The sequence below is a fragment of the Lynx rufus genome, unplaced genomic scaffold (genome assembly GCF_022079265.1).
Source record: "Lynx rufus isolate CCGP_SWC_20201006 ecotype Redwood Valley unplaced genomic scaffold, mLynRuf1.p SCAF_20, whole genome shotgun sequence".
NCBI classification, from domain to species: domain Eukaryota; kingdom Metazoa; phylum Chordata; class Mammalia; order Carnivora; family Felidae; genus Lynx; species Lynx rufus.
Window position 1 is genome coordinate 4,746,796 of NW_025814835.1, and position 144,179 is coordinate 4,890,974.

The following is a 144,179-nucleotide window of genomic DNA, read 5'->3' on the forward strand; positions in this document are numbered from 1 at the left end:
GGAAAAGGAATAGACAAGAACAGGGCATCAGCCTGGTTGGACCTCAAATCATAATGATGAATGTGAGAAAGAAGTCACAGAGGATGCACTTGGTGTTGAATCAACCCACACAACCTACAAATATATTGTCTGGGGATATAGCCACATATGTGGTAAAACCATAAAGAAAAACTATAAATAAAAGATAACCCTATAAAAAACTATAAATAAAACTATAAATAAAAAATACTTCCTGGAGTACAAGTGAGGCTGTGTCTCTGAACTTGGACGGTAGGATAAGGTCTTTGCTTTATTTTAAATCTTTAAGTTGCATGTGTATACTTTATAAATGCTTTTGAGTTCAGGGTATTTCTTTATGAAAAAAAGTTTTTTTAAGTTTAAGTTTTTTTAAGATGGGGAGGCGCCTGAGTGGCTCAGTTGGTTGGGCGTCCAACTCTTGATTTCAACTCAGGTCATGATCTCATGGTTGTGAGACTGAATGCCACGTGGGACTCCACAGTGAGCATGGAGCCTGCTTAGGATTCTCTCTCTGTCCTGCATGCATGCTCTTTCTTTAAAAAAAAAAAAAAAAAAAAAAAGAGCAAGATGAGACTGTAAAGCAACAGCATTATTTTTTCCTTATAATCATAATAATAATGTGAACTACGCTCACTCTGTGTATCTTGGTTCCCTCGCTGTTGAGTGAAGGGAATGGACTGGACCTCCTTCTGTTCTTACATTCTACCATTCAGCAAAGAGCAAGCTGATTTGAAGGGACCTTGAGAGGACATCTGGTTTATCTCCATACTTTCCAGAAAATTGCCAGTTAATTAAAACCAGTCCAGGCAAAAGTGAACCAGTTTGATTTGGAAATCCCACTCTCCCTCTCCCCAGGAAGAAATTACACAGCCTTGTTATATAATTAACTTTAAATATCTGAAAATTCTTCCTTCTGACCTATATAGATGGTTTACACTCTGGGGCCTCTTTTCAAACAATGATACGACACGTTCAAAGTTGAAAAGTCTGGGGATGCAAAGTCTAAATGGAGCTGCCTATCAGAAATGTCATGGTTCCCAACACCCAGATGGAACCCTATACCCATTCCTAGAGCACAACAGCGCAGAGATGTGGCAGGTAGTATATGTGTGTGGAGAGGGACACGGGGCTAATGCTCTCTTTGGCCAAATAAAATCTCTGTCAAGTTGCTGCTGCAAATACAACGTCCAGCAGTCTCTCAAAGGAGAACCTGTCTGATGCACGTCAATGTTCTTACATGGAAGGGACACACAGACTCCTGTGTTTCAATATAACTATTTTCTGATAATGTGGAAGAAGCATTCTGTTTCTCATAGCCCCCAGGATTGAACTGCACTTGAAATCAGGTTAACTAGAGCTAAATTTAATTATTGTGTGACCCGACTGGGTACATGCAACCTGGCGTATTGAATATCCTACTTTATGTTGTTTTTATTCTCAATTTCATCTGGTTATTTCCTTAGGGACCACAGAGCAATAGTAGGCAGCAAAGTAATGAAATGTGGTAAATGTGGTTAAAGAGAAATAGGGCTAAAAATACTTTCCTTTGTTTCATCTTAGCAGCCCCATATATAGCGTGGCTTACTTTACAAAGTCCTAACGCCAGTTCTGAGGAGGAAAAAGGCAAGCTGAATTTATTGCTGTGGGAAACCACGGAGCTTCCTCAATTTTATAACATAGGAGCTCTTTGTTTTATAGACATGCCATGAAAGTCTGGGTCATAATCATTACCTGCCATTTATACTGGGGCCCAAAGCAAGCTCGCTCAAGTTCGCAGGGACCTCTGGAGCTGGTAGATCGTGCGGGCCGCAGTCACTCTGCAAGGCCTGTGACATCTTCATCATCCACAAGGCATTTGCACGGCTGGGTGAGGTTAGCACGGAAATGTGGGAACACCAGATGGACTCATGATCTCTGAGGACACAGGCCTTTCTGCTTGAGAGAAGCCTACACTGGTTTCTCAAATAGTTCTCAGTGCTGTAAGCTGGGAGGATTTGGGGGTGCTGGCGTCACCCGACTAAGAGTGATTCTCAAGGGAAACAGAGGGGAGGGGAAGGATTCCTCTCCTACACCCCTCGGCTCTTGAGGGGCCTTTTCAAATGTCAAAGCTCCAGGCACCACCGCCAAACCCTCCCTCCATCTAGAGACTCACTGTGGGGAGTCACACGTGTTCTAAAGGGAGCGAGTTTACACGGGGGCGGTGAGGCAGAGGACAGAGTGAGAACTACTAAATGAAGAAAGGTTTTGAAACACTGCATGTGTTTGCAGATCGCTGATACTCATGAAAAGGATCACATCAGCATGTCTTCTAAACCCTTCTTTAATATCGCGTGTTAAGAAAATCTTGCACGGGGCGCCTGGGTGGCGCAGTCGGTTAAGCATCCGACTTCAACCAGGTCACGATCTCGCGGTCTGTGAGTTCGAGCCCCACGTCGGGCTCTGGGCTGATGGCCCAGAGCCTGGGGCCTGTTTCCGATTCTGTGTCTCCCTCTCTCTCTGCCCCTCCCCTGTTCATGCTCTGTCTCTCTCTGTCCCAAAAATAAATAAACGAAAAAAAAAATTAAAAAAAAAAAAAAAGAAAATCTTGCACGTCGTGAAGCAACGAGGTTCAGCAGAGAGATCGCTGCCCTGAGTGCTCTGATCGTCCAGGCCAGAGGATCTGGTCCCTTTGCATCACCCGCCCCCCACATGGCTCCAAGGTACAGGCAGGGAATGTCAGTACCCCCCCTCCCCTGCAGACGGCCAGGGAGGGGAGTCAAAGGGCCATCACAACACTGAAAAGCCCCGGGGTGCCTGGGAGGGTTGCCCACCCTGGTTTAGGGGGTCCACAGGCTTCCCCGGAGGGACTGGTGTTGGAAATACTGGCGGGCGATCACCAAGGACAAGGACCTGGTGGTCTGCCACCGCTGACCCCCCCCCCTCCGCCCCCAGCACAGTTAGATTGGTGTTTCCCACTGTGCAGCAGAGCGTGAGAAAAACACGTGTCCCAACGTGCTGGGCCATCTGACTCCAGGCCTCGCAGCTCTGCGTCAATGAAATGTCCTCCTCTTGCACACATGGGAAGCACTGCAGTGAGAGCCCAGTGGCTCTGCATGGATGTTTGCTTACATCTGTCATGTTCATGTTCTCGGTGCTTGCCTGGCAGTTTTGCTTGTGAGCCCTGTTCTTTGTCCTCATTTCCAAACTGGCCTGCTCTATGGGTCACCTCTTGCTGTGTGACACGCTAACCCTGAAACCCAGTGGCTTAAAACCACCGTGAATCTCTCTCGTGATGCGTGGGTGTCTGGGCTTCCAGACTGGCTTGGCTGTGGGAAGAGATTCCAGGGGCCACGAGTAGCAGAAGGAGAGACTCCCTGGGAGCGAGGTTCCTAACAATGCTCCCGAAATGCTGAATGAAGTCTATTTCCCACGGACTCTCCCCCTCCAACTTGTACTACTGACAGTAACTGTGAATTCTGTTCCCCCATACCCCATTCTCAAACAACGTAGCTTTTTGGTAACTACGTATTTCCTGTTTCTCTGGGTCTTCTTTGGGGGGGAGGGCAGAGGTGGGGGCATTTCCTCTCCCTTTGAAGTTTACGTGATATGCTAGGACATGGCTATTTCTTAATAACGCTTCCTACCGCACAGTATTGTTACTTATACTTGCTTTCCACGTTAATAAAGGAATAGCTTCCTCATGCACTGTTGTTCTTTATACTTAACCCTGAAGCAAATCCACGAAATAAAAATAAGAATGCCTTAGGCTCATATTGGTCACGCACAGCTGTCACGGAACTTCCCTCCTTGCTTTTTTCCTCGGGAACACCTCTCAGCATCCTCATTACGTGGATGTGTGTTGAATAAAACTAAGTCGGAAGCAGAGATTCTAAATGGGTTTCTAATTTCAGAACTCACATGAGTTGACTTTAAAACTGAGGTCCACAAGGTAAAAACCATGCAATAAGACCACTGTAGACTGAAGCTCGATTCACGGCTCATTTCACTAGCCATGCCTAATTGGAACTTTGCAAAGTGTCTGACCTGATTCCACCACTTGGTTCCATGCTATCCTGCTGCATTTCGGGTGCCCTCTGCCCTTACCTCATCCCACACACCTCAGTAAAGCAGCTCACTCTGCCATCGAGCCACAGTTACATTGAGAGTCTTGGACATCCACCATCCTTCCGAGAACTGTCAGAAAGCAATCCTTACGACCCACAGCTCCGTATTACCGTCTTATGGTCCCAGACAAAAGCCCCTTCAGTCCTCTGCACTGGGTGAAGGTTGTTTTTATTGTTTCCATTTTATTTTTCTCTTTAAAGAACAAAACCCTGTGTAATATAACACACACATTGAAAAGTACATAAACATATAGGTACTGTTTAATGAGCAATAATGAAGTCAATGCCTGTGTAACTACCACCCGGGACAAGAAATAAAACAGATGTTATCAGTATTTCAGAAGGACTGCCCTACCATCCACCTGCCCCCACTACTCTCTCTCACAATGCACCATTAAGCTGAATTTTTAAGTAATAATTCCCTTGCTTTTCTTCATAACTGTTCTACTTTTCTTGTGCTTGATCTGACTTGGGTTCACTGCTCTGACAGATGATGGGTTCATTTACTACACATTAAAGTTTGGTAGGAAAACCATTTTTTAAAACCATAATTAAATTGTTGTCGATAAACCCCTTTTTCTTTTTTCCCAAAAGAGGCATTTGTAGGCTGCAGAAACCTTTATCTTGTTTATGTGATTTCTTAAAGGATTATATGGTTGTCTGCAGAGAATTAGCACTTATATTATCAAAGATTTCTTTGTCTAATATATTTCAGCCTTTAAGAAGCATTGAAAGGAAGAATAAAATATTAATTATAGCAAAAAAAATCCTTAAACAATATGGTTGGATTTTTCCTGTTTTTCAACTTCATATGAATGGAAGCTCATTCCCATCTCACTTCTTACCATGTTAGTAAGATTCATAAAGGCCATTTGTGGCACGTGGGCCATTATGAACAGTAATTGTATGAAATCTTATTTATTTACGGTCTATTTTTGGGCTCTTTTGCTTCAGTGGTTTTGTCAACCTGAATAGCAATACCATATTGTTTTAGTTATCCTAGCTTTGTAGAAATCTTGCTATCTGGAGAGCAAGTTCTCTCTCTTCTTGTTTTTCTAGAAGAGTCTTTGTTTATTCTTGACTTCTGCATGCCCATAACAATTTTAGAATAAGCCAATCAAGTTCTAGAAATAAACATGTTGAAGTTTGGCTCAAAATCACAACTGAATCTTTCCATTATCGAGTTTCCAATCTATGAACATAAGCACAGGGCTCCATTTACTTTGATATTCTTTAATGCCATTCAAATGCCATTTAGTTTTCTCCCTAATGTTTTTGGTATTTCTGGCACTTTTATATTTCTGATATTATTTTAAATTAAATTCGTGGTTTGGGTTCTCTTGGATCATCTTGGTGAATTTGGGCAGAGACAACGGGCATGAGTTCCCCCTATTCTCACACTACAGCAGTGCACCCCCACAGTCTCCTGGGGGTGGTGACTGATTGGCTCACCTTAACCTTGGGCACCGTCTTCAGGGTCCCAGGAAACACGTCCACTGCCGAGTGAGGTGGGCATCTCCGTTAGGCTCCCGGGCTTTGGCAGGCACTCATGTTTTACATTTCTGTTCCCCTCACTCCTCCACATCATCAAAACACAGCTCCATTTCCATCTGGGTTATCAAATATCTTAAGAACAAAAGTGATTTTGAATTCTCTGTTTACCTTTCTCGTCTTCTCCTAGTATTTATCCTGGTAATTCTTCACTTGATCTTAGCCAAAAGGCCGAGAAGCGATTATCCTGGTAATTCTTTATGTCATTTTGGTTCTTGAATGTTTCTATGGACTCAAAAAAATTTATCCAGCATTATTGGTTGGTTTCTGTGACAGGTTTGGTTTAAGTAACCATTTTTGAAAACAGGAACTCCAACAAGGAAGCTAGTTGTCAAATTCTGACTTAGACCAGAACAAGTTCACTGAGTCCAGAACTGAAGGAGAAAGAGGGTAGGGGAGGCTCTCTGCTTCATAAAAGTGCCATCTTTATTTATCTCACTATGGCAGCATTGGTATGGAGCAAAATTCGAAATAGATTTGAAAAAAAAAACACACTTTAAATAAAACTTTTAATAGTTTAAACAGTATGTTTATAAAATTCCATTATACTATTCACTTTAGTTAAATGATTATGTTGATGTATGTTCCTTCTTTTTAAAAATTTTTAATGTTTATTTATTTTTGAGAGAGACAAACAGACACAGAGTGCGAGAGGGACAGGGGCAGAGAGAGAAAGGGAGACACAGAATCGGAATCAGGCTCCAGGCTCCGAGCTGTTAGTACAGAGCCCGATGCAGGCCTCAAACTCAAGAACCGTGAAATCATGACCTGAGCCGAGGTCAGACGCTTTACTGACTGAGCCACCCGGGCACCCTGACATATGTTCCTTCTAAGTGTAGACGCAAGATTTTATTTTAAGGCAACTTAACTCATGTTTTTCAGATATTTAAATGTTTTATTCCTGAATTATTTTAGTGGTGAGATAAGTAGATATATAATAAACCATAGAACCAATTATGTTTTCCCAAATTTCTCCTTGATTACAACTGCAGATTTCTATTTTTACGTAGGAATATAAGCTAGCAACTAGAAATAATTCCCATTGGTACTCTGGAAAAAAGCTAGTGGAACAAAGTTAAAAAATATTATGCACATATTATATGTAATTTCTTTCATGGCTGAATGTCAATCGCAAAACATTCTTTGAATATTTAAATTCAGAAATTTAATAATATAATGACTATATGATAGCAGCCAAGATGATCTTTGTAGAATACAATAAAATATTGATGCATTTTATTTTTTTGTGGGAACTAGGAACATTGGCAGAAAACAGAATGAAAGGTACATGCAATATTAAGAAAATCATTAATGAACATTCCTCTTAAAAACAAAAGCTAATAAGCTAAGATGATCAACTATTTATGATTTTTTCTGTTAATATTTAGGGGCTGTAGGTTCCAGGATTTCAAAAAAATTATAGAGGAAAAGCTTAAGATGGAAAAATCCTATCACTTTGATATAATCTCACCAGCTATTTGTTCCTGGTTGTATTGAAGAGTTTTATCCTTTTGTTTCAGTGCACAAATGTCCCTTTCTTCTTGCCATCCCTTCAAGCCATCAGACACATGGTGCAGGTGTCCTTTCTGCAGAGGACCCCAGCACTTGTTTCCTCTGCACCTGACCATGCCCTCTGGGTCACCTTGGAACTGTAGCAGACACTGGGGACCTGGGAGACCAGAGCCTGCTGTGTCTCAGGTCTCCTCCTGGACAGGCAGGGGTGCTGACCTTGTCACACCCACACTCCCCTTTCCTTGGCTCTGGGGCCCCTCCCCTCTTTCTGACCTTCTCCCTTCCCCCATTCCCTACACATGCTCTTCTCTTCACTTCCTACACTCTCACACAAACCTTCAGCTGAAAGTTCTGTGTGGATGACACCCCAACTACATTTCTTTGAGCTTTAATATAGTTGTCTCTTGGCTGTGGCTGTCTTTACCTGGAGCTTCTACTAACGCCGCCAGCTCAGTTCATGATGGACTGAACCCACCATCTTCCTGTTACATTTGCCCCACCACTCTTCCACTTTCCGTATTTTTAAAAGGTGACACTCTTCTTGCAGTGGTTCAGGATTGAAAATCCAGCTTCACCTCTGACCCCTACCTCCAGCATTTGTCATTGACAGCCAGTTTCCCTGGTGGCCACTTCTAGGTCTGTCAGTAGTGTCTTATTTTCTATTCTCTGCTGCCCGGATTAGGCTTCTGGAACAGCCTCCAGATGATTTCACTGCCTGCCCTAAAACTCTCCTTTTTCTCCCTAGCCTGGTCTGCAGTCATTCTGGTCCCTGTATAAAGCACATGCTAACCACACCAGAACCAGTATTCACTGTTCTTAACCACGTGTACCTCTTTGTGCCTTTTCTCATTTGGTTTCTCTTTGGAATGCCCTTCTTCCCATTCCTTCTGTGTCCCAAATGTGTCTGGCATAACCACTGTTCATCCTTCCAGGTCCTTGGGTACTCAATGCCCATCAATAAGAGGGACAGAAAGTTTGTGTTCAGAGATGTAAGATTATAGAGGCTGTGGGAGAATACTCTTTCAAGAAGGAGATAATCAAAGGACAGTATTGTTAAAGGTAAAAGAAAATAAGGATTCTGAGAAGTCCACTGATGACACTTGAAAGAGCCGTCTACACTCATGATTTCCAATTCTCCCTCCTCTCTTCTCCTTTAAACACAGTCAGGCTTTTGCCTCTGTCACTCCATGGAGTTGCTCATCATCCACATTGTGAAATGTGATGGTCAATCCCCAGTCTTCCTCCTATTCCAAAGCCTGCTCCTTTTCATCTCAAGTTAGATGTGACCAAGGCAAACACGTGAGGCATCCTCAGCACCCCTCTTTCTCTCAAACCCTAATCCAGTGGATGGTAGCTTTCACAACACACCCAGAATTAGCCACTCCTCATCTCCCCCCTGGCTGCCATGTGGCACACCGCTTCCATCTTTGCCTGGATGACGTCAACAATGTCTGGGCTGGTCCCCCTATTTCTTCTCTTGCGCTCCCCTCTGGCCTCAGTCTCTTCTAAATGCAGCAGTCAGGATGAGCCTGCTAAAACCCAGGTCAGGCCTTGTCCCCCTCTGGTCCCAACCCTATCTCAGTTAGTGTGAAAGTAACTATCCTTGCCAATACCATCAGATCTTATCTTCTGGTCTCCCCCATCTGGCTCTTTTTACTCTAGCCACTCTGGGCTCCCTGATGTCTCTTGAACATAACAGCCTGGAGAGTTCACCTCCTTCACACCTTTGCTCAAGGAAGCCTACCTTAACCATCTCCTTTACTTTTCTCTATTTTTCATATACTTGTCACTTTCTAATACATTACATTATTTATTTGTCATGTTTATCATCTATCTCTCTCAGTGGTCACTGATATATCCCAAGGTCAGTGTTCATGGATATATCCCAAGCATCTACAATAGTGCTTGGCACATAGCAGATACTAAATAAATACCTATTGAATGAAATGATGAAGAACTTTTGAGAATGAAACTTCTGTGAAGTGGTGATGACCTAACTAGTTTACATGGATGTGGTAGCAAATACATGTGAAGAAAGGAAACCATAAATGTAAAATAGTTTGGAATTTATCCAAGTTTTTCCATTCCTATATGCAGTCACTCCAACACATGGAAAATAGGCCTATTTGAATACCTTTATTTTCTTATTTTAACTAAGACACTATGTAGGATACAACAACAATGGACATTTTAAGCACCAATAAATGACCATGACATCTTTAAACATTTATAAATACTAACCATTCCTAAGTATCAATAACTATCAATATATTGTCAGTTCCGTCATAACACCTGATGATGTGCAATTTGAGAACGAGAGCAAAACTGGTTCGTGAACTGGTTAATAATCATTGACAAACCCGTATTTTTTACCTATTTGCTATGGTAAGCAAATACAAATAAAATGATATATAATGTATAATTTCAGAAATATAGGGGCGCCTGGGTGGCGCAGTCGGTTAAGCGTCCGACTTCAGCCAGGTCACGATCTCGCAGTCTGTGAGTTCGAGCCCCGCGTCGGGCTCTGGGCTGATGGCTCGGAGCCTGGAGCCTGTTTCCGATTCTGTGTCTCCCTCTCTCTCTGCCCCTCCCCCGTTCATGCTCTGTCTCTCTCTGTCCCAAAAATAAATAAACGTTGAAAAAAAATTAAAAAAAAAAAGAAATATATAATAAAACTATAAACAAAAAATTCAAATATAGTAAGCAAAAAATACTGTGAAATTTAAACTATAAATCGTTCAAGAAAGGATGTTTACATTTCTATGAAGATGATTCTTTAGCATTAGTTTGGCATATTGCCACAGGTTTTTAAATGAAATGGCTAATCTTTTAAGTTTCTGTATATAGGCAAACACAAAATTATTTAAAATTGTAATGGTTCTAAAACTCACAGCTGGAATATGAAGAATGATTTGAGGGCAGGGTGGAGGTGGTGACCATGATGCATATAAACCAAAATTTAAACAAGGAAGTACAATTTAGTTTTCCCTAATTAGATTTGGAATTATCCTGGCTTTCAAAATTATAATCTTTAAAATGAAACAAAATCTTCATTAATTTCTTCAGGGAGTCTGAGCCAGTAATTCTCCCTGGGACCTCTTCTCTGAACATGGAATAGTAAATAATCAATCAATCTGTTCAAGTATCTCTATAGTAAATCATCTGTACATATATATGTTATATACATATATATCATATATATTTTTGTGTTAAGTTTTCATTAGGATAAATATTGTAAGAGCAAAAATAAACCTACTTTACACCAGAAAACAGGCTGATCTAACGCAAGCAGGCTTTGTCATGTAGGTTAAATTTATCTAAATGAAATAGTATCCTATAAATTAGTTTTAGACACTAATGGAGTGCAGGAGGAGCTAGCAAGATTATTTATATAAAGAACTGGAAGATACTACACACTAAGCAGTGGATTTATCTTTTTAATTATTCCACTTAGTCTTAGAATAAAACAAGTCTTTATTACCTCAGGCATGAAGACTGGACAGCAGCAGGAGAGCGGCAGGAAGGCAGCGGGGAATGTGTGGAGCAGAGGGAAAGACTGGTTTTAAGAAAGTACGTTCTGTGGATGACTGAGTGACCGAATATATATCCTTATTCATAGTATTTTCATTAACAGGTATTTTCAGCACAGCCTCACAAACACAATGATATACTATTTTTTACTGCAGTCTACTCGTTATCTACCATACCAGTTCTAGAATGAGCAAGGCGCACTCAAAATGGGCTTTAAACCAGGTGTGTTTCCCTATGAAAATGGTAAAATAATATTATAAAATAGACTCTGGAAAAAAGACATGCTTATGGTAAAAGACACACAGTAAATGAATTAGCCAGGCACAATTCCAAGAGCCGGAACTATATTTACAGTTTTCAAGTAGAGCTCGTATTCGCTTTTGCCTTTAATTGTAATGTTTAGCGAAGGAGCAAAAATAGTGAATCTCATTTTAAAAAATCAAAGTTCAACTTATACTTGGTTCTCTGCTTATTTTTTTAAATTTAATGAAGAATTATTTTAGTGCAATATTAGTGAGGGTTTTTTATTTCTTTTAAATATCTTACCACAACTATTGTATCACATTTTGTAAATTAAACATCTAAAATGTTTGAAAGCCAGAAAAATACTAATTCGGTGAGAAGCTCTATTTCTGTTCCTCATTTTTTATACGCTCCATAATTTTTGTAACGTGGACCAAAACGTCACTGTTGCATTTGCTTCCTTACTCTCAGGCTCCTACATCTTTGCCAGGAGCCCAGAGTGGGTTGGTTGGGGACTAGACTACACAGCCAACGGCAGTTCTGTGATGTCAGGGACACGGTGCTCAGTCCACTGCCTGGCACAGAGCACACACATACAGCTGAACAAATAAATCTTCACGTCAGTATTTTGGTTGTTTGACTGAAGGCTCTAGTTCTTCTGTAAAATCGATCGTATGTTTACTGAGGACTTCCTGTCAGTTTGCATGTTAGACTAAAGTAAAATTTAGTGAGTCAGTGAAGACACTGCAGACGGTTCACAGTACGTACACATATTTTTTTCTTTATGCTATCCCTCGTCGGGTAGAGAGCTGTATCAAGGTGTTTATGGGTGAACTTTATGCCGTACTGAATCTGTTTTAAAATAGTACAGTAAAGAGACACCTGGGTGGCTCACTCAGGTAGGCATCCGACTCTCGATTTCAGCTCAGGTCAAGATCTCATGGTTTGTGAGACTGATTCCTGTGTTGGGTTCTGCGCTGACAGTGCGGAGCCTGCTTAAGATTCACTCTTTCCCTCTCTCTCCCTGTCCCTCCCTTGCTCTCTCTCTCTCAAAATAAATAAATAAACATAAAAAATAATTCAGTAAGAAAAGTGAATCTGCAAGAAATAGGTGAAATATAGTGGCAAAATATTAATAATTATTGAAGCTGGGTGATAACTACTTTTTACACTATTTTTTAAAACTTATTTATTTGTTTATTTATTTAGAGAGCACGTGAGTGGGAGAGAAGGACAGAGCGAGCGAGAGACAGTCTTAAGCAGACTCCCCACTCAGTGCAAAGCCCAACGCAGGGTTTTGATCCCACGACCCTAGGATCATGACCTGAGCCAAAATCAAGAGTCGGACACTCAACTGACCCAGTCACCCAGGTGCCCCAGGGCTCTTTACACAATTACCTATACTTTGTATAGCTTGAAATCTTCAACGATAAAAATAATAAATTCAAAGAAATTTCAACAAAAATTGTTAAGGGCAAAATAAAGACATTTTCAACTAACAAAAACATTTCTATACTTGTCTATCTTTTACAAAACGGTTTATACAATATTGTAACCACAGTGAAAAGTTGGAAACAACTTAAATGTCAATCAGTAGGGACAGTTAATGTAGTAACACCTCCATGCTACAGAATGAATCCTATGTGCCCATGAGAATAATGAGTGTCAGGTGATAAAGGAGGTTCCACAGCAGTGCACAGAACCTGATTTCATGTTCATAGGAGTGTGTGAATGTCCATCCACATTCAGAGGGTTATGTCTGCAAAGAGGAATTACAGATTATTTTTTAATTTTTCTCTCGAAACTGTTTTGTATTATTCAAATTTTTACAAGGTATACATTAACTTTATATTGGGCAGAAATTATTTTCTATAACGATATCCTGTAGTTTTTCTCATTATGCTATTATTTCTAGGTCATGGAATGATTTTTTTTAACTTAAAAATTATCTTAGGTCTTGGGGCGCCTGGGTAGCTCAGTCGGTTAGGCATCCAACTTTGGCTCAGGTCATGATCTCACGGTTTGTGAGTTCGAGCCCCGCGTCGGGCTCTGTGCTGACAGCTCAGAGCCTGGAGCCTGCTTTGGATTCTGTGTCTCCCTCTCTCTCTGCTCCTTGCCCCCTCATGCTCTCTCTCTCTCTTTCAAAAATAAGTAAACATTAAAAAAAGTTTTAAAAATTATGTTAGTTCTTAAGTAATTCAAAGTGGGGAAGTTCTATACTTGTAAAAAATTATGAAATCTGGAATAGATTTATTTTTAAAATGAAAATGAAAACATTTAAGGCATTTTAACAAACACACTCTTTTTCCTCAACCACCTACTGAGTGTATTAAAATGTAAGATGTCAAAAACTACATGAACTACATGATTTTTTTAAAAAAGAATATAATTATGTACCTTTCAGTTAATTGAAATCAGGCTGAAATTCTATTAATTACAGAAAGAAATAGCATATATAGAAGAAGAAAATGTTTTCTATTTTGTTCATAAGGAATTTGAATTGAAAATATTCCAACAGTTCTGTGCAAAAAAAGTATTTGTGGATATTTTAGTAATACGTTTGTTCTTAGAATAAAACAGATGGCAGAATGGAATAAAATGTAATTTCCAGATGCATGGTTTTCTGAATTCAGTGACTTGGACTCAGCACTATCAGTTAAATCTCAAGTTTGTCTTTAGCCAGCGCTGCAATTTTGTGGAGTACATTTTAATGACTAACATTATCTTGGGTAAAAGTCCCAAAGGTACATGTTCCAGTGGTTGTGGAATCTTGGATCTTTGGGCCATCTGCTACTGCTATGACCTCTTAGTCTGCAAAGACCATGGAGCAGAGTGGGAGGCAGCCACAGTGGGACCTCTATCCACCTCATCCCTCTGTGGGGTCATTTACGATTTGCAACAGACCCTGTGTATGGCCCTTATTAACGGACTGCACTGTTCCCAACATTTCCTATTTCCTTGTTGATTATAAAGCTTCAAAGAATTTAAAAGTAGCTCCTTCTTACCTAGAGGTTGGGGATTCCCTAAACGTGGCAATTCCAGTTCAGATAATGTAATGAAAAATAAAGGAAAATAGGTCACCTAAGTTACCTGGTAGTCATGTCCTTCCTTCACATCCATGTTCTAAGTTTTAGGAATGATGAGAGATTTCTGAACTTTTGATTTGTCCACATCATGTATCTGTAATCAGATTGAAGAATCACACTTGGTGAAAATGAACTGTATATACTTGCAGTTGTGTTAGAGCAGATATATTCTATTTCTCATTATGTTTCTAGATGATCTTGGGCAAATCACTTAAATCTTTATTTAGGGATTTTAGGGGCCCACCATATGGCAAATAACCCAGATTAAAAAATTTTTTTTTACCTTGCTCCTAGGAAAACTGGACTGTCCATAATGGATAGTATTGGAATGAGGTCTCTTTGAAGCTTTTGAAGATTCTTGACACAATCTTCTTTTAGACCTCTCGGATGTTTTGCTTATCATCAATTTGTGGTCACTTACATCAGCTTTTATAGTCTGATTTATTGATTGTGGCTGCAGTAGTTGGGGATCTTCTGTTTCTGTGTCTGATTCAAAAATGTATGGTTGTTTTTTCATTTTTAGTGATTCGCGGCCTTTCCCCAAAATTTGTGTTATATATTTCCTTGTTAAATTTTCTTTTCTATTCACTTGGAAGTCAACCGCACTTTTTATTACACCTAAACTGTTATTTGATATATGAGATACTGAACTATTAGAGAGGTGTTTACTTTCATTTAAACTCACAGTTGGTGATTCTCCATTAGAAGGGGGATATTTTGTCATATTTTCACAGGACTCAGTATTTTTTCCTTGCAGAAGTCTGGAAATCTTCTGATTTAAATTTCTAGCATTCATCTGAATGTTATGATTAGATCTTTTTTTAATAGCTGGATCTAAATTCAGCTTGTCATTTTGGATCACACTAGTTTTAAGTGAAAAGAATTTAGATTCTGTAACAACATGCTGTTCCCTTTTCAGGTTGCCAGGTTCTAAGATCTTTTTATTCATCTGCAAGGATCGATTTTTGAAAACTGGTATGAATGTAGGGGCAGTATTATTCTGGGAGCTTAAGTCTGTGCCTTGAACTTGAAGGTTTCCTGTGTTGGGCTTTGGTGCTTCCAAATGTACTTGTGGTGCCTTGTCAGACAGGGATTTCTTTCTGCTCTGAACAGACTGCTGCTGGAGATGCAGTGCTGAGGACACCCAGGTTTTCTTCAGCTGGCTGCCTGGAATCTCCATCCTGTGGTTCATGGCTCCTGAACCTGGTACAAGACACTGAGCCAGGACAGGTCTGGTGCAAGGGGCCCGAGTCAGAGAGGACCTAAACACTTGTTTAGTGGTCAGATTAGGCGCCTTGACTTTGTTTTCCTAAAAGGATAGAGATTAGGAAAAATTTAAAATGTAAAAATGTTAATGGAAAAGAAATAATATATAAAATATCATCAAAATAAGAATACCGAATAACACTACAATATATAAAATAGAAAAGAAAAACAAAAAAAATGAGCCTTCTTGAGGAAACACGTACACTTCTTACGGTCTGCATCCTTTTTTACATGCCAACCTTTCAAGATATTTTAAGATGAAGATAGGCTCTACATTCTATACAAATTAACTATGAAAACTACAATTAGCTGCCCATTGCCCTCCAAGTATGTCCACGCTGTTCTCACTCAGAATGTGTTTCTTTCTCGTGTACACTTTTTTCCTTTTCAACTTCCCACGTTTCTACTATCAGTATTAGGCGCACGCGCGCGCGCACACGCGCGCACACACACACCCCAGTAAAAGGTGGTGTTCGTAACTTTCAGCGTGCATGTTCCATCACCCTTTGAGGGTAGGAACCATTATTTATTCTTATATACTTTACATTCTTTTATAAAAAAATGTTTTTTTAATGAATAAGAGACAGAGACAGAGCATGAGCGGAGGAGGTGCAGAGTGAGAGAGGGAGACACAGAATCCAAAGCAGGCTCCAGGCTCTGAGCTGTGAGCACGGAGCCCGACTCGGGACTCAAACTCACGAGCTGTGAGATCACGACCTGAGTGAAGTTGGAGCTTAACCGACTAAGCCATGCAGGTGCCCCTATACTTCACATTCTTAAACCCTTCACACAGTTACTACAAAATACTTGTTCCAAGAAATTAAATGAATGGAAGAGGTGGCTGCATCTATACCAGGCCTTTAGTAGGATTTTGACTGTAGGGCAGTGGCTGTCTGTGTCTTGATCATTTGTATTTTCATTGTCTAAAAAGTGCTGGTACCTGGTAGCAATTCAACAAGGATCTGTCACACTGACTTGTCAGATACCCCAAAGAGAGCCAAGTATTTATAGTCTTTTAAAATAAATTATGGGGGCGCCTGGGTGGCTCAGTCAGTTAAACGTCCGACTTCGGCTCAGGTCATGATCTCACGGTCCGTGAGTTCGAGCCCCGTGTTGGGCTCTGTGTGGACAGCTCAGAGCCTGGAGCCTGCTTCAGATTCTGTCTCTCTCTCTCTGACCCTCCCCCGTTCATGCTCTGTCTCTCTCTGTCTCAAAAATAAACATTAAAAAATTTTTTAAAGAAATTATGGTAATATAGATAAAACATAAAGTTTACCATTTTAACCATTTTTAAGTATACAATTCAGTGGCCCTGAGTGCATTCTTCATTGAACTTAAGTTGTGTAACCATCACCACTATCTGTTTCCACAACTTTTTCTTCATTCCAAACAGAAACTGTGTGGTCTTCGGCAGCAATTCCTGTTCTCTCTCCTTGCAGCTCCTAGGAACCTCTATTCTCTCTCTATGTCTATGAATTTGCCCACTCCAGGTATCCTGTGTAAGTGGAATCATACAATATTTGATGACTTTTTTATGTCTGGCTTATTTCACTCTGCATGTTTTCAAGGTTCATCCGTGTTGTAGCAGGTGTCAGAATTTCCTTTCTTTCTATGGCTGAATGATATTCCACTGCATGGAAATCCCACATTTTGTTTATCTAGCCACCTGTTAATGGGAAGTGTTCACAGTCTTTTATTTTTTTAAACATTTTACTTTATTTTTTGAGAAACAGAGAGCACAAGCAGAGGAGGGGCAGAGAGAGAAGGAAACACAGAATCCAAAGCAGGCTCCAGGCTCTGAGCTGTCAGCACAGAGCCTGGCATAGGGCTCAAACCCATGAATGTGAGATAATGACCTGAGCCAAAGTTGGAAGCTCAACCAACTGAGACACCCAGGTGCCCCTATAGCCTTTTAAAATATGTATCTATCGAGTCCCAGTGTCTGTAAAAAAGTGACGTGTGACAATAATCTGAAACATGGAATGGGAGTTCTTTTCTCACTCTCTGGCATCAAAAACCCATAAAGTTTTAAAATAAAATTTTAGGGGCGCCTGGGTGGCGCAGTCGGTTAAGCGTCCGACTTCAGCCAGGTCACGATCTCGCGGTCCATGAGTTCGAGCCCCGCGTCGGGCTCTGGGCTGATGGCTCAGAGCCTGGAGCCTGTTTCCGATTCTGTGTCTCCCTCTCTCTCTGCCCCTCCCCCGTTCATGCTCTGTCTCTCTCTGTCCCAAAAATAAATAAACGTTGGAAAAAAAAAAATTAAAAAAAAAAATAAAATTTTAAAAACTGCTAGAAATAATGTGCAAACCCAGTGCAACTGACTTACCTCTCTCCACTACTGGAGATAAGCATTGGAAATAGGCAAAGAAAACGTAAGACAGCAATCCATTTATTGATTAGGCAGAATAAATCACACTAAAACTTAGTGGCTCAAAACAATACTTGTCTTCTCTCTCATGATTCTGGGACCTGACCTGGCTTAGTTCGGAGTCTCTCACGGAGCTGTAGTGAGATGACCCTGGGGCTGGCGTCACTTCTTCACTTGCGTGTGATGGTGGATCCTGGCTGTAAACTGGATTAACTTCAAGCAGCCCCTCATTTTGCCTGAGATCCCAGAGCAAGTGTCCTGAGAGAGACAGTTTCTACCTGACCTAGCCTTGGAAGACACACAGCATCACCTCTGCCACAGTCCTGCCCAGACCCAGGAGGAGGGAACATAGACTCCACCCTGCAATAGCCTGAGTGTTGTCATTAGGCAACATGTCATAAGGGCATGTGAATGGACAATCTCATGGCCATGTCAAAAAGCATTCTGTCTCTGGCCAGAACCTATGTCATCCCTTACCGACTTCAAGCCTCCAATGTCACAGTACCAAAGGACTGGTGCACTTTGCAATGAAGTTGCACAAAAATCTGATGCAGGCTTTAGACAGGCTTAAAGAGGAGATATGGTGGGAGATGAAGGAACCATGGCCCAATTATGTCTCCACACCAACAAGGTGCCATAGGATATCCCCCAAGGGGCTGAGTTGCCATACAGGCCTCACAGAGATGGAAATTCCAAGTGTAAATATGGTTCTTGCTTCACTTCCACCTTTCTCATCACGTTACCCTATGCCAGAACTACGTAGAGACAGGAATTCAGAAAAATAGACTTCTAGCATACTTAAGTTGACATAACACAAAGTCTACATGGAGAACAATATTCATTCTCCTACCCTGGTTATTCTTGGGAGAAGTGGGAAGACTCTAAGAAAAATTTGGGGTGAGGTTTGAGTTGATGCTAAAAACAGATGAGGAGGGCTCACTTCTTGTTTGTCTGTATATTTCTCAAGTTGGAGGCTTATCCATGTCAGTAGGGCAAGAATACACTTTACTTCCCCATAATTTTCAGAGGGCACCAAAGACCCAGACAGGTTTCATGACCCTGAGTGAAGGGATACAGAGGCTGACCAAGGAATAAGAGCTGGCTTATAACCCCTGCAGATTGCTACCTTGAATGAAAAAGCATGCATCACAAAGGGGTTTGTATTAGTTTGATAGTGATGCTGTCCCTATGGATGGGGATGCCACTACCATGACTGAGTGGCTTAAGCAACAGAAATGTGTTGACTCAAAGTTAAGGGGGCTAGAAGTCTGAAATCAAGGTGTTGTTAGGATTGGGGCCATGAAGAAAGTATCTGTTCCAAGCCTCTCCTCTTGACTTGTAGATGGTCATCTTCATGTTCACATGGAGGTCTCCCTGTACATGTGCCTGTCTCCAAATTTCTCTTTTATAAAACATTACCAGTCATATTGGATTAGAGGCCCATTCTATTCCAATATGACCTGATCTTAACTAATTATATCTGCAGTGATCCTATTTTGAACAAGATAAAATCCTGAGATACTGGGGTTAGGGCTTCAACACATGAATATGGGGCAAGGAGGACACAATTCAACCCATAACAGGGTGTGATGTGTCCTTCTGAAGGCCCTCTGTACAAGGGAGCTAGGAGAAAACCCTGCACACTATCTTCGTCAAGATACTTCATGAGCAGAGACCACAAACATCAGACCAATCTAGGTCAAGAAGTGAATGCCTCCCTCACCCCTGCATTACCCAGCTGTGACTGTGGGATGGGTATGGTGGACTGAAGTTCATCATCCATCCTATCCTCTGTCTAGTGTTCCTTCCTAAGCCGGTGCCTGGAAATCTAAAATGGACATTTTCTCCTTTGCAGCTAGGGTTCAGAATACAAGTTAGGATCAACTAATCAGACACAATCATACATTACTTGGAAGGAAGAAGTGAGATAAAACCACACTTCTGCAGTTTCTGCTGGAAAGTTCAATTATGAATGCCTTTGCTATTTTAGTTGCAGAGTTAGCAGAAGTTAAGTATCCACGCATCATTTTTGTAGGTGTCCAGAAACAGAGCTTAGGGCATTCATTCTCATGGACCATATTAAGCAAATGCACCAAATGTCCTCAGCCTACACAGCCTTTTCTTGTATAGATGCTACCATGAGGAAAATAAGAATTCTTAAATTTCAATGAAATTCTGCCTCAAAGAGAGCTTTTATCAGAAGTGACTGGATCATCTTAAAATGTTTCAATATGTATATATCTCCATTTGATGAAAAAAGGGTTGAAGAACTAAGCCATTTTTTGACCCTTGGGTTTCATAAACTATAGTAACTTTTAAACAACATACCTACTACTTGAGATTCCAAAAGAAAAACTTGTTCTAAGCAGATTCATATGAGAATAGATTACTTGTATTCTGACATAAAACTTACATAGAATATGTGTCTGAAATATGCTTATATTCACACCCTGTTTTGTTTTCACCTGTGTTAGGAACATACATCTGATGAAAATAACTTCCAAGGACTTGTTTTGCCCCCTAGCTTGTCAATGTATTATTTCCTCATTCTTTCAACTTCTAAAATAAATAGCCCAAAGGGTGAAACCTCTAGGTTTATATTGAAAATTTATAAAAAGACTACAAAAAAGTACTATGTAAATAGCAGATGAGATCATAAATAATTCATAGAACTTAAAATACTTAAATGGTCAAAAACCAAAGCTTTATGAGGTCACAGCTAAAAAAAATTATATGCTTTACTACATTATTATCATTATTCTGCCAGGTATCACTGGCAAATGTGGCTAAGTTGACTTTTAACTTCTAGAACTCTACATACAATTTACATAACTTGATGCATTAACATAAAGTGTAGAGGAAAACCAAAAGCCTTAACCTATATTATTTAGATATGAATAGATGTCATTTAATGGAGTCCTAGAATTAAGGTCATAATTAAATGAAACTTGAGGACTGACCAAAATGACTGATCAAATGTGTTTTATTAAAAATCTGGTTCTGTGTAATACACCACCTGAGTGTTTCTTGATTAAAGTTGAACCATATGAGTGAAGTCATATGATACTTGTCTTTCTCTGACTGACTAATTTTGCTTTAAGAGACAAAACAGATGAACATAAGGGAAGGGAAACAAAAATAATATAAAAACAGGGAGGGGGACAAAACATAAGAGACTCTTAAATATGGAGAACAAACAGAGGGGTTGTGGGAGTGGGGATGGGCTTAAATGGGAAGGGGCATTAAGGAATCTATTCCTGAAATCATTGTTGTACTATAGGTTAACTAATTTGGATGTAAGTTAAAAAAAATTTTAAAAAAAAAGTTGAACCAGAATTCAGTTAAGCTTAGATCTAACCACAGGCTTGTAGGAAATGTGAGGTTTAGAAGAATATGTTAACTTCAAATGACATGACCTAAGAAAGCAACAGTCAGTTCCAGAATATGGTACATTCTCCAGGGCAAATGGTCCAGTTCTTCCAGCAAATAACTGACATAAATAAAAGGAAAGTGGGGAAGGGGGTTGGAATATTATAGAATAAAAGAGACTTAAGAGATAACAACCAAATGAAATTACGGGGACCTTGATTGGATTATGATTTAAACAAAACCTCTAAAATTAATCTTTGAGATTAATAGGGAATTGTAATATGGGCTGATACTACACGATGCTAAAGAATTATTGGATAATTTTTTAAAAGCTCCTGTCAGATAGAAATGCATACTAAAGTCTTCACAGATGAAACAACATCACATGTTGGGTTTCTTTTTTTTTTTTTTTTTAAGTTTATTTATTTATTTATTTTGAGAGATAGAAAGAGAGAGAGAGAGAGAGAAAGTGTGAGTTGGGGAGGGGAGGGGAAGAGAGTCCCAAGTAGTCTCCACCCCGTCAGCATGGAGCCTGATGCAGAGCTTGAACCCACAAACTGTGAGATCATGACCTGAGCTGAAGTTGTATGCTTAACTGACTGAGTCATCCAGAAGTCCCACATCTTGGGTTTCTTTTAAAATAATACTCCAGTTTACTCCCCACCCAAAAATATATCAAAGAAGAGCTAGATGCTAGACATATGAGAGTTTGTTACAGTAATTTCTTTTATCTATCTTTGAGAATTTCAATCAGTTTATTAAAAAAATCTAGTCTGGTAAAGCACTCCTGTTAATTTAATGTTTTAAAAAGTCAGCTGAGTTTTATCAAATAGTCTGATCAATTTATTTTTTACTTAAAAAATTTTTTTAGGGGCGCCTGGGTGGCTCAGTCGGTTGAGTGTCCGACTTCGGCTCAGGTCATGATCTCACGGTTCGTGGGTTCGAGCCCCATGTCAGGCTCTGTGCTGACAGCTCGGAGCCTGGAGCCTGCTTCCGATTCTGTGTCTCCCTGTCTCTCTACCCCTCCCCGCTCATGCTCACTCCCTCTCTCTCTCTCTCTCTCTCTCAAAAGTAAGTAAACATTAAAAAAAATTTTTTTTAAAAATTTTAATGTTTATTCATTTTTGAGAGACAGAGACACAAAGTTGCGGATGTGGGGAGGGGCAGGGAGAGAGGGAGACACAGAATCAAAAGCAGGCTCCAGGCTCTGAGCTGTCAGCACAGAGCCTGACATGGGGCTCGAACCCACGAACCGTGAGATCATGACCTGAGCCAAAGTCGGACACTTAACCGACATGGCGACTGAGCCACCTAGGTACGGCTATTTTCTATTTTTTAAACTTCCGCATTTTAGACTACCTGAATCTTAGAGCTAACATGTGGTGTAGCAATAACAGGAACTAACATTTACTGAGAGCTCACTGAGTACAAGGAACAGTTCTAAGTATTATCTGATCCTAAAGCAAAAAACAAAATACCGCAAAGTACCGTGAAGGACATGGTGACATGTTGCTCAGATCCCCTTCACAGAAGGGCTGCTGCCCCCACTCCTGGGAGTTGGCCCCTGCATGGGCCAACCTACCTCACCTTAGGACATGCCTATATCCCCGTGTGGTGCAAATCCAATGGCAGATGGAGGAGGGGGCACAAAGGTCCGGCTATTTGGATGATAAAAACCACCATGATGAGCTGTTTTAGCCTTAGAGCTCCTCAGAAGATTGGCCAAGGCTACCTGCTACCTGCTTTGCTTTTGACTTCTCCCTTGACCCCATGTTCTTCCATCCTCACTTTCTGCAAGTGTTCCAGGTTCAGCCCCAGTAAACATCACATGCACTAGACTCCAGAGTCAGCTTCCTAGAGAGCCCAATTTGCAACACATGTTATTATCACCACCACTACCATGCCTTGTTTTACAAGGCAACTGAGGCACAAGGAGATCAAATAACTTGCCTAAGCTTATGCACATAGTAAGGGTTCCTAGAGCCAGAGCTCTTAACCACAGATGTAAACTTTTCCCGGTTTTGTGACTAAGAATCTGCCTCTGGGGTTTCAGTTCTAATTCTGCAATGTATTTAACTGTGTGGCCTTGGTTAAATTACTTGGATGCTCTGAGCTTCAGGTTCTTCTGCAAAACTTGGAAAACAATTCTTTATTCCAAGACTGTGTTTTTATGATTAAGATGAAATAATGCACATAAAAGCAGCTGGCACACAGAAGGCACTCAATAAAACTGAGAATGATAAATTCTTACTGTCAAGAGGAATATACAGACCAGGGTTTCCAATTAAGTGTTGTTTTACATTGAAAAAGCAAATTTGAACAAGTATACTGTCCAGATTCACTATTTCTAAAACAGACATGGACTGGAAATAATTAAGTATTCAATAAATATATCCAATAAAAACGCATTATGTAATGACGTATTTTCTTCTTAATTCCACAGATATGGACTTGGCCAGCAACTAAACTTCTAAAAATGTTATGTCTGGGCAAAACTTAAGATTCATTATCATAAGGATGTCAATTGGAATTTGTTCACTCACATTCTTTTCTTCGAAAATGGCCTTGTCTATTGGCCCTGATATCTAAATGGGCTGCCATGTTTTTACACCATTTACATGAGGTGTCCCTGACTCAAGGATAACAAATCCCCATGCTCACCAGGAACAGAAAGTGCAGCCTGGTCTGAAAAGATAAATGGGGACTATCAGATACTAGCGCTGGCAAATTTTAGTTGAGGATTATAAGAGAATGACAATAGAAACAAAAACTGAAAAAATGCCATGAGCCACAGCAAGTCAATGCCATGTGAAACCTGAAATCATTGGAGCAGTGGAAACTACAATAAACAGAGGACACAGTGAACCAAGAAAAGAGATTAAGCAGACAATACAAATATTCATATAATTCATATTACAATTCAGACTGCTCAAATTGTTCAAACTTTCTTCTTTCCCTTTTATGAAAACACAATTATCATTTATAAGAAAGATCATTGTTGAAATTTTTTAAATTAAGTTTCCTTATATTTGTTTCTCAAAAACTTCCCTTTCAATTTTGTTATCTGTTGACAAAGAAATCATATTCTGGTGAGTGTAAAGATAGACCAGAATACTTTCTTCATCAGTATTACTTAATTGCTGGTACTTCTTCACAAGATTTCACTTCCCGTATCCTCTTACAATGAAAACGTTATTGAATTAATTCGATTTCTGTAAACAGAATTATACAAAGGCTTTTTTCATCAACCAGACTCAAATGAAGTGGCAATTCAAAGTAAACTTGGATTTGTATGAGGTGAATGTTTCCAAACTATACTATAAGATCATTTATTTATTGAAAAAAAAAAGAAACTTTTAGTGAACATCTATTTTGTACCAGGTACTTGGTATAAGAAAATGAGTATGATATTTGTCTTCCAGGAGTTCATGCTAAATTAGAATAGACCAGTAAGCAACTATTACTATATTGCTATGTTAAATACAGTAATAACAATAAATGTCAGTGACAAATGATCAAGTACAATCACATCAAATAGCATTAGGGAAACACTGACCTGAGAGAAAAGAATTCTAGCACAATGGGCTAGGTAGTCCCTCACAGAGAGCAAGAGATCCAAGTAAGACAGGTGCATACTAAGTCCTGGAAAACTCAGTAGGATATGAAATCTCTTACCTGTACATGAGGCTTCATTAGTTCTTGTGTGTAGTAGCATGGTTTCGTTGTCATCTTTATGGGAAAGCCACATATATGAGGCAGTTTAGATTTTAAATCTGAAAGGAAACTTTGCAACACACCTTCCAAATCTACTCTTGGAAAGAACTGTATAGGCTGACTTCTGATGCAGCTGAGAGGGTATCTGAACAATGTTAACGAATAATAGAACAGTTTTTGTACTTAAGAGAGAGCAATTTCTATGGATTTAAAAAGTAATTACAATAGTAACTGTTAAAAGGCACACATAACTAAATCCTATTTTATACATTTCTTATTTCATCTTTTCCAAAGGTAAAAGTATGTTTTATCACAGGGATCTTGATTCCTCCTATTTTAACACTCCAGACTGCTTACTGTGTCCTTATTACAGAGCTGGCAGACTAAGATATTCCAAAAATGATTTATAACAAAGACACTACGACCTTTATAGATTACAAAACTAAGTATTTATAATAAACAATAAACAGGTTGCATCTCCAAATGCCGTAAAAATTCGGTACAGAGAAACAATACACACAGATTGTATTCAAGCTCCAAAAGCAGATCTTTGAGAAAAGTGGTTACTTTTCTAATGAAAAATATTCTGAGGACTTGGAACAATGTCTTTGCATCTAATGAAAGGGAGCAGTTGATCTCTGTCAGCCTCAATTTTACATTAAGATTTGGGTTAGGAAGTGTAGAATGCAGAAAGAGAACATTATGGCTCTTCCCTCTTCCAGTCTGAAACTCTAGCAGGTCGGAATACAGACACAGGAATGGGAAATCAGTATCAATTACAATTGAAGAGTTTCACCTGAACACATGTAATTATTATTAAATTTAAAGTAATGTTAAGAAAGACATTTTCTTAAACCATTCAGGTGCATTAAGTGCAAGTGAGATCCTCTAAATTTTGCCTGTGAGATGAAATAATCTTCCAAAAAGAAAAATCTCTGTTAAAAGACAAATTCTTTTAATTCCACCCTTTCAGTAATATCCAAAATGCCACTGGAGGGAGCCCCTGACTAAGGAGAATTCTAGGGTTATTTTCTAGGATTATTTACTGTCTACTAGCAATCATGTAAACATTTTTCTAGGCACTCTGAAGTTCCTTTTGTTGCCTAAAATGTTGCAATGGCGTTTAAGAGAAAAAATATCATTATTAAGCTCATCCTTAATGTAAAAAAACTAAGGAAAACAAGAAACACTCAAGCAGAAGAAAAAGAAGTTAGAGGGGAAAGCAGTTTCATTTGGATGCAGAGAAGATTGAAAAGGATGATGTACATCAGGGCCAGAAGCAAGACTGGATCATGAGGCTGGCAGGGGGCTTCTGTTATACATGATGTGTAAAGGATATGTGAAGATCCTTTCTCCTATCATTTTGAAGTAGATGCTGCAGTATATTTTAGTATTTCCACAATCTTCTGGAAGTTTATAGCCATACTGAAAATTAAGAACCAAGCTGAAATTCTCTCAAGAGAAAGCTAAACTTGGGTTAAATCATAAGAAGCAAAATCAAATAGCTTCTAACATAATATACGTTTCTATTCCTTACCAGGTCATCCCAGTGCATCTGGAAATCTTCATATGAATGAAAAGGACAGTCAGGGGGTATGGTGTGAAGAACACTTATTATTTGTCCCCTTTTCATACTATGAAAAATAAGAGTTGACAAAATATTCTTGGATATCATTTTATTTAACTATGTAACTTAATTTAGGAAGTATTCAAAAAGATTTAGCAACTCTCTTTACATAAGTAAAAACTAATCATTTGCTCCTAGTTCCTAACACACACTGTAGTAAATCTCAACAACCAGAATTGTTAGGAAAAAGTGAAATTGAATTGATACAAACAACATGCCAGTTATAAACACAAAATAATGACTAATAAAATGTTGCCACACAGAAGCATGCCTATAACTGTTAGACATTAGGGAAAAGTCTATTAAGACTTGAATGAATCAGAGTCAAACCCGTGTTCCCTATCTACCTCTTCCCTGCTTTGATGATTAAATTACCATGCATATTCTCTTAGTTAATTAAAGTTCTTTTTCCTAAGCAGGTTAAAATTGCATCCCAATAGTCCTATTTATATAAATAATAAGCCATTTTCCCCTACAGATGGTACAATCTTAAAAAACAGCTCATGTCAAATGATAATGAATCATTAGTTATATGTAAAGTTTATAAGGTTTTATTGATATTATAATAGTTGAAATTTCATAATGAGCTATCTAGAAATTTTACTTTTGTAAAAATTATATTTAACAAAAATTTAAGTGTATAATAAAATTATTTTACTAATTTGATAAAGGACATTGATGACTTCTGTAAGTATGACAACACTTTTCAAGTTACAAGTCAGTTTCAAAAATTCCTTTATACTTTCACACATTGATGTCGAAGCAAAATGAGAGAGAACCACTACACCTTGGACCCACCCCAGATGCTACAAATTGAAATCTCACCTTGGCAAAACGTAGCACCAGTTGCTTAAAATTGAATGTCCTTCAATGATGGCATTCTTGTTAGTATCAAAATCCTTTATAACACTCTGAGAAATATCAAATTCTCTTAGCTTTTAATAGAAATAAGATTTAATGCATTAGTCCTCAAAAGATTTTGTGAAACAAAAGGAGCATTAAAAAACACATATCTCACACACATGTGCACACAGTCAATTACAAAGTCGTGTTAAAGGCTTGGTTACATTGGAGGTGCATGGCACCTCACATAATGCAATCAGTGTTTCAGTTCACCCTGCTTCTCTCTATACAACATATCATGTATTTTATGCTTTCTCTCACTTTCCAACCCCAATGCCTATCTTGTACTTATTGCAAGTGGTTTTCAATGTTTTGATGATGTTAGTTTATAGGAAGTTGAATTCTTTCTAAAGGAAGATATTTACATTTTGTCAGAATAGCATCTTTACTAATTTTTTCTTTACTTTAAACAATTTTTTTAACTGGAGAATGAGTCAGAGAGTTGTTCCTCTATTTGGTCTTTGGGAGGGAGAGCCAATGCTCAACTCTCCTTCTGTATCCTTTATCTCCTGGAATGCTTTTCCTCTGGTCCTCAGGTGCCCTATCTGCAGGGTATTTAAGCTTATAGTTTGCCAAGAATTCTTCATTTACATTTCCTCACCCTCTGGGACATTTTAATACAGTGAGTCAAAGATAAGGAGGGACTTCATTGAAGTGAAGAATAAAGTATTAATGTCCTCCTAAGAGGACACTGTATTAGGGTCAGAGAGAATGGTTCATAATTTCATAATCCCTCATCCCCTTTTTAACATATCATCATACAGCTTTTGGGAAATAATGGCCTAACTTCATTCTCTACTGCTTTTCACTAAACTTCAACTAAACAGGCCAATTTTTTTGTTGTTGCCTAGACAGGTCATAACAATACACTGGCTGAAAGCATTGCCCTTACTCTGATTTATCTGAGTTCTACCAGTAAAAGCCTTATAGGCCTAGAGCTAGACCCATCTCCTCTATGTTCAGTGATTGATCCTTCTCTGAATTCTGACAGCATTTATTAAGACTAATGGAAATGAGGGAACAGGGCAGAGCAGGAAAACATGAATGTAGGAACAGGAAGGTAAGATGTGCTGGTTATGTTGTGAGGTAAGAGAGCAAAGACACTAAGAATGAATATTGTCCTGTGCACTGGAGATAAATCTTGCACTGTGACATACTGTGCTTAAGAGATGAGTTGTCCAATCTGTGACAAAAGAAAGGATGGTCAGTACTGGGATGGCTATGAACATCAGGGAAGACTGACTACAGGTGAATAAGTAGATTATTTGAGGGAAAACAGAACCTAAAACTGAATCCAGAGAGGATATGTATGTCCAAATGTTCACAGTTTATGGGTTCTCATATACACCCACTTACATTAGCTTGAGTTTATATTCTTCTGCCTATCTCAACACTATTCAGAGACCCAAGAAAATTGCTGCAGAGATCTCCACGGTACCAGCACTTAAGGTCTATATTGGATTTTCTCAACACAGATTTTTCTGAAGACTGGAAAACTACCCAAGTGTTCACCATACACACCCCCCCAAAGACATTTAACCTCTTATATGTATTTACTTAACAAATATTTATAACATGTCCTTATGTGAACAGACCTTCACTAACAAGAAAGTACTCGGTAAATATCACTTCTTCCTTATAACACCAATCTAAAGAATTTGGACTTTATTTTCTCTAAGCAATGTTGAGATACTAGAGATATTTAGGTTGGGGCTATCTGTTTTAGGAAGAGAACTCTGCTGACACTGTGAAGAATTAGAGAGTAAATAAGAGGAAAGGCTAGAAAAAAGGCCAATATGGAGACCAATTTTAATAGTTTGGGCAAACAAGAGGGCCTAAATTAGAGCAATGGAAATGGAGACAGAGGAAGAGATTTCAGAGATCAAGGGAGGCTTTAATGGCTGATTGGATACAGGAAGCAAGAGCCAAGGATAACTCTGAAGTCTGTAGCTGGGTAACTTATTAGCTGTTGATGCCAGTAACCAAGAATAAGTACAAAGGAAGAACACAGTTGAGGCGAGGGAGGGTGACAAATAAATAATTCAGTGTTACACATAACCAAGACTGCACATCATGAGTACACTCCTGTGACAGTTTCTGAGAGGGCAAGCTGCAACTATACGAGAGTATTAGGGAGGTACCAGTGCACCAGCTCACCACTGAACTAGTTGAACCTGCTAAGGAAAAGACAGGCATGCTGAAAATGGAACCCTAGGAAACAGTAACACTTAAAAGTGTGACAAGAGAAAGAAGAACCACGAATGAATGGTACGAAATTCTGGATAAAGCAATTTCAGGGAAATCAAATTTCAGATGATTTCAAGAAGGAAAGGGTAGAAAACACTGTCTAAGTTCCAAAGGTTTCAAATATGAATTCCCTCAAACATCTCCTTTTTCTCTGAACTCTAAAGTCATGTAGTTCCTACGACACTTAGTTTGATACTATATTGTCAAACATGGTTATTTAATTGTTGTATTTTTTTTTCAATACATTTTAAGTATCCACTCCTGTCAGGCTCTATTGGACATACAAATCTGAATCAAGAAACCTAAGGCTAGGTGAAGGAAGTATGATGCAGTATAGAAGAATGAACAGAGTCAAAGGAAAAACTGTAAATCCTGAATCTCTTTCTTACTACCCTTCATGACCCAGAGCAAGTTACTTAACCTCTGTCCCAATTCGCTTCCGTAAGGGGAATGAAAGTATAGAAAATAAACTAGAAAGGGGTGAGATGATAAACATCCTCCTCCTCACTTTTATTCCCCTCACCTGACCTATAACCAATACTAGATTTTGATAAAAGGAAAATTCAATGTAATTATCTTTTGGTCTACATGGGGAACAAAGACAAATAAGGCAAAACCAACACTCTCAAAGGGATTACAACTTAGTAGGAACACAGACATGTATGAAACCAATTTTTTTTTTTTTCAACGTTTATTTTATTTTTGGGACAGAGAGAGACAGAGCATGAACGGGGGAGGGGCAGAGAGAGAGGGAGACACAGAATCAGAAACAGGCTCCAGGCTCTGAGCCATCAGCCCAGAGCCCGACGCGGGGCTCGAACTCACGGACCGCGAGATCGTGACCTGGCTGAAGTCGGACGCTTAACCGACTGCGCCACCCAGGCGCCCCTGAAACCAATTTTTATAAAGGAATGTGAAAAATGCCATATCAAAAATTTAGGTACAGTGAGATTTAGAGGAGCTAATGATCAATTATAATTTAGGGAATCAATAGAACAAGTGTGCGTTGAATACATAATGTTGAGTAGAAGACAGAAGTACATCTTCCCCATTTCTGGTGTTTGCTTCCATGTTGAGAAAGCTCTAACACATACTCCTGGTATCTCCCTGCCCTTTCATTCATTCCTCCCTAGGGCAGATGGGGTGACTTACCTGGTTGATAAAATTGGGACAATTCCTTCTTCCTCCTCTTGGGAGCTGGCCTCCTGGCAAAGAGTAGTGTACTGCATTCTGTCATATTGGGGTTGGTGCCTGATCTCCCAAGGGAGCTCTGGGTTTCCACTACTCTCATACGTAGGTGGGGAATCTACTTAATTCTAGGGTTCAGATAGGCTACATTCTTTAACAACTGTTTTTTTTTTCAATAATAAACAGTGTGACCATATATGAATTAAATAAAATGGAGACCAAACTTGAAAATTCCTTAAGCAGACAAAACCAGTTAAGCCATGCAAGTAAAACCTAATTTAGCTCATTGTATAACAAGTCAAATTTAATTTCAATTATTTCTTGTAAATACTCTAAAAATCATAAAACTTAAATTGTTTTCCAAAACAGAGTAAGATAGTAACTTTTAACCTTACCTGTCATTTTGAAAACTCCATTACTATAACCAATCATTATAAAGATAAAATAGTTTCCACATTTTCATTATATAAGCTGTCCTGTCACAACACCCTTCTGAGCTTCATTCCACTGTTGGCTTGAAGACTCCTGGTTCACAAATTATTCTTTTATGTGCAATAAATGCAATAAATACAATAAATACAACTTTAACTGATCTGATTTTACTTTTAACAGACTCCAGTTCATACAGGTTAGGCCAGTATTCCATTAGGTTAGTGCCCCTTTCACTCTCAAAAGTATCCATTTTGGACCATAAATTATATTCTCATCCTAATAATAACGGTGGTATTCTGATTTCTATATGTCTTATTCTTCTTTGTCAATCTCTAATTGATTCGAAACTCGGGTATATAAAACACAAGTATAATCTATAGAAAATTCAAAGGGCAGTAAAGCATGATATTAGTCCTTAAGAAGCTTATTATAAAGTAAATTGGCAATATGAAAAATGAGTATAATTATAATAAACACACAAATAAGTATGTGAGTATGCTGCATAATAGCATGAAGGTTTAAAAGAGGCTGGGAGGTCACCATGGCTCCAAGCTTTGGGACGTTTCCTCTCAGTACAAGATATTCATGTCATGCTGCCCATTCCATTTATTTTTATGCAGGTCAGTTTCCCTATTTGCTTACACAATTCTTAAGGGCCAGAAACTAGATCTTATTTACTTTTGACTTGCCTAGTGCCTCAATATAACAGGTAATCAAAAAATTAAAGAGAAATATGAATGGAGTAGCATTGGAGCTGGCTCTTAAAATATGAGTATGATCTATAACTAATTAGAGGGTCACACTAAGCAAAGGAGGAGTCATCTGTCTCAACTTGGACACTACTGACACTTTGGGCTGGATAACTCTTTGTTAGGGTGGAGTTATAGTGATATCCCACACACTATAGGATTTTTTAGCAGCATCCCTGACCTCACACCACTAAACGCCAGTAGCAACACAACCCTCCCCCTATGTCATAATCAAATTTTTCTCCAGACATTACCAAATATCTCCTGGGGAGCAAAATCATTCATTTCCTTCTCTACCCCCCCTCTACCAAGAACCACTGAAACAGAAGAAAGAAAATAATATTTATTGAGTTACTATTAATCTGTAAGTGTCTATGTTGGGTGTTATGAGAATTAGTAAAACAAAAGACATATCCTTCTACTAGGAAGGCAAAAACCATTATAAGAAAATAGATGCAAAAAAAATGCTACTAGAATGCTAATGAGGGGATATGATATTTAGTATGAACTGAAACAGTGCTTTTAATATTTGGAGGTGAAAACGGAGGCAAGTAGTGAATGCTGAGGCAAGGGAGGGTTGTCTTGAAAGTCATCTAAAGAGATTTTTTGAACAAGAAAATATGATTAAATCTGTGTTAAACTGACAGTATGTTGTTTTCTTTGAGTAAAAGATTTAGAACAATATCAATATATTAAGCATTTAATACTATGGATATTGATAATAAAAAGCTCTTATCACTCTTATTAAAAACTAAAATCTACTAGCATGTTGGTAATAATAATAGTACATTAAGTATATAATAAATCTAGTAAAGTTAATTATAGAAATCAAAATATGTGGTACCTCAGGTGGTGGCAGTCTGATTGTGTAAGCTTCTATACTTAGACAAACTTGAGTTTCAGTTACATTGATGTCTAATACTGAAAATAAAATATTTAACTGTGAATTTTATGGAACTATTACCCCATTTTATCAAGTTAACTATTTTAGTAATGAGAGAAAGGACTTTAACTTAATTTATCCACGTTAGAAACTCAGTTAAGAATATGTATTTTTTCCTCACGTGGTAAAATTTTTAAAAATCACCATATAATATTTGAGAGTCTGCAGATGAGACAGAGGCCTGAAACAACACTGATATATGGGCATGTATGTGTTGAGGGGTCATAGGGCAGGGTTACAATAAAACAGCAAGTCATCCTACAGTTGAGTGAAAAATTCAATAAATACCTTTTACAAGCCTCATGTCTATTATTATATATTATATGTGAAAAATGGACACTGTCTTCTTAAATCAGGAGAGGTACCATGCCGAGCTCCTGACTTCATAGTCTTTTCCTAACAAATGCTTATCAATATACCAGCAGATAAAATACAGATTTCATAGAGACCCAAAGCTTCTACCTTGCTTTCTATAATTAAAATTACTTATGGAAGTCAGAGAGTGGTTATCTTGGGAAGGGGTAGTACCTGGATGAAAGCATGAGGGGATTTCCAGGGAACTGGTTATGTTCTGTTTCTTGATCTGAGAACTGGTTATGAGGATATGTGTAGTCTGTGAAAATCCGATGAGCTATATACACTTAACAATTTGTCAGTTTTGCTGTAGAATATTACATTTGGTAAAACTAAAAGAAAAACTGTAATACAAGAGTGAGGGATTTTGCTCTCCTAAACTTTTCTCTTTAATCTCTGGCAGCTATAGTCTCTTGACAGTGGGGATGAAACTGAATTTCTGTAATGACCCCATTTGTCCAGAGCTAGAGCACAGTGACTGCCACTGTCCAACTTAAAAATAAAACCAGTGTAAGGAAGGCAAATAGGCTTCAGCCTGAAAGTTAACTCAAAGCGAATAGTTTTGGATTAGAGGTGCTAGCTCAGGATTTAAGGCGATGAACAAATTGTGGTGAAAGCTACCATGATTGATCAATGTCTCCTTGGATTTAGGATTTCCACCTCTCTGCTCTCTCTAGATTACTGTTTAGGAACAGGTCTACCTGCCAAACAGCCATGCTTATCAATAACAAATTACACTGTACTGTAAACTGTGTATTTTAGATCATCTTTGTCTCTTTAGACAATCTTTCTTTACTCTTTTAAGGAGAAGAATTATGTTCTCATAAGCAATAAATCTTTTACTTACAACGATACTAACAATTTTTAATTATATGATTCTGGAAACTATACATTACAAATGCCTGTAGAATTAAATTCCTTCAGGGTCATAATTTTAACTAAGTAGAGAAATTAAAAATATAGATTTTATTCCAATTAAGAGAAGTTAACTTTTTCTCTTATAGGTAAGAACATATATTTTGACCCAGAGGTGATGTCCTGGGTAAATTGTGATTATATTAACAACCGATTCAATTATGACATAACCTAATCATTGATTGTAAACCCAACAATCGGTAACATTGTTTTATTTAACAACTGTTGACCATATTAATGTTTTATCTATTGACTTCTACATTTTTACTTACCAACAGCACTTTGCTTTCCCATCTGAGAAAGAAATTCTCGTCCTTAAAAAAATTCATAGGACATGCTTTATTATTATAACTTATAAATCATGCTTGATAAATAAAATCTTTTTCTGTGTAATTATCAAAGCTAAGCAAAATATTTTAAAATGCAGTTTTACACAAAGGAATATCCGAAGACAGTTCGGAAAAAAAATACACTCAAAAAGTATCCAAGTTCAGAAATTCTTCTTTCTAATATTTATTTCCTGGCATAAAATACTTAGAAAATGGACAGACCTCAACACAAAATCCAGAAGAGCCTTTTGATTCCAACAATGTTGGTAATTTGTGTTCATTTTATCATAATTCTCCATAACTTACAGTTATTCCTTTCCAAACATCAAGTATTATATAATTTTTAAAAATTATTTGAAAAAACATCAGTAGGCCTCTGGATACCATCCTAAGTAAGGAGAGGACATTTATATTGTTGTAGACTTGCCTAAGAAGGCTTAGTTGGGGTGAAACTTTAAAAACTATTCCCTCAAAATGATATATCTTGAAATTTAAAATAGATGCCCATAATAGAAATAATCTAGTTCAGAAACCCCTGATGACTGAAAGAGATAAAGTCACCTTGCACCAAGAGATGGCCAGTTTTATTCCAGGCTGGAGCAAGCCTAGCCATGAGTGAGTATGAAAGGCAGTTTTGAAGAATTACAGGGATTACTCTCTGTGGAGCCTCCACCTAAACATATCAAAGAAAAAACATGGGCAAATTCACAGCAATTGGCATGCCCCTGTAAACTCAAAGAAAATGTTTGTTTAGATCACCATCAAACAAACTGGGTTATTTTGGATATGAGTTATAGTCATCACTATAGGTAATCCTATCTTGTTCTAAAGTTAAAGAAGTGTTAAAACATATTTGCTTTGAAACCAGGAAGACTATCATGCTACAATGCCCAAATTCTCCCTCCTTATCCTGGCCCAATAAACCTAAACTTTTGAACTCCTGTGCTAGGTAGGACCTTACACTTTACTTTGTATGTTGCTTTGCACAGAGGAAACCAGCCCAGAACTATACTATAATAATTTTCCTTGTTGTTCACTTTAATTCAACATCAGAAAACAATTAAATACTTACATAGGCACACATGAAACCAGCACCCTGTCTCTACTTGTAGAGAATTTTGAAAAATCCCGACTTTTACTTCTGAGTAGTAAGAAGTAATAGGCTCAGATTTATCCTCCCCCTAGAATAACTAAAAAACTGGGCAAGTTATATGAAACAATGGTTCACAAGACATTGGACAACTAGCAATAAAGACGAGCAATCCTTAAGAGACGGGAAACCTACAATTACCTCCTCTGTATTGATTAAGGAGGGTTTCTAGGCTGTGGTGCAGGGAAGGAGAACCCTGGAAGAGCCATGGGTTCCCTTCATTGAGGAGCCAGCTGAGAGTCCAAGAAGCCAAGTGAGCTGGTGTTGAGGGCAAAGCATTAGAGGGAGAGAACTGAACAGAGAGCAAACTCTGAGATCAGCAGAGTCCGTCTTGAGTCATCAGCTAAGTACGGATTAGCACGTGCATGTAAGGAAAATACCCAGGGCTGAGGAAAGAACCAAGGTTGTTTTCTATACAAATATCCTTGCAAATATAGCCTAGAAGAAGATGCTGCCATTGCTTCTCTTAGCAAGACATGCCAAGGAGAATTGTCTCCCAAAGATTATTCACCCCTCATTTTTGTGACCTTTTGGTCTGGTGAATTTTCCCAGGATATAAGTAACTAATTTGCTGGCAAGGAAGAAGACCAAATCTGTTCAATTTGTTTCACAGATATTTTAATTAAGGATACTATCAATAGGACTTCAAGCAGCAGGATGAGGCCAACTTGCAACATTAAACTCAAACATGAACCCAGAGAAAGACCATATTTGGGGCCATAAAATAAGCCTCAATAAATTAAAAAAAGGTTCAAGTTATACAAAACACGCTCTCTAACTACAATTAAATTAGAAAACAATAATAGAAGTATCCTTGGAAAATCCCCAAATATATGGAAACTACATAACACATTTCTAACCCATAGTTCAAAGAAGAAATCAAAGGAGAATTAGAGAAAAAATAAAAACAAAACATATATTTTACAGAAAATCTGTAGCACTAAATGTCTCTATATTAGAAAAGAATGTTCTCAAATCAATGACCTCAGCTTCCACCTGAAGCAACTAAAACATGAAGAGTAAACTAAACCCAAAATAAGCATAAGAAAACAAATAATGAAGACCAAAATGAATATCAATGACATACAAAACAGTAAAACAACTGAGAAAATCTACAAAACCAAAAGCTTGTTTTTTGCAATCAATAAGCTTGCTAAGCCTCTAGGAAGACTGATTGGGGGGGGGGGGGGGGAAAGACACATGTTACCAGTATCAGGATGAGAGAGGTATCACTACAGATTGATTCTACAGCAAAGGAAATTAAGGGAGTATTAGAAGCAACTTTATGTCAGTACAAGTGACAAGTTAGAGGAAATGAACACATTCCTTGAATTAGATAACTTGAATAGTTCTATTATCTATTAATGATATTGAAATTATAGTTAAAAACCTTCCCACAAGGAAAATGCCTGACCCTGATAATTTGATTGATGAATTTTATCAAGAATTTATGGAAGAAATAATAAAAATTCGACACAAACTTCAAAAGCCAAAAAGGCAGGTTCTTTCACATGCATGGCAATAACTTATGAGAAAGATACTTTAAGTTTTGTTTGATGACAAAAAGAAGTTGAATACAAAATCATTATAAATAGTATTTGGAATTATTATTCTCTTAAGAACTTACTTTAGCTCCATGTTTTTCAACATAGGCATTAAGTTTTCCAGCTTTATAAAATGGTATCTATAACAACAAAACAACAAAAATCCACATTTATAAAAATGACTTAAATATACTATTAAATAAAAAAATACAAAAAGAATTTAAACATTATACAGCAGAGGACACATCATCAGGCCATCATCCTAACAGTTCCTATGTGTTAGAGAAACAAGTGATAATCGTTCTCTCTCTAAAACAGAATCTGTAGGTACATTCTCAAAGTTAAGAAAGCCTTTTTGGGAGTGATACAAACCTAGAAAAGGAAAAGGCTAATACATTTCTATAATATTTGACATCTCTCTTAACACACAGTAAATTTCTAGGCATGAATAAAGAAAATGGACACAACTGTAAGATCAAGAGAAAGTTCAAAAGGCCAAAGTGCTTTAACTAACCAATGAAAGACACAGAAATTCAAAGAAGATACTATTTTTAACCTAACAGATTGGCAGATATGTAAAGGCTGCTAATATCTAGTGTTTATGAGGATATGGAAATACAGGTTCTCTCAATATACTCTTTATGAAAATGCCATCCAGCACAAGCTTTTCAGAGAGTAATTTAGCATTATCTAGATTATAGTATAAAATGTATAAATGTATATAGTATAAAATGCACTGCAATCCCTCTTCTAGGAATTTAACCCATAGAAACTTCCAGACCAATAAAAATGATATAATTTCAATGATGCTTTCTGAAGCACTATAGTAGTACAACTAGAAATTCAGACGTGCATTAGAAAATATTAACTAAATTATTATACATCAATACAATAAAATATTTCACAGCCTCAACCATGAAACAGAATAACATCCAGGAGAGGCTGTTCAAGGGGAAATGGATGGCAAGTTTAAAATAGTATGTGTAATAATTCCATTTTCTACTTTAAATATAAAAAAAATTATGTAATATCTTTGTAAGAAAGCAAAACATATTTTTATATGCCTGCTTTCCTCTTAGTATTCTTGCCAAGATTAGGATATTTGAATTTATGAGAACTCTGAAACAATGTCCTCCTTGTTCCATAAAGATTTTCAGGTAGAAAAGAACACAAATAAGAGTTATTAGTGTTTACTTGTCTACGAACAGCTTATCCTTCTTAAAAATGATATCAAGAATGAAAAGATAAGATGAATATATAACCATATAACATAGAAGAAAAAATAAAGGAACTAAAAGTTTATTGATAGCTTATTAATATTAATAAATGTTCATTTCACTGGATTCTGAGGAAATGAAATCTGAGTAAGAGGATCTTTTCTCAAAGATTTTTGACAAAAATCACAGAATAATATAATTTTTATAAAGATTTTTGGCATTTCATTATCATTCCCAGTAACACACAGCACTGGGAAAATTCATTCTAATTTTATTAAGTATAAAAAAAAAATTTTAAATACAGTTTCCAAATTAAAAACACTGTCGATCTAAGTCCTTTAAAAACAATTGGACAGGGGCGCCTGGGTGGCGCAGTCGGTTAAGCGTCTGACTTCAGCCAGGTCACGATCTCGCGGTCCATGAGTTCGAGCCCCGCGTCGGGCTCTGGGCTGATGGCTCAGAGCCTGGAGCCTGTTTCCGATTCTGTGTCTCCCTCTCTCTCTGCCCCTCCCCCGTTCATGCTCTGTCTCTCTCTGTCGCAAAAATAAATAAACGTTGGAAAAAAAAAATTAAAAAAAAAAAACAAAAAAAAAAACAATTGGACATATGTTGGAATGGGAAACTTCTTCCTTTACTTTAATGGAATTCTAAGGAAAAAAATATAAGAAAAATATTAAGCCCATGTTATTTTAAAAAAATTATGCTATATTATTTTACTCATTCATAGTCTTTATCTTAGTATTTATGACAGAAAAAAATATTAAAATAGAACCATGAAAATGAATTTTAAATATCAGGTATATCAAAGTTAAAGTCTATAATTGATTCACTCAAACTATAATACAGGTAATTTGGCTTCATAAACCACATTCAATTTGAGCTATAATTAATTCTCTTATCAATATTGCTCCCAATAATTAGTAATAACACTTCATAAAATTTTAAAATACTAACCGCCATCACTACCCAAATTTGGTTTAATATTCCAGGCACAGGTGATGTAAGAATATCTTGGTGCAAAAACAGCAATTGCCTGTGGAGATGAAATGTATTAATTGTAAAGTGGATTTGCCCACTGTCTGGTTTCACTTTATCAGAACATTTAGAAAGTTGCTTAGTTCTATTCAAAAGTTTACATTTCTTCTAGGGAAGGACTCTGTTACAGACTTCTGTATCTCTCCCCACACTTAACATGGTAACTTGAATATTTAGGTATTCATCCAAGATTTAAGAATGTTAGGTTCCAAATGTTGATATTAATATGAAAACATGTCCCTGCATCTGAGTTTCCCAATCTCTTTCATCTGTGAACTTAGATTCCTCATTTAAAACTCCATTTCTGTCCAAGTATAGATTTGAAGATGTCTAAACATTAAGAATCCAGCTCTTTTAACTTCTGTTTCTTCTGTTTTCCTTTTTTTAAGTGGTGATCAGGAGGCATTAGAGACAAGACTATAAGGATTCATGATGCTTTTCCTTTAAAAAGAAAATTTTTTCCAAGCCAAAATGAAGAGGGTGGTTGTTTCAGTTTAGCATTCAACAGCCGAATGAACTCATAACAACAATCATCACAATTCTAATTACCATCAATTTTGTTTCAAAGATCAAGGAAAAGGTGGATAAAACATGAAAGGGACTAGAAACGGAAATATGAAAAATTTCAAAATTCATCATCAGGAAAACAAACTTTAAAAGACATGAGTGTGTGTGTGGGGAGCGGGGAGGGGTTTCCTCAAAAAGTAAGACGGGCCAACCTGTTTCTCCTCAGAACGCTGGTGCAGAACCAAGTGCAGCAAGCACTTGATTTTTGCAGTGCTTGCCTTTGTCTGACATAGTGAAGTCTCCTCTCAATCTGTCCCAGCCTCTTTGTCAGCTACTGGGACTGAGTCAAGACATCCCTCTCTGTGGGCACGGTTTGAGAGTAAACAGCAGAAAATCTCAGGTTTTCCACCTATTTGTTTCCAAAAGGAGTCGTAGGTAAATGTTCAACAGGTTTCAAACTACACCTTAGCAGGAAGGGTACAGGCTCCTGGATGCACTTGAGTGGGAGAATATACAAAGGGAAGAAGGAAAGTTTTGTAATTAAGAACAAAATGGGAGGACAACTCGAGAGTGTCTTCTTTATTTCTGGCTCTTAGCAATATTCTGTTTGCTCCTCCCCAAGAAAGGCAGCTACAGATGTAATCTTGTCATGTATTCTAAGAGTCCTTCTTTGAGTGCCTCAAACAATTTAAGGGACTAATACATGCTGGGTCCTCAGCAATCATGGAGTTATACTTTAGGCTTCAACCAAGCTGTTTTTCAGACTGCCTTGGGTCAGATATTTCAAGATAGTTCTTGGAGAAACAGTCTTCAGAAGTGATCTTATGCTGACCAGAAAATTGACAGAAACTGTCATCTGAAGTGTTTACAGTATCTCCTAAAGTGTCCATAAACAGTAGGTACTCAATAAATATTTATTAATTTCTATCTCTAAGTTTTGGGGAGTCTGATCTAATTCATCAATGTCTGTAAAAAATTTAAATTAAAAACATCACACAAGAAGTCACAACTATAAAAACTCAATAGTGTGATATTCCATCTCAAGTATTTTAAGTCCTTCCCCAAATGTAATCCGATATATCTGGTCAGAAGAAAACTGAATTCCTTTATTTAAAACTATATACACAGATTGAGTAGAAGAGTAGTTTGCTTTAAAGGAGATACTTCTTTTTTTTTTTTGTGTGTGGTACTTTAACGTTTATTTATTTTTGAGACAGAGAGAGACACAGCATGAACGGGGGAGGGGCAGAGAGAGAGGGAGACACAGAATCGGAAGCAGGCTCCAGGCTCTGAGCCGTCAGCCCAGAGCCCAACGCGGGGCTCGAACTCGCGGACCGTGAGATCGTGACCTGAGCTGAAGTCGCACACCCAACCGACTGAGCCACCCAGGCGCCCCAAAAGGAGATACTTCTAAAACAGCACGTATAAGTCGCAAAAAATTTAGAAAGCCTCAGTCATAAAGTGTACTTTTTACCTGCACATCTTCATTTGCGTACTCCTAATCTCAGTATCCGCCACCCCATTACTCAGTATTATCCTGACAGCACAGAGTTTGTGTAAATCTGGAGATGTGATGAAGAACAATGATTGCTGCCTCGAATCATTCATATTTTCCTGTTGACTGAATGTCTCAGCTATCAGGCCTTTAAAGATAAACAACAATAAAGCGGTAATAAATTCTCTTACCAATACGGATTTAATACCAACCCACCACAGAATATTTGATATTGTGTTGGAATAAGTCAGTAAAAACAAATGACCAGACTTCAGCATTTAAATATCACTAACATTTTATCTTTAAGAATTTTTTACCTGCTAGAACTTTTTGGTACAAGTTTTATTAAGATGTAATGCAAATAACCTCCAACTCACCTATTTATATTATACAATTCAATGGTTTTTACTATGTTTGCCGTTATACAACCATCACAGTACACATTAGAAAATTTTCATCATTTCAAAAAGACGATGTAGAATTTTTAGCCCGAAGTTTTATATCCTAAATAATTTGAATACAATAATACGAAAAGCAGCTATTTAAATGCCTCCTCTAATCTAGGTACTAGATCTATTTCTATCACATTGTCTTTATTTAATAAACTTCTCTAATGTTCCTATTTTTTTAACATTTATTTGAGAGGGAGAGAGAGCATGAACAGGTGAGGGGCAGGGAGAGAGGGAGGCACAGAATCCAAGGCAGGCTCCAGGCTCCGAGCTGTCAGCACAGAGCCTGATGCGGGGCTCGAACTCACGAGCCGTGAGACCATGACCTGAGCCGAAGTCGGCTGCTGAACCGACTGAGCCACCCAGGCGCCCCTGTGTTGTGCATATTTTAAAGAAGTTCAGTCAAAGACATAGGCGAAAGTTTGTGATTCGCTACTTTTATTTCTAAAACCCATTTCCCACGGAAATGACTTTGTCGTTCTTCCTTTAAATATCTTCTGGCAGATGCGGCGCCTGGGTGGCTCAGTCAGTTAAGCCTCTGACTCTTGGGTTCCACTCAGGTCACCATCTCCGGGTTTCTGAGTTCCACGGGGCTCTTTGCTGTCAGCCTGTGGGCTTCAGATCCTCTGTCCCCATCTCTCTGCCCCTCGAGCAGTCCCCCTCCTCTTCCGCCTGTCTTCAAAAACTAGCCAGAAAAAAGCACGCAAACCGCACTGCTCTGTTCAGGAGCGCGCAAAAATCTGCTTTTCGAGTTCGCGACCAGGCCAAGTCGCAGATAGAGAGCGTCTTCTCTTTTCCCGGATACCCTGCCGCCCGCGCTCACGTGTCGTTCGGGAACCGCGGTACCACACTGCCCTCCCTCGGGGCGATCACCCAGCAGCAGGGGCCGCCCTCCACGGCTCGCAGAGCCCACTGGCAAGCAAGCCTGGCCCCGGGGCCGGGGTCTGAGCAGCCCGCGGCCTGTGCGCCAAATTGCGGCCCGGAGGCTAGAGGACCGCGGTGGAAACATGGCCAAGGTCTTCATTCGGCTGAAATCCAGGGTGTAAGCGCCGACCCTGTGACTAACCCGTCAAAAAAGGTGCCCTGAAGACTGGAACCTGGGGCCTGTCCTCCCGCCCACCCCCACCTCCGCCATCACCACTGGCCCACAAGGTCGGCGCGCGCTGCTCCGGGCGCTGGCACGGGGTCCCCCCTGCCCCCCGCCGCCGCGGATCGCTTCCTGGCGGAGAACCACGTCCGGGAGCACGTTTTTAAAACCCGTGGAAGCCACGGCCTCCCGAGGGAGAAGCACGAGCCTTCTCCCTTCTCGCGGGAGGGGAGACGGCAGGGCCTGCAGCGGCCTCCCCGCTCCCTGCCCGGCTCCCTCACCCCTTTGTCTCCCGCTCGGCCCGGGTTCGCCTTCGAGGGCCGTTCGCCTCCCGGCCTCAGGGCCCGCGCTCCTCAGCCGCCTCTCCCGCGCTCCCCTCTCTGCCCTCCCAGCGTGCCCCGCGCACCACACGCTCCCGGCGTGCCCCGAGCGTCCCGGCCTGCCGCGTGTCACGTGCGCAGCCCGCCCCACCTATCGGGTGCTCCCGGCGTGCCCCGGGCGCCCAGCGTTTCCCGCCTACGTTGCTGACGTCGGCGCCCGCCCGGCGTCCCGGCCGGTCCCGGAGGGACGGGCCTGGGTTGACGTCCGCGGGGCTCAGGCGCGAGGCCCGGCGGCCAGAGGAAGCGCACGGCCGTGTGGGCGGAGTGCGGCCGCGGGGGAGCCGCAGGCGCCGACGCCGTGCGGGCCGCTTTCCTGGCCCTCACAGAGGCAAGCGAGCCTTTTGTGTCGCCCGCAAGGCCCGCGGTGGCCGAATCGGCCCTGGCCGGAACGTTCTGCCGCGTGCCGCGGAGAGGCAGTAGGGCGCAGGCGCCTTAGACGTGCCTCCCGTCCGTTTGACAGGTATTTATTAAGCGCCTGCTGTGTGCCTGGAGCTTTTCCAGGAGTTAGCGACGGGGCGTTAAGCGAACAGCATTCTGTGGAGTCGTGGACCTCACACGTTGCTTGCGCGTCACAAGTTCCTGTTCCTTGAGGGACAGGAAATGGGATAAATGAGCAACATACGAGGATGGGAGATGGTGCTAGGCGCATGGGAGAAACATAACGCGGGCCGGGAAGACGGAGTGTGGGGAGAGGCGGTGACAGAGGCCAGGAGGCCTCGTGGAGAAGGCGACACGGGAGTAAGACATGAAGGCGGTTGGAGAGGGTGGCTACTCGGATGTTAGGGGACAAGGTTGTGGGGCAGAGGAGAGCGAGTGCAAGGGCCTGAGGCAGGAGGTGACCAGGGGTGCAGTGGGTCTGGAGAGGTTGAAGCCCAAGCCGGACAGAGGGCATCAGGCCTAAGCTGTGCGTGTTGTAATAGGCGCACCGGGCTGCTGTGCTCAGAGGGGGCTGCTGGGGACACAGGGACAGGGAGGAGAGTGGTCAGGAGGCAATGGCAGTAATCCGAGAGAGAGAGGGGATGTGCTAGGTTCAGGAGAGGGCCGACGAGGTTGGATTGGGCCGTGAAGCTACTTGAAGTTATAGCTAATTCTTTTTGGGTTTTTTTAGGTTGATCTGGAGAGACAGAGACAGAAACGGCGGGGGGAGGGGCAGGGACAGAGAGGGAAAGAATCCTGGCAAGATCCAAGCTGTCAGTGCGCAGGGCCTGATGCGGGGCTTGAACTCAACAAACGCCGAGATCATGACCTGGGTGGGAATCAAGGGTCCAACACGTAACCGATTGAGCCATCCAGGCGCCCCAAGATACTTGAAGTTAAATCTAATACATTTTGGACATGGTATGATGTGGGGTCTGAGAGAGAGGAGTCAAGCTTAACTCCAAGGTTTTTGTACTAATGACTTGGGAGGATAGGATTGCCATCATCTGAGAGGGGGATGACCGTGGGAGGAGCAAGTTTGGGGATGAAGATCAACACGAGTTCCGTTCTGGACATGTTGACCTTGAGAAGTGAAGAGGAGGAGGTCCGGGGAAAGATGTGTGTGTTATAGATGGTATTTAAAACCCCGAGGGCCGCCTGGGGGGCTCCGTCGGTTAAGCCTGGAAATTCGGCTCAGGTCATGATCTCATAGCTCCTGAGTTCAAGCCCCGCGTGGGGCTCTGTGCTGACAGCTCAGAGCCTGGAGCCTGCTTCCGATTCTGTGTCTCTGTCTCTCTCTGCCCCTCCCCTGCTCATGCTCTGTCTCTTTCTCTCTCAAAAATCAGCATTAAAAAAAAGCTAATCTTAAAAAAATAAAATAGAATAGAGCCACAAGACCAGATCACCGAGAGAGTGTAGGAAGAAAAGAAGCCCTTACGTTGAATCCTGGCAGACTCCAATATAAGTTCCTGGAGAAGAGGAGGAACCTCCTGTGTGGAATGCCAGCATATTTTTTATTAAGCAAAGAGCCATTTTTCAACCTCACATCTTACCAGGTTCCAGAAGTTCTATCGTGAAAGGATGAGATTTCGTTTCGTGATTGATGTTTGATCTATTGGAATCATTACTTATTTTGTATTTGCAAAATAAACTTTGGCAAAGAGGAGTCCTTTTAGGTATATTCCTAACTCATTGAGAAAGTGCTCAATACTTAATTGTTTGGTTACTTATAACCAGCTGGGAGATCATAGTAAGTAATTAATTATCATGAGATTGATGAGCAAAATCAGCCCCCTATGACAAATGTAGTTTGCAACATTAAGTGAACAAAATAAAATCTTCTGAAACAAACATTCCAACAAATAAACTTTTTGTCCTAAACTTTTATACTCTGGTTTTATGTCCGCAATCATTGGAATTATTAAACCGCTGAAGATTACAGAAAAGCTCTTTATCCTACCTGGGATATACACATAGGGAAAAAAACAACTGCATGAAGACAATGTCAAAAATAAATATAGATTCAGCTTACATCTAACAATAAATGCATATTTCTCCATGGTCTTTCTTATATATTTAAATAAAGATAAACCTAGTGTTCCTCATTCTGAAAAGCACACCTGTCAACACTTCCTGTTCTTAATATCTCTGCTATTGAACTTACGGCCTCTGACTTCAACGATTTTAACACGGCAGAATTAAAAATACTTGAAATCACATAACACCCAAGTGCTAATTATCCAGTTCTATTCCATGAAGATGAAATATTGCTTTTTGTGAAAACATGGATAAATCTTTCAAAATGTGAATAAGTCATAAGTAGACAGTTTTATGGTTTTTTGAAAATGCCCATCCTTGTTTACCCACCAGTCATATCTAAAAATAGAACATTACCTTCATGCATCTCCAACATTCCCCTTCATGCCTTCTCCCAGCCATTTACCCACTTCCTCCGGAAGTAATCACTGTCCCAACTGCGAAAATTGTAAGTTAATCTTGTTAATTTTGAACATTTCTATTAATGGAAGCATACAACATGAATTCTTTTATGTCTAGCTTCGCTCATAAACATGTCCATGAGATCCATATTGTTGAGAGTAGCAGTGTCTTATTTTCATTACTTACATTTCATTTCCATTACATAATGGATAGTGTTCCATTGTGTGTGTATATGCTTCATTTTATCCTTTCTGAGGTTAAATGGGCAATTAGATTGCTGCCAGTTTGGGATTATTATGAAGAATGTTGTGAAGGGAATTCTTATTAAGAAAAAAAGTCTGGGGCGCCTGGGTGGCCCAGTCGGGTGTCTGACTTCGGCTCAGGTCATGATCTCATGGTCTGTGGGTTCGAGCCCCACGTCAGGCTGTGTGCTGACAGCTCAGAACCTGGAGCCTGCTTCGGATTCTGTGTCTCCCTCTCTCTCTGCCCCTCCCCTGCTCACGTTCTGCCTGTCTCTCTCTCTCTCTCTCTCTCTCTCTCTCTCTCTCTCAAAAATAAAATAAAACATTAAAAAGAAAAAAGTCCTAGAAGGCTACATACATTGTAATCCCATTTTTGTAAAGCTCAGTAGTTCTCCAAGCAAAGCTAAGCAATGGGGGCTCCTGGATGACTCAGTCGGTTAAGTGTCTGACTCCAGGTTTTGGCTTAGGTCATGATCTCATGGTTTCATGAGTTCAAACCCCATGTCGGGCTCTGTGTTGGCAGCACAGAGGAGCCAGGTTGGGATTCTCTTTCTCCCTCTTTCTCTGCCCGTCGCCCACTCATGCTATCTCTGTCTCTCTCAAAATAAATAAAGCTGAACAATGAATTATTGGTATATGTGCATAACTATTTTTTCTACAAGCAAGGAAATGTTAAACACAATTCAGGATAATAATGATTTTTGGATGGCAGAAGGATGGGATATGGGAGGAACTGTAGTCCCCAAGTCAAGTGAAGGGTTCACTGGTGCTCATTTATATTATTAAATTTCAAAACATATACGTACCTCCACTTATACTAAACATTAAATCATAATTTTTAATTAATAAGGCACATAATGTAATAGGACCAACCAGAATTTTTATCCTGGGAAAAACTTTACTGACAGAATACATTTTGATGACAAGCTTGTGGACAGGCTAATTTACCAGGTATATGAGTTACTTATGTTTCTGTTTATCACTCACAGGCATTCCAGATGGGAAAGAATCCTCTTAAAGATTCCACCTCCAGCTTGACTGAATGTATCTCTTTTATGATGATTAAGGCTGTTGCATTGTATTAAATCATGTTTAAATTGTCTGGACATACAAAAATTAGGCCATTTTTTTGGGGGGGGTAAGCTAGTACCACATGAAAATAAAGCCATTTATTTTTTAAAAAACAATTTTTTAATGTTTATTTTTGAGAGAGAGAGTATGTGAGCAGAGGAGGAGCAGAGAGAGGGAGACACAGAATCCAAAGAAGGCACCAGGCTGTGAACTGTCAGCACAGAGCCCAATGCAGGGCTCAAACTCACAAACTGTGAGATCATGACCTGAGCCAAAGTTAGACGCCCAACCAACTCAGCCACCCAGGCACCCCAGAAAGTGAAGTCATTTCTAAGAAAGATTACGTGAGGAAGAGTCAGGTCTTTAGTCAGGAAGCTGGCATATGATGATAAGCCCCAGGTGGGGGGTTGAGGCTGTGTTTACCATGCACCTTTGCCTGGAATTTGAAGAGTTTGGATGTCTAAGATTGTATTTATGGGTAGAGCATAATCAGCTCTCCTCAAATATATGGAGGGAGCCTGGGACTTACTGGGTGTGCACCTCATAATCACTTAAGGAGATTTGAGAATTTGACGAACTTATTGAATTAACATTGCTGCTTCATTTATTAAAGATGAATAGACTATATCAGGCTCTAGGATCATAGTACGTGGTGGTAAATTATTTTTTTGCTTCCTTTAGCAAAGTTCATTTGAATATTCTGGCCCTGCTATAAGAAAGCAAAGAGAGAGCTATTTATCCATATTTCTGCCAGAGTGCCAAGGAAGAGAGTAGGGTGATGGCAGGTGGCAGGGAGTGAAACAGTAATCAGTGATAGAATCAGGAAAAGAAGGATACCTAGAGACTAATATTTACTTCCTTCTAGCATCAACCTTACAGGTCCTAAATGATATTTTTGTTCAGGTAGGTAACTTTCTGACATGGGGATTCCAGCTTGCAAGAACTCCATTGCCCTCTTCATCCTTCACATTACTTGTACACTTATGTGGATGCATTGAGCACTTTGGGTAGGTCCTGTATGTGCACACTGTTCATTTTAACTGTTATCATGCTGCTGCAGCAATTAGACTCTCTCTGTTTCCTAGACTGGGAAAGAAAGAAAACAATTTTACCTTTAGTAGATGTCTCAGGAAAAGCTAGAAAACTTGGCTAATTCTCTTGCTAGTGACAGACAAATAAATTAGTTCACGTTTTTCTGTATGGTTGTAATAAAATTATATTTCCAAGTTCTTACATGCCATCTTCTATATCACATTTGTACCTATGTTCATTCAAAAATGCTTATGGAGCACATACTAAGTGCTAGGCCCTGTGATGGAGACATAGCTATGACCAAACTGTACCTTCCCTCGAGGAACTCTGGGCCCAGTGAGAAAGACAGACCCGTAGAATGATGACTTAGTGAGTGTGTGATAGAGATGATCAGAGAATCAAGGAATACTGAGAGGGCACTAGTGGGAGGGGAAAGTGTGATCAGCACATGCCTCCTCCATTGGTGACCCCTAGGCTGAATCAGAAAGGGTCCTGAGTCCTAGACCAAGAAAAAGGAGTTGGGAGGAAGGAGTAAGAAGGATACTTTGGTAGAGAAGGGGGCTTGAGCAAGGGTATGGGAGTGAGGAAAGGATGCTCTATCTCCAGGGATCTAAAAATAGCTCACTGTTGCTAGGCTGTAGGCTTGGGATGGAAATGGCAAACGATAAAGCTGGAGAGAGGCAGATTTTGAATGATTTTGGATGCTCTGGTAAGGAATTGGAACTTTAGTTATTGGAAGACATTGGAAAGTCTTAGGCAAGAAGTGATGTGATCAGATTTTAATTTTAGACTCACTGTTCTATGGAATATGGGACTGAGGAATTGGAGACTAGAAGGAAGAAGAACCTGTTGAGATATTGTAAACAGGTAGTAGGCAACTAATCATGAAAGGCAGATCTGGCAAAATGGTACGAGGAATAAAAGAGCACTCATTAGATGTTTACGAGGAAAAATCTCTGGAATGCAGTGATAGAATCAATTTTGAGGGTGACCTGGATGATTTACAAGCTTCTGACTTGGGAACACCAGCAACTGAATTTCATAGAACTGTCTGGAACCCTAAACCCTTTACAAAGTTAAATAGGATATCTGGAATTTTCCTTATCTATACCATCTTACTCTTGTTCTATTTACTTGTGCTAGAGACAAAAAGAGATTTTTAAAAATAAGTTTAATATTGCAACCATGTTCTACAATCAAATATTTACTCTCATTATTTGCCTACTCCTAAAGATGTATTTATAAGGAAAATGTGCCTAAGAATGTATTTACAATAAGATAACCTGCATATAATTAACTTGTCATTGTTTGAAGTCAGTGAGGAAAATTGCCCTACCTGTGCAATGAACTTCAGACATTTGTATAAGATTTGTGGTCAGATAATACCCATTGCTCTCTACTTTTCATTTCTGCTGCTGCAGTCCAATTGATCAGAGATTCTCAATTGACATTTGGTATTATAAATATACATGGATAAAAACAACTTCAGTCATAGGTGCTTTATTTGAAAGTGAATAAAAATATACAAAATTTAGAAAATTTTAGATAGGAAATTATTGAGGGATCAACCAAATAGTCTATACATATTAGAGATTTAGATATTTTTGAAGGAAAAAGTTAATGTATGCTAATATAGTACTTAAAAGATAGTTTTCTGGACAAACAGAAAGAAAAACTAAAGGAATTTGTGACCACTAAACCAGCCTTACAAGAAATATTAAAGGGGACTCTTTGGGGAAAAAAGGACCAAAAACAACAAAAACTAGAAAGTAACAGAGAACATCACCAGAAACACCAACTTTACACAAGGCACTATATTAATATCTATCAATAATCACTCTGAATGTAAATGGAATAAATGCTCCAATCAAAAGACATAGGGTATCAGAATGGATAACAACAACCAGACCCATCTATATGCTACCCAGAAGATACTCATTTTAGACCTAGAGACACCCACAGATTGAAAGTGAAGGGATGGAGAACCATCTATCATGCTAATGGATGTCAAAAGAAAGCCAGAGTAGCAATACTTATATCAGACAAACTAGATTTTAAACCAAAGACTAACAAGAGATGAAGGGCATTACATCATAATTAAGGGGTCTGTCTATCAAGAAGATCTAACAATTGTAAATATTTATGCCCCTAACTTGATAGAAACCAAATATATAAATCAATTAATCACAAACATAAACTCATTGATAATAAATCAATAATAGTAGGGGACTTTAACACCCTGCTTACAGCAATGGACAGAAATTCAACAAGGAAACAATGGCTTTGAATGACACACTGGACCAGATGCACTTAGGAGGTATATTCAGAGTATTTCATCTTCAAGCAGCAGAATCACATTCTTTTCAAGTGCACATGGAATATTCTCCAGATTATATCACATATTGGTTCATAAATCATCCCTCAACAAGTACAAAAAGATTGAGATCATACCTTGCATACTTTCAGACCGCAATGCTATGAAACTTAAAGTCAACCACAAGAAAAAATTTGTAAAGACCATCAATGTATGGAGGTTAAAGAACATCCTACCAACGAATGAATGGGTTAACCAGGAAGTTAAATAAGGAATTAAAAAGTACACGAAAGCAAATGAAAATGAAAACACAACTGTCCAAAACCTTAGGAATGAGGCAAAAACAGTCCTAAAAGGGAAGTATAATGCAATACAGGCTTACCTCAAGAAGGAAGAAAAGTCTCAAATACACAACCTAACCTAACACCTAAAGGAGCTAGCAAAGGAACGGCAAATAAAGCCTAAAGCCAGCAGAAGAAGGAAAATAATAAAGATTAGAACAGAAATTAAATGACAATAGAAACAAAGATAATGGTAGAACAGATCAATGAAACTAAGAGCTGGTTCTTTGAAAGAATTAATAAAATTGATAACCCCCAGCCAGACTTATCAAAAAGAAAAGGGAAAGAACCCAAATGAATAAAGTCATGAATGGAAGAGATTACAACCAACACCATAGAAATACAAACAATTGTAAGGATATTATGAAAAATTATATGCCAACAAATTGGGCAATCTGGAAGAAATGGACAAATTCCTAGAAATGTACAAACCACCAAAACTGAAACAGGAAGAAATAGATAATTTGAACAAACCCATAACCAGCAAAGAAATTGGTTTGGTAATCAAAAATCTCCCATCAAACAGAAGTACAGAGCCAGATGGCTTCCCAGGGTAATTCTACCAGACATTTACAGAAGAGTTAATATCAATTCTTCTCAAACTGTTCCAAAAAAATAGAAATGGAAGGAAAACTTACAAACTCATTCTACGAGTCCAGCATTACCTTGATTCCCAAACCAGACAAAGACCCAACTAAAAGGGAGAATTATAGGCCAATATCCCTGATGAACATGGATGCAAAAAATTTCAACAAGGTATTAGCAAATGGAATGCAATATACATGAAAAGAATTATTCACCATGATCAGTGGGATTTATTCTTGGGCTGCAGGGGTGGTTCAATATTTGCAAATCAACCAGTGTGATACACTACATTAATGAAGGATAAGAACTATATGATCCTCTCAATAGATACAGGAAAAACATTTGACAAAATACAGCATCAATTCTTGATTAAAATCCTCAACAAAGGAGGGATAGATGGAACACACCTCAACATCATAAAAGCCATACACGAAAGACTCACAGCTAATATCCTCCTTGGGGAAAAACTAAGATTTATCTACAGTCAGGAAGAAGATAGGGAAATAAACTCTCACCATTATTATTTAACATAGTACTGGAAGTCTTAGCCTCAGCAATCAGACAACAAAAAGAAATAAAAGGCATCCAAGTGGGCAAGAAAGAAGTCAAACTTTCACTACTTGCAGACAACATGATACTACATAGAAAACCTGAAAGATGCCACCAAAATATTGCTACAAGTAATACACATATTCAGCAAAGTCACAGGATATAAAATAAATGTATGGAAATCTGTTGCATTTCTATATACCAATAATGAAGTAGCAGAAAAATAAATCAAGGAATCAATCCCATTTACAATTGCACCAAAACCCGTAAGATACCTAGCAAGAAACCTAACAAAGAGGTAAAAGATCTGTATGCTGAAAACTATAGAACACTTATGAAAGAAACTGAAGATGACACAAGGAAATGGAAAGACATTCCATGCACACGGATTGGAAGAACAAACATTGTTAAAATGTCTATACTATCCAAAGCAATCTGCACATTAATGAAGTCCCGATCAAAATAACACCAGCATTTTTTTCAGAGCTAGAACAAACAATCCTAAAATTTGTATGGAACCATGAAAGACCCTGACTAGCCAAAGCAATCCTGAAAAAGAAAAGCAAAGCAGGAGGCATCAGAATTCTGTACTTCAAGCTACATTACAAAGCTGTTATTGTCAAGACAGTATAGTATTAGCACAAAAAACAGAAACATAGATCAATAGAACAGAATAGAAAACCCAGAAATGGACCCATAACTGTATGGTCAACTAATCTTCAACAAAGCAGAAAAGAATACCCAATGGAAAAAAGACTGTCTCTTTAGCAACTGGTGCTAGGAAACTGGACTACTTCTTTATACCATACACAAAAATAAATTCAAAATGGGTGAAAGACCTAACTGTGAGACAGAAAACTATCAAAATTCTAGAGGAGAACAGAGGTGGGCTCTTTGACCTTGGTTGCAGCAACTTCTTACTAGACATGTCACTGGAGGCAAGGGCAACAAAAGCAAAAATGACCTATTGGGACTTCAAGAGAAAAAGCTTCTGCACAGTGAAAGAAACCACCAACAAGACTGAAAGGCAGTGTATTGCATGGGAGAAGATATTTGTAAATGGCACATCTGATAAAGGATTACTATCCAAAACCTATAAAGAATTTATCAAACTCAACACCCTAAAAACAAATAATCCAGTTAAGAAATGGGAAGAACGCGAGTAGACATTTTTCCAAAGAAGACATCTAGATGGCTAACCAGACATATGAAAACAATGTCAACATCACTCATCAGGGAAATACAAATCAAAGTCAAGATGAGATACCACCTCACACCTGTCAGAATGGCTAAAATTAACAACACAAACAAGTGTTGGCAAGGATGCAGAGAAAGAGGAACCCTCTTTGCACTGTTGGTGGGAATGCAAACTGGTGCAGCCACTCTGGAAAACAGTATGGAGGTTCCTCAAAAAGTTAAAAGTAGAACTACCCTATGACCCAGCAATTGCACTACTAGGTATTTACCCAAAAGATACAAAAATACATATTTGGAGGGGTAACATGTACCCCAATGTTTATAGCAGCATTATCAACAATAGTCAAACTATGGAAAGAGCCCAAATGTACATGGACTGATGAATGGATAAAGAAGATGTGTATACACAATGGAGTATTGCTCGGCCATCAAAAGGAATGAAATCTTGTCATTTGCAACAAAGTGGATGGAGCTAGAATGTATTATGCTGAGCGAAATAAGTTAGAGAAATACAAATATAGTATGATTTCACTCATATGTGGAATTTAAGAAACAAAACAGATGAACATATGGGAAGGGGGAGAAAAAGAGGGAAACACACTGTAAGAGTCTCTTTAGGATAGAGAACAACCTGAGGGTTGATGAAGGGAAGCAGGTGGGGGGGGGGAGCGCGAAATGGGTGATGGGCATTAAGGAGGCTACTGGTTGTGATGAGCACTGGGTGTTTTAGGTAAGTGGTGAATCACTAAATCCTACTCCTGAAAACAATATTACACTATATGTTAACTAACTAGAATTTAAATAAAAATTTGAAGAAAAAAAAAGACCTGGAAATAATGCAAATTATCTGTGTAGATATTGTATTTGTATTAGGCTTCCATCTTTGCTGAAGTGTCCATTTGTTTGAGGGAACCAGCTCTCTATGGTTATACCTATATAATGACAAATATAATTATCAATGGGTAGGAAAAGGCTGTTCAAGCACATTTTATGCATGAGTGACAGAAAGAATTAGAAAATTAAAAATATAATCAGGATTGCTTATTTTTGCCCTACAGTGGAAGAAGACTGACTGCTTTTTATGGTGTATTTTTACCTGAGGAAATTTAGGAGTGGATTTGGCTTTTGTAAATGTTTACAAAAATGTCTTTGCCAGGGGAAGTCAGGAGGAGTTTGTGAATGTTTGTGTTCCTTCAGTTTCTCAGGTTTGTTTGCAAATTTGCCTAGATTTACTTCACTTTGGAGTACCTGCCAGATAAAATGTTTCCTCATACCTGTGTTTTAGAACAAAGAAGTCTTGTTGAGTAATAATCATAGCACTAGCTAAAATCTATTGATTGATTTCTATATGCCAAACCTTGTGCTAAGCATTTTACAAGCCGTGGCTTAGAACAGTTAACTGACTAGCTCATGGATCAACTGAACAGTTATGTATCTGATAAGTCACTCAACCCGGGGCAGGATCCAGATCACTATAGCTGAAGTTTTGTTTTTAACCACTTCTGGAGTTGGAACTGGGACTGAAATCTGGAACAGTATTGACGTTGTATTACAGATGTAGCCATGACCTCAAGAGGCTCATTGCTCTGCTAGAAGTCATGGGGAGAATCAGCAGTTTTGAGAACTGTCAGGGAATCTGTTAGTATAATCTGGTTTACTATTTTTAAAGTGTATAGGAGGGGCGCCTGGGTGGCGCAGTCGGTTAAGTGTCCGACTTCAGCCAGGTCACGATCTCGCGGTCCGTGAGTTCGAGCCCCGCGTCGGGCTCTGGGCTGATGGCTCAGAGCCTGGAGCCTGTTTCCGATTCTGTGTCTCCCTCTCTCTCTGCCCCTCCCCCGTTCATGCTCTGTCTCTCTCTGTCCCAAAAATAAATAAAACGTTGAAAAAAAAAATTTAAAGTGTATAGGAAAGGTATAACACTAAATGTATACATTTGAAAAGAGAAAACATCTCAGATCAATAATTTAAACTCTTGCCCTGGAGCAACTAGAAAAAAAAAAAAGGGAAAACAAACACAAAGCAAGCAGAAGGAATAATAAAGAACAGAAATTAATGAAATTGAACAAAGAAAAATAGAGAAAATCAGAGACAAAAAGCTGGCTCTTTGAAAAGATCAGCAAGACTGACAAACCTCTAGTAAGGCTGACAACAAAAAAATGAGAGAAGTCACAAATTACTAGTATCAGGAAGTAAACAGGATATCAATATAAACCCTGCAGACATTAAAAGGATAGTAAGGGACTATTATGAACAACAACACACATAGATTTGACAATTTAGGTGAAATGGATCAATTCCTCAAAAAGTATAAACTACCACAAGTCACCCAGTCTGAAATAGATCATTTGAATAGTCCTGGAACTGTTATGGAAATTAAATTCATGAATTAAAACCTTCCGAAAAAGAAATTTGCAAGCCCGTATGGTTTCGCTGGAGAATTCTACCAAACTTTTAAAGAACAATAAGACCAATTCTACACAATCTCTTCCAGAAAAATGGAAAAAAAGGAATAAGTCATTCTATGAAGCCACTGTTACTCTGATACCCAAACCAGACAAATACAATGCATGAAAGAAAACTACACACCAATATCTCTCATAAACACAGATTCAAAACTTCTTTAACAAAGTATAATTTAGCAATAAACAAGTGGGGTTTATTCCAGAGATGCAAGGATGGTTCAATATATGAAATCCAATGTATTCTGTCATATGTAAAGGCTAAAGAATGTTTGGAATGTTTGGAAAAGTGTTTCCTTCTCCATGGCCATGCATTCCTATGGAGGAGGTAAGCAGGGGGGAAGGGAACTCACATTTATGAGGCTCTAATGTGGAAGAGCTGTGTTGAGTCCCTAGAACCATGACCTGGATGTGTAACTTGTGTAGGTCTTTTTGGAATGAACTATTAATGCTGAAAAGGGCCTTAATAAATGTCGGATTACTTTATCACAGGCTGGGATTTCAAGTCCCCCCCCCCTTTTTTTTTAATCAAACGTTTGTAAATCTTACTAGGAGTGCTCAGCTAGGGAGTTGGTATTCCAGAGTCCATTCCAAGTGCTATGGATCCTTTAGGATTTATGTAACCAATATACTGTTGAGACAAGACAGGGCATTCATGCAGGTACTCGCCTACCTGAAGCGGAGAAGTGCTTCAGAGCTTTAGGAATAATTAGGACTTTTTGCTTTGTATAGAACAAATAATTTCCCTTTTTTTTTCCCCTGTGAGAAATGGGCAAGCCTGGGGAGCGGAGAGTGTCAAGCAAAATTACAGAGCGACGGTTCTGGCCAGCACACTTTTTTCTGAGGCGGAGTGATGGCACTGTGTGTTTTTAAGTCCCTGAGGCTAGTTAACAGTTTAATAGTTAACAGACTCGCTGCGGAGAGCCTTTGTTACACAGTGACAGCCAGGACTGGCTGATCTGATCCGAGTGCGAAGTCGCAGTGATGCGCAGTGCGCTGGTCCTGGCTGACCCTCCTCCGACGGCCACCCAGCGGGGCCGGTTCTTCCCGCGCACTGCTGCCCCCGTCCCCGCTCCCGCCGGGCGCCTCCTACTCTCTCTCTCCCGCGCTGTCCGCCCCTCGTCCCGCTGCCTTCTGCGCAAACGCACGGGAAGCCCCGCCCCACCCCGCCGCGCGGTCCGCCTCACTGGCCACGCCCTCAGCGCGCTCCAGCTACAGGGTTTGGGAAGGGAACCTTCTGCAGCCAGTCAACACCCGCGCGCTGGGCGGGGGCGCTCTCGGGTTGGCGGAGGTTGTCGGCCGGGGGCGGGCCCATTGAGTGACAGGAATTCTGTCCAGTCATCGGAGGCCGTGCGCCACCGCCCCCTCCGTGGCGCGGGCCGCCCCGCTCTGGGCGCTGGGCCGGGGCTCCGGGAATGTCCCGGGCCCAGCTAGCTGAGACGCGCGCCCCGCTTCGCCCGGCTCGGCTGGTGTCTGCACGGCCTGAGGCCCACCGCGTTCCGAAATGGCCGAGCAGTCGGACCAGACCGTCAAGTACTACACCCTGGAAGAGATCCAGAAGCACAACCACAGCAAGAGCACCTGGTTGATCCTGCACCACAAGGTGTACGATTTGACCAAGTTTTTGGAGGAGGTGAGTTGGTGAGGCGTGACGCCGCCTGGGGTTTGGGGTTTCCGTGCGGCGACCGGTCTGTCGTTCGCGGCGCGGCGGGGTTGACGCGGGCGGCAGTGTGGAGTGTGCTCGCCCGTGTGTGCACCCGGCTCTGCACACCTGAGCGTTCCTCGCTTCTGCACATCTGCGTGTGCATACCTGTGCGTCCACACCTGGGAGCGCGCCCCCGGAGTCTGCGCACCTGTGCGCGCACACTTGGGAGCGTTCCGCGGCGCTTCGACCAGCGTCGCCGCCGGTGAGCCATTGTAGCAGCCCGCGGCGTGCCCACTTCGGGCAGAAACTGCCTCCCTTCGCGGTGCGGAGGAGAGCACTACTTAGCACTTAACGGGAAGCGAAATCGGTCTGGAGCTGTTTCCCTAGGAGAGGGCGCAGCTGCGGAAGGATTTTGAAGGGACCCTTTTATGAGTTTGCATAAACGGGGTCTCCATCGCAGACAGGGATCGTCCTATTTCTGTTATTCCGGGAGTGGATTTCCAGTAGAGAGAGGCCGGTTGGATAGCACCCATCCTGAGAACAGTGGGATCCCACAAGAGAGGACCCTGAATTCAGAGGGCGGGGTGTGGTCCGCACCGCTGTCCCCGGGCCCCCCCGCCCCCACGTTCCATGCCCACCCCGTTCCCCAGGAGGGAGCGCGGTGATTGTTAACCGCATCCAGAGAGGACTTTACAGCGAGGTAGTGCTGGACTCCGGGAACTAGGAGGTCAACCCGCGGCCTGTGGGAGGCTTTGGTGAAGAAGGAAGGAAGAAGGATAGGGTAGTGAAAACTGCCAGTGGGACTTGATCCTTAGCTTTGGAAGTTATAAAATAAGTTTGCCTAACGTAAAAGAAAACATTCCTTTGATAAGATTCTTTGCATTAGGTTACAAGTTTTGCAGCAAATTCTAAGACGCTTTTCTTTGCTACCTCTGGATTTGTTTTTGTCACTGTGCGGGAGTTTGAATCATAAATCTGAACGCAACACTCCCCCTCCTTTATCTCCCCCTGCCCAGAGAATGTTTAGTGCCGGGCATTTTTATATAGTTGGAGGGGAAAATGAAAATAGAGGCCTGGTCTTAGCTGGATCACAATTTACATCAGAGGACTTTTGCAGAAAAGATATTTTAAACTTTTGAAAAGAGTTGAAGCTGATATTTATTAATAAGACATTTTACTCCTAAATCGCCATTTGGTGCTGTGCCAGAAGATAAAATAGCACCCCGATTTAGGAGTGGTTTAGAGTGGGGAGGCAGATCTGATCTGCCCCTTCCACTGAGCCCGGGCATGTTTGCTGCAGCATAAAGTCAGGGCTAATTGGTGCCAAAGGTCTGCTTGCAACTGTTCCTCTCCCATGGTATGTATGTAATTCAAGAGTTTTACGATTCAGCGTGTGCTTTCTTTGTTTCTGTCTGTAAAAAAAAGAACATTTCGGAAAGAGTAATGGGATATTTTTTGAAGGATTTTTTCTTTTTCCTATTTTGGGCGGTTCGGTCCTGTACATTGTGTTGTACAGGTGGCTTCCATGGCCTGCCCACTCCTCCCCACCCCCCCTCGTCAGCACTCCCTGCCCCAGTTGTGACCACCAAAATGTCTCCGGTATTGTTGCTAAATGCCCCCAAATCCGTCCCAGTGGAGAATCACTGTCATAAAATGTATTCTGGATAACTTTAAGGGTAAATTTCTTAGGAGATCATAAGAAGGTGAAGAGTATTAAAGTTTAAACCACTTACATTTCATTCTGGTGAGGCAGGAAAGAGGACATTGCACAAAATTTTCTAACTTGTAAGAGACGTGCACAAGCTGTTGGGTGGGTAAGTTAGCCGGCGGCCAATTCCATGATTTCTCTGCTTTCAGTACTCTCTCTCGAAGTAGCCTGAGAATGTCTGTTTATCACTATTACTGGATAACTAACACAGTGAGATAAGTAAAAGTTACTTACAGTGCAGTAAATGAAAACGAGTATATGGGTGGTTCCGGTTTCTTTTCTCAATTGACACCTGGTAAAATGCTCCCCATTGTAGCCTGTGACCTGAGTTTGGAGCCCCGCTGCTCTCTGGTAGTTATGCTCTTGCTTTTGACCAGTAAGTTCAGTATCTTCTGGACTCTTAGAGGTACATCTCTCTCAGAAGACTACAACCTGAGAAGAAGAGACATCATTTTGTTTCCAGAAGCTTCCGTTTGCAGAAAGAGGAATAGCACAGGAAAAAGCTGGGGTCTCTTGAGTCTAGTTCAGCAAGGAGTGGACCCCGGGGGGGCCTTGGGCTCTGTAACAGGGCCTGAAGTCCACAGTGGCAGGCTGGAAAGGACGAGATAGGCCCACAGAGCGGGGTCTGGATCAAGGTAGCCAAGGAAGGTGGCTCACATTTTGAAGTTGGACACAGTGGCAGGATGGCGGGCCTCTCTGGGGTGATACCCCGTTCTGGGATCCCTGCCTGTTGCTTCCTGCATCTTTTTTTTTTTTTAATTTTTTTTTTTAATGTTTATTTATTTCTGAGACAGAGAGAGACAGAGCATGAGTGAGGGAGGGGCAGAGAGAGAGGGAGACACAGAATCAGAAGCAGGCTCCAGGCGCTGAGCTGCCAGCACAGAGCCCGACGCGGGGCTCGAACTCACAAACCATGAGATCATGACCTGAGCCGAAGTCGGAAGCTCAACCGACTGAGCCACCCAGGCGCCCCAGCTTCCTGCATCTTGAACACAATTCCTCTCATTCAGAGAGCTTCCGCAGGACCCTTTGCCAGGTGTAATTCTTCCTAGATCCCTCCTGTTTCCATCATTTTATTAGGCCAGTCCTGTTGATCTCCTAGCTTCTTTTTTTTTTTTTTTAATTTTTTTTAAAGTTTATTTACTACTAAGAGACAGAGAAACAGAGCATGAGCATGGGAGGGGCGGAGAGAGGGAGAGTCACAGAATCTGAAGCAGGCTCCAGGCTCTGAGCTGTCAGCACAGAGCCCGACGTGGGGCTCGAACCCACGAGCTGTGGGATCATGACCTGAGCCAAAGTCGGACACCCAACTGACTGAGCCACCCAGGCGCCCCTCTCCTACCTTCTTTTGACATAGAAAGGAGACCAGGATATCTGTCTCTTCCTTTCTTGCCCTGCCCCCTTTCTTCCATCATTTAAAAAGTTCCAGGATTTCAGGAAGCCTTTGTTTGCTAATTAAAGAATGTTCCGCTTTCCCTAATTTACGTATTAAGTATGAAAGGTATTTCACTATTTTGGAAGGGGCGGGGGCTTCCTACTTCTAAAGGGAACTTTCCATCATTATGGGTGAGATCTCCCTGTACTATGAATTTACACATCCATATGGACAGCAAGACTTTTCATGAGTATTTTCTCCTTTCAGAATATCCTACGTTTATATGCATAGCTCCATTCATGTTGAGAAAATGTGTAGTGTGATGGGTGGAAGGGGGTACTGCTCTACTATCCACCCCCTGCCTCAGATTTTAAGGTGAAATGGGAGGATGATGATAGTGTCTACTTCACAGGGTTATTGTAGGAATTAAACAGCAATTCTGGTTAAACACAAAACACAGTAGCTGATGTATGGGCCATGCCCGGGTAAACGCAGATTCCTGTACTAGTTTGGGGCAGGGTAGGCTGGTGGCTTTTCTTCTGTAGTATCCTGTGTCGCTGAGTGTCAATAGGAGATTTTAGGTAAAGGTGTAAATCTGGCAGGTGATGTTGAAATGAGAGAGGATTATCCAAATTCTAGCCTTCCAGTCTCGAGGGCACAGGTGAAGTTTCTAAGTTGTGTAACAAGCTTTATCTCTTGAAATAATGGCCTTAAAAAACTGGTTTGTTGTTCAAGAGGAGGGTAGACACCTGAGAGGGAAGACGGGCTCATTATTAACGGCAAGTTAAACAGCAGAGGTGTTTGTTTACTGTCTGATGCTGACCTACAGAATTATGAGCTTTGTTCCCTCCATTTGAACTAGGTTTTTTTTTTTTTGTTTGTTTCTCAGCCCTGAGTACTAGTTTTTGAATTTATATTTGTGAAGTTGGGTTTTGTCATCTGATTACATCAGTCGCAGGACTAACGATTATAGAACTTTGAGGGGCAGTGATTTGCAATGAAAACGTAGGCATTTGGTGCCAGGCAAAGAAAATGGTTTGTTTTTCCCTTTCTGTGATTTGGGCGGCAGTATGCGTTCCTTTTTTGAAGGAGCTGTGGGAGGCAAGAAGAAAGTATCTGATAATCGATGAAGTTCTGTCAACTTGCTTTTGGTTCCAGTCAATAGATGTTTAATTTGTGAAATCCATCTCTTCCTGAAAAACGTGGTAGAGAATAACGTCTTTGTGTCACGTTGCCCCCTTTTTGACGGGATCAAAATGGAGACTTTTTCTACAGACCGTTTTCTGCTCATCCTGGGTGCTGATGCTCTGTGTCTGTGCTACGGATGTTCCTTAACAGCATTCTGCTTCACAGAGCTGTCGGCTCATTTTTGCTCAGAGACTTGTGTTTTGTTGTAGGGATTTACTTTTTGTTATTTTCTTTGAACATGGCTACCTGCTTTGCAGAAATCAGTGGTTCTGAGCCTGGGGGACCTCAGTTCTCCTGGACCCAGGAAGAGAGTGTAAGTGCTTGAAATTCTGAGAAACACAGAAGATATACCCTTGATATGGGGTGATATATATTGAGGGCTAAAATCCTAGATACCTTTCCTTTTTTCAAGGGACTTGGATAATATTCTAAATCTGGTACTGTGGTTGCAAATATGTCTTGGATGAATATAAAATGGGAATGTTATTATTTCATATACATAGTTTGGTAAATAAAACTTAGAAAATATGAAGTCTTTAGGAGGAAAACGTAAGGGGATCCTTAGGGGTGAAGGTGGCTCGGGCGTCTTGGGGAAACAGGTGGAGAGCCACATCTCACAAGGCTACTTGGGGAATGTGAGTCTGGGCGCAGAGCCTCTTATATTTCTACATTTGTTGTTTTTTATTTTTTTGTGATAACTTTTTGCTACTTTTGAGAAGAGGTTTCAAGAGTGCCTGTGAGTTACTTTATTTTGGAACAGTCCGAACAACAACAGAACAACACTTGTTAATTCTTGTTTTTTATTTACCTTTAAGGTGGATGGAAATTCCAAAGGAAGGGAGACTAGATTATGCAGGCCAGTTTGGCTAAATCAAGGGGTAATTCACGCTCCTTTCTACTTAGTGCAGCTGTCTGGTATTCCAAAAGTCCTCCCAAACCATAGAAGACCACCAGTGAAGACCTTTTAATACAATGGGGTCTGAACAACCCAGGTCCCACTAGACATCCATAGGAAGTGTTGGATGGGGGTTAAGAAAACTAGACCTGATTTGGGATGAGTCAGGTAAATTCCCTACATCATTTCTTTATTCTTAAGTGGGGAACATTCTGTCTTCTGCATCAGGTTTGTGAACATTAGAGTATGTGTGAAAACACTTGGAAAAGTAAGTATTTTGACTAGGATAAAGTTTTCTTATAAGTTAAGCATTATAATTATTTTTTGTTGTGTGGATGGTCCAATATTTCTGGAGTAGGCACATATATCAAAGTATAATGTGAAAAGCAAAAATGGGCCCAAGTACAAATAATTCACTTGAACTATAATTTTTTTAGAAATATGTGCTACGCCTGATGGGATATCATCTCTTTTCTGGAGCTGTTAAAAGTATGACTTTATTGCTTTTGGGGGAAAAGAACACATGATTACTAAAGGAATTGGACAGTGCGGAAAAGAGCAAGGGAAAAATCAAAACTGCCCAGAGTCCCAGTCCCCGAGGTGACCCCTGTGAACGTCTTGGTGAACGTTGTCCCCGCGAGCTGTGTGCACACCTTGTACGTGGATTTGTTTCACACAAATTAGAAAACTCTGTAGGCTGTTTTGTAATCTGTCCCCGTCCCCCTGTGCGTGGAGGGCACCATTCAACTTCAGCAAGTCCTACTTTCTGGTTGTTTCCGTCTTACCGAAACGTGTCCTAGAACACATGTAAGCAATCCTCTCTTCTCGTGCATCTTGTTGTCCACGTAAGTATTTATAAGTGGGATTGCCGGGTGAAGAGTTGCACGCTTTTCACGTCTGGTTGCATCTTCCCGAGGTGCCTGTGGTGATCACCCTAGTGGCCACAACCAGGGCTTACACACCGGGGAGACTTTGCTCCTTCCCCGGGAAGATCCCCCTCCTCCTTTCCTGTATGATTTGGGTGTGTATTTTTCTCAGAAGGGGTCATGTCTGGAAACGTGTTTTTCCCCTTTCGTGTATACATTTTCTTAGAAATGCAGCTGTTCATGGGGCGCCTGGGTGGCGCAGTCGGTTAAGCGTCCGACTTCAGCCAGGTCACGATCTCGCGGTCCGTGAGTTCGAGCCCCATGTCGGGCTCTGGGCTGATGGCTCAGAGCCTGGAGCCTGTTTCCGATTCTGTGTCTCCCTCTGTCTCTGCCCCTCGCCCGTTCATGCTCTGTCTCTCTCTGTCCCAAAAATAAATAAAAACGTTGAAAAAAAAAATTAAAAAAAAAAAAAAAAAGAAATGCAGCTGTTCCGAGTAGCACCTTGTTTCTCCTGGTGTTGCCAGCACTAGTGCATGTTGAAGCCCCGAGGAAAGTGGCCGGAGGTAGCAGCGGGCTAAAGGAGGATTTCAGTAGCCGTGGCTCACCGCCCTTCTCTGTGTCTTTATGAAGTGCGCTGTTTTTCCGTGACCTTTGATTTTAAATTTTTTTTTTTTTACATTCATTCATCTTTGAGGGACAGAGACAGAGCACAAGCGGAAGAGGGGTAGAGAGAGGGAGACACAGAATCCGAAGCAGGCTCCAGGCTCCGAGCTGTTGTCACAGAGCCCGACGTGGGGCTCGAACTCACAAACCGCGAGATCATGACCTGAGCCAGAGTCGGACGCTCAAGCGACTGAGCCACCCAGGCGCCCCATTCCCTGTTACCTTTGAACTTGGCATGTGTATTTCTTAACTGGCTGCTTGTGTTTTTTACTAAGCCCTGTGTGGGGACCAGGAGAGTGAGTTCTACATGTGGGACTCTGCTCCCTCAGGGTGAGTAGAATTTGGTCTCAGCCTGTTGGTAAGCGACCTCTGGTTAGTGGCAGCTGACATCTCACGGGTGACAGCAAGAAGTCACTTTCTCGCATGCCCAGAGCTGTGTCCAGGATGACGCTGAGCTGGCCCTGCTGATGGGCAGGGGCGAGATGCCCAGTGCGTGCCCGGGGAGGAGGAGGAGGAGGGCGGCATTAATGGCTTTGGGCTCCGTCCGGGGTCTTCTGTACTGACTTTCTAGGGGTGGCCACCTGTTGCACTTTGGCAGTAAAGGCCGAGGGAGTGTTCTTTTCGCGGTGCCTGCTGTTGCTTATCATGAACAGGCTGTTCGCTGAGTCTTGCACAGCTCTGCCGAAAATTGGACACAAAATATACCCAGCGCGCTTTCCTCTCTTTCCTTCTTCAGAAAGTGTTTCCTAAATGTCTTTCCTACTCCCTCCCCTGGTAGAAATCCCAGTGGGCTAAGGTAAAAGGGACAGCCGTGGACACTTACTGAACGTTGATTAGCATGGAGCATGTGCTAGAGAGTCTCCTGAATGCTTTTTGTGCACAGAGCCCTCCTTCGCATTCGCACTTACAATGCTCAAGATGATCCTCCCGGGTTGGTGGTGGTATTCTCCTGCTTAATTTTTTTAATGTTTATTTACTTTTGAGAAAGAGATAGAGTGCAAGCGAGGGAGTGGCGGAAAGAGACGGAGCCACAGAATCCGAAGCAGGCTCCAGGCTCTGAGTTGTCAGCACAGAGCCTGACGCGGGGCTCGAACTGATGAACTGCGAGATCGTGACCTGAGCCGAGGTCAGACGCTCGACCCACTGAGCCACCCAGGCACCCCTCTCCTTTTTAAAGATTAGAGAAATGTGGCTGGCGGAGTCACTGTCTTGGTCCAGTCACAAGGCCACTGAGGACAAAGCCAGGATTTAAGTCCAGGTTGCAGGACTTCCCAGCCCACGTTCTTCAGCTAACTCCCTGACCAGGGCGTGGGGCCTAAGGTAACTGGGAGAGCTTTAGAAGACTAGAGGCATCCATTTGGGACCCAGTTGCTGTATTTGCTTTGAGATTTCCACCCGGTATCTGGAGATCACTGCGGGAGCCAGGGGGAAAGCAGAGAGTAGTTGGGAATGGAAATATTGAACAAAAAAGGAAAACTCTTGGAAGGTCAAAGAGCAAAAATGTGCCTTTCTTTCTGTCTTTTGGCATTTTACTATGTTGCCTTCCAGAAGGTGAAGGAAACAGGCAGCCGTTCTGGTTTCTCGCAGGAGGTGACTCTGTTCCTAACACAGATGACACCTGGATGGTCTTACAAATCCATGTCCCTCCCCCCCCCCCAGTGTACTTTTGTTTAAGGAAGAGACTGCTGTTTACATTATGTTAGGTATGTGAAGAGGTTAAAGGTCGAATTGGAAAGGCCTCTTAAGTAAGTGCCCTGGGAGGGGTTGTTCTGAATGGAAATCTGATGAGGTTACTACTCTGATAAAATCCCTGCATGGGTTCAGCTAATCCCCCCTTGCCCCTTCCCACCCCCTGGCTGATCGTGGGTCCTTGTCCTTGGAGCTGTAGGTGACACCCTGCCTTGCCTTGTCTGCCTGCGTCACCTTCCACTTAGTGTCTCAGCCACAGGAGGCCCCCCGCCCTGGGAAGGTCTCCCTCTTTCTTGCCGCTTCCCTTCGGTCTTAGGCCTTTACGGTTGCAGCTGCCACGTGGCTGCAGAATTGGCCGGAGTCTCAGAGCACATCCTCATGTAGCCCCCGGGATTTTACTGCTTTCACCAAATTGGTGGTTGCTTTGAGTTTTCCGTTGGAGGAACGTATGTTGTTGTTATATTAGAGGATGTCATTTCTACAAGAAAATCAAAAGCTTCGTGTTGTGTAAATAGATTGCCGTTTCTGTGTTGAATTCTTTTCAATGGCTTTCTGTGGCCTTTACAATAAAATTGCATCTCTGTGTCCTGGTTTAATAAGGTCTGCATGATCTGGCCCCCACCTCAGCTGGTAACACTATCCCCCTGCCCTTCACCCCTCGCTCAGGCTCTCTCTGTGTCTCAGAAAAGTCAGGCTTGTTTCTGCTATAAACTTGTGTACGGCTTCCCCTCTGCGTGCTGTGTATTCCCTTGATCACTACCCTCTTGAGATCGCAGCTCGGTATCTTTTCCCAGGATGGGGAATCTCCTGTCTTCTCACCTGGCTGTGCTTCTCTGTGAATACTTCAGTCGGTATCTGCTGTTTTTCTTGTTTGCTTGTTTGCAGCCCTTCCCAGCAGACAGCAGGGCCCCTGTCCATCTCATCCTGGCACATAGTAAGTGCTCAGTAAATATTCCTTAAGTGGGTGGAGGAAGAGAGCCTGATGGAGGAACACAGACCCATTCTCTCTACTATCTTCTTTTTTCTTTTTTCTCTTTCCATGCAAATGGTACATACTAGTTTTATTATGCTGTGGACCTTTCTTGGTCCACAGATGTTTGCCTGGAATTCTGTCCCGGAAGCTTAACATTTAGGAACTGGTGAGTTTTTATTAAGACCTTTCAGATCATGACATAGCCTCAGAGCGTGGAGTGTGAGAATGGCCCTGAGCACCACGCCTGGGAAGTAAGGAGACGAAAGCGGAGAGCCAAAGCCGGGGGTTCGCGGCGTGGTCCTGCCCAGAGCTAATGACCCCACTTCCCTCTTTAGCTGCCTGCTGCTCTTTCTTCTGCCTTAACAAGCCCTCTCCTCACCCCCCGGCCCACTGGGTGGTTCTCCTGGGCCGTCACGCATGCTGATACTGCTGCTGTCCTAAAACACATTCCCGCAGCCTGTCTTGACTCTGCTCCCCTCCTGGCCCTCCTTGTTTTCGCTCCCTTGCTTAGTAGAACCTTCTGAAAGGGTTGTTAGGCCTGCTGTCCCCAGTTCGTCTTCGCTCTTCTCTTTTAAACAGTTTTCCAGAACTGTTCTTGCTAAGGTCTCCAGTGATGTCCATTTGCAACTCTCCTCTGCTCGATTCACCTGCACCCCGTGACCAGATGTCCCCCTCTCTTGAAGACCCTTTTTGCACGTGGCTCCGGTGCCCCTTGTCTCCTGGTTTTCCTCCCACCTGCCTCGCCCCGCTCTCTGTGTCCCCTCTGACCTCAGGGTGGGAGTGCCCGCAGGCCCAGTGTTGAACTGAGCCTCCTCATTCAGTGTCCTGACTTGAAACGTGCTGGCAGCTTGTGCATTTTTACCTCCAGGGCAAAAAGACCTCTCACCTAGACGTGGGGATTCTCCTACTCCCGGCCTGCTTCACATCTCCACTTAGATGCCCACTAGGCTCCTGACACCTGACGTAAAGAAAACTGAGCTGACCTTCCCTCCTAAAACTGGCTCCGTTGTCACTCTTAGCCACTTCGTTCCATGACCATTCTGTCCATTGGCTCAGGTCAAGAGCCTGGAGGTCACGTCTGACCCTTCTCTCATGTCACACACTGCGTGAGTCCAGCAGGACATTCTGTGGGCTCCACTTTTATGATGTAGTCAGGTTTTGACCGATTTTTCCCACCTCTTCTGCTATCTCCCTGGTCTGTCTCCACTGCCCCTTGCCTGGTGTCCCTTGCTGGGACAACTTACTCTAACGATAGTAGAGTGACCGTTTATTAATTAATTTGATTATGTTTTTATTATTTTGAGAGAGAGAGAGAGAGAAAAACAGTATGTGAGTGGGGGAGGGGCAGAGAGAGAGGGAGACACAGAATCCGAAGCAGGCTCCAGGCTCCGAGCTGTCAGCGCAGAGCCCGACATGGGGCTCAAACTCGTGAACCGAGAGATCATGACCTGAGCCCAAGTCAGGTGCTCAACTGACCGAGCCACCCAGGTGCCGCTAGAGTGACCTTTTAAAATGTTAAGTCAGAGCACGTCACTTTCCTGTGTAAACCCTTCCATGGCTAATAACACCACCCTATTTAAGACTGAAGTTATGGCTACAGCCATCAAAGTGCGGTCCTGGCAAAGAGATATACATAAGTAGATCAGTGGAACAGAGTAGAGAACCCAGAGAGGGACCCATGCACATACTTTCAACTGAGGTTTGACAAAGATTCAAAAGCAATTTGATGGGGGAAGGACAGCCTTTTCAAGAAATGGTTTTGGAACAATTGGACATCAGTAGTTGAAAAATAAATCCTGACTTAAATCTCACAGTTGATTAAAAAAAAATAACCCAAATATAGATCATAGATCTAAATGTAAAGCGTAAAAGATTTTGAAGAGACTTAGGCACGGTTCTTAGACATGACGGTGCAAGTGTGGTCCAAACAGGAACAAATGGATAAATGGGCCTTGATGAAAATGAAGAATATTTGTTCTTTAAAAGACCTTGTTAAGTGAATGAAATGACAAGCCACTGACTGGCAGAAAATTTTTTCTAATTTCATATCTGACAAGGGACTTAGATCCAGAATGTATAAAGAATTCTCTAAATTCAACAATAAGGAAGCAATCCAAGGCAAAAGACTTGAATAGACGTTTCTTCCAAAAAGACAGATAGATGGATAGCAAATAAACACACGAAAAGTCGTCCATTGTCATTAGCCCCTAGGAAAATGCGAGTTAAAACCACGGTGAGATACCACCAGAAACCTGTTAGAAGGGCTGCGATAAAAAAAATACTGGTGACCCAAATGCCGGCGAGGATGGGGCAGTATTGACTCCAGTGGGAATTGCTTCTGAGAATGCACACTGGCACACTCTGGAGCTCAACTTGTTTTCAAGAAGTTGAACGTAGGGGCGCCTGGGTGGCTCAGTCGGTTAAGTGTCCAATTCTTGGTTTCGGCTCAGGTCGCGATCTCACGGTTTGTGAGTTTGAGCCCCACGTGGGGCTTTGTGCTGACGGTGCAGAGCCTGCTTGGGATTCTCTCTCTCCCTCTCTCTCTGCCCTTCCCCCGCTCACTCTCTCTGTCTCTCAGTAATAAAATAATAAAATAATAAAAACGAAAAGTTAAACGTACACTCATCATGTGACCCAGAGATCACACTCCTAGGCATTTGTCCTAGAGAGATGAAAACTGTGTCCGCATGAAAGCCTGTGTACAAGTCTCAGCAACTAGAACAATGCTGGTGTGTAGGAGGACTCGGCGTTCATGAGGTGAATAATTCGTAGTTCACAACGGTCAACTATTGGAAAATTGATACAAAATGGCTATTGACTAGTAGCTTTATGTGAAATAGTGCCCAACTGGAAGCAACTGCAGTGTTCTTTGGTGAGCTAGGCTCCACGCGTGGAGTAGAACATGACTCCGCACTGGAGAGGGAACAGAGCAACCTGAGCAGGTCTCAAGGGCAGTGCGCTAAGTGGAAAAAGACTGTCTCAGAAGATTGCCTACGGGGCAGTTCCATTTACGGGACCTTCTCAAAATGACCTGATTACAGAGCGAGGAACCGATAAGTTATGGGGGTGACCAGACGGGCAGGGGGGACCCTTTGTGATGATAGAGCCATTCTGCCTTACGTGAATGGACACGTGGCCCAGCGTTCAGGCCGGATGCCGGCACACCAGACCACACGAGTGCCCGCAGCAGCCCCCTGGGAGTCGGTCTGGTGGACCACGTTCTGCCAGGAAGCCTAGGTTTTGACAGTGCTCTGTAGGCCTGTAAGGTGTCATCGCTGGGGAAGTCCGGGGGATGGGTTCGTGGCACCTCTCTGTGCTGTTTTCACAGCTGCTTGTGGACAAGTATTTCGATACAGTTAGAAAATACCTTCGGTGGCTCGCAGTCTCTTTCATGGGTGAAGCCAGAGTCTGCTTGATGGCTACAAGGTCCCACGTCACTTGGTGCCAAGTTCTGTCTCTGCTCTTTCGTGCTGCTGTCTTCTTCCCGTCCTGTCCCGCGCCAGGTGTACTGATGCCCCTGTTCTTCCGTGGACATGCCGCGACCCCTCTCACCTTAAGTACCTTGTGCTGGAATTTACTCCCGCAAATACCTGCGCGGCTCACCCGTTTGCCTTCTCAATAAGGCTTGTCTTGACCTGCCCCCCATTTAAAAGTGGAAGTCCGCCTCCACCCCCTGCCCCCCTAACCCCATCGTGCTGCATCACCTTCTGACAAGCTGTATAATTTCCTCACTGTACGTCTCACTTACCTGCCTCCCTCTGCTAGGATGTGGGCTCCCTGAGTCCAGTAGCACACGTTTTTCCAGCATACAGAGGAGCATGTATTTTTCTGCCTTATTCTCTGATGTTTCCCAGCAATCAGAACAATGCTGACAACAATAGAAAGGACTCAACAAGTATTTATTGGATGAATAATTAAAAGTTTGTAAGTGTAAAATATTAGAAAATACAGCAGAGTGGCTATGGGGCTGGCTTGGATACTGTCCTGGCAGCTTGCTTTATTTCTGTCTTGCCCTCAGATACCGCTTTGAGCCAAATTCATTCTTAACACTAGCTATGAAAGGAAAACTAGGCCAAGGATTTGAGGGAGAAAATGAGAAAACACAGAACTAACTGGTGCCTCTGTCAGCTCTCCTTTCCTTCCCCCCATTCTCGATGCAGGCTGTCCTGTCATCTCATCATTGGGCTCTTCTAACCCAAGGTGGATCACAGACCGTAGACTGAGTAACGGCCTCTTAGATCACAGCCCACCTGCCCCTGGGCCCTCAAGTTTGGTGACTGTGCTTAGTCTCATGAGGGCCATATGGGGTGCGAGGTTCATACTGTGCTTATTCTCATGAGGGCCATATGGGAGCTGTTCCAGCTCCTCTCCTGGCCTCAGTGTCCCCTGCTCTTTTCCCTTGCTCCATGACCTGTCCCTTCCCTCTACCCCGAGGTCCTCACCTCAGAATCAGGGACTTAGGATCCTTTCAGAGATCCAGGGATTAGCTCTGTCTGTAGTTAACATACTTGCTTTATTCTGCTGAGAGTTTAGTAACGGTAGAATGAAAAGTATTGGCCACAGGGCATTCTCTTTCTTCAAGGAGAGGAAGTTTTCCCAGCATTCTGTGGGATAATCGCAGGCTCACAGGTGCACCACCTATCTGTCCTCATCTTCATGACCTTTAGAATGCTTTCATGTAGGCAGTGTTCATTGTCCTTGCAACATGTGGCTTCTGTTAACTCTTGTCATTTGGTTGTATGGCTTCGGACAGTGAAGCTTAGCACATCTGTGATTTAATCTGCAGAAATCTCTTGAAGGTGAAGGGCTGGGTAGAAAGAGCTGGGGGTCTTCTGGGTTTGTAAACTGGTCTTCAGCAGTTTACGGGGGCCGGGTACCATGCTACGTTCTGGACAAGCTTCTCTGTGTCCACCTGTTACATGCCGGGCATTCTTCTCCTTGTATTGTTTGCTCTCCTGGGAAGGTATGTGTGATGTGGAAATGGAGGCTCAGAAGGATCTGGCACCTTCCTGGGTCACGTCACTAAGATGTGGCAAAGCTGGACCTTGTGCGGGTGACAATACTGCCCAGACACAGAAACTGTGAAAGCTGGGGTACAAATCACAACTTCTAGAATACTGACCATGACATGGGGACCTGAGGAGTGTAAGAAGGTGGATGTTGGAGCCCACGGAGGTGGTCAGGGAGGTGTCACGAAGGTTAAGGGGCTTGCAGGGACTGAACAGGGGTCTCATTTTGCATTTTGATAAGTGATATGGGAAGGGATTATTTATAAAGTCGATGGGAGGTGATATGTGCTTAATTCTTCTAATTGCCTCCCCCAATCCAATAACAAAAACAAGTGAAAAAACTATCAAACGGGGCATCTTTGTACAGGTGAAATCAGGTTATTTTAGTGCCTGCAGTCCCTCCAGGATGCCCTTGTGTTTCCTTTGCATAGAGCGTCCCTCCGTGGGGCCCCTGCAGAACAGCTCCTGAACCTTCTTCACAGGCCTACTTCCCTCATCCCTCCTTACCTAGCACCCTTGTTGGCCTCCAGCTCTTGGGAGGGGATCCCACCACCTGCTGTGCTGTTAGCAACGGTAGCAGGTGCTTACTGTGCTTAGCTACTATTTGTCGACATGTCTGTTTGCTCACTTAGACTGTAGCTCCCTGAGGATGGGGGCCATCGTTTACCCATCTTGGAAGCGACAGAACTTGGCATGACACTTGGCAGATGTTTGAGTGAGTAGGATGGGTCTCAGGCTAGCAGGAGAACACAGGGATAGGCCTGGTTTTAAGTTCCATCCCATGATCTTCGAGGGAAACAAGGAGGAATAATTCAGATGATGCTGTAAGCCTCTGGTCCCTGGGCTTTGAGGATTCAGTGAGAGCCCCTAGGCGGTGCAGAAAAACTGTCCAGAAGTTATAGAAAACATATGGTTGGGCTCTTTTTTCTAAATCTTGTATAAATTGTTTATGTTCCAAACTCCTTTGAATTGTTTTCATTTTTGACTTAACTATTAAGAGCTTTAAGATTATTAAAGATAATCTCTTTAAATAAATATTTTTGCCTAGTCATTGTTTATGGACAATATGTTTATTTGACTTTTTTTTTTTTTTTGGCAGTGTTAAGTGTTTGCATTGGAAGATCCTATTTGAAACTTTAGAACTGGTGGACTTTGGGGCCACATAACATTACATTTAAGTGGAAAGGGTTTTTTTGTTGATGGCCTTTGTTTTGCTTGTTTAAGCAAGCTCTCAGAGGGAATGACTTTGACCTGACACGTTGTGGTTCGGTAGTGCAGATCTGTGTACCCTCCTGAGTTTTTTTTATAGGGGATAACCTCACACCGGGTAGAACCCCCCGACAGAAGTGTGTTTGTGTCTGGTGAATCTTTTTTAGTTGGTAACCCAAGAAGTCGGAGCAGGTAACAGAATCTCTTGGGGTCTAGAAAAAGTGAGAGAGATTTTCCCCCAACTTCCCCAAACAGAAATTTATGGAGAAACTTTATTTTTAAGGGTATCTTACCTAAGGTCACTCTGATCAGAAACATAAAGATGGTCATTTAATTGGCATGTTCAAAAAAGAGCGGGGGAAGACTGAACTACAAGTCAGACACCAGCGTCCTGGTCCCGCCTCCTCCACGATCCGTCAGTGTAATGCTGGGCTTCCTTTCTCTGGGTTTTGGTGTCCTCATCTGTGAATCTCAAGATGTGGAGTCTCTGAAGGTTCTTTCCGACTTGCACTTCTGAGATTTTAACCTTCAGTCTACTTTTTTGAGTCCAGATCTTCAGCTCAGTTTTATGCTTTTGATGCCAGGCTCACCGATAGGGTGGAGGATGGCAGGACTTTCAGGGAGCTGAGAGAGCTTTATTATGAACGCCGGAGCTGTAACGGATTGAGGGCTGTGGGAGGCTGGAAAGGCCCACGTCTGACGGCCCAAGATGAGATGACCTGGCTCAGCCGAATCCGTGAGGTGGAAGAAAGGGGCAGATTCCTCCTTCCCCTGTTTTTTGTTTTGTTCAAGCCCTCCGTGGATGGATGACCCACCCCCATATTAGGAGGGCAGCCTACTCTAGTCTGCTGATATGAATGCTCATCTCCTCCAGAAACACCCTCTCAGACACACCCAGAAATACCGTTTACTCTGGGCATCCCTGGACGAGTCAGGCTGACACACAAAATGAGCCATCACACAGCCTTACGCGTTTTGCTTTATTCAGAATGATCTCTTCACAAACCCAAGCCTGCCATGCACATTTCAGCCAGTAAGCGTTCATTGGGATTCATACTCTTGTTAAACTTATTCATTTTTATCCACCGTTTATCCAAATTCTAACTCTTGCCTAGATTATTTTTTAACAACCCCTGCTTTTCCAGACTTCTTTGTTCAGTCAACAGTTAATATTGTTAATCTCTTAATATTGCTCTAATTGTTTACCGTATGTGAAGATCATTGTCCTAACTTGGTTTTACGTTTCTAGACACTGGGAATAATGTTTATTCACATCTTTTATATGCTTTAGGACTTTAGTGCCTGGCATGTGGTATTGACAAAATGATGGATGTAGTGGTTAGAATTAATCTCAGATGAACTCCAGGGGCCCCTGGGTGACTCAGTCAGTTAAGCATCGGACTTCTGCTCAGGTCATGATCTCGCAGTCCATGAGTTCGAGCCCCGCATCGGGCTCTGTGCTGACGGCTCAGTGGCTGGAGCCTGCTTCAGATTCTGTGTCTCCCTCTCTCTCTGTCCCTCCCCCACTCACATCTGTCTCTCTCTCTCTCTCTCTCTCTCTCAAAATAATAAACATTAAAAAAAGTTAAAAAAAAAAGAACTCCAAATGACTGTGCTTAAATAAGAAATTTATTCGTCTGTCATAAAGAAGCAAGCTTTGCAGTCCAGGCCTAGTGGGCTGGCTGTGTTCCATCAAGCCCTCAGCACTATACCTCTAGTGTATTTCTGGGCCGTCCGTAGGGGTCTGGTTCTCATCTGCCAGTTCAAAGGTAGCATTCCCATTCCAGACAGCAGGATGAAGAGAAAGGGCAAAGGGACACACTATTCTAAAGAGAAGACCTCTAGAAGGTGGTTCTGACACTTCCACTTCTACTCCATCGGCCAGAATTTAATCACATGGCATAACACAGCTGCAGGGGAGGCTGGGCGAAATCTCTATTCTGGGTGGCTGTCTCCCAGTGAAAAGTTTAAATGTAGTGGGGGGAAGAGAGAGACACAGTGAGCCGCTTTGGCCCCACGCGTGCTCGTGTAGCTGAGGACACCCCTGTGCTGGGCAGGTGTTGAGGCTTTCTTTGTTGAGATATTCAAAAGGCATTTGATTTGCCTGCAGAAATTCACCACTGTAGACTTTGGAGCGGGATACATGAAACGGTTGGTATTTGAGGATGAACATTCTAGCAGTGGTACAGAAGATGGGTAAGAATGGGGAGGGGTTGGGGAGAGGAGGACCAGTTTGGTGGCTGGACATGAACTTGATGAGAAGCCATCCCTGGTTTTATTTACAAGAATGCAAGGTTTTCCTGTCCTGTGAACAAGACCTAACTTTTGACTACAAAATTTTACGGTTTCTTTTTCCAGACTGACTAACATGTAGGAATTCTAGGAGTTAAGGTCAAAGACTAAGCAAAAATGTTATTTTGTATCAAGCCTAAGACTGTCTCATTTATGAAATTGTTTTTATTAAGGGGGGATAGCACTAGCAAAAATAATCGCAAAAATATAATTTGTACCCATCTTAATTTTCTGGGAGGAGAATCCAAGGAACTGTAAAAACAGCTGCAGAAACAAATAGTAGGCACGCAAAATGGACCTGGAGAGTATTTTCACCAGTAATTAGTTTAAGAATTAATAGTAGTGCCAGGCTGCATATTTGAATCTAGAATGATTTCGACTTTATGTTTTCTTTCTCATTCAGATTATTGCCTTCCCAGGGGAGATGGATGGGGGGGCGGGGCATGAGTTAAATAGGTGGTGGGGATTAAGGAGGGCACTTGTGATGAGCGCACTTGTGATGTTGTATGAAAATGTTGAATCACTGTACTGTGCTCCTGAAACTAATATCACACCGTATGTTAACTAAGTAAAATTTAAATAAAAACTAAAAAAAATTTGCAAATCACACTCTGGCATAGTAAGGATATAACAGATCTTTCCACCTTAATGGAGTTTAAATAACAACAAAAGAAAAACTAAGGACAATGATCATTTGAAGAATATTAAGCTATTTCTAAAAGTGTTGCTATTGCATGTGACAAAAGTGGAAATTCAAATTTTAAAAAAGTACTCTTGAGAAAAAAAGTAGAAAAAGAATTCCTTAAAAAAAAGATTATTGCCTTCCCAATAAGAATTTATTACTTATTGAAAACATCTGCATCAGGAGAGGCACCTAAGTTTATCTTTTTTATCTTGCCATTTTTTATAGGTCCTTTTCTTAGCATAGTATTACTATTATTATTATTTAGTGTATTACTAAATAGGAAATATAATTTTACTGCAATTTAAAAAATCCTGTAATTATGCATGTATTCCTTTGCTTAGCATTTCTCTTTGGCCTCATTCTAAAAAGGATTTGAGGCCTCACTCTCATTATGTCAATACTAGAATTCTTGGCCTCTTAACACAAATAATCTGAGACTTGGCCTTCATTGACTGCACTTATTCTGTACCTGACCACGGATATGTGTGTCCTGTTGGGCTCTGGGGAAGCACCTTGTAGTTTGCTCTGATACTTTTTTTTTCCCCCTCTGTGTGGGGAAATTAGACTTATTCTCATTTGAACAAAGTTACACGTTGTATGTGGTATCTCTAGTGACTGAAGTGATTGAAGTTGTTACTGAAGTGTAGAAGATCCAGGGGTTAGGGGATGAGGTGCAAGAAAGAAGCTGTCCTAGGACCGGCCTTCACCCCTTGAACAGTCCTGCTGTGACATCAGTGGACCATGGGAGTCTTGCCATCGGGTTTGGGTCACGTTCTTTTTTGTAATGACCTGGGGTGGAGACCATTGAGCTGCTTAGTGTTAAATAGACCACATGTCTTCTCAGTGAGATTATTTAGACTTTGGTTATGAATGAAGCTTATCACATTTTCTGAAGGGAGGCTGTGAGTGTGGGGTTAGCCCTGATAACCTTGGTGTCCCTCCTGAGCAAAGCAGTCGAAAGAGTACTTGAGCTCCGCCCGCCCTGAGTGTTTTTCAGATTAGAGCAAATTCTTACCAGTAGGAGATATTTGGAAAAAGGAGTGGGTGGGTGGGGTCATGGCTAGGTTGGCTCTGTAGATGAAGAGTGCCAAGTTGGTCATTGGTTTTAAGTATGTGGATCTACCCTTTCTTTCTTTCTTTCTTTTTTTTTCTTCTTTCTGTTTATTTATTTTGAGAGAGAAAGAATCCCAAGCAGGTGTGGAACCTGATGCAAGGCTTGATCTCAAGAACCATGAGATCATGATCTGGGCCAAAATCAAGAGTCAGATGCTCGTCAGACTGAACCACCCAGGCACCCCCACCCCCTCTGTTTTTAAATAAACTCTAGTCACAACCTGAGGCTCCAACACAAAAATCCCGAGATCAAGAGTCACATGCTGTATGGACTGAGCCAGCCAGGTGCCCCAAAGTATGGATTTTTCACAGCACATGACTCAACAGTGTTTATCTGATAGTACTACCATAAGATCATTACCTGAGCCAAAATCAAGAGTTGGATGCTCATTGGACTGAATCACCCAGGTGCCCCCGCCCCCTCTTTTTTAAAATAAACTCTACCCCCAACATGGGTCTCGAACACAAGAATCCCAAGATCAAGAGTTACATGCTCTGTGGACTGAGCCAGCCAGGTGCCCCAAAGTGTGTGGATTTTTCACAGCACGTGACTCAGCAGTGTTTACCTGATAATAATACTAGCATGGTACTATTCATTTAAGATGAAACGAAAATCTGAGTTTATTTCTATTTATTAGTATTGTCCAAAGGACTGTAAATACTCATTAACTTATTATTGATACTTGGTGCCCAGGGAAGAAATATTGATCAAGTTTGTAATATTTTCTCCCTTTTTGAGCTCTTAAATTTTTAAGAAAACAGGTAATATACCTATTAGATCACTGAGTACCATACAGGCTCAGCAAATGCCATTAATGAGGGAGGGGTGACCTCACCATCCCCATTCGGCACGTGGAAGGTTCTGTTGTTGCCTGTCCTCCCTCTGGAATGACCTACCCTTTCCTTGCATTTTGATACTTATTTAACACTGTTTTCTGCCTTATTCCTCTCATTTTTGTATATATTTGTGAGTCCCTTATAAATCTTCACATTCACAAGTATAATTACAACTGTATTTCTCATGTTAAATAGAATGTGACTGAAAGGACTGAGACCCTTAGTGATTGTAAAAGGACTAAAGCCAATAAACTAGTAATTTGTGTGAAATTAACATAAATCAGTAAAGTAGTCTGTGTGAGCCTAGTCTTTATCGCATTGTCATTATACAGACAAGAACTTCAGTATCCTTACCCTGTGGTGCCCTGGGGTTGGTAAAACAAGTCAGGCTTGATCCTACAACCTGCCAAAACCACAGAGAAGAGTTGTTGGGTCCTTGGTCATTATCAGCTTTTATCTTGGCCTCTCCTTCTTGGATGAATCAGTTGACAAAAGCTTTTTCTTCCAAAGCTGTTTGGTTTGTGCTGAGCCCTTGTTCTTGTCCAGAGGCTCTTGCCTGTGAGCCTTCTCACCTTGAGAGGAGGTGTACTACCACGCACATATATAATAAAAACATATCCTTCGCTGCAAATGGAACGCCTTTGCAGTTTTCACCCAGGTTGTCTTTATGTCTTGGAAAAGGTTTGTGTTGTCTGTAGCTACAGCGTCCAGTGTGGTAGTTACTGGGCATATGTGGCTATTTACACTTAAATAAATGAAATTTCCCTTCAGTTTCTCACCCCCATTTCAAGTGTTCAGTAGCCGTTTGTGAAATCTGGCAACAAAACCATTGCTTTATTATACTCCTCTTGATGTTCTCTTCACTTCCATCGCCATTATTAACCGGTGACTTTTTTTCAGAGCTACTTGTTATGAAGAAGGCTTTTATCACGTGACACAAATCACAGCCTTGAAAAGAAGTTGAGAATCACTGAGCTGCAGAATCACTGTGCTATGGATGCTGGGCAGTAGCTAAGTGCCTCATTTGCTCCTGACCCTCAAGGAGAGTGACTCAAGTCCATGGTTAGCAGTGTTGCATATTACTGCATGTTTAGGACCTGGTGGATCATTCATGATTAGTCAGAGCCATGAGGCTGTATCAATGGAGGCCAAGGGTTTTTTCTCTGTTATTTTATTTCTTTAACCTCAACTTAAGTGCATGATTCTTCAGGATCAAGTCACATTGATTTTTCTTGTACTTTTGGTGTCCCACACAATGTCTTGCTCAGAGTAGACAGTAAATATTTTGATCAAGGAAATTAGACAGCAATTAAATATGAACTTATATGGTTTCTGAATGGGAAGAGCTAGTATAGTTCAGGAAAAGGAGAGAGAATAGTTGAAATGAAAAGTTGTCATCAACCACATAACTGGTTATATTAACGGTTCCAAAACTAGTGTGTCCGTGTGTAATGACCTGTGTTCATCTCCTCTAGTTATCCAACAATTACTTATAAATATTTCTTTGTGTCTGCCACGTGCCAGGCACTGGACAAGGGTTTGGGGCAGTAGGGGTGAGCAAGATCAATGAAAGTCTCTGTACTCGTTGAATCTTACGAGGAAATTGATAGAAATATAGATAGTAATAAATGGTGTGAAGGCAAAACAGGAGGTGGGTAGAGAACAGGGTGTGTGGGGGGGCTCTTTAGATAGGGAAATCCTGGAAGGATCTGAAGAGCCGACTTGAGTATGAATGAGGGTAGATGGAATCACATAGAAGTTGGGAGAGGAACATTCCAAGCAGAGGCAGTTGGGAGGGATCTGACATGGAGAACGAGTTTGGCAAGTCTGAGGACCTGCCCCAAGACTGGCTGGAACTGAGTGAGGGAGGACTCACTTCACCCTCACCCTCTGTAGGAAGATGGAAGGACTTGGGATATTTGCAAGTGTGGGCAGAATCCACTGCCTTCAGTGTGTCACTGAAGCGTGTCTGTTTTCTACTTCCCTCTTAACTCTCCTCACTTCTGCCATGACTAACCGCCCTGGACTATCTTTTTTTTTTTTTTTTTTTTTTTAATTTTTTTTTCAACGTTTTTTATTTATTTTTGGGACAGAGACAGAGCATGAACGGGGGAGGGGCAGAGAGAGAGGGAGACACAGAATCGGAAACAGGCTCCAGGCTCCGAGCCATCAGCCCAGAGCCCGACGCGGGGCTCGAACTCACGGACCGCGAGATCGTGACCTGGCTGATGTCGGACGCTTAACCGACTGCGCCACCCAGGCGCCCCTGCCCTGGACTATCTTAATCTTCTTCTAAAAGCCCTCATGGTGTGACAGTGTGAGGGAGCTGATTGTAGAAGGTGCAAAAGGAAGCAGACCAGTTAGGAGACCGTTGTAGATATCCACGCTTGGTGTTGGTGTGGTTGGATCCTGAGTCTGCTTTGAAGAGAGTCACCTGGATTTGCTGGTGGATTGGAGTGGGAACGAAAGAGGAATAAAGTTTGACTGTAGCAATTGGGTGCATGGTGCCACTGTTTCCTGAGAATGGAAATTCTGTAAAGCAGCGCATTGGTTTTTACGTTGTGTTTGGGACGTGCATCAGATGCTGAGTGCACGTGTGAGGTGGGGGCGACTGCAGGGGGGAGGACTCCGGAGCTCGGGAAGTTGGGTGTTATTCCACTGCACTCACTAGGGAACGGTGATTTTCTGGGTTGGAGACCAGATGAAATCACTGGGAGGGCTGGTACAGGTAGAGAGTGGGTGGGGACCACGGCCTTGAGCCCTGGAGTGCTCCCGTGTTGAGACTTAGAGATGAAGAGATTAGAAAGTAGTGGCCAGTGAGGGTGAAGCCAGGGGTCCTGCTGTCCCAGCAGCCACGAGAAGCCAGCATTTCATGAAGAGATCCACCGTGCCACGTTTGCTGAGGCCTTTTATGCCGTGAGCCGTAGAGAGTCCTGTAATTTCAGGCCCTGGTTGCCAGTGTTACTGTCGACGCCACGGAAGTTCACCTTGACTTCCTGGAAAGTGTCCTTGGGAGTGGGGTGGGACTCTGGCCGTTAATGTCTTCTGAATTATGGCTGTGCCAGTCTTTTATCTTTTCAAATCTATTTTCCTATAAATAACCCTTCAACTATGGATGCCAAGAGCAAAAGCTAGTTCCAGTTATTTTATGGGTATTCCCTGGTTTGTACCTGGGGTTTCATGTGCCGTGAGAGCAATGTGTATTTGGATAACTTGTGTGGTGGAGATTTTGCAGAAGCGGACAAGGGGATGACTGGCTCACCAGGCATGTGGACACGGTGAGTGCGCAGAGGCACTGATGGAACCAGCCTGCCCACCGAAGCTGGTCTGCCTCCAGGATTCCCGTTCCTGGTGGTTGGCATCAACGTCCATTCGTTCGATTTTGCAAGCCCCAAATCTGTGTCCTCGCATTGCATCTTGTCTCTCATCCACCGTCGTCATTCCACCGAGACGTCCTTCCTCTCTCGCCTTCTGTGTCTTCTACACCTGTTCGTGTCCCTGGCTGCTACCAGCCTTCCGTAGGCTGTCTCTCGCTAGATTACTGTATTGGCCTTGGCGAATTGCCTTCCTGAATCCTCTCCTGCCCTTCTACCTGTTGTTCACTCTGAAGACTAGGTTATATTTTTAAAACTATGGTTATATTTAAAAAAAAAAATTCTGCTTTTGTCACCTTCCTTTCTTAGATCTTCTCAATGGCTTCTCATCACTTGCAGGAGAAAGATCTAGAGCCCTGTGTGGCCTGCCCTCCCCGGAGCCAGCCTCTCCCTGCCGCAGAGCTCACTGTGTTCCCTCCCCCATGGGACACTTCACCCCTCTGTCTCTGCCCCTCCTTGACCCTGACTCCTGCTTTGTATCTTAGCTCAGCGGAGCCACTCCTGAGTCCCTGCTGTATTCTTCATGGCGGTGTGCTCTTTTGTTTCAGAACATTGATTTTCACCTGCAGTGGTACAGTTGCGGATTATTCCTGTGAGGTCCCTATTAGTTTATAAATTCCCCAGGCAGGAGCTGGGACCTTCTCTGCTCCCCATGTCTGGTGTCTGTCGCATAGAGACACTTGTTGTGTGTTTGTTGAGTGAATTGACTTTGGCACGTAATACTGCAAGTGGAAAAAGAAATCTTTGTCTGGAAAAATGGGAGACTTTATGTCAGAAGGACACAGCTCCGGTGGAAATGGCTGACTTTTCCATAGCTGCACCCAGTTCTGTCCTTCCTGTGTCCTCCTTACTGTCACCCCTGGTGTTCCCTCCCATCGCTCTCTCTTTGGGCTGCTGACTGCCACCACATGGTGGGATGAGTGGGAGCCCCAGTGAGTGCTGCTTTCTGAGGACAGACTTTTGTTACAGAATTCACCAGTGCTTGGCTCAGTCTTCAGGAGTCTCACCTCTTTTGTTACCTCTAATCTTGCCTGTGTGTGTGACTAGGTACTTCGGTCTTTTCCGTAAATCTTTCAGAAAATCTTCAGATGATTTTCATCACCTGTTAATTCTACTGTTTACCTCTTTTGAAGCCTTGCCTTTTCTTTGAGTCACTCTCCAGTTCTAGAAGCTGCCTAACAGATAGCAGTAAGTTTTCTCAGGGTTTCTGGGCAGAAACTATAGTTGTACACCATCCCTGGGAGTAACCAAGATGGCACCAATGCCAGTGTCCCCAGGTCTGTCTCTTAAGAATGCTGACAGTCTTAAAATGAGATGTGTGCAGTGAGATGTGTGTGTATTAAGACTGCAGCGTGGGGGCACCTGGGTGGCTCAGTCGGTTGAGCGTCCGACTTCGACTCAGGTCATGATCTCACAGTGTGTGAGTTCGAGCCCCGCGTCGGGCTCTGTGCTGACAGCTCAGAGCCTGGAGCCTGCTTCGGATTCTGTGTCTCCCTCTCTCTCTGGCCCTCCCCCACTCATGTTCCATTTCTCTCTGTCTCAGAAATAAATAAACATTAAAAAAAATTAAAAAAAAAAAGACTGCAGCGTGAATCTGCTCACGAGTGAAGAGAGTGACACGGTGAATCACCAAGTTTCAAACCGTCGTGATTAGACTTGATTTACTTTACAAAGTGTGTGTCTCTGTGTCTCTTCCCCACATCATAAACATGTTTCAAGGAAAATATTTGATATTATAATGAGCCAGTCCTGTATCTTTTGCTGTCTTATCAAGACTTGAGTTTTTTTGTTTAAAAAAAAAAATCAACTTTTGGGGCATCTGGGTGGCTCAGTCGGTTAAGCCTCTGACTTCGGCTCAGGTCATGATCCCATGGGTTTGTGGGTTTGAGCCCGGGGTCGGGCTCTGTGCTGACAGCTGGGAGTCTGGAGCCTGTTTCAGATTGTTTGTCTCCCTCTTCTCTCTCTCTCCCTCCCCTGCTTGTGCTCTGTTTCTCTCTCAAAAATAAACATTAAAAAAAAATCAACTTTTAAACTTTTTTTAAGGTTTATTTATTTTGAGAGAGAGAGAGAGAGAGCAAGTAGGGGAGGGACAGAGAGAGGGAGACAGAATCCCAAGCAGACTTCATGCTTTCAGTGCAGAGCCTGATGTGGGGCTCGAACCCATGAACCCTGAGCTTACGACCTGAGCTGAAACCAAGAGGTGGATGCTTAACTGACTGAGTCACCCAGTCAGTTTTTTGTTTTGTTTTTGTTTACTGTTTAAAAAATCCTTAAGAGTAAGGTCAAAGGTATTTTAATGTCAGTTTGTTGATGCTATAATTTTTCTTAAATAGTGGTCAGTGGAACCAGTGGAACCCAAGATGTTTTACTTTTTTTTTCCCTCTGAAAAAACTATCTCACAGAGATGGTTTAGGCAGAGCTTAAATCATAGCCAAATGCATGCTTATGTACATGTAGAGACATACTCTCCTGTTTCCTTGCTTGGTCAGAAATTAAGTTGAGAACTTGCCCTTTTTTTTGGGTGAGGACTGTTGTGTTGCTCTAAGAGTTTGTGTGAGTGAGCCGGGGAGGGGTGAGGGTGCGAAGAGAGAGTGAGTGAGAGAGAGAGAGAGAGAGAGAATATCTTAAGCAGGCTCCAGTGCTCAGCGTGGAATCTGACGTGGGGCTCGATCCCACGACCTCGGGATCATGACCTGAGCTGAAATCAAGAGTCAGACGCTCAACCAGCTGAGCCACCCAGATGCCCCAGAATTCTCTATTTTAAACACTTGTTTAGTTTTATGATGCTTTATTAAAGGCCAGTCTGTGTTTTTAATCTCATTTGCAAATTTCCTTTGAAGATAATAGGTTATAACTGGAAAGTAGTGGTTCGCTCTGGGAGATTTGTCTATATTCACATATCCTTAACAGGAGCCAAAAGTTAAGGAACTCATGAGTTCGGCTGCCCGCATGGAAAGAATATTATGTGAACTTACACAATTTGTGGGTGCTGAGTTAAATTAGTCATTTTATATCTCTCGTGTTTTGCTTCTGTACTCCTCAGTCCATGTCCAGTATTAAACAGATTGTTACAGAATCAACAGACCATGGTTTCCATTGCCACAGCCTTGGAGGTACATCAGGAAGCTTTGGATTGGCTCTCAGAGTGAGCCAGTCAGCTGCCTGTACCCTGGTGTGGCTTCTCATGTTTGTTTATTTTTTTTATTATTATTATTTTTAACATTTATTTATTTTTGAGACAGAGAGAGACAGAGCATGAATGGGGGAGGGTCAGAGAGAGAGGGAGACACAGAATCCGAAACAGGCTCCAGGCTCTGAGCGGTCAGCACAGAGCCCGACGCGGGGTTCGAACACACGGACCGCGAGATCATGACCTGAGCCCAAGTTGGACGCTTAACTGACTGAGCCACCCAGGCGCCCCTCATGTTTGTTTAAAGTGGACTTCTGATCTGTGCCCCCAGTAGAAGACATTTAAATAAGTTTGGAAATTCCTGCAGTATGTAGTATTACGTAGCTGTTGGAAAAGTCATGTTGAGGAAAGATGCTTGATGACATTGGGAAAATATTTCATAAAAATGCTGGGTAATGCTCATTGGTTGTATGTTATGTGCTAGGCACATATATCAACATGTTTAATCTTCAAAAACTATGAGATAAATACCATTATTTTCCTAAGTTTACATAGTAGTAGTAAGTAACCACTAGGCAATGCTCTCAGTACCATGTATTGTAATCTGCTTTTTACCTAACAAAACAGTATGCATAAGGTAATGATCACAGTTTTCTTGTAAAAATTATTCACACATATACTTATATGTATATCCAGCCCTATTGAGATGGCAAGACCATACGTGATTAGGTGATTTTTTTCTATAATGTAGATGGATAACTTTTACAATAGGAGAGGAAAAGAAAACTGGTAGATTTCTATAGCAGTAGATATATTTAAACAAAGGAGGAGAAATGGATTTGAAAACAGAGTAATTATCTACCCTTCTTTGTCATGTACCTCTATGTTTTCCATCACTGGGAGAAATTAAGAACAGAGTGCAGTCAGTTATGCAAAGGAGAGTTGTTTAGTTATTGGACACGTACTTATAGATGATTTGCTTAAGGGTGGGGTAAATTTGAACTAAGGTAATACTGAGGCTCAATTTAAGAAGACTTTTTTCCCGATGAAAGTATTTAGAATGCTAATAACCAAGCTCTTTCTTTTGACTTGAATGAGAACTCCTTTCCTTGCCCGAAGATCTCTGGACTTCATCTGTGTTTGTGCCTTGGCCGCTCTTGTCAGTCCCCTTGCTGCTTTGTGACCATCCTTTCTTTGTTTTACCATTTGAAGCACCTAACTAAGAGCACTGAAATGCTTCCGTTCCACAGAGGTCTTCTTCCTGACCCCCATGTAGAGTGCTACTCTTTCTTCCTTGTCTCCGCAGTCCCCAAAAGTAATCTGTCCCTCTGGCAGCAGCTTGAGCAAGTCACTGGTGCACCTGCTTGCTTTCCTTTAACTTTCTCCTAGAAAGTTCTACGAGAGGCAGGGGATGTGCTTGCCTGTCCAACAGGCTATCCTCTGCCTGTGCCTGGTGGGCAGACGGGGTGCTTTTTGAAGATGAATTATCACACAGTTAATCATCTAAGGAGTAGTAGCATAAGTCTACACTTAGACCGAAGAAACCAAAGGTCAGGATATAGGACTGAATTAAAATTAGGTTGGGTAAAGATTAAGAAGAACAATTTTGCGAGCTTTCTGGAAAAGCAAAGAAGACATTCCCAAAGGATTAAAAATATGTGTCTAATGTGTGTATTGCCATATGAATACCTGGGGAAATGGACATCTTGACTATTGGAGAAAGATTTTTCTGTATGTCCAAGAAGGAAATTCAATACAAAAGAGTATACTGTTTTCACCCACATTATGGATGAGTTGTACTCACACATTGTCATTTATGACTTCTAAAGTAGCCTATTTGGTTAAATAAACTGACCACTTCCTTTTAACTCATTTGCTTGGAAAAAACGTATTTTTTTTTTTTTTTTTTTTGTATCTCCTTCAAACAGCATCCTGGTGGAGAAGAAGTGCTAAGGGAACAAGCTGGAGGGGATGCTACTGAAAACTTTGAGGATGTCGGGCACTCTACAGATGCTAGAGAATTGTCCAAAACGTACATCATTGGAGAGCTTCATCCCGTAAGTACCTTCTTGGGGGCCTTTCCTTTTCTTTAAGGTTGTGAGTTGACCTTGCTCAAAACAGTAGACTTGCATGCTACGAAATCAAAGGAGTAAAGCAAAAACAGTTCCTCCTGATTTTAGAACACCATTCTTGTCGTAAATCAGCTGGAAATTTCTTTGTATTTCCCTGGCTTAGTTCTCACCGGCACTTGGAGTCAGGACTCTCTACCCCAAGGCCATGGCGCCTCTCAGACTATGAAGTGTCTCTCAGGGCAGCAGATTGGTTGATTGATTGATTGATTTACCTACCTGTCTACCTACCTACCCACCCACCTACCTATCTACTATCTATCTATTTATTTATTTAATGTCTATTCGTTTTTGAGAGACAGAGACAGAGCGTTAGTAGGGCAGGGGCAGAGAGTAAGGGAGACACAGAATCTGAAGCAGGCTCCAGCCTCCGAGCTGTCAGCACAGAGCCTGACGCGGGGCTCGAACTCACGAACTGTGAGATCATGACCTGAGCCGTAGTCGGATGCCCAACCGACTGAGCCACCCAGGCGCCCTTTGGAGCAGCAGATTTTAGAAAGTGGGGGTCATTGATCCACCATGGGTTTTTTTGTTTTAGTTTTTGTTTTTTTGAGTAAAATATTTTACTTAACAAACTCCCTTCTACTTTCATTAGTCTGAGGATATTTTATCTTTTTTTTTTTTTTAAATTTTTTTTTCAACGTTTATTTATTTTTGGGACAGAGAGAGACAGAGCATGAACGGGGGAGGGGCAGAGAGAGAGGGAGACACAGAATCGGAAACAGGCTCCGAGCCATCAGCCCAGAGCCTGACGCGGGGCTCGAACTCACAGACCGCGAGATCGTGACCTGGCTGAAGTCGGACGCTTAACCGACTGCACCACCCAGGCGCCCCGAGGATATTTTAATTCTAAAAAAATTAAAAAATTTTAACCCACCTCTGTTAAATGAGTGCACTCTACCTTGTATAAAACCAACACGTTCTCCTCTTTTCTTCTCACTTTACCCCAGAACTTTGAGAATGTTACCTTTGGTGTCAGTCCATGGACTGACTTTGGCAAAATGTTGGCCTACTTCAGCTTTTATAGAAACCTAGACGGGTAATATGAGTTTAGGCCCTTCTGTGGCAGTTTCAAATGCATGTGAAACTCGGCTAATCTGAATGCGGCTGAACACTTGGGAAGAAGCAGTGTCGTTCTCCAAGCAGGCAGCGGATCCTACACGCTGCGTTCAGCTGTTCTCACCTCTGGAGAGCACTGGGGTCTCTCAGCACGGTCCCCAGTCTGCTTCTCGGCTCGTGCTGCCTCACCAGAAGCCAACCAGAGGGGGCTGAGGCGCTGTGAGAAGCAGGCTAACAAGAGGCAGCATGGGCGTGTGGCCCTAGCCCAAGCAGGCACTCTGAGAGACCCCTGACAGATGAAAACCCATAGGAAAAGTTTTGTTGATTGACGTTTCTTACGACGATCAGGGATGAAGGAAAGCTTAAAGTAGGCTTTTTATGGAAAGCCTGAAGATCAGAAATGTGCTGTAGAGCAATTTCAGTTGAAGGGAGAGGTGGGGTTTTTTGTTTGCTGTTTGGTGGCAGGAGGTGGTGCTCTGAAAGTGTCCCTCACTTATCCGGGGAGTTTATTCATCCACCTGTTTTTATCATCTTCATCTTCACACTTCATCAAAGTGCGGTACTTTCCTGGTAACTGGAGAGGACTTCCCTTAAAATGTTTGATTCTTTCCTTTCCAAAACTTGTGGGTTTAGAGCAGGTGGGTTTTCAGGCTGTGACTACAGCATTTCTGCCTCACCTGCCTACTGGGCTCCTCTGTGGTCACCTTTAGATGCCCCTTAATTTGGACTCCCTCAACCAGAGGTTTAAGAAAATTACGGCCCTGCAACTGGGAGATTGCAGGAATTCACTAAGGATATCACACAGAATTACACACACACACACACACACACAGACTCATTTCCGAGGATAGAAGAGAAGAATCTAATTAGATCCCAGCTGCTCTCTGAATTGAAGATCAAAATCCAAGTCTAATATATATGCGCATCCACATAGAAATAGGATTATCATGGATGATGTTCTAAACCTTGGAACTCTAGATTGAAAATTAATCACTTAATCAGTTGTTAATTTTAGCAGTCAACTCAGATGGATCAAACTATGTGAATAACAACCTAGGTAGATGAATGTAAATTGCTAATAATTACTGAAGAGTAAGGTTTTTTAAAACTTCTCAGCAAAAGCGAGTGCTTTGGACATGGTGCTTTCGTAAACTTTCTTTCATTCCATGATGTGCTTTTTTTTCCTTTGCAGGATGACAGATCAAAGATAATCAAACCTTCGGTAAGTGCATCATCTCAGCGTCTCAGGACCGTATGTGTCTCCACTGTATTTAATGTCTGTCAAACTGGAGGACAGAGGTCTTTTACATATTGGAGGCCAGCATAGGTCTCTCTAGGTTAGATGAATATGTAACCTGTTGGCTCAGGAAAATACTTCATGTGTGGATCAGCCATTGTGTTTCATTAGAACAGCTTGTGTGTTCTCTTCGTAAGACCCTCAATACGTAATTTTTTCCTCATGAATGTCAGTAGCTACCTCTTCAAGAGCTTTTTATAAGTAGCACTGTGCTTCTAATCTGAAAGATTTGACACAAACCTGATTTTCAGAGAGCATAAAGTCTGATTGAGGACAGATCTTAGTACTTGAACCTTGCAGAACACTACCCGTGTCGTCGTCATCTCTGTGTCCCTGGGGCACATAGTAGGTGTAAAATAAACATTGGTTGCATGGATTTAATGTTAGTCAAATTAAATAATAACTTTTGGGGGCATTTTTCCTTAGGAAAGGAAAACAGTTCTAGGGACACTAGTTTTATGTCCTGGTTCACTAGCCCTTCTCTCTGAGCTGATGATCTCACACCTCTGAAGGTAAACCCATAGTAAGAACTGATGCCAACAACCAGAATCCCTGACAAGTATGAGCAGACAGGATGGTTGCTGGCCTGTAATTAAAGGATCTGGAGGAAAGTTTTGCTTAAGCCACAGAAACAAAGGACAGTTTTTCTAGAGGAAAAACTATCTTGCTTTTACTAGAGGACAACAGTGGGACTCCATGGGGCTTGTATGAAGAACCAGCTGCTGTTGACAAGACGTTGTCTTTAATCTATAGCAAAATCCAAGCAGTGAATCCAATAGAGCATGAAGGCCATGCTTACCTTTATACCCCTGGTAGTACAATAAAAGTCTTGCATCGTGCTGTTTCCTGCACAGCACCTTCATTTATATTCTCTTCTTTCCCTATTCCAAAGGCTTAAGTTCAGTGTTGGTGATCCGAATACCTTGGGAAGATAAGAAATGGACTTCAGAATTTGAATTGCCTCTGTAACAGTTGCTGCCTCTGTAACAGTCCCTGCTGTTCATTCATACGACATTAGCAGCTTTTGGGGGGCTACTTTTGTTTGGGGCAGGTGAAATCCTGCGATGCATGTGGTTTTTGCTTTTTCTCCACAGTCTCTCAGGGAACAAATACATTTTTTTTTCCTGTTAGGTGTTCAGTATGTTAATAATTTCGGGGCAAATCATTCAGCTACAATAAAACAAAGGTTTGATGAGGCTCATTATATCAAGTTAGATTTAATGTAGATCCAGCCGTATCCCAAACCATGATGCCCAGAGACAGAAATTAGGGCTGAGGTGGTCAGTGGGTCCCCTACCGCGCTGCCGCATTTCTGGAAGACAGACTCTTTCCTCTCTGAGAACACACATGACATTGCTTCTATCAGCAGAAGTGGAGAAAGCGGCCGAGAACTTGCCATCTTCCTTAGAGGCCACAGGCAGATGCAGTGAAGGAAAATTTGTGACCACATTTCTGGATTTTTCTTTCTGGGGCTTCTAGTTTGCCAGGCGAGAGTCCTTAGATATTTCTGTTGTTGTGTCTCTGTGTAACCATCTGTCTGTGTCTGCAGGCTGATCAATGTAAGCTGTGCTCTGAATTTTTTCAGCGTTGCCTGTTTAAAATATCTAGTTGAATTGTAAAATAAGATGCAACAAAGATGACTAGTTTGAACCCGCCCAGAGGAAAACGTGGTGTTTAGTTGCCAAAGTAAGATATTGGTAGACAGAAATGACATGTTTCTGAACAAATTTGTACCTATCACATTTGCTTACACGGAGGATGTCAGGAGTGTCAATACCTTTTCTTGGTTGTGGTTTTCAAATCATTGCTGTTTAAATGACCTTATTTGGTTCTTGCGATGTCCCTGTGAGATCCAGAGACCTACCAGGGAGGGTGAGAACGGTGAAGCTCAGACCTTGTTCCGAGCGTTGGCCTTGTCTAAGGTCACACGCTGCAGAACCATGGCTAGCACCCATCTCCAGCTTGGCAGGTGCGGTTTCTTGAAGCTTCTTGTGTGGGCTCTGCACGGGAAAGGCATGGGTTAGGAAAGCCTTCCAGTTAGGGACTAGGCTAAGAAAGATGAATGCATAAATGAGAGGATTTTGATTTGCAAAGACCTGAGGCGCTTTGCATTATTTTATATAGAGCTTCTCTTGCACTGGTTGAATTATTGACCTTTCTATGTGAAGTTGAACTCCTCAAGGTCATGGAGTGACCAGGTGGCAGAGCCTATAATAAAAGCGATAGTCTTTTCTGCCTGTTGGTCTTGATGTATTTGTTAGTTACACATAGAAACCCAGCTTAGGCCCCTCAGACCACTGGATCGACAAGACTGTTTCAGTTTCCTTTTTCAGCACTGTGGTAAGTGATAATTCAGACTTTTGCTGTAACTCCCAGGCACCTCTGGGTTAAGAGCCTAACAGAAAATAAACACTTGGAAATATATATAATCTCTTAAAGTACAGCTCTTTTTTTTTTTTAATTTTTTTTTTTTAACATTTATTTATTTTTGAGACAGAGAGAGAGAGAGCATGAACAGGGGAGGGTCAGAGAAAGAGGGAGACACAGAATCTGAAACAGGCTCCAGGCTCTGAGCCGTCAGCACAGAGCCCGACGCGGGGCTCGAACTCACGGACCGTGAGATCATGACCTGAGCCGAAGTCGGACGCTCAACCGACTGAGCCACCCAGGTGCCCCAAAGTACAGCTCTTTAGAGGATCAAACACCCTAAGAGTTTTTGTTTTAGCATGAGCACTCAGGGTAGTGTTTGGAGAGTGAGGACAGGCCAGCCTAGTTTCCATAGGGTTGTCAGCATGTTTGGTAAAATGCGTGTACTTGGTATAAGCAAATAACAGATCTGTGTTCGCGTTCTGTTTTACTCTTCCGGGCTTAACTTTCTATTGTGACAATAATATTTTACCTTTAATGAACCGTTGCACTCTGGTTTTCACAACTCATTGTGTCTTCTAATTGCTGAATAATAATTTCGCATAGTCCACTGACTTCTGGTAATGCTTGTTAATTTTATTCATATATACAAAATTTGAAAAGCCTTGCCGTCGTTATGAATACTTTGTGTAGTCGCTAAGATTTAACATTGCTTAAAGAGATAATAGATGTGTGACGTTTCCTTTTTAAATGACTTATTTTTTTCCCTCCTATTGTGTCAGGAATCTTAAAGGCCATGTTTCCAGGTTTGTGGGTCTCCTAACTGTTTTGCTTGCCCTTCCCTAAAAGTTTTCTGCCTTTTCATGGGGTTTCTCTAATGCGCCCTGCTGTGTGTCGCTTTGCCTCACTGCAGACAGCTGATTGTTTTGCTACTGGCTTGTCTTGTGCTTTGGGAAACTGCGGAGATGAACTCTCTGAGGAAGCTGCCTTACTTACCTTCCTTTGAGGCACTAATACTTCTGCTGGTGTGAAATTTCAAAAGAATGCTTCTTAAGTTTTCAAGCCCAGAACAGTTTATTTTTTCTTAGGCCTTAGTTATTCAGCTGTTTGGGGAAGTATGTATTGTTCCAGAGCCAAAATTAGTTCACTTTCATGGTACCGACAAGAAGAACTTCTCTCAGAAAGTTCTGGAAGGTAAATTAGGCTGCAACTGTGAAAGACCCCAGCACACGCACAGGGCGTCCTTATTTTCAGAGGGCTTTTGGCTAGTGACGGTGTGAGAGACCAGTCCCTAAGGCCTCTGGTATCTTTTTAGAGCCGTCTTGTCAGAGTTGGAGTCCAGGAAAGGTGGTGGTCCACAGTGTTACAATTAATTAATTTAATTATTTTCTGAAGTTTACTTATTTATTTTGAGAGAGAGTGTGCACACCCAAGTTGGGGAGGGGCAGAGAGAGAGGGAGAGACAGAAAATCCCAAGCAGGCTCTGTACTGTCAGCGCAGAGCCTGACTGGAGGCTCGATCTCATGACCCTGAGATCTTGACTTGAGCTGGAATCAAGTCAGACACTTAACTGCGCCAGCCAGGTGCCCCCAGAGTGTTGTAATTTAAATGACTGTTTTTACTTCTCTCTTTTTGCTTGACATGTCTTTTAATACAGTTTGGGTGACTTTACTTCATATAAAGTTTGAATGAAATAACTAATGTTTTTTATTGAATGTTTCATCAGTGCTTTTAACAAATTAAACTGCTCTTCCTGAAGGTAGTGGCAGGGTTATGTGTATGTGTACATGATAATCTGTTTTCAGTTTCTCCATTAAAGTATTCAGATGTGTACTGTGTACAGGGTATTTTCTATATAGGCTGTTTTTAACATTTTCTTTCAAATTATCTAGGTTATGTTTGTAAGTAATTTACATACAGATGATTCTTAAAATTTTTTTCCTTCTGAAAAAATGGTGAAATTGGGCATTTTAGTGAAAAGTTTATGATGTTAATTTTCCCTTTCAATGTGTTTGGAAGAATGTACTGAGTAAAATACTGTGACCTACTTATAAAAGAAGTTCTTAGTCAATTGAATAAATGTTTAGATGTTCCCTTTACGTTTACTTTTTCTCTCGTGTTTCAGGAGACTCTCATTACTACTGTTGATTCTAATTCCAGGTACGTGATACGTGGTAGTTTTCTTTTAAAGTAATTGTGATCAGAAGGCTCATAGAGTCAGAGTGGGATTATGGGACCCTCCCCCATTTGAGGTGCAGGCGTCCACTGTACCCCCCCCCGTCAGTGGACATCCCAGGATTGTCCCCACTTGGCACCCACATGACTCAGGACACTCTCTCCTCAGCTGTCAGCTCAGACTTGGGACCCTCTTCAGAACAACCCCGAATCTCACCCTCTGGCCATATCTACCCTATAGGACAGACTGAACAAATGGGTCTCCTTTTCTCCACGGTAGTCCTGTGGCCAGCACAATCTTTTACTCTCCAGGCAAACATCTCTTTCCTTTCTCATTCAGTATACCATCCGGTTTTAACATTGTAGTGATTAGGTCTCTCTAGGCATGGTTCAGTGTTCTTCCAAGTGTAACATGAGTCCCTTGTTCTAGGGACTGGATTTCTGTGGTATAGTCCAACGTTGTATTGACATTTTTGGCAGTTCTAGCATATTGACTTGTGTAATTGGGACTATGTATCTGTGTATCTGGTAGCTAGAGATATTTGGCCCCAAGCTCAAAGCCACACATTTATGCGTATTTATTCTTTCACCCTGTCAAATGTAACCGCCCCAGTCTCTGTCGGTGTTCTAGTACATTACCTGCCTTCAGGCAGTGGTTAGTACTCACTTCATCCTATGTTTCATGGGCAGGTCAGTTTCCTTCTAAATGAAAACTGAAAAGCCCACCAAGATGAAAATTGCATTTGTAACCCTTGTGCAGGTTAAATCTTGTTAATGAACTCCATCTTTGTATGGGTTGATGTGTGAAGTTTTACAGGGTAGAAAGTTTATGCCAGAAAATGTATGTCTTCATAGGTGTTGTCTGGCTTAATTCACATTCTACAAGCTGTATATTTTGTTTTCTAAGTAATTAAAGGTTCATATCTAAATTGAAGATCATCCTAGCTTTGTCCCTGATTTGATCTGTCATCTGCCATTTATAGTAGATCAGAAATTGTTTGCACCAGGACTGAAACAGTGTGTAAGTTAGGGAGTTTTCTGGGTTTACACCTGTGGACCCCAGATGAAGTCGTTTGGGCATGCTGTTTCTTCCCGCGTTAAATCTATTGTGCATTTGTACAGATTAGATTTTCAGAACAGAGTCGGAGAATGGAAAGTTGTGGTGGACATAGCAACCTTAATCATCCTGTGGTTCAAAGTCCTTAACTTCACAGTCGAGGAGATGTGCTGTCCTCCTGGTTATAGACCTGTTGATGCCTCTGCCAAAATGAGAAACTTGATTTTCTGGTTCTCGGTTTAGTACTATTTTAAATTCTTAGTGTATGTGAGTAGAATAAAACCTGTAAGGAATATTTGCTTTTATGAACTTGTGATCCGTAACTCAGAGTTCGTGTCCTTAGATAAGTCACTGGTTATCAGTAGCATCTACTGGGGGAGTGAGTGGTTCATAGCTCTTTGTATAAGTTTATAGAAATAGATTTAAGTAGAACAGGGGTGGGGCCGTTCATTTTCTTATAAAGCCGAGCAGGTGCTGGTATATTAGGGCATGTGATGTGCTCATGTCACTTTTAACGAGTTAGTTGGCTTTTCATCCAGGTACGTTAGAGAGGTAATAAAAACATGCCACAGTGGTTTTCATGGTAATCAGAAGAGCAGAGGTTTTGAGTCCTGTGTATCGAGCACCATACAAGCATCATTGCCATTTCTTTCCAGCTGGTGGACCAACTGGGTGATCCCCGCCATCTCAGCACTGGTGGTAGCCCTGATGTATCATCTCTACACAAAGGAAGATTAAACACACTCTCAGAAGTCAATGAAAGAAAAGACTGCTTTGGACCAGGGAGAAAGACGCCAATGTTAACTGCTTCAGCTGACAGAAACCTTCACCTGAGATATAATTTTAGTACACCTGTTTCTCTTTTCTCTTACCCTAGAACCAAACCAAAAGGAACTCTTCTGTTCTTTCTACTCTTGAACTCTTAGAATGTGCCTTTTTGTTCATCAACTTTTTTTTGATGTTCCATCACTACATAATTTACTTATTGTAGGCATGATCGTTTAAAAATATATCTGGCTTTTAAAATATACCACCACGTTTGTCTGTCTATTTGGTACATAATTGTCTTTAACGTTTAGAATCTGATTATTCAGCAGAGTCATTTAATGCACTGGTCATTCAGACCCAAGTTGTCCCTATGGTGTGAGGAAGGGAATGTCCTTGGATCTCTCCTTGTGCTCCTCCTTATCTCACTGAACAACCAGTTCTGCCTCTTCCAGCAGAGTTTCCCTTTCGAGGGAATTAGGAAGGTCTAAAAAATGAAAGATTTCTTTTTTAAGTTTTTTAATGTTTATTTTTGAGAGAGAGAGAGAGGAGAGAGTGCAAGCGGGGGAGGGGCAGACAGAGGGAGACATAGAATTCAAAGCAGGCTCTAGCCTCTGAGCTGTCAGCACAGAGCCCCATGCGGGGCTTGAACTCAGGGACTGTGAGATAGTGACCTGAGCTGAAGCCAGACCCCTAACTGACTGAGCGACTGAACCACCCAGGCACTCCCAAAATGTAAGATTTCTAATGATTCTACTTGAAACAGATGATAAAGAGAAGGTAGCTTATAGGACCTATAAAAAAGAGACCATCTCGTCTTTGATTAAAAGAAAGAAACCTGTGAACTATAAAGAATAAAACCTGTGAACCATGAGAGGACATTTTAGCCCTCCCTTCTCACAGACTGAAAATATTCTGAAGAAGTTCACAGTCGTATAGGTTCTAAAGTTTAAAAAAACTACTCATTCAGACGCCAAAAATGTTAATGTGCTCACGTAAGAAAATGTTCATTCCCTCCTTTGCAAAAACAAAATTTGAAAGAGATATGGGACATTTGGAACCTGAGTTTTGAAGAAAGTTAGCTGGTGCTGATGAGCCATGAGGAATTCTGGTATGGCTGTGTTCATTTTCTCATTCGAGTTCCAGGAGACTAATTCTGTCGTCTTTGTTTATTATCCTCGGCCCCATGCTATTTTTCTTCCGAATGTGGAAACTGGAAGGACGAATTAGATTCTAAGTGCTTTGTAGTTATGTGTGACTGCAAGTTTCCATTGGCATGCTGGCCAACTGAAAAGCAATGGAGTTCTTCAGAAATAACTAAAACACATTGGAAAGGACTTTGTAAATTACAGAGTATTATTTAAAAAGAGGCAACAGGCCCCAAATTGTGCTAAGCCCACATCACCAAACAAAGGCTTAATATCTAGATGGATTGCAGTTTCAGCCTCTCCCAGGAGTAGAATCTTAAGCTGGGCAGTCTGGAATTACCTGGCCAGCACTAGTGAGATAATCCGAGATGGATCCCTCTTCCCCTCAAAGGAAGATGGCTCTGCTAAAATAACTTCCTTGACCCACCTCTTTCTGCCCGTAACTGTGACGTTTTCTGCAGCTCCTGGGCATTTCTTTCTATGTGCCAGGTGGGGTACCACCCCATTCGTGAATTGTTGAATAAAACTAATAAGATCTTTAAATTTTATTCAGATGAATTTTGGCTTTTAACAGATTTGGTGGCAAGGATGGGATCTGAAGGAAGCCTCTCACGGCTTTGGGGGCGAGAAACACAGGCAGGGTACCCACAAACCCTCTGTCTTTCTAGCCCTTTCAGAGGGCCGTGGGTAAGTTCCTCTTGGTTCTGAGCTCTGCTCTCTCTGTGTCAGGCTCCTGACCTTGTTGGCTCTCTAAGCTGTCGTTTGCTTCCGGTCCCTGATTCCATGTTGAGAAGTGCTGGCAGTCGGGACTGCAGTTCCCCGTCTGGTCAGAATCCTTACCCTTGCTTGAATCTCAGATTCCATGTTGGTGGTGGTTCACTCCAGAGTTCTCCATTTGTTTGGGGTTTGCTGGCTTAGTCCTGTCCCCAGTCTCATTGCTGGCAGTTGCCAACTGGAGTCAAACTAGGTGTGGCTTAAGTTGGCCTGGATCCAGTGTGTTTCGTGTAGGTAAAGGCAGTGGAGATCTTGGAAGCCAAAAGCTGCATAATTGACTTGCATGCGTTGAGCACTTAAAAACTGTTAGAATGCTTGCCACCTAACTTTATCCGTAAGCTGGTCACAGAACAGGTTACACTGATGCTAGATCACCTGCCAACCTCAAGAAAATCTCCGTGTGGTGAGGTCCAAACATCACACGATCCCCAGCCCAGCCACACATCCCCTTAGGTGTTAGTTCGGCCTCAAAAGACCCAAAGCCTTAGCTCAGAGAGTTGAACATACCACCTTTCAGCACAACTACTTATCTGGTGTCTAAGAACTGTGGTCCCAGAAGCTGTAGATATTTACAATGACAAAGTCTTACTAAAAACAACCGAGAATTACAATGGCCATTATGAGAAACATTCCTGTTAGACAAGATTTTGAAAGCAAGGGCTCCCAAACCAAACAAACAGAATGGGTCACCCCAGGTTGCAGGAGATCCTCCTCAGATGCCTTAAACTCCTGAGCCGCCGGGGTAGGTCAGTTAAGTGTCCAACTTTGGCTCACGTCATGATCGCATGGTTCGTGAGTTTGAGCCCCACGTCGGGTTCTGTGCTGACAGCTCAGAGCCTGGAGCCTGCTTCGGAATCGGCGTCCCCCTCTCTCTCTCTCTGCCCCTCCCCTGCATGTGCTCGCTCGCTCTCTCTCTCAAAAATAAACATTAAAAAATTTTTTTAAAAGATAACTTAAACTCCTTGGTCAAAGAGTGAACTACCATAGTAACAGAATTTCCTAAACCTAGGGAGGATCCCCAGAAGTTTCCTGAAGAATTTCATCATTACCAGGCCCAAGGACCGCAGGCTTCCAGATCTCTATGAGCTTATGCACATGCAGGTTGGCCCTGAGGAAGCCCAAACATGGAGTCAGGAAACAGATCAGTGTAAACCCAGAGATGCTCAGGATCCTCGATCTGAAACACACTTCCCTCGTGGACCAGAAAAAGTTCATAAAATAGTGATTGATCTCTTAAAAGCCATCCTTTGGAGGAGTTTTCCCTGCACGCACCATTTGGTTTATTACTGAAACATGCAAACAAAAAAGATGAATCTGTGGCAGACATTAAAGCCTGTGTGGAAGCACTCTTCCTGTGGCATTCAGGTTCCATGCAAAAAATGAGGTCACCCAACCTGCTCTAGCTGCGTTGTTTGGAAATGGATCAGTCCCTGAGATTAGTAGACTGATTAAAAATTCAACAACAACAACAACAAAAACAATAACAAAGACAGGTTGGAACTGAGCCCCCATTGGTCTGATGGAACTCATGACTGCCGCCAAGTACTTTGAAAGGACTTTGGAATAAGACTGAAAACAAAATTTGCCAACTGAGTGGCCTTATAGATGCCTCCATATCTACCCTTAAAGGAGAGCTCCCATATGGGCCCCTCCCAGAGTTGTTGGGACTCTGAGGAATTTTCTGGTAAACGGCTGTCACTCCCTTAAACAAACAAGGGAAACTACAAATGAATGAAACACTTTGCCAGAATCTGGTAGATACTGAAGCTACACTCTTTAAGCCCTCTTGGAACCTACAGATGGGGTTTGGGTAAGACTGACAGAAGTCGGTGAAAGGTGAGGGTTCCTACCAGAGTCCGCTCTCCTGGATCTCTGTCTGCATGCCCAGTCAAGAGGAGAAAATAAAATTTCTTGAGTTGTCTCTTCCTTTCCAAACCCAACCCACTGATTCTCGACTCTTTCTGTCTCCTTCAGGGAGAGTTCTTGCCTTCTTGCTTGTCTTGTTTTGTGTCCTAAGAACTTGGCTTGGCTTTCTGCCTGCCTTGAACACAAAAGTTGTCAGTTCTTCCTTTTGGCCATATTTCAGAGTGACTCTGAATCTTGAGAAAGTAGTAGTCTTTGCCTCCTCTTAAACCCAACAAGGGTTGTTCAATACCACCAAAAATAATTTATTGTTCATCTCAGCTGAAAACGGACAAAATATTTAAAGGATTTTTGTAAAGTAGCTCAGCGGTCAAAAGTTGGTGAAACTGGAAGCTGATATTCAGTGCCTGACATAGACATTTTTCCCTAAGCTAAAATAAAACCACACATCCAGAAGGAAAGAACAACCTTCTGATGTCTGTGAAAGGATTTTGTAAAACATCCCAAAGACAAACAGGTCTAAATCCAGAACATAGAAATCTTGGATTTTCATCTTAGTTGGAAAAACACTCCCTGATGTAAATTGAAGGTAATTTGGTTAGATGGACAGATCAGCCCCTTGGTATCATTAGGCTGTAATCTGATTCTTTGAGGAATTAAAAACAACTGTTTTTATCTTACACATCTTAGCAAAACTAGAAATGTGGCTCTAGGAACAAGTCACAAGTCACAGTTCACCTATAGTTAGCAATCCTAAAACCACCTCTATTTATCTCAAAAGATGTGTAAGTATTGTAAAAATTATTCTTTTTTAAATGTTTATTTTTGAGAGAGAGAGACAGAGTGTGAGCGGAAAGGGGCAAAGAGGGAGAGGGAGACACAGAATCCAAAGCAGGCTCCAGGCTCTGAGCTGTCAGCACAGAGCTGGATGCGGGGCTCAAACTCATGGACCACAAGATCATGACCTGAGCCGAAGTCGGATGCTTAACCAACTGAGCCACCCAGATGCCCCAGTATCGTAAAACTTCTGACCTTAGAACATGAAGTTTCTTCCGGGAGGAACTTGCATTTTTTCCCCTGTGCCTTTGGCATGTAAATGTTCTACCTGGTCTCCCAAGACTTAGCTAGGCCATGTCTTTGAAATAAAAACTTCAGGGAGGTAATTCTTATCAGAAGGAAAACAAAAGGGGAAAAGGTTATTTGAAACTTAGGCAAATAAACAAATATTAGTAAAAAGCTTTAGTCACCTGAGCAGGTGACCTTTACTTATTTCACCTTGCAGACACATGATTTGGATCCAGCATCTTTCTTTTTGTTAAATTTTTTTTTTCAACGTTTTTATTTATTTTGGGGACAGAGAGAGACAGAGCATGAACGGGGGAGGGGCAGAGAGAGAGGGAGACACAGAATCGGAAACAGGCTCCAGGCTCTGAGCCATCAGCCCAGAGCCCGACGCGGGGCTCGAACTCACGGACCGCGAGATCGTGACCTGGCTGAAGTCGGACGCTTAACCGACTGCGCCACCCAGGCGCCCCATGGATCCAGCATCTTTCTTAAACCAGTGAGTTTTGCATTATCCTACCGTCTCATCGCTAAAATTTTGAAACAAAAGCTGTAAGGTCTCTGTTTACTTCTGTCTATATGTATGTTTATATATGTGTATTGTACATGTGTGGGATTTTCCACCTCCAGATTGTATTGCCAAAGTTAATTTTTTTAAAGAGCTCTATTCAGTTGGCTTAAGGAAAAGCACTTATATGAATAAAGTGTTCATAAAATTCTCAAAAATGTAATAGAGACCTAAATGCTTTTCAGGTTCACATGATCTGGGAAAATATTCATATTAAAGCTGATGAAAGTTCGTTGGTTTAGTCAAGACAGACATGTCTATAGAATTATCAACATTAAATATAATGCACACATACGTCTTTTATTCTACCTGGATTTATTAATCAAATAAATTCATGTTATCACTGTTACAAAATTTGTCAGCACAGAAAATAACTTGGTTTGAAATTTTCATCCCACATGTTGGGAACAAGTGAACTGAATACATGTAAGTGGGGACAGAAATTTTTTGGTGAACTTTAAAAAAAATTTTTTTTAAAAATGTTTATTTATTATTGAGAGACAGTGAGAGACAGAGCATGAACAGGGGAGGGGCAGAGAGAGGGGGAGACACAAAATCTGAAGCAGGCTCCAGGCTCTGAGCTGTCAGCACAGAGCCCAACGGGGCTCAAACCCACAAACTGCGATATCATGATCTGAGCCGAAGTCGGATGCTTAACCGACTGAGCCACCCTGTCGCCCCTCGGTGAGCTTTTTAAATAGTTACCCCAAATCTTTTTGGTAACCTGAACACTTAAAGTTTTATTAAGTTAAATTAGTACTTGACTGTCTAGATCTTCTCTAAATAAAATACCAAAACGTTAATTACTGAAGATGGATAGGTTTATCTACTTTCTGACTTATTTTTACAGAGCAGTTAAAGCTATTTGAGGCTATGAGTGAACGTGTTTTGTGCCACGTGGAGAAAGCATGCGTTTCTAGAAAATATAAAATGTATTTATACATTTGCCAAGCCGTAGAATGCTAAAGTAAAAAACAGCTCACAATTGTCAACTTCTTATTTTCATCAGAAATTAAGGCATTTTAGGGACGCCTGGGTGGCTCAGTCGCATAAGCGTCTGACTCTTGATCTTGGCTCAGGTCATGATCTCAACAGTTCGTGAGATCAAGCCCCTCATCTGGCTCTGCGTTGACAGGGTGGAGCCTGCTTGGAATTCTCTCTCTCTCTCTCTCTCTCTCTCTCTCTCTCTCTCTCTCTCTCACTCTTTCTGCCCCTCCCCCATGCTCACACACATACTGTCTCCAATAATAAACTTGTAAAAAATCATTTAGAAATTAAAATATATTAAGCATTAAAATTTTTAACATATGTAAGGTACTAGAAGTAACAAGGGACACATTTCTGTATGCAAGGAAAGTAAGATGTGTGTTTTTGGTAAGAGAAGGTACAAGGAATAAAGATGAATTATTTTTTTGAGGCAAAAGAGCATGATTTTTTCCTAAAGTGAGGCTGGTTATTTCGGAATGGGAGAGGAAAAACAGGACAACATCTGAAGGGGTGTTTAAAAAGTTGTAGAAGCTTGTGGAAAAGGAATCTTTGCAGAAAAATTTTATGTGTGGTCAAGCTAAGATTCGAATAGATTTAAGTTTTTAAATAAATGGGTTTAATATCAATATTAATCTGCAAAATTAATGTTTGGTGTTCTTTCTGTTAAAAGGACAAAGTTTGCTTAGACTTTTGGTCTACTCTTGGTAAGAGGTGTAAAAGAGTTTTTTTTATCTTTTTAAGTAATCTGCCTAGAAAACAAAAGATTATATTTTATCAAAATAATTTCCTGTGTTTCTTGATGTGTTTATCAGGTCTTTGATTACTAAAGAGAACTGAATCTTGTCTGTTCAAAGAGCTAAGGTTTTTGTACACAAATGTTTAACTTTCCGTATTGGTCTGCAGTCTTTGTCATTACGATTAAATGGGCAACTAAGCAGCGTTTCCTTTTTGACCAAGTGTTTTAAGGCCTTTTGATACTTTCGACAACCTTCCCCCAAGCCAAATTGTAATTGATGTCTTTTTGATCTGGAGATAACTTTGGGATTTTCTAGAGTCCCTGTAGCATCTCCGAAGATTTGTTCTTTCTCCATACATTCTTAGAGAGGTGTTACACGAATTAGTCTTATTTGATATGTTAGTTACATAGGAAGTAGTTCTGTCAAAAAGTAATACTGGGTGTTCTTTGTGTTCTGTAGGCGTATGTTGTACGTATTCTAGAAAATTGTGTAAGATTCCTAGAAATCTGGTATGTCCTGCTATGTTGTCAGTCATCATTTCAGTTATTATCTTAAAACGTTGTATATCACAGAATAACTACATTTCCCTTTTAAGTGAACTCTCATCAGATTTAACAATGGGGACCTTACAGTCTTGTCATGTACGCACAGTTACTGTTTTGTTCTGTTGCTTTTACAAAAATGAGACGGATGGAGAGGACCCCCTAAGGACTCTTTGGTCACTGTCACTGCTGCCAAATGACCGAGTGTGATACTTGGGTGAGTATGTCACAGCTGAAGAAGGCTCCACCAGACCCCTGGTCCTATGTGAATCCAGAGACCGCAAAGTCAAATTGACAGAAGAAATAGTCGACATTGACGTGGGCTGCTTCCACACCAGATGCCAGATCGAGACTTCATACTTCACCTAAACATGAAGGCCTCTCCCCTTTCTTTCCTTCACTCTGGCATTGGCTTGGAAAGGTAATACCCACCATCTGTGTCCCTCAGGCCGTTGCCACGGCGGGGGTGGGAGTGGGGAAGGTGACCTTTCAGACTGCTGGATTTGTCATCAAAAACTCTGATCTGTCGTGATGCTGGAGACCCCTGGTCTTCCCTGGACCAGTCTCTCTTCTGTTCCCAATGCCTCCATAAACTACAGTTGCCCCCACCCCCCACCCCACCCCTGCTGCCTTAGAAGTCACAGACTCTGACTTTTATGGCCAGAACATCCAGTGCCTTGTTTTTGCCTTTCTCCAGTTGTAACTCTACTCGCCAAATACCCATGCATCCCACGTTCTTATGATTATCTCATCTGATCTGCCTCCAGTCAGGAAAAGATCTCACCAGCAGTGTCCATCTTTGCAAGGAATTTAGAACGACTCTTCATTTCAGGCTAGGAGATATGCTTTGCAGCTGTGCTGAAATGCCCCCTGGTTTGAATGGGCAAATGTGACGATCTTTGTGACTGAATCCATTATCGGTGCCACCTTTGTGGTAACGGCTTGTGCCCCGGCTGGATTTATCTCTGGGGTGACCATCATTCTCCTTGGGCCTGTGAATGTGGACGTGGCAGGCGCATAACCAGGGCTGGATCTGGTTCTCCTGGGCTGCCACCTTCTGCCATAGAATTTTGAGGACTCTGAAAATCCTAATTCAAACCTAGCCTTTTAGGCCATTGGCAGATGTTAGAATTTGTAACATGAAAACACTCAGACCTACTTCCCCTGCCCCACGGATGTGAGCAGACCCTCTGATATTGTGAGGATCGCGATGAAATGACCACGTTTGCGCTCCTCTCCCTGGTGCACACGCGCAGTGAATGTTTGCACTTCCCCTGTCTGGATCTCTTAGAGAAATGATCACTTCAAATTAGGATGAGGCATTTACTGTATGAAACCTGAGCGAAACAAATCGTAATTGTGATGTTCACGGCCAACAGCCACATCGTGTCCATGTACAGAATCTGTGAGGCTGGGCCAACCGACCCAGGCTCTAAACTTCTCTTTCTGCTCCTCTGTGACGACACTGTGTTCACTGTTACCTTATCTGGAGGTACAGTTTGGTCTGGCCTCACGTCAGCGTGGGGAGCTCTGGGACTTGGGATAGCACAGGGCCCCCCTGGAGTGATCAGGGTCCACTCCTGTGCTGTCAACATTTGTAACACAAGCTTTCCTATAAGCTGAAGGGGCAGCGAGATGGTCCTTGCCCTCAGCAAGCCCTGCGGTCTTCTTGGGAGGAGTGAAGACATGGGGGCAGACAAGGCTAGGCTTCTGTATCAGCTGTGTTCAGTCCCTCAGTGTTTAGCAGGGACACCCTGGGGGAGGGGCAACAAGCGAGGATGGCGTTTCACACAGGAAACATGGATGTCAGTCCCCGGAACTGTAGGTAGGGATACTAGGTATTTCCATCGTGATGGATGAAGAGGAGAGGGTTCTACCAGGAGGCATATTCTGTAATGGACAAATGTTTAAGAATTTGAGAGCGATGAAATCATTACATAAATTCTGAAACATAAGTGAGTCTTATGTTTTGTCAAATGTGAGTATTTCCATCGAGATCAAAAACAGATCCCTGCTCGTGGGTGGGGATGATGCATCTGTCCAGGAAAGTCTACAAATGGAGAACCAGGCACTGCTTCTTTGCCTGCTTCTCTCTACTCTTGCCTTGGCCAGGTGTCTTCCTGGCCACGTCCTTTCTCCTGCTGAGGCTGATGGCCCAAAGAATCTGCTCAGTCATGAAATTTGGAATGAACCCAAGTCTACGTGAGGTTTAGAAGTAGAACTGACAATCAAGGGCAGTTGGTCTTCCCAATTCCATGGGTGGCCTCTGCATCTGGTGGTATTGGGAGTCTCTAGGACCAGGCTGAAGTTTGCTAGAAGCACTCGTACATCCTGGGGTGAGGGTGCTGTGCACCCCATCAGCACTGTTCTCCTTAAAGAAGCAAATGAAACAAGCGTGCTTGTGCCCACAGCTGAGACCCCCCCGGAGAAACCAAAGTGTGTGATTGCAAACGTTTTCCCTCCAGACCAAGTAACGTAAGGAACCATGCGAATCATACACTGTTGCTTTTAGGTGAGGAAATCTGGTTTATTTTCATGTTCTTGGAGCCATGGAGAATTCTGGAAATAACTGAACAGTTAGAAGTTCTAGGAGAAAGACTATGACATTCACCTAATTTTGAGTGATGTTTGTCCTGTGGTGAACACTCAGTAATTTTGAAGGCTCTTGTTTCATCATCCTAATACTTCTCTGAACTGCATTTCGGTTCGTGATAGTGCTTGTCATGTCAGTAGCTCTTTAGGAAGATCTCAGGTGAGAATTGTCAGAAAAAATGAATATTGTTTCAAAGGAAAGTAGCATTACCTTCCCATTCATTTCTTAGTTCACCGGTTCAAGAACACAGTCAGAGATCCGTAATGGAAGAAAACATAGACCTAAATGTTTCATTTTGGATTAGGCAGTGGTTTCCAAAAACCCAAGCTACAAAAGAATAGGTAAATTGATCTTCACCAAAATTAACCACTTTAGTACTTCAAAGGACACCATCGAGTAAGTGAACAGTGACACAGAATGGGAGAAAATACTTGCAAATGATAAATTTAATAAGGGATCCTTAAAGAACTCTTACAGCTCAATAGAGTATAACTCAATTGAAAAATGGGTAAAAGATGTGATTATATACATTCTCCAAAGAAGGTATACAAATGTCCATCGAGCACATGAGTTGATGTTCAGTATCACTGGTGGTCAGGGAAATGCAAATCAAAATCACAATTAGAGACCAGTTCACATCCACTAGGAAGGCTGAGGTCAAAAAGTCAGATGATAATTGTTTACAAAGACGTAGAGAAGCTGCACTCCTGGTGGGAATGCAAGATGGTGTAGCTACTATGGAAAACAGCATGGCGGGTCCTTAAAAAGTTAAACATGGAATTACACTTGACCCAACAATTCCATGGATAGATACGTGCTTAAGAAAATTGAAAACAGGCGCTCAAAAACTTGTGCATGAATGTTCATAGCAATATTTATAATAGCCAAAAAGTGGAAAAAACCCAGACATCCATTACCAAATGAATGGATAAACAAGGTGTGTTGTATCCATGCAATGGAATATTGTTTAACCACCAAAAGTGTGACATACATTACAACATGGCTGACCCTTGAAAACAGGATGGTAAGTGAAGGAAGCCAGTCACAAAAGACCACATATTGTACAATCCCATTTATAGGCAGTGTTACAAATCTATAGAGACAGAACGTGGTTGCCTAGGTCTGGGGAAGAGGGTTAGGGGGAAACGGGGAGAGGCAGCCACTTTGTGCAGCGTTTCTCTTTGGGGCGATGAAAATGTCTTAAAGTTGATTGCGGTGATGGTATGTATCCATGAATGCCCTAAAAAACCGTGGAGTTGTAATCCAGTTTAAATGGGTGAACTATATGGTATGGGAATTACATTTCAGTAAAGCTGTTATGTAAGAAATTCACCATGATCCCAGTAGACTCATTCTCTTAAGAAGTAGTTGTCCTCTCGTTTGTTACCTCAGAAGCATCTATCCAGGTCATGTCCTAAATGGGAAGTCACATCCTGCTCCCCCTCAGTGTTGCTTCCTAAAACCAGCCATCTGTTAAAAGTGGCCTCCTGTGACCTATGGGATGTGAACCTACAGGAGGGGCTCATTATATTTTGTCCTGTTACACAGTTTGAATGAAAATGTTTGACTTTGGGGGGCACCTGCGTAGCTCAGTCAGTTAAGCGACCGACTCTTGGTTTTGGCTCGGGTCATGATCTCACGGTTTCTGAGTTCAAGCCCTGTGTTGGGCTCTGCATGGAGCCCGCTTAGGATTCTCTCTCTCCCTCTCTGCCCCTCCACTGATGTGCATGTGCTCTCTCTGTCTTCCAAAATAAATAAATAAGGAAAAATGCTTGACTTTTGCAATTGATAGTAAGAAATAGCTGGCGTGATTGATCTGTTCGAATAACGCATTTCCCTTCTCTACCTCACATGTCACCACCTTAGTTTCGGCCTTCAGCTCTTCCGATTTGTTGCTGTAAGTGCTCTCTGGCTTCTCCCACATGGGTGTGGCCTTGCTATCACATGCTATTATTTTGTTCCATGCTGTGTCCTTAGAGCCTCTTCCAATTCCTGGAACAAAGGAGGTGTTGACTGAATGACTGAGTTAATGAGTGAAGTCCCTTGGCTGCTACCCCATCCCCCTCTCTCTTTCTCATCTCTTGTCCCCGTCGCCATCAGATGATTCTTACAAAGACACTACTTTGATAACCACTCTTGCCCCAAAGCCTTGGCAATGTCACCAAGTCCAAGGCAGTGCAGAAGGCACTTGACCAACTCCTCCTCAGCCTTTAAAGGTAGTGATTTTTCAGAACTGCAGCCAGAAGGCTGAATGTTGTCTATTGGAGCACAGGTGCATTTAGACTCCAGTAGTTTCTCAGCATGGCACGGGGCAGAGAAAGATGTCAGCCGACAAAGCTCTGATATCCTTAACTTGCTGGACGGATCCTGTTGGCTGGTGAAACCCAACAGAGGGCCTAGATCTTGGAGCCTGTCCAAAAGATGGAGGACGAGGGAGGGCGGAAGGTTATCAGTCGCAAACAGGAGCGAGGGCAAGGCTGCCTGTGTACCCAAGGGTCAGGGAAGTTCAGTGCTCCTGGACCTGAATTTGATTAGCTTATGCTAAAGTACACTTATCGCTGCCAGCTGCAGTATCTCATGACTTCAGCAAACCTGCCCCAGACCTGAGTCTGTGGACTCTTCCAGGCTGGTAAAGTTTACTTGATGGCAAACCCAGTACCTAAAAGCCTTCCTTTTAACTAAAACCTGTTGGTTTGCAGGGCTTCGAGTGACGCTCTCCTCCTCGGAGAACTGATTATTTCAGCATTCAAGACTTACTACTGTTTCTCTTTCCTCTGGGTGTGAGCCTGGTCACTGGTTTATCCCCAGACACTGAATAACTCGAAGGACATACTGAATAATTCAGTGGCTAGGATTTAAAACAACTCTGTGTTTTTGGTTGAAGTCTTCATAAATTAGGGAAAACAAAATCCTTTCAGGGAAATCATGGACTAGATCTTTGCTCTTGTCTCCAGTGCTTGTCACTGTTAATTATTTTTCAGAATCATCCCTGCTGAGCATTATGCCCATTCTTGCCTGGTTTCTGCATTTTTCAAGTTCAAACTGGATTCCACAGCCCTTTCCTCCGTGTCCTCTGGAAGCTCTTGTCACCAGAGCAAATGCTTAGCCTGTGGCTCTCATCTAGGGCCCTCTTCAGTGTCCTACTCGCTCTCCTCAAGTGTTCCTGAAGACCTATTCTTTGTCAGTTTGTGGAGTCAGGCCAGGGGAAGAACAAAACTGTTCCGATGCATTGCATCTTTATAGAAATTAATTCCATTATGCTTATAGGGTTTCTGAAGGATTTCAGGTTGGCCACCTCCCTATTGTTAGAACATAGTTGAAGCCCCTTTAACTACATTTGCGTGGTTGATTACTCAAAGTCAGGTAAAGTGGAAAATCATTTTATTTTAACTTATTTTAAGTTTATTCAAGTGGTTTATTTATTTGTCAAGAGCTTTTCTTTGAGTGTGGGTCTACTAATTGTATCAATAATGCATCATTTAAATTTCCCTTACCTTGCCAAGGCAGCTTCCATCACTCTTGTGGTACCATAGCATTCCTTAGTTTTAGAATTTTCTACCTGGTCTTTATAGTGTCTTGTCCACCCCTAACCAGCCCTTTTAACAATCCCTCAGTCAAAGGGGCACGTGGGTGGCTGAGTGGGTTAAGCCTCCGACTTTGGCTCAGGTCATGACCTTGCAGTTGGTGAGTTCGAGACCCTCATAGGGCTCTGTGCTGACAGTTCAGAACCTGGAGCCTGCCTCGGATTCTGTGTCTCCCTCTCTCTCTGCCCCTCCCCCCTCAAAAATAAGTAAACATTAAAAAAAAAAAAAGCTTTCCAATGCATTCAACTTAGTCTTTGCAGTCTTTATAGGAACATCTCTTCTTTTTTTACTGTATTTTTTTTCAAGTTACTTTGTATTGAATTAAATAGTGTGATTGCAGATACAGATACACTAATATAAATAGACTAGAAACAGATACAGCTGAGAAACACCCTGCTAGTTAGAGGGAGGCGTGTAGGCACTCAGGAAGGCCGGCTCTTAATTGAGCATATCAGTGTGTCGTGGGCATTGGGTGTGATATATTTCAGGGGACATGGAGAGAGACAGCTAATCCGGTGATTAGACCAGGTGGAGATGGACCGTAGAGCTGCTATAATTTATTCTGCTGACTCGACTGATTTGTTCTCACCCGTCTCAAGCTTTTCAGATTGTAAATGGAAACCTACAATTCGTGCTGGTGTTTGGGCTCTCTCGGACAGCAGTCGTGACCTCTCTCCCAGTAGGAGAAACCCCAAAGAAAGATCTTTCTGGTAACTTTCTCTACAGCTGAGTAGCAAATTGGGCTTAAATGAGTGACACCTATAGCTTGGGCAGCAGATCCCAGATTAGAAAGTAGCTCCAGGAGGTCATTAGAAGCCCAGAAATTACATGAAATGTTTGGCTCATATGCATATTTTTCTCAGAAAGGTATTAGTAACTGTCCTTAAATTCTTAGGGGGCCTGTTCTTCCCTGAAGATCAAGTGTAGCTGTAAGTGTAAGAATGAAGGAAAAGTCATCCCTTTTCAGGTCACAACTGTCCCTAGAATTTATCCTCCAACTGTGCATTGAGTGCCTGCTTTGAGCCAGGAGCCCTCTTGGCCTGGAGACACAGCCCTGAACACGAAGCCACAGTCTCCACGCTCAGGAAGTTGCACCCACGGGAAAATAAGAGACCTGTGTGGAGCACCAGTCAGTGAACAGTGTTCTGAAAAGGATCAAGTGGGGTAGGCAGTGTGGAGGGAAGAGGGGTGTGATTCTAAGGGGATCGGGAAATCTGCTGTGAGTTGGAGACATCTGGGTGCGGATGTGCGTGAAGTGAGGGAATGAGTCATGCAGGTGTCTGTTAGAAAGCATTTTCCGAGCAGGACAGCAAGTGCAAAGGCCCTCCGGCAGCCGTGTGCCTGGCATATCTGAAGAAGAACCAGGAGGCCAGCCTGGCCTCGCAGCCGTGATCTGATTTGCATTTTGAGGGATCTATTTTCAGATTATAGACTATGGGTGCCCAAGAGCAGGTGCCTAGGCCTAGAAATAATACATGTATTTATAAATATGTTTTTCTATATTAAGACTTTTCAAAGTGGCAATTTTTAAATTACTATAGAGTTCTTATTTTACACATATTTATAGAAAAAAGGAAACGAGACATATAAAATCAGTAATCTATGAAAAGAAAATTTACAGTGGTGGCCACTTAAAAATAACTACAATTAGCATTTCAATATATATCCTCCCAGAAGTCTCGTATTCCTTTAGAAAAGTGCAATCACATGGAGAGATTGGGTTTCACGTCACAATAAATAGCAGAGATCTGTCTCTATCAAAAAACACACGGCTGCGTCACTGCTGAATGTAATCCATTAGGAACTCTTTCGGTTTTTATTGTAGTAAAATATTCGTGAAATCACTTTCAAAGGAAACTGGCGAGGCCTGCACCCTGGCTACTCAACGTGTGTCCTCAGACCAGCAGTGTCCGAGAGTTTATTACACGGTGAAGGGTCTCAGGCCCCACCCCGAAGATTTTGAAGCCCTGGCCTCGGCAGTGTTCCTCAGGGGCCCTTGGAAGAGCAGCCCTCCCGCGCTTGTCCCTCAGGCTCCGTCCTGTGCCATCTGCTCTCCCCTACTGATGCCACTTGGAGGAAGCCAGTTGTTACGACCTCAAGCATCACCTTGTGACTCCATATTCTCAGTCTGACTCCCCTAACCAGAGACCTTCCATCCATCCATTCAGCCTACTGAGAAGCTTCCATAGGTCAGTTTTTGTAGAAAGCCCTGGAAGAAAAGCCAGTCAAGGCATGGAGCAAGTGGGAGAAGTTCCTGGAGGCTGGCTTGGGCATCTGGGAGGTGGCGATGCCCTGCCATCCGGGTTGGAGACACAGGCGTGGAGGCATCAGCCTCTTGGACGGGGAAACCTGGGAGGGAGGCTGAGCATTGAGGTAGGGGTGAGGCCAGGGGCGTGCAGGGCTCGGAGCCACAGGGAGCAGTGTCCCTGGGTGGGGGGGGGAGGGGCGGTCACGGATAGCAGCAGGTGCTGCCTCAGGAGCACTGGCGGGGTTTGCGGGCACCAGGCACGCTTTGATGGGTGTTACATTTATGACCTCATCTAATCCTCCTCACAGACAGGAGGTGGGAACGTGCTATAATCTCCGTGTTAAAGATGAAACAACAGACGCAGAGAGAGGCACAGAGAACCCATCCAAGGTCACCAACAATGACAGCTGGGGCTCGACTCCCATCGGGCTGGCTCTGAAGTCTGTGCTCCGAACTCATGTGCTCGGGTTGAGACTGGAAACTTCCCCTAGGTTAGCGGTGGGCAGGGGCTGGAGGGCTTGGCAGAAGGGGCTGACTGGGGACCACAGGTCCCTGGGCTGAAAGGACCAAGGAAGCCAGAATGTTCCCGAGGAGCCGGAAAGAGGAGAAAGGGAAAGTGGAATCCACGAGTCTTGTGTGAGGGGAAGGTAGGGGAGGAGAGGTGCCTGGGCAGTGGCAAGATGCCTGCTGGACCATGCATGTGGGGGGCTTGGTGTCCCCAGCGAGGAACAAACGCCACTGTCCAGGGTCCGCTCAGACATCTGCTTGAGGCCCTGCATGCCTCCATTGGCAGGAAGGAAGTTCGTCTGACCCCACACCCTTTCTCCCCTGAGGCGGCTGCTGACGCCCTGGGGTGCTTACTCAGCATAAGGGCCTGTTCTGGTCACACTCACCAAAGTGCTAGCCACCTGCCCTGGACATGTCCTCTGCCACCAAGCGTCCATTCCCATCTGGTCACAGCACCCAGATTTGACTGGCAGAAGACCAGCCTCCCTTACTCTCAGCTCTGTGATATGGGTGGGATTGACCTTACTCCTAACCCCAGGATGAGCCCATATTAGCTTGAGCTAAAAAAAAAATTCCTGTCTCCTGGCCGTAGCGAAAAAATATTTCACTCTGTGAGAATCAAGTGGGAAGGTGTTTGTGGGAAGGTGGACTCCTTCCTTCTGTGTGTGCTTCCAAAGAGACCATTTCTCCCCTCCTGGATGATAGGGTGTAAAGATGTTGTGTGTTTGGAGTGTGGCAGCCCTTTTGACACTGTGAGGTACCTTGGGTCCTGCTGGGGTGAGGACTCATGAGGTCTCAGACCAGCCTATCCCTGTAGAAGGCAGACTGGAAAGAATGGGAAATCTGTGCCCTTGGAGGCTCTTGCTAAGCTGCTGGATCATGCCTTTCCTGAAGCTACCATGATCGATCATGGGGCTTTTTATAAAGCTTGGAAGCATATAATACTGCTGGTAATTTGACAAATGTTGACCTACAAGAATGGCAGTTTCTTTCGAGTCAACCTGAGAGTTGAAATTCATAAATCCAGGGGCGCCTGGGTGGCGCAGTCGGTTAAGCGTCCGACTTCAGCCAGGTCACGATCTCGCGGTCCGTGAGTTCGAGCCCCGCGTCGGGCTCTGGGCTGATGGCTCAGAGCCTGGAGCCTGTTTCCGATTCCGTGTCTCCCTCTCTCTCTGCCCCTCCCCCGTTCATGCTCTGTCTCTCTCTGTCCCAAAAATAAATAAACTTTGAAAAAAAAAATTAAAAAAAAAAAAAAAAGAAATTCATAAATCCCCTTGATTTTCTAAGTTAGTTTTAGCTGAGTTTTTTTTATCACTTGGTACTCAAAAGACATGTATGGAGCTTAGAACTGTGGCCTAAGGAAGGGGAGGCTCCCCACTAAGCTGATTGCTCAAAACCCTCTCTGTGCTGCTGCTGCTGGTGCCTGGGTGGTGCCAGTGATGCAAAGGTTTGCACCTGTGGTGGCGAGCCCACAGGAGACAGGTGTGGGCGCTCTTGGCTTCACTGAACCTCACATCTGTCAGTCCCAGCCTGGAAGAGTTACCATTCAGAGAAAATCGCAGCTCAGGTTAGCACTCAGGATCCCCCTTCATGTGGGGACCATCCACATTCAGGAGGTGGGGGGTGGACACATTTCTTTGGGGGGCATCTGCTGTCTCTGTCGTGGATGGTCCCTCAAACATTAGCATGGCCCAAAACAAGGGGTTCTCAAGGTGCACAAAGATGCTTGAGTTTTTTAACTTTGAGTGAATATCCAGGAATAGCTGGAGGGATTTGTGTGAGGTGGGGTTAAGTCAGACCCAAGCCCCTTTGACAGCTGAAGGAAGAGTTTCTAGGTTAGACTGTGTCCTCTGTAGAACAGAGAGTTTCCTGCTAATGTTGATGTTGCTCTGATGAACTGCAGGCTTAATGAGAAGCCATAATTAATTAGCATATAGTCATTATGTTTCATCAGGTAATGGGCATTTCCTTATTTGGGAGAAGACAAACCCTAAGTCAGATGGTATGTGAGCTTGTCCTCTACAAAATGTGTCTAACTGCTCCTTTATTGTGCGGAATGGGGGACAGAGCCCCAGGAGCTCTTGGGCATTTGGGGATGTGCTTGGGGAGGGGCCCTTTGCCCCCCCCATCTCACCACCACCCTGGTGGCCCCTACTGGGATAGGAGCTGGTCCCCAGGAGGGACAATACTTGCTTCATAAGCCAAAGAAGGCAGAGCTGGCTTTTCCAAGCTCACCAAAGGAAATGCGTCCGGCATGTCCTGGTTTCCCAGCCATCAGAGAAGTTCAGCACCGCGATCTGGAGGCACACATTGCCCAAACCTGTCAAATCAAAGGCCCAGTTCTTCTCTTAAGGCAGGGAGATTTAACTGAGCTTTGTTTATTCGTGAAACACGGTCTGCCCGATTTGTCATTTTCAAACCCTGTCCCCAGAGAGAGGAGGACACGCTCCTTATTGAGCCCAAGTGTATGCAGGACAGCTCAACCGATGGTACACCCAGTGAGGTCATCACGTCCGCTGCCAGGGCTGAAGTTCAAGCAGCTATTACAATCCATACACCTTTCTAAGGGGTTGAAATGAAGAATTTCATGAGATTTATTTTAATTAATTAGTTTATTTATTTTATTTTAGAGAGAGAGCATGAGCAGGGGAGAAGGGCAGAGGGAGAGAGGGAGGAAGGGAGAGAATCTCAAGCAGACTCCAGGCTCAGCATGGAGCCTGATGCGGGCCTTGACCCCATGACCCTGGGGTCATGACCTGAGCCGAATCAAGTCGGATGCTCAACTGACTGAGCCACCTAGGTGCCCCATGCATGAGATTTGAATAGTGAGAATCAGATTCCAAGCATCTCTTGTCATTTGCCCTTCTGATATGGGGATTTGAGTCCCCAGAATTGTGGCAGTGTTCGATATTTGGATGAGGAAAGTATTCTCATGGTAACCACTTCCCCTTAGAGGCTAAAGTCTGAACCAGTGCCCTGCCTTGCACTGTTCTAGCTGCCTTTAACTCTTGTGTGGGCAGGAGAAAAGAACGAAGATGATATTTCATATCTTGTATGTATGCCTGCCATTAAGAGTGGGTCTTAAGTATAGCCAAACAATTAACTGATAAATAGGATTTATATTACAGTTTTGCATATGATACCATTGAATTATAATTATATAATTTCAGGAGACATAAACCTTCCAGCTTTTACTTTTCAGGAAATAATTGTGCTCTCCTTTGAGGAAACAGGCCAGGAAGGTCTTTCTGGAAACCTTTTCTAAGATCATGCAAGCGAGAAGGGCAAAGTGGAAGCGAATTTCCTAATCACCATGAGTCACTAGTACAATAAAACATACAACAATCCAACAACTAGTAGATAACAAAACCTCTGCTACAAACCAGAAGTTCAGAGGCAGGTTATTCTGGGGCAGATTCAAGGCTGACCCACCTTATAGTCAACTTTTATGGAAGAGGCCAAGAACTGAGGAGGAGTGGGAGGGAAGCATCTGACATTGTACCTGTTTGATTTGGACACCAGTTAGTTGGCAAATATTCTGTTCCATTGGTTTGACCGGTTCAGAGTTGGAGGTCCGTGTGACTTCCAGTACGACTTCTACTGGCCACGTCTTCATCATTTCTGCTCAAAACACACCAGATGGGCCCACTGGGAATGCCAGGGATATTCCTGAGAAAGAGTCCGGTTTGGATGAGCCGGGCCCATAGGTGCAGTTTCTGAGAGACAAAGCATTTCTATTCCTTTTAAGTAAAAACAGTTAACTATGGTGATGAGAAATGACTCTCCTTATGGATTTTACATATTACATACGAATAATTGGTTCTAATTTGTTAGATGGCCAGTATTTACATTCAAAAATCAATGTCAATAAATGTGTTCGTGTGCTAGGGCTGCCTCAACAAAATACCACAGGTGGGCAGCTTAGGTAGGAATTTGTCTCCGTTCTGGAGCTGGAAGGCCAAGATCAAGGAGTCAGCAGGACTGGCTTCGCCTGAGGCTGGGAGGGAGAATGTGCTTCAGGCCTGTCTCCTGGCTTCTGGTGCTTTGCTGGCCATCTGTGGTGTCCCTTGGCTGCTGCTCTGTGCCACCAATCTTTGCCTTTGTTCCCCTTCTGTGTCTCTGTCTTCACATTTTGTAAGGACCCCAGTCATATTGGATTAGGGTCCACCCCACTCCAGTGTGACTTCCTCTTGACGCATTACATCTGCAATGACCCTGTTTCCAAATAAGGCTCTGCTCTGAGGCGCTGGGGTTCAGGACTTCCCACATATGAATTTGGGAGGAAAAATTCAACCCCTAATAGTCAGGAAACCTCATACTGGAGCAGAATTTTAGGGCAAATGTGGCCCAGGACCCATTTTTTAATTAACTTAAATTTTTTTAAAACATTTATTCAGTTTTGAGAGACAGAGACAGAGCAGGAGCGGGGGGGAGGGGCAGAGAGAGAGAGGGAGACACGGAATCCGAAGCAGGCTCCAGGCTCCGAGCCGTCAGCACAGAGCCCAGTGCAGGGCTGGAACCCATGAACCGCGAGATCACCGACTGAGCCACCCAGGCACTCCTTAATTCGTGATCTTTTTTTTTTAATTTTTTTTTTAACGTTTATTTATTTTCGAGACAGAGAGAGACAGAGCATGAACAGGGGAGGAGCAGAGAGAGAGGGAGACACGGAATCAGAAGCAGGCTCCAGGCTCCGAGCGGTCAGCACAGAGCCCGACGCGGGGCTCGAACCCATGGACCGCGAGATCATGACCTGAGCCGAAGTCGGCTGCTTAACCGACTGAGCCACCCAGGCGCCCCGATTCGTGATCTTTTAAAGTAGGAAAATACTGCACCAGCAATTGGTGATACTATCTTGGGGGTGGGGGGAGGGTAGGAATGCGACAATGAAACGACCACTGGATCCAGAATGACATGAAAAAATGGCATCGTGACAACAATCTGGTGGCCGCCCATGCGGGGAGTGCTGCCTGAAGCTTGGCTGGCCTGGACGTCATCTGTGGAGCTCCTTGGGCTCTGTCTGTCCTCACAAACCTCGGTGAGCGAGAGCAAGACTGGCAGAAAGGAGAAGCAAGTAAAACAGACCTTGCTGTGGTGAAGAACACAGCTGCTGTGCGTGCCCTACAAATCGGAGAGCTGCTGGACTGGACGGAGCGGAACACAGAACAGAGTTCCACATGCCTGTGTTGACAAAGCTGATCATCACAGGCGGCTTGGGCAACAGGTGGTTTTACCAGGCTCTGCTGTCCCTTCTAAGTTGAAAACATGACCTGACTGGCAGTACCCATGCCAATGACTCAGCACCTTGCCAGGAGCAGAGTTTGGCCAAAAGTTGATGCGAGGCTAATGCGCAGAATCAAGCTGGGCTTACCGGGGTGCTTTTTCCCCGGTGCACGCGTAGGGGGGTGTCAAGGGGCTCCACCCCTAAGGTCACTAGTGGTTGACTAAGATTTTCAGTCCTTAACTGGGGAGGAAGGGGCATTTGCCATGATGCGGTGTTCTCTATTTCTGCCTAAAGCTCTATTGAGTTCGTGAGTGAGGAAACACTAAAAATTACACCTCCTCACCACCTAGTTCTCACCTTCCCGTTAACATCACTTCTCATGCCAGCAAAGGAGTAGACTTCTTTAGCTTAACAAAAATACACCTCATCCAAACTTCCTTTTCACTGCAGTATTAGGACTGTGTTGATTTTCAGGCACGGAAGTTGAGTTAGGACATCTTAGAGGAAAGGTAGGACGGCATAAGGTTCTCAGGGATGAGACTGAACCTGGAAACCAGCAGGGTCTGAGCCACCTCCAGAGACGAGTGGCTCCCTGTTTCTCTGTCATGTTCTCTTTCTTGTAGCGGTACTTTCCCAGTGAGTTCGCTCTTTCCCCCTTCCTTTTCTTTTCTTCTAGCTGGCCAGTGTTCTCTGCGTCTTGTGGTGCACGTGCTGGGAGGGGCTAGCTTTCTGAGTCGGCTAAGTTTTGCCAAAGCCTTCTGCACCCCATGGATGCGTCCCTTGGGTCTGGGGATCTCTGGGGTCCAGTCCGTGGCCCCAGTGCTTCTCCGTGGGGATGGTACTTCCGGGGTAGTGTGTAAATGTGTGGGACCTTTGTCTTCTGTCATAACTGTACCCAAGCATTTACATGTTGAAATAAATATTATTCATTACGAATGGCTTTCACTTTATTTTTTTCTTTATGTTAGACATAGGTCATTATGATCATTCTTTCTGAAAATATGTGTAAGTTGTATCACCTAGGAGTCGTCAGATAAGGATAGCATTACAAAATACTGGTTTTAAGTGGGTTGGTGGGGGCTCTGATAGGTCAAGAACCTGTAAATGCCATGTCTCATAATATGAATATGAGTTACTTTCTTCCAAAGAATGATTGCATCTTTTCTCATGTTTCTGATGTGACCCCTAACTTTTTACAAACCTACAGAATTTGGGGGAGGGCGTCAATAGCTACCACTCTCTGAGCAGCACCCCATCATCAAACCTTACCCTCTCCACCGCCCTGGCAGCTGAGCTCCGTCACCCACAGAGGAGGCAGAAACCCGGCCACACTCAAGAAGACCGCTCAGCAGTGCAGGCCCGTGCAGTGGGTCCACAAGTCTGAGTCTCTGAGTCCACGAGTCTGTGCCCTGGGGTCTTGGCCCTGATCTCTGAACTGTTTCCCCCATCTGGTGCCAGCATCTTATGCTTCCTCACAACTGCCAATCCAGCCCAGCTGAGAGGAGCTCATACGTTTATCCTGTACAGACAATTGAAGGTCCATGTGCTACTTTCTAGACTAGTGGCATCAGATATGACCTCAAGATAATGGTGGCCTGTAGAATTTCCTGGATCAGTCTGGATAAAGCAGACATTTTATTTATTTATTTATTTATTTATTTATTTATTTATTTATTTAGAGCGAGTGGGGGAGGGGCAGAGAGAGAGAGAGAGAGAGAGAATCCTAAACAGGTTCTGCGCTGTCAGCACAGGGCTGGGCGTGGGTCTCGAACTCAGGAACCGAAATGTGAGATTACCTGAGCCAAGATCAAGAGTCGGATGCTTAACTGACTGACCCACCCAAGCTCCCCAAGGCAGACATGTTACCTTAAGTTGAGGGGAGGTTGATAGTCTGTACTTTATTTGGAGCTACATATGTATGCTTCAGTTATACTGAATTCATACGTGGAAGACGATGTCGAGGGTTGAATTACGTCTCCCCCCAAGAGACATGAAGGAATCCAAACCCCTGGCACCTGAGGATGGGATTATTTGGAAATAGGGCGGCTGCATATGTAATGAGTTACGATGAGGTCAAGTGGAGAAGGGTGGACCCGTAATTCAGCATGTCGTCATGAGCAGATGGCTGTGTGAAGACAGGGACACACGTGGAGAATGCCTCGTGCTGATGAGGGATGAGGTACAAGTGACCCAGCCAGAAGCCAAGGACGGCAAGGACTGCCAGCAGCCACCACAAGCTGGAAGAGGCAGGAGGGATCCACCCCTGCACGTCTCACACCTTGAGTTTGGACCTTTGGCCTCCAGAACTATGCGAGAATACATTTCTGTCGTTTTAAGCTGCCTGGTCTATGGTGTTGCTCTGGAAGCCCCAGGAAATGATCCGGGAAGAAACTGGGAAGTGTCCTATTCAAGGCAGCGGGTCAGGGAGCTCCAAGCAGCCCGCATATTCCTGTATGATAACCAGTCAGGGGTCTCTCTGTACCCCTGGATCTTGGCCTCATAACATAGCCAGATATTGATGCAAACAAAAGATTAAGGTAAAGGTGTCAGTGAAATAAAAATAAAAGGACAGCGATTTTGAGGAGTGTTTTGTTTTGTTTGGAAAGCTGTAAGATGAACTGAGACGTGTTTAAAATTTTCGAGGCTAACGTGATGCTTTCTGGGAATCTGAACCACCGTGGAGAGAGTGGTTTGTCAGAAATCAGTGCTGGCTGCACACAGTGGATGCCTTGGAGAGACTTGGTGGCTTCCTTCCACAGCTTTGAAAAAGAGGACTTTGCTTGTCCTGTGATCAGTGTGTCCCAGCCTGTTGTTACCGGAGCACCAACTACCTCTGAGGGCCAAGCTCTTTTGGCCAAGCTGTGTCATAATTCCTGAGGGGTGCCCTTAGTCAGAAATGTCTCTCTGGATTTTTGTCACCCGCTAGATGGCACCCGGGCCTGTACCCTTTCTCTCTTATTCTCATCACCACGTCATCTACCAGGTTTCTGTCTCCCTGGGTCTGGAATTTTTCTCCTCATATATTAAGGGCTGATTTGACCACCAGCCACATGCAGGATGAGAAATCCTATCAGGATTCAGGGTCTTCAACAAGTAAGTGGCATTAAAAATGGAGGAGGAATTATTGGTTAAACTACTCTTAAGACCTAGACCCATCAAGGGGCGCCTGGGTGGCTCAGTCGGTTGAGCGTCCGACTTCGGCTCAGGTCGTGATCTCGCGGTCTGTGAGTTTGAGCCCCGCGTCGGGCTCTGTGCTCACAGCTCGGAGCCTGGAGCCCGCTTCCGATTCTGTGTCTCCCTCTCTGCCCCTCCTCTGCTCACACTCTATCTCTCTCTTAAACATTAAAAAAAGATGGGGCTTGTCAGGAAACTGAAGCCAACTTGGCTGGGCTCCCGTGGGCCAAATCTAGCCCACCCTGAGCAGGCAGACAACTAAGTACAGTAATGACCTACAAACCATTAGAAAAAATAGGAATCCTTGCATCCGTAATGCTAAGTAAAGGATAAATAAATGGTAGAGAAAGGTAGAGAAAGATCCATTTCTTGAGTGCTGGGGGCGAAAGATCTGCAGTCCTCGAAGCGAACACTGGCTCTGGCAAGAATCACTATGGATGCCGAGCGTAAGCAGGGTATTTCATGAGGATCGACGTATGTGTCGGTCATCGTGTTTGTCTGCGTAGACTGCTTACTCATTGCAAGGGAAGCGACGGTAACTTTGCAGTGGGGAGAGCGGGTAATGCCTTGATGGGGTGCTCAAAATTAGCATTAGCAGTGAGGGGCTGACGAACTGCCTGCGTCCACGCAGGGTGCCCTGAGAGGGACGCGGCCTCGCTCGCGTGGTTCACTGGCCAGGCCCGCGTCAAACCCTCACTGAGGACTGTTCCACGGAAGGGGAGAGGAGATTACTCTTCAGAAATGTGATGTCACAGGAGATGAAGAAAAGCTGTGGGAGTATTCTGCACTGAAGGTGACTACAGAGATGAGACAAATGGACGGAGGGTCAGACCCTGTACTGGAGGAACACGTGCTACAAGGACCATCAGGGGCAGTTGCAGGACTGGAATACAGACGGTCCCCTCGCTGGGGACGATGACGGGAAGCGGCTGGGATGCTCCCCCGATGGCTATGGCGTGTCCTGGGAGCCCCGGCCAGTGCAGTGTGGGCTGGACCCAGTTCACCGCGTCTGCTGCACACGGTTCTGGGAGCTGCCCCTCAGGAACGAGGGCACTCCTGCCCTGCTGCTTCCGACCCCTTCTGTCACCCAAGCACAGGCCAGGCCTTCTCTCCTCCTCCTAGGTTTCCCGGAAGTGCCAGAAGGTGCAAACAGCTCATTCTAACTTTGTAGGTGGGCTACCAATTCATAATCTAAAACCTATTTGTTTTGCGGTATGTTTGACATTATTTTAGCAAATAGTTAAGGAATAGCTTCTTCTTCTTTTTTTTTTTTTTTAAGAGTGAGCCTCTTCTTTTGGTGTCTTGGGTTCTCCGTATATTTATTTCTGCAATGACATTTCTGATAAAGAGGGATACATAATTGGAACACACTAGTAAACACATGGTATTTCGAAATCATTGTCCCATAATGGGACTATGGTCACACACCACACCTCACCTTGATGAGCCGTCCCTGGGAGGTTATCTTCTTCAGGTTCTAGAGAAGAACCCAGCGTTGCAGGGGACATTCACCTGTTGGGAGGGCTCAGTGGTACCTAAGTTCATGTAGGTCGCTCAGGCAGAGCGGACCCTGTCACAGCCCCACCCGTGTCCTTCCAGCCTGCCCAGGAAGTAGCTGTGGGGCAGCTCTCATGGGAGCCAATGCCTTCCTGTGTCTGTCTGCCTGGGGCACTCTCTGGCTCTGCCTGGGACCGTGGCTGACCTGCTCGTGGGCAGGCGTGACGTGTCCGGGAGGTAATGTCCCAGGGTCGACTTTCAGGGGACACCCCATCTGAGACACACAGACTTTTCTGATAATAACTCAACCTCACTAGCCTAGGTCCCATCAAATCTGTATTGCACACAGTTTATATTTCCCTTTCCTACTTAGAAATCATTTTCTGTAGGGGTGCCTGGGTGGCTCAGTCACCTGACTCTTGACATCAACTCTGGGCATGATCTCACGGTTTGCGAGTTCGAGCCCTGCGTGGGGCTCTGCGCTGACATCGCGGAGCCTGCTTGGGAATCTCTCTCTCCCTCTCTCTCTGCCCCCCGCCCCCAATAAATAAACATTAAAAAAAAAGAAACCATTTTTGTATAAATCTTTCAATAAAATCTTAAAAAAGATATCAAAAGGGCATGTTAACATACAAAAAATTTCTCAGAAGCAAGAACGTTCATATCAGCACTTTGTATAATACTAGTATATAATACTAATGGTACATAATATTATTACATGATAATAAACTACCCGTAAATATTCTTCCAACAGGCATTTTAGGAATTACTCGTCAGCTCTTGGTTTGCTCGGTGTCTTTGTTGAGGACTGTTGATCTAATGTGTTACTGCTTCACGTAGATTGCCTGGTTGATGGAACACGTCCGCAGAATACGTACATCATCTTTATAGCTACAGGAACTCCTGTTTCCAGACAGTGTGATGATTGGTCATTGCATCTTACTCATTCACGCGTTCATTTTTTGAGCAAATATTTATCGAGTGCTACCAGGTGCTGGAACAGTGAGTAGAGATACAGGGCTGCAAGCATGTAGCACATGGACGGCAGTCGTCAGGAGGAAACAATGGGGTGGGGCAAGCGCTGTGACCTTCTCAGAGAGCCTGTGACAGGCAGACAAAACATAAAGAAAGTGTACTTGAAAGTGTACTAGTATTAGCAATAGAACATGCTTTCTTTCCAAATGAGCATCAGAGCTGTGCAGTCTGGCTTTCCCTCAAACAAAATTTTCGTTTGCAGTACGTCCTGTTGCAATTTCGATCGTTATTTCAGGCTGTGTTGCAACCCAGGCTGGATTGGCACAGCGGGAGCAGACCCTCAGGGGCCGTTTGGGAAGGCAGTGCCCTATTGCTGCCTCCAGTTCCCTGGGCCACCACTGAGAGCGCATCCCTTGTTCTTGGCCGCCGCCACCGGTTGAAACGGAAGGAGCCCTGAGTTAGGGCGTGGCAGAAGTGGGTCTTAAGTTTGGGTGTTGCCTTTGGCTGACTGTGACCTTGAGCAACAAGTCATGCCGCTTCTTTGAGCCCAGATTTCTTCAGGTGTGAAAGAATGGGCCAGTGGTGAGCAGCATTTTGTCACGCAGAAGCCAGCTCTGGAAGAGCATGGTTGACAATTCTATTTTAAACAAGGAGAGCAGTGGTAACTTCCAAAATCAGGAGTTGCAGTCTTGGGTCTGCCTGGTATCTGTGATTTCTTTCTCCTGAAATTAGATCGTGTGTTTCGCGCGGGTGGCCTCGAAGACCTCTCGCGGCTTTACGGGCTTAGTGATCACTATCATGGAGTGGCTAGGGTTCAGTTTGACATCTTTTGAGGTGCTTGGTATGTCTGGAAAATGATATGTACAGGGTTGCCAAAGAGGTGTTTTAAATCTGTGACCCGCGTTTACCTTCGTATAGTTCTGAATACGCCTGTGAACTTGGAGATGTCTCGGGTGTGAGGGTGGGTGGGCCATTGTCCTGGCCCCCATTCCGACAACACAGAGTAAGTGATTGGTGTCTCCATTCTGTAGCAAAGGGACCCACTGTGCCCACAACATTGCGTTGGGAATGACGAACTCCTTATCAGACAGAAGTGTGTGCCTGTTTGATTTTTCCAAGTCTGCGACGCAGGTCGCTGCTGGTCCTTGGCAGGTTTTACACTTGGATCGATTCCTCACCTGTCCCCTGCCCTGCCCATGACCTGTTTCACAAGAGCACCTGTACCGCGTGCGCTTTCCTGGTTCTGGACGCACCAGCTCTGGTTGAGCTCGGTTGGCTCGGCACCAGGCAAGAGAGCAGGGGAGGGGCAGGGGCATCAGGCAGGAGAGCAGGGCAGGGGCAGGACCTGTGGTCTTTGCTCTGCCTCGGGGCGGCATTGGAGTGGCTCTAACTCTTCCGGCAAGGCCGATAGCGATTCCGGTTCCGGTTAGGCCTGTAACTCCCCCACCTTTCCCTGTGTCTTTCCGTTCTTCCCTCTGTCAGCTTGTGTGCTGTGTCTTGCCTCCCTCACCCCTGCATGGCTTGTTGGTTCTTTAATCAACAGCTTAGCAAATTCACCAGCACTGATTTTGTTCTCAGATATTTTGCCTGGTTTCTGCTCTCCTGGCTGGAACTTGACTGATGCTGGAGAGAGGAGGGAGATGGTGGGGGTCGGGGCGGGGGTGGCGGGTCGGGGGTGGGTGGGATTACAGCCTTATTCTACAGCTGAAGAAACAAAGGCAGGGATCGCATAGTTGATTAAGGTGCAAGGAAAGTCAAATCCAGGCTTCAGACCCCAATGGCAGAGATATCCTGTAGACCAGACCACCTCAAGCCCAATAGAATTGCAAGTTGGACGGGAACCATTCAATGTTCACATTGTCCCATAATATTAGAACTACCGATGTATTGGTTTAGACACGTAGAGTGATTTTTTTTTAAGTCAAGTTGAAAGGAATGCAGAAAGTAAATTGTTTTAGATATATTTTTGACACATATCCCTCATTATCAATGAAAGCTAGCTTTGAAAGCATATTTCTGAAAAGGTCGCAGGGGATGATGAAATGCACACAGGCTGTGAGATATAATCACTTCCTGACGTAGAAGTGTAACTTTTGAACATTTCATCTCGTCCCATCCTTCATTCCGGGGCAAGGTCATGGTTGCCCCCACCCCTACCCTGGCAGCTTCCTGTCCAGGGCTGGGCTGTCCCACAGTGGGTGGCCAGTGGTTTCTAAAATGATCATTTCTTCACTGACCAGGACTTTCAGTAATACCACTAGTGAGAACCATGATGCTCCTTTTAAGTTTTTCAATCCTTTCTGCTCACTGTTTGGTTAAGATACTAGAGATCAATGTAATGGCCAAAAGTATTTGTAGGTTAAGTATTAACAATCATATCACTTTATACAAGAGAAAAGAGCTTTGCTAAATTAAAGTTCCAGAGCAAGAGATGGAGAGTAGATCCAGAAGAAAAGAAGATGTTTCCTTGTTGATGTGTGTGTATGTGTTGTGTGCGGGGTGTGTGTGTCTATGTGCGTGGGTGCCTGTATGCATGTATTTTAAATACAGTCTGTAGATGTAGCTAAAAGGCCTGTGTCTTGTTAAATTCTACTGGCAAGAAAGTTGACTTTGTGCTCTGTCTTTGTGGTATTTGCGGCCTTCTTTATTGGCAATGAAATAGTTTCTGTGTGGGTGGATAAGATTACAGAAGCATCCCATGTGTTCCAGGATTCAGGTCTTAGAAGTTCATTTCACTGTTATCTTTACAAACCTTTTATTTTATATGGCAGCATTTCAGATTTTGTTTTTGGCGACCTAGAAGCTTTGAAATTGGGGTAATGCTACATTTTGACCACTTATGGGGAAATGTTGAAATTGGGTAAACTGTTAATAAATCTTAGTGTGAAAAGATTTGAATGTAAAGGAGAAAACGAGAATTCAGTGCAGCAGCAGGACTTGAGCAGAAGTGGGGAAGGAGGAGTTTTGTTTTGTTTTGTTTTAACTGATTTTTGTTGTTTTTAAAAAAAAATTTTTTTCTTAATGTTTTTATTTATTTTTGAGACAGAGAGAGACAGAGCATGAGCAGAGAAGGGGCAGAGAGAGAGGGAGACACAGAATCGGAGGCAGGCTCCAGGCTCTGAGCCATCAGCACAGAGCCCGATGCGGGGCTCGAACTCACAGACTGGGAGATCATGACCTGAGCCCAAGTGGGATGCTTAACCGACTGAGCCACCCAGGTGCCCCGATTTTTGTTGTTTTACCTTATGATTTTGAAAGAGGTTCAGGGCTAGATAGGGCTCTCTCTACCCGGCAAACATCTGTGGATCTTTTGGGGCCCAGCCCAGTAACCTCTCTAGAAAAAGTTTTCACCCATCACAGAGACACATGACAGGACCCTGTGAATTACCCAACATAGTAGGAGTGCCAACAGAGAAGAATGCAGAGAGTTAACCTCTTGAATCACTCTCTGGGGGCCAGAAAAGGGAGGGAACAGGCCCCGGGGGAGTGTTGACAGCGACAAATGGAGGACCCTCTGATCCAGGCAGCCTGTGGTGGGGCCAGTCTGGCACCTGCCATCAGTCTGTCCTGCCTTGTTTCCATGTTGCCTTCAGAATCCCTGGTCTGAATTCACCCCTTCAGATGGCTCTGACCCACATCGACCCTGGAAGGAGGGAAGTTCTTGGAGTCCCCAGGGCTATAGATGTTGTGATGGTCATGCTGGGCGGTATCCTCGCGGTCCTGTGGGACGACCCCAGCATTTCACAGCTGCTCCATTCCAGGGCCTCTTATTCTGACTTCCATCCAGTTCAATGTCTTTCCACGGCATTTTCACGGAGGTTTGAAAGGGAGAATGGCGATAGAGAGATGTGGCCAGAGGCCCACTGAGGGGCCTCCACGTGGGCTCTGATTGGTGACAGAGCCCACCCAGGCACTGGCATCTGGTTCTGTCCTAGCCTACACTACTGTCCTAACCTACACCACTGTTGGGTGTCTGCTCTTGGCAACCATACTGCTTGAGCTCGGATGCTGGCTCTGTCCCCCACCACCTGGGCGAACTTCCGCAGTTTGCACAAATTGTGTCTTACCTTCCTCCTTCATGTAATAAAGTAATGGCACCCACATTTTAAGATCATTGTGAGAAATCAGTGAGTTTATGAAAAGTGTTTGGGGCATTTCATGGTACTTAGTAAATGTTCGATAAATGCTAGCTATTCTCGGGGATTTGGTAGTAAGGTAATTTTTGTCTAGGCACATGTTCTGTGCTGGAATTTTAACATATTTATACTGGCAAAGCCTAAATATGAGCCATAGTTTCAGGAACATTCTTTGAAGGTATCCATGCTGTTTCTGCAATTGGTCACGCCTCATGTTGTTGTTCAACAGCTTTATTGAGATATAGTTCACATACCAGCACATGCTCTATTTCGAGAGTGGAAAGTATTCTAAATTTGGAATTTTGACCAAATCTGAAATGATATGACCATTATTGGACACATAAATCTAAAAATAAGATTTCTTTTATAGATTATTTCCCACAGTCCTAGAAGGGACTCCTGGGTTGCTAAGGCATAGTCAATGAAAGACAAAATTCCTACTAATTTCATGGCTCTGAGACAAAGTGAGTTGCTCATTCCAGGTCACACAAGTGTGTCGGCTTTTCATCTCACAGAAGTTCAAAAATGCTCTTAAAACCTGACGACTGTGACCAATGACTTCTCAAGTTTTGACTAAAAAAAATAACATATCAGCTTGTCAAAGTCTACCTCTTTGCACCTCATGTGGAGTTTCTTATGCTTGAATGATATTATTCACATTAAAAAAAAACTGGAAAAGATTTTAAATCTCATTTAAAACCCTCTTTTCTTAGACTTCGTTTCCAAAGGCTACTTTTCCTTGTCCTGCTATTTTTACTGGAAGTCTCCAATTATTCAAAATGATTGAGGCATGGTATTTTTTTTAATGTTTATTTACTTTTGAGAGAGAGAGAGAGAGAGAGAGAGAGAGAGAAAACATGAGTGGGGGAGGGGCAGAGAGAGGGAGAGGAGACACAGAATCTGAAGCAGGGTCCATGCTCTGAGCTGTCAGCACAGAGCCCAACATGGGGCTTGACCCCTTGAACTGCAAGATCATGACCTGAGTCGAAGTCAGATGCTCAACCGACTGAGCCACCCAGGTGCCCCGAGGCATGGTATTTTTGATAAACTATTGGCTAATTTAATTAGATCTGAGACTGTCCCAAATGGTCAAACACATTTCCAATGTTATTTGAAATTGAAACAACTATTATTATAAACTCGATTATTGTGGAAAACTGGAAGGAAACGGTACTTCCCATAATTGGATTTCTGAAATGACAATAAATCAGAGTAACCCCTGCTTAACATCAGGGAGTTAATAGAGCTATCTTGGATGTCCTAGAGGGTGGTGAGTGCTATACTATGTCTCCTTATTGCTGTGGGGAAACTAGGTGTTTATTACCTCAATTATTCTAAACTGGGGTTCTGACAGGCTAAGTCATTTGCTCAGGGACAGTGTAAGAAGTCTCCCGAGGAAAAGCCCAGGTTTTTCTGATCACCTGGTCCTTAGCACTTGTCACAACACCTGAAATACACTAGGCATGTTTTCAGTAGCTGTTGAGGAAGGGTGTTTCTGCGGACCTGCTCTCAAGGTAGAGTAGTCTTGATTATGTCGTATAGAAGACTGAGTTATGTATTTTGTGGTCCCAGGATGTTGTTTTAAAAAAACCCCAAACCTCCCAAATCAGCTTACTTGTCATTTGGGTGCTGAATAAACACTGAGTTTCTCATACTTTTAGTGCTGAAGTGAAATTGGGAGAATATGATCCTGTTCTGGTTGTAATGTGTTGGGCAAGATTCTAAGCTGTTTTAGGCAGCCTTGGTGATAAGATTCCTTCACAGTTTTATCCTTATCCAGGGTCTAAATCTTTAGTACGTAAGGCCCGTGGCTTCACTAACTGGTTCTTGGGAGCCGATTACACCTTGGTGATGCGATTCCCGCTCCCAGCTCCCCGTTTGATGGATGTTTGTGCATTGCTTAGTAAGAACGACTTCCCCTCCTCTTTGCACCCCCCACCCCCCACCCACTAACTTGCCACTTGTCTAGGGGAGGGCTCCCCCTGCCCCCGTCAATCCTGACTCCAACCACATGGCTCTGGTGGGATCACTGCCCTTCTACTAAGACCACTGTTGGTGGTCTGGGGGTGGCTGTGTCCTAGGACTTTCTGCAGTCCAGCTGAGGAGGAACCATTGCCTGAGCACGGAGGCCGGGGGCCGAGAGGCCAGAGCATTGCGGCTGTTTCTGGGAAGGGGAGGGAGGCAATTGCATTGAGAGCAAACAAAACCAAGTTGCAGAGAGATTCCCGGAGGTGTCAAGGCCGGGCTCTGGATATCCTTGAGGCTGACCTGCATCTGTGGTCTTCCTAACATTTTGCTCTTTCAACCCTATTTTGGATTCCAGGGGCTGTTAAGCTTATTTTATGACAAAACTTGCCTGCACTGGTTTCTGATGTCAGACACTTGATAAAAGGTCTGACCCACATGAGATTAATTTCTCAGGCACAATGTCGGTTTATTCCTGATTAGACACTGATTAGACACTGGAGAAAATGAGTTAGAAGGTGAGTAGGTATCCGTGAGAACGAATCTGGCTGCTTGGCGGCCGGGGGCGGGGTGTGGGGCAGCGGGGCTTCTGGTGACCTCGTTCTCACGCCGGCACTCCGAGGGTGACACGGCCTCGTCTTCTTGTTCTCCATCCTCTAGAATCTGTGCAGCTCACCACCCCCGCCCCCACCCGATACATTTCTTAGTGTAACAACAGCCTTCTTCGTTTAGATGTATTTAAAAAACAACTTTGTTAAATTTCAGCTTTCTTGAGGCAAAATTGACATATAAAGTTATAAGATTTTTGGAGTGTCCATCATGGGGATTTGATATACATACACATTGTGAAAGGGGTCCCCATCTAGCCAACATCACCTCACATGTTTATAGTTTGTTTTTTTGGTGAGAACACTAAAGTGTTCCTAGCGAATTTCAATTATGCATTACAGTGTTATTCGCCATAGTCACCTTGTTTTACGTCAGACCCTCAGACCTTATTCATCTTATAGCTGAAAGTTTGTGCCTTTTTACCAAGCCCTCTCTCCCTATTTCCCCAGCCCTCAGCCCCTGGCAACCACTTTTCTGCTCTCTGTTCCTTTCAATTTTTAAAGATTCCACATCTAAGTGATATCATGCAGTATTTGTCTTTCTCTGTCTGGCATAATGCCCTCAATGTCCATCCATGTTATTGCCAATGCAATGCATGAAAAGATGCTCGACATCGCTTATCAGGGAAATGCAAATCAAAACCACCAGGAGATATCACCTCATACCTGTCAGGATGGCTAAAATCAAAACCACAAGAAACAAGTGTTAGCAAAGATGTGGAGAAAAAGGAACCCTTGTGCACTATTGGTGGGAATGTAAATTGGTGGGAAATCAATATGGAGTTTCCTCAAAAAAATAAACATAGGAAAACCATGTGATCCAGCAACCCCATTTCTGGAACATTCCCAAAGGAAATGAAAACAGAATATGGAAGGGATACCTGTACCCTGTGTTCATTGCCGCACTACTCACAGTAACCAAGATATGGAAACAACCTAACATCCGTTAACGGATGAATGGATGAGAAAGATGTGCAGCCGTGAGAAAGAAGGAAATTCTGCCATTTGGAAAAACACTTATTTTTATACTCATCAACTATGCAAGATGCGTTGATTATTTTCTTAAGACAGCAGTTTAAACTTCTCTTTCTTGAAGAGTTCACTTTTAGAAATATTCTCAGAATGCACTTGATATTTTCCCTGATATGTAGATTCATGCTAACGTTCTTCTCAGACTGATAGTTGATTAAACCAAAGCTTAGAGGGACCTGGGGCATATAGCCGGCTTAGTCAGTTGAGCATGTGACTCCTTATCCCAGGGTTGTGAGTTCAAGCCCCACATTGGGCATAGAGCCTACTTAAAAACAAACAAGTGTAAATATATATATATATAATATATATTATATATATAATTAAATATATATTATATATATTTATTATATATTATATATGTGTATATATAATTGTAAATAAATATTTTTATATTTTATCTCATATCTCATATCTCAGTGTCTCAAAGCTTCGAGGGACCTAAAACTCCAACTTATTTGGGTATACTCTATTTTTTAATAAAAACTCAATGTAAGGACTCTTTCCCCTCAGCAGTGCATGGACTCCATAAAGCGAAGGTGCTCCAATAAGGAATATGTCTGTTGTCTGAATTTTGGTGACTGAATCATGCATTACTCTCATGACTCTTGTTACGAGCGAAACTCTTTTTGGGAGCCTCCCACCGTTATAGGTGATTTATCTGTTCAATTATAACAAACTATAATTTTCCCCTGACACATTAATTTGCTTTCACTAATGCCTTCTATATTTGGGTGTGTTTGCATTTTAAAACAATTTGGGTACTTTTCTCTCAGAACTTGGGGGACAATGCAGATGACTCTCGAGCATCCTGTGATAGAGTGACAGAAGTTTGTGCACTAATATTGAGTTGAAGTAAATGCTATAAACCGAGTTCTTGAAGCAAAACTTTCACTGGGGAGCTCTCCCTGTTTTGCGGGTATAGTGTACCCCATGTTTGTCCAGCCACACCAGCAGTGGTGATCAGCTTTTCTCTGGGCTCTGCCTCCTGAAGCCTCCAGCCCCTCTTTTTGAGCAAGGTGTCCCCATTGCCGCCACTCAGATCCTGCCACACAGTTTATATGGCCCACGTGGGGCTCTCCCGTGCCTTAGGCTTTCCCCAGCGTTGACAGGTTAGAAAAGCATTTGTCGTGACTTTGCTCAACGTGTGGGGCATGGTGTTAGGTGCTTTCTGTGCAACACCACTCGCAACAACCCCATTTGAGAGTGTTGGCAGGAATGCACAGAGGCCAGGTGTAGAGCTCCCTGTGTGGCAGGGCCTGGGTTGGAACCTAGCCGGTGGTCACACCAGAGCCACCTGGTTTTGCTTCCTGGGCCATGACTAACCTACGGATTCCTTCTACCACTGCAAAAGCCCCCGACCTCTGTTTTGCTGCTGGGACCACAACGGTGTGGCTCTTGCTGGGACTTGGCCAGAGAAGTTGAGACGTCCTCCAGTCCCGCGGCTGTGAGTGTGCATGGAGCCTGAGGGTCACCAGCCACAGTGTCCCCAGATGTCACACACTCTGGGCCCAGGTCCTGCTCTTGTGCCATCATGGTTGGGGTGACGTTGTATCCGCTCCCTGGGGCCGCTGGAGCAAAGAATCTCAGACTGGGCGCCTCAGACAACAAGAATCTCTTCTCTCGTGGTCCTGGAGGCCAGAAACCTGAGAGAAAGATGTCGGGAGGACTGGTTCCTTCCAAGCACCGTGAGGGAGAATGTGTCCGGCCTCTCCCCAGCCTCCGGGGTTTGCTGACGGTCTCTGGTCTCTGGAGTTCCTTGGTTCCAGCATCACCCTGATCTCTGCCTTCAGGTTCTCGTGGCTTTCTCCGTGTGTGTGTGTGTGTGTGTGTGTGTGTGTGTGTGTGTGTGTCCACACGGGCCCACCCCACTTCAACAACCCTATTTCCAAATATGGTCGCATCCTGGGTGCCCCCCATATGAATTTGGGGGACATACAATTCAACCCCTAACACGTTCCCTGGCCCTGGAACTCTGCCCAAGGTCAGATGCATGCTCAGAATCACTGCTTCTGTCCACGGTGACCTGTCGCCTTTGAACGGATTTCCTGCCTTTGCTCTTCCCTCTCTTAGGATGGACTTCTGTGTTCTGGAGTCTTCGTATCTCCCCCAGCAGCCAGACCCCCATCCCTGTTCAGGGCTTTGTTCCAGCTGGGCTGTCAGCTGGACTGATATGGACAGGGGCCCACGGGAAGGGACGGGGAAGCTCTGGAAAGGCCTTCTCCCTCCATCTGTTCAAACCTTGACTTCATTTCTGATAGACTGGAGCCGCAGGGTCAATGGATCTTCCACGAACAGAGTAAATGATTTTCAGCAAATGAGGAAGTCTCACGACCACAGAAGATTTCATAGAATCGAGTGTCAAATATAAATATGGTTTTGAGGTGTTCTTGTCGGAACAGCACGACCTTTAAGGTGCCACCACCTTGGGGCTGGTCTTTTGGGGTCGCTGACCCGACGTCATGGAGTTTTGGAAGCCAGAGCTGGGAGGGCACTTGGAGACTGTCTGGCCTGTGTCAGTCACTGGAGGACTAGAAGGGGGCTGGCAGGTCTCTCTGTCACCCCAGGTCAGGACACCAGCTTCGCTCCTGCCTTCTGCTCGTCACGAGACTTCGGGGCAAGCTGGCCGGCATGTACCCCAGTAGAGGCATCCAGCCCCAGCTCAGACCTGGAATCTTCCCTGTGAGGCAAGATGTAGGGGAGAAACAGGCTGTGGCCACGTGCAGGTGGGCCATGCATTTATTTTTTTTTCAACTTTTTTTTTTATTTATTTTTGGGACAGAGAGAGACAGAGCATGAACGGGGGAGGGTCAGAGAGAGAGGGAGACACAGAATCGGAAACAGGCTCCAGGCTCTGAGCCGTCAGCCCAGAGCCCGACGCGGGGCTCGAACTCCCGGACCGTGAGATCGTGACCTGGCTGAAGTCGGACACTTAACCGACTGCGCCACCCAGGCGCCCCAGGGCCATGCATTTAAAATCAGACTGACCAATGCCCAGTAGCACCCACCTTTGGGTTCTCAGATGACAGCACGGCTATCAAACCCTTTGCTGAATTCACTTCTATGCCCAGTCCCCGGGGAAGAGGAAGGAAAGGACGGTACCTGACACTTAATAATTAATAAGCAGTCACTTACGTAATCTCATCGAATTCCCACAACCAGCCCGTGAACCAGGTTTTATGACTGTGTGAGTTTCTCAGGGCCACCATTACAAAATGTCCCAGAGAAGCCGTTAAAACAGCAGAGATTCATTCTGTCACAGCTCCTGAGGCCACGATCCCCCAACCAAGGTGTCAGCAGGGCCCGGCTCCCTCTGAAGGCTCTGCGGGGAGGACCCTTCCTTGCTTCTTCCAGCCCCTGGGGTTGCCAGAGCCCCTGTGCGCTTCTCGACTTGCGGACACATGCCTCCAACCTGCGTCCCTTCTTCTCCGTGCCTCCTTTCCTCACAGGGACACGAGTCAGACATGACGCAGTCTGCCTATGTTAATTTACATATGAATTACGTCCGCAGAGACCCTATGTCCAAATAAGACCATAGTTGCATATCTTTGGGGGGACAGAACTAACCCTCAACAATTAGCATCATTTCACAAGCGAGTAAGCCGAAGTTTCGAGCGGCAAAGTCCGCTTTCAGGTTCTAGTTTGTAAGACGGCAGAGCCGGGACTCGAAACCCACGCTGGCCTAGGTAGAGCAAGTAGCCTCCGGTGTGGCACGGCAGGTGGCTGGCACCAGCCCACCTGCACACCACGGCCGTCTACCTCTGTCCACGCAGCACGCTCGGGATAGCATCCACGGCGCCCTGTTGCCGGCACACCCTCCCTGGGAGAGCCAAGCCCAAGTGCGTCCTATGAATCCTGGTTGGTGAGAGCAGCCGGCCCCGTGGGGCCCCGGCCAAGATAGGGAAAGCGAGTTCACAGAGGGGAGAGGGAGCCTCAGGACCCGGAGCTCGTAGAGCAGAGAATAAACCCTTGTCCGGAGCATCGCTGTTCTGTCACTCACCCAGGTCTCCAGGGAACGCTCGGGCTGGTTTTAAGTTCTCGGAACAGAAGGAGAAATTGTGTGAGGGATACAAGAACAAAAGGAGACTGGAAATGAAGAGCCTTTTGTGTTCGCGCCGTTCAGCAGATCGGGGGCAGGAGCGCGAAGAAGTGCGATCCCGGCGGCTCATTTAGCAAGTGTCCCAGCAAATGTCTGAGTGGTTGTCCTGACCTGCGCAGAAAGGAGGGGTGGCCCGTACGACGGGACGGGTTCCCTTCGTTCTAAGTGACAAGGAGTGGAGATGATCTGATGAGCTTCCCGTTGCCCTTCTCTGTTCCTCGTGCCAGTAATCTGAGCAATGCACAGACCCCCAAATCTCAATTTTTCTTTCCCCACAGATTTTATAAACAGTACTTTTGATTTTCTCCCCATGGATTTCGGCTAACTCAAGCCGTCTTTAACACCGGGCACTTGAGAAAATGAGATCTGTGCATTTGAATTTTGTGGACGAAGATAGAAGTGCTACTTTGTTCTCCTGCCCCCTCCCCAGACCCCAGGGGAGACAACACAAGCATCATGCTTCCCGTGGGGAGACTGTGGCTGGTGGCCGACACGCTCGAAGCCTGGCACCCTCTTAGCCAAATGGGCACCGTGTCTGCGGGCCCCCTCCTTGCTCCTGTCCTACAGGGCAGTACCTGCTTCTCTCGTATCTTCTTCCCAACACTGGGGGCTTGTGCCCTTAGCCTAAGTACCAATGGCGCAGAATGTGACCGTGTGAAGTAAGATTGTTATACCAAAGCATGTTTTTCTCGTCTAGTTATGCTGACTGTTTTGAAGTCTTTTATTATTTGCACGCAGCACGTAACTGGTTTGACTTTCACTTCTCTTACCTGGGAGCAGATGATAATCACAATTGTTAACGTCTGTTGGGTTTTTCTCACGTGCCAGGCACTGAATACTGTGTGTGCTGCATCACCATTGTCCTTCCAATAAGATTCTGAGGAAGGGACTGCAAATACCCCTAGTTTACAGACAGGCGACAGAGCCAGCCAGAGGTTAAGGAACTTCTTCCAAGTGTTACAGTTGAGAACTCTAGGCTTCATGCTTTCAACCGCCATGAAACTGCTTAGGTAGAAAACTTCTCTGTGTCTGAGGTGACACCTGTTTCCTCCTCCTCGCCGTCCGAGCCAAAATAATCACCACTGAACTTTGAGAAAGTTTCTCTAACCCCCTGGGTCATCTCATGGTCTCCAGGCCGGCAGGACACCCTCGGTCTTCCTTCTCTTTTGTGCCTTCCGATCGACCCCCTGTCCAGGCAGTGACACCCTTCGCTCACGGACTCTGGAAGGAGCAGTGTAGAGAAAGGATGGCCCTCCGCCCTCCCTCGCTCATCATTCGGATCGTAGAGAGGCCCGGCGTCAGTACATCCCTGGCTCTGAAATCAGTGGCGTGTGTGACTTTGTGTTTGATTTGCAGAATGTGCCGACAGACACTTGGAAAGCGAGAGCTCTGGGTCATTTTGTGAGTTCCGTGCACCCTTCGCCCCAAGGACAGACCAGAAATCCCCCTCCTTGACCTAAGGTTCTTCTGCTTCTCCTCTGTGCATCCCAATTGAAATATCTGGAGGCTGTGAGCCTCTGCTTGGGGCCTGACTGCACCAAAATGTAGATGGAATAGATGCTATTCAACATTACAGAGACAAATACCCCAGGAGCAGAGCTCCCACCCTCCAAAGAAGAAGGATGCTGTTTTTAACCTCGGGATGTCAACTCCAGACATCTCCGTCTTTACCTCTACTTCCGTGAACTCGGTTTCATTCTCCGGCAGCCTTTTGCGTCTCCTGTTGAGTTATCAGTAAAGTCTGAGCCTCCGTGGACCGGTTCAGAGGCGGGGAAACTACACCAGGCTTTCTTCAGCCAAATTTCACTCCGTCGACAGAACAGGGTAGAGGCGTAAACACGCTTCCAAAGACGTTTTTTCCCAACACGGAGGCGACAGATGGCGTGTTTTATGTGCTCTGAGTGTGTCCGAAGCGTGACTCCCGATTGGCGTGCCGCTCACTGGTCATCGTGTGTGGCCGGCAGCCCCAGCCCCGGTCTCCATCGTTTGCATACACAGCTGACGGTGGTCCCATTCGATGCTGGACGCGAAGTATTTTCAGGCCTTTGACTGCGTCCTGTCGGCTTATTTCCCGGCCCCCTGCCTTCGGGGGTTTCCAGATCGAGCTCCTCTGTGACAGCTTGCCCCTTGTCATCCAAGGCGGCAAGCCTGCTGACATTTTCGAATCTGCTTCCCGCTCATTTGAAGCCACCTCTGTTGGTTTTACTCCCCAAACGTGTCTCCTCTCAGCGGCGGATCTTCGCTCTGTGGCCCTCGCTCAGCCCCTCGCTGCCCCTGCAGTCTCCCCTGCACCTTGACAACCGTGTCCCAACCAGACTCCTGCCCCAGGCCCGCCTGAAGAATAGCATCCCTTGCCCCTCGGCGCCAGGCCCTGTGCCAACTGGGGTGCGTCAGGGGACACGCGGAAGACACGTGGGCACCGCTTTTAAGGGACTTGGAGTGTCAGCTCCTCCTGTGCACGGTGGCCAGAGAGCTCGCCCTGTGACAGTCAGCTGGGCCTCACTGGCCCCCTGCCTGTCCCCTGCCCCCCATGAGTCTGGGGACTCAGGTCCCCTCAGAACACCTGTAATTCCGTCTGCAGGCCCCAGTGGGCCTGTGCGGTCTGGGTCTGGGGCACCTCCCGGGGGCCCGCTGCCGACCTCCTTTCCCGCGCCTTCCCCGCCTGACGGGGTCTGTCGGCAGACATCCATCTGCCTCTCGGGCACCCGCCCAGGTATGGCGTCCCGCCCGGGGGGGGGTGACTCCGCTGTGGCTCTGTGGCCTCCGCCCCCGGGACCGCAGCCTGCTCTCTGAGGCCTCTGAGCGCACGGCGGGGCTGCGTTCCGAGGGGGCGGGGAGGCAGCCCTCTGGGCCCGTGTCCCTGCCGTCATCGGAGCACTGAAGCCGCACCGCTGATCTGTGTGAACGTGCCACCCCGGCCCCGGCCCTGAGACCCTGGGGCCTCACACGCAGGACCGGAGCTGGCTCACCGAGCCGAAGTGTTCCCCAAGCCGGCCTTCCTTCTGGGGCGTCCTCACCCGCGGTCCCCTCCCGTCCCCGACACTCTCTTCTGCATACAGTCCGCAGGTGCCTCCTGCTCTGGCCCTGGGCCCTTCCTGCCCACGTGCGGAGCCGCGACCTGCTACCTCCGGAGTGCCCGCTCGTTCAGGGAACGGACCGCGAGGTGCCCCCGGGCGCCGTCTGGCCCCGCTCGGCTCAGTCAGCCTTTGCCGCTCACACCGCCCGCTTTCACCCTGCCGGGCCTGGCTTCTCTCCGCTCCCTCTGCTGCGAATCCACGCTGCCCCGGCTCGGCTCGGGAGTCAGAGCTTCAGGGCACCCCCATCAGGCACGCCTCCTCGGCCTCCCACCCTGATGGGTGACCGCGAGAGTCGGCTGGGTGTCCGATCCTTACTTTCAGGTTGATGCCTACATCCTCTTGACTTAGGCCTCTGATTTCAGATCCTGGGAGCTCCTGGCGACCCAGCAGCTGAGCCAAGGCCTCGGGGCTCAGAAGTCCCTTGAGTGCTTGCTCTCTGAGCTGAGCTGGCTCAGAGCCCAGGACCCAGGTAAGCGGACAAAGGGCAGTGTTCAGACCTTTGGGTTGGCGGGAGCTGCCAGGCTCGTGCTCTGCCCTTGTTTAGTGACCCCTGCGGCTCCCTGTTGTGCAAAACAGAGAAGACACACTGGCTTCACGGAGCAGGAGCCCCGGTGCCGAGACCAGGCTTGTGCTGGCTCCTCAAAGCCAGAGGATGGGGAGTGTCCCCGGATCAGGTTACACAGCGTGGCATCGGGAGAAAACAGATTTCACCCTTTAAAAAAAATTTTTTTTAACGTTTATTTATTTTTGAGACAGAAGGAGACAGAGCATGAACAGGGGAGGGTCAGAGAGAGGGAGACAGAGAATCTGAAACAGGCCCCAGGCCGTGAACGGTCAGCACAGAGCCCGACGCAGGGCTCGAACTCACGGACCGCGAGATCATGACTTGAGCTGAAGTTGGACGCTCAACCGACTGAGCCACCCAGGCGCCCCATTTTCACCCTTTTTTAAAACTAAAAAATATATTTTAAAGGGTTTAAAACAGTTAACTTCCTTACGGGGATACAATGTCACGGTGGTGTTTGGTAGGTAAACTTTAGATTTCTAATGGAGTCAGATTTGGGGGTTTCCCCTGTTTCTTTGTTTTCTCTAATGAATCCAACGGTAAACAAAATCTCCTCTTTAGGAGGCTGTGGGAATGATTTTTAGGAGAGTGTAGGAATGGCTTCCTAAATCTCAAGCAATAAACACTTGTAGGGTATAAAGTTTGCCTCAATTTCCCTATTAAATGCCGTAAATCCTGCTCACTATCCTTCATGCTCCAGGCTTCAGCCGAAGCCCCTCCCTCGCCGAAATGCTGACTAGGGTCTTGCCAGCACTACCTTGTCCCGTGCATAGATCTGCTCAGACACTCACCATCCAGGATTGTAATACATTATTTATGCTTCTAATTTGTCTATTCTTGAAGACAAGGATTGAGCCTTTCTCAATTTGGTGGCCTCACTCTCCATCACAGAATCATAGAGAATAGAATGCAAGTTGCAACATTTAAATATTGTTCAGTACATGGGAGCTGTGTAAATCACTTTTTCCATCACATTTCCTTGGACTTGCTAGGTGGTCTTGAAATTTAAATAAATACTATACAAATGAATATGAAAGAAGTGAATATCTTATATATGCATATGCATATATATAACTGGGAGCAGGGTAGAGGGGCAGAGACAATCTCAAGCAGGCTTCCCGCTCAGTGCAGAGCCCAATGAGGGGCTCAATCTCATGACCCTGGGACCATGACCCAAGCCGAAATCAAGAGTCAGATGCTCAACTGACTGAGATGCACCAAGGAATGAATGTCTTTAAAAGCCTATTCTAAAGAAACTGTCTTAAAACATGCCTTTACAAAATAAATAATGACCAATTTATTAAATTTCAGGAGTCTGAAGTTCATTGTGGTGAGTGTCCATGGCCCTCTAGTGGCCCCAGAGGGTTAAAGCATTAGTTCTAAGACTCGGGGAACACTGAACCTTTCTCAAGATGGCCATCTGCTTATCAGAGACACAAGTCCTCTGTTGAGCAGAGCAAAACCACTTGGGGACAGAACAGAACAAAGGCAGAAGACAAATACTTCAAGCAGCAATGGTGTAATCAGCTCAAACTGTAACTTGGCCTTTTACATAGAATCCTTAATCCTCTTACTCTTCCTCTATTTACAAAAGAAACCAGGACCCTGAAGCATTGGGTACTGGGGAAACAAAACTAAAAACATGAGCTCCCCCTTCTGATCAAATGAGGTTCTGAACATGTTTGGTGACATTTCCTGAACAGTCAGACACACTGGAATAGAATGAGTCCTGTCTCCTTTACCATCATTACTCTCCTTGGGACCAATGGGGAATATAAACATAAGATTTATTGTCCTGTATGTCTCAGAATACTATCAACAGTTTTGGCTCTCTTCTCCGATTTTCTTTCATACGGAATCATTTTATTATTTTAAGCAGCTTAGACATCTGGATCTGGGAAAGGTGTTTGTGTACATAGGTTCCCATATAGGGCAACCAGCAATGTGCTCTTTTCTCTCTGGGCCCTGGGAGGAGAGTGAGGCCCTCACCTCAGCCACATGCTATATGTGGGGTGGGGTGGGTAGGACTGAAAATATGATAATCAAGATAACATTTTATGCAATATTTTTTAAAAATCGAAATTAATTAAAAATACCCATAATAAAATATCAACACTTTAAGGAAAGGCAGTATCGGTAGACTGATTTTTCTTTTTGCTTCAGTTTCCAATTGGCTCAACATGGCACTGCTTTCTCTTTGCCCCAAATGAGTTTTGTTAGAGAAGCATGATCTTGGAGTGGTTAAGGGCCCAGCCTCAGTAGCTGAAATGCCTGGGTTTCAAACCAGATGATCCTACTTACTAGGAGCCTGACAATGGACAAAGTTCAGCACATGAGACCTTGAAAGTGGAAGAATTTACTGGCGGGGTCAGAGGAGTTGGAAGAAGAAATAGAGATTCAAAGGGGGAGAGGGCCTTGACCCAACCTTGGGCAGAGACAGACACTGGGATCTAAGGAATGGGAACGGCCCCCATATGATAACCAGCAAAGAAACAGTGACCTTGGTCCTGTAACTACAAGAATTGAATTTGCCTGCATTCCAAATGAGCAGGGCCTCAGCAATCAGACAACAAAAATAAATAAAGGGCACCCAAATTGACAAGGAAGAAATCAAACTTTCACTACTTGCAGACAACATGATACTCTGTGTAGAAACCTGAAAGACTCCACCCAAGAATCGCTAGAACTGGTACATGAATTTGTCGCAGACTTTGAGTCTGGAGTTCTCTCTTACCCAGCAAGAGAGTGGACACAGAATTGGATATGAGAGAGGCTAATGTCCGGGAGGAGACAAGTGTCCCAAGAAAGGGCCCTTGCTCTGTATTTATTAGGATCAGAGGGCTTATAAACGTGATGGATATGCAGAAAGAGACAATAAAACAGTGATCATTAACTCATATGTGTGAGAGAAAGGGGGTTTTGAAGGTATGCAGTGTTAGGGGTTAGGGTCAAGACAAATCTAAGTCACGGCACCAAGCAGACGGCTGTTTACTGCAGGCACCAGGTACTGTGTCTGTTTACCCTAACTTTTCTAGTGGCTAAGATAGGTAGAGCATGCTACTTCAGGGTTAACAAGGCATTTTTCTTGCAGAATAGCTCTGGATGCTTTCGCCCTGCTGCAGGGGCTTTCTGTTTCTACCTGTTCTCCGACGCTTTCCTCCTGTGGAAGTGGCTTTCCGCTCTGTGCTTTGTTCTGTGCTGGGAGCGCTTTCGCCCCATGGCGGCTTTCTGCCCTAAGCCTTGTTAACCCACTGGTGCAAGCTGAGGGAAGTCTTAAACTTATTCCCCACACCAATTCAGTAAAGTCACAGCATACAAGATCAACATACAGAAATCTGTTGAATTTCTCTACACCGATAATGAAGCAGCAGAAAGAGAAATCAAGGAATTGATCCCATTTACAACTGCACCCCAAACCATAAGATACTTGGGAATAAACCTAACCAGAGAGGTAAAAGATCTGTACTCTGAAAAGTGTAGAAGACTTATGAAAGAAATTGAAGACAGTACCAAAAAATGGAAAAACATTCCACGTTCATGGATTGGAAAGAATAAATATTGTTAAAATGTCTGTAAAAAGCAATCTACACATTTAATGCAATCCCTAGCAAATGATCAGGGAAACAGATTGCCCCTTAGAGTCTATAGACAAGATTGCAGCGTGGCTGACACCTGCGTTTTAACCTGGTGAGACCCATGTTGGGCTAATAATGTACACAGAGCTGTGTACTATCTAAGATAATAGTACTGCGTATTATCTAAGGTAATAGATTCGTGTTATTTTAAGCCACTAAACTTGTGGTGATTGTTACGACAGCCATAGAAAACAAATATGGTTACCACATGGCAGAAACTAGGGCAGTGCTCAGAAACTGTCACCTGTGGTTTGCCAACATCTTGCCAACATCTGCAGGTGCTGGCAGTTAATACCAGGTAATGGCACTAATTGGGTGGGAGTGAGGGGATATGGGTGGGCACCACTATCGTCTGCCAGTGTTGTCAATGAAAATGGGTACACACACTCACAAATGCACGTACAAAACCAGGAGGGACATGTCAGCAGCAATCAGACACCATCTTCATTTTGGAATCCAAGTAGGTTTGATTTCAAAACTCACTAGAGAATAACAGTAAATGGACTTATCGTCCAGACTCCAGGACGTGTTATGGGGGCTGTTTCAGTAGCAGATGGAAAATGGGTCGTCGTCTCATAGACAGAGTCTTACATTTTGAATCAAATCTCCAATAGTCACTGATAAAGGACATGTGTAGTCATGCTAAATAATTTCATACTGATTTCCTCCTTTCTGTCTGGAGTTGGGGAGTTGTATCCATTGTAAAGAGTTAAATGAAACTGATAAAATAAAAATGAGAGCAAAAGTTCCAGCAGACGTGAGACAGGTGGTGCCAGACTGTCGACTTGGAACCACGGGCAGCCCAAGCAGGTGTTTCTTGAATCCAGAAAGGCGCTTTGAGTAGATAAGTATCTCGTTCTCTTTCTTTGCAGGACCTCCTCCTCCTTTTCTTTTTGATTGTTTTTCTCTTTTCATTCTACCATTTCCCTTGGTAGCCTCAGCTACTCCCATGAATTTAATATTTGCCATTTTCAAATCTTTTTTTTTTTTTTAATTTTCTTTTTTTTGAACGTTTATTTATTTTTGGGACAGAGAGAGACAGAGCATGAACGGGGGAGGGGCAGAGAGAGAGGGAGACACAGAATCGGAAACAGGCTCCAGGCTCTGAGCCATCAGCCCAGAGCCCGACGCGGGGCTCGAACTCACGGACTGCGAGATCGTGACCTGGCTGAAGTCGGACGCTTAACCGACTGCGCCACCCAGGCGCCCCAGCCATTTTCAAATCTTTACCCAATCTACATATTATTCTCTTTTAAATGTTTGTTTATTGAGAGAGAGAGAGAGAGAGGATGAGTGAGCATGAGCGAGGAAAGGGCAGAGAGAGAGAGAGACAGAGAGAGAGACAGAGAGAGGGAATCCCAAGCAGGCTCCATTCTGTCAGCACAGAGCCCTACAAGGGGCTCCATGTCATGAATCGTGAGATCATGACCCAAGCTGAAACCAAGAGTTGGACTCTTAACCGACTGAGCCACCCAGGTGCCCCTATATATTATTCGTTATTCAATATCTCATGGTTATCTCAAAACCTGAACATCCAAAATAGAACTCATTATCCCCCTCTCAGAAATCCTGTTAGACTTATCTCTCATTCTCTCTGTCTCTCTCGGACAATCTCTGTCTCTTTTCTTTCTGTCCTGTGATGAAGGACTTCAGTTTATAAAAATACATGACTATATCAAAGGTCAAAATAAACACTTGAATGTGGTCTGGCCAAAGGAGAAATATTAAAAGCCAGTAGGTGAGATTGGCCCGGAAACAAATGTTAATTGGTCCTTTAAAATGGTAAGTGGGTCTCAGATTTAGTTCTAAGCTTCCTAGTGGCCAAAGAGAACCTGGAACCACATTCAGCTGTAAGATCCATTGGATGCAACAAACTCTGTTTCCAACACGGTTTCCTGCTCCAACCTGAGTGAAATTTTACCCCACCGAGGGAAGCCTTCTATAACGTGGCTAATGCTGTTCTTGACTTTCATTCACTAAACCACTCGATTTCCTAGACCCTTTTGCATCCAGAGTGACCATCTGATCGTGGTTAATGTGTTATAGGCAGATGTAGGTTAATGACATATAGGCAGAAGGCCTGTTGAGGTGTCACTTTACGAGTAAGACCATGTTTTTTAAGGA

The 144,179-nt window shown here is 43.4% G+C and overlaps 2 protein-coding genes across 2 annotated transcripts; one reads left to right on the forward strand and one right to left on the reverse strand.

Annotated features, from left to right (window-relative positions):
• Positions 1-14,081: 14,081 nt before the first annotated feature.
• Positions 14,082-41,509, reverse strand: CUNH18orf63 (chromosome unknown C18orf63 homolog). The gene is made up of 12 exons (XM_047086204.1): positions 41,376-41,509; positions 39,314-39,392; positions 37,226-37,282; positions 35,010-35,121; positions 34,392-34,433; positions 32,752-32,828; positions 27,214-27,323; positions 26,299-26,395; positions 26,083-26,186; positions 24,723-24,906; positions 14,328-15,353; positions 14,082-14,138 (listed from the first exon to the last, which is right to left on the reverse strand). The coding sequence occupies exons 1-12, from the start codon at positions 41,507-41,509 to the stop codon at positions 14,082-14,084; spliced, it is 2,079 nt and encodes a 692-aa protein (XP_046942160.1).
• Positions 41,510-57,330: 15,821 nt separating this feature from the next.
• Positions 57,331-95,723, forward strand: LOC124517120 (cytochrome b5). Its single transcript, XM_047086374.1, has 5 exons — positions 57,331-57,591; positions 86,538-86,666; positions 88,990-89,019; positions 93,587-93,621; positions 95,350-95,723. Exons 1-5 carry the CDS (start codon positions 57,463-57,465, stop codon positions 95,429-95,431), a joined length of 405 nt encoding a protein of 134 aa, XP_046942330.1. The 5' UTR covers positions 57,331-57,462; the 3' UTR covers positions 95,432-95,723.
• The last annotated feature ends 48,456 nt before the right edge of the window (positions 95,724-144,179 follow it).

What these genes read in the sequence shown, in the direction of transcription:
- CUNH18orf63 (XM_047086204.1), bottom strand. Translation starts at nt 41,509, where the DNA reads ATGAATGATTCGAGGCAGCAATCATTGTTCTTCATCACATCTCCAGAT. An exon ending in TAATGAAGCCTCATGTACAG is followed by an intron (nt 15,354 to 24,722) that starts GTAAGAGATTTC and finishes CTATCCTTTTAG; the next exon opens with GAAAACAAAGTCAAGGCGCC. An exon ending in CCAGTTTTCCTAGGAGCAAG is followed by an intron (nt 14,139 to 14,327) that starts GTAAAAAAAAAT and finishes ATCTGATTACAG; the next exon opens with ATACATGATGTGGACAAATC.
- LOC124517120 (XM_047086374.1), top strand. Translation starts at nt 57,463, where the DNA reads ATGGCCGAGCAGTCGGACCAGACCGTCAAGTACTACACCCTGGAAGAG. An exon ending in TGACCAAGTTTTTGGAGGAG is followed by an intron (nt 57,592 to 86,537) that starts GTGAGTTGGTGA and finishes TCCTTCAAACAG; the next exon opens with CATCCTGGTGGAGAAGAAGT. An exon ending in CAAAGATAATCAAACCTTCG is followed by an intron (nt 89,020 to 93,586) that starts GTAAGTGCATCA and finishes CTCGTGTTTCAG; the next exon opens with GAGACTCTCATTACTACTGT.